General features: G+C 35.8%; 7 protein-coding genes, 1 long non-coding RNA gene, 3 other non-coding genes and 1 pseudogene across 18 annotated transcripts; 6 read left to right on the top strand and 6 right to left on the bottom strand.

Annotated features, from left to right (window-relative positions):
* Positions 1-5498: 5498 nt before the first annotated feature.
* On the bottom strand, positions 5499-15053 carry LOC132600680 (uncharacterized). Of its 4 annotated transcripts, XM_060314003.1 has the most exons (9): positions 14608-15053; positions 11513-11569; positions 10489-10545; positions 9104-9217; positions 8842-9000; positions 7237-7398; positions 7030-7146; positions 6798-6899; positions 5499-6636 (listed from the first exon to the last, which is right to left on the bottom strand). In XM_060314003.1, the coding sequence occupies exons 1-9, from the start codon at positions 14908-14910 to the stop codon at positions 6217-6219; spliced, it is 1491 nt and encodes a 496-aa protein (XP_060169986.1). In that variant the 5' UTR covers positions 14911-15053; the 3' UTR covers positions 5499-6216. The 4 variants fall into 4 exon arrangements, with proteins under 4 accessions (XP_060169986.1, XP_060169983.1, XP_060169984.1 ...); XM_060314000.1 differs by lacking the exon at positions 11513-11569 and having other exon boundaries at positions 14587-15052; XM_060314001.1 differs by lacking the exon at positions 11513-11569 and having other exon boundaries at positions 10489-10542; positions 14587-15052.
* A 19532-nt stretch (positions 15054-34585) lies between these two features.
* Positions 34586-40123, bottom strand: LOC132600679 (uncharacterized). Its single transcript, XR_009567281.1, has 2 exons — positions 39613-40123; positions 34586-36564 (listed from the first exon to the last, which is right to left on the bottom strand). It is a non-coding gene; the product is annotated as an uncharacterized LOC132600679 (long non-coding RNA).
* Positions 34768-34928, bottom strand: LOC132600887 (U1 spliceosomal RNA). The gene has a single exon (XR_009567356.1). It is a non-coding gene; the product is annotated as a U1 spliceosomal RNA (small nuclear RNA).
* LOC132600888 (U1 spliceosomal RNA) lies at positions 37998-38157 on the bottom strand. The gene has a single exon (XR_009567357.1). It is a non-coding gene; the product is annotated as a U1 spliceosomal RNA (small nuclear RNA).
* Positions 39736-39936, top strand: LOC132601046 (small nucleolar RNA U3; annotated as a pseudogene).
* A 5720-nt stretch (positions 40124-45843) lies between the features above and the next one.
* LOC132600678 (ubiquitin C-terminal hydrolase 13-like) lies at positions 45844-66639 on the top strand. 5 transcript variants are annotated; one of them, XM_060313998.1, is made up of 32 exons: positions 45850-46022; positions 46617-46683; positions 47773-47908; positions 47998-48155; positions 52379-52644; positions 52727-52945; positions 53020-53128; positions 53221-53336; positions 53553-53651; positions 55529-55638; positions 56719-56793; positions 58999-59077; positions 59184-59333; positions 59431-59511; positions 59611-59730; positions 60165-60287; positions 60554-60631; positions 60725-60813; positions 60896-61004; positions 62281-62349; positions 62424-62534; positions 63298-63353; positions 63494-63671; positions 63745-63846; positions 63958-64026; positions 64159-64224; positions 64450-64515; positions 64756-64842; positions 64947-65063; positions 65277-65351; positions 65488-65574; positions 66147-66639. In XM_060313998.1, exons 1-32 carry the CDS (start codon positions 45993-45995, stop codon positions 66186-66188), a joined length of 3339 nt encoding a protein of 1112 aa, XP_060169981.1. In that variant the 5' UTR covers positions 45850-45992; the 3' UTR covers positions 66189-66639. The 5 variants fall into 5 exon arrangements, 4 of the variants coding, with proteins under 4 accessions (XP_060169981.1, XP_060169979.1, XP_060169980.1 ...); XM_060313996.1 differs by having other exon boundaries at positions 47764-47908; XM_060313997.1 differs by having other exon boundaries at positions 45851-46022; positions 47764-47908; positions 59187-59333.
* A 6010-nt stretch (positions 66640-72649) lies between these two features.
* On the top strand, positions 72650-76130 carry LOC132600677 (protein SPA, chloroplastic). Its single transcript, XM_060313995.1, has 4 exons — positions 72650-73000; positions 73783-73819; positions 75456-75539; positions 75892-76130. The coding sequence occupies exons 1-4, from the start codon at positions 72695-72697 to the stop codon at positions 75942-75944; spliced, it is 480 nt and encodes a 159-aa protein (XP_060169978.1). The 5' UTR covers positions 72650-72694; the 3' UTR covers positions 75945-76130.
* Positions 76131-77159: 1029 nt separating this feature from the next.
* Positions 77160-79367, top strand: LOC132599519 (carboxylesterase 15-like). Its single transcript, XM_060312871.1, has 2 exons — positions 77160-77914; positions 78852-79367. Exons 1-2 carry the CDS (start codon positions 77253-77255, stop codon positions 79156-79158), a joined length of 969 nt encoding a protein of 322 aa, XP_060168854.1. The 5' UTR covers positions 77160-77252; the 3' UTR covers positions 79159-79367.
* Positions 79368-82635: 3268 nt separating this feature from the next.
* Positions 82636-85574, top strand: LOC132643753 (uncharacterized). The gene is made up of 4 exons (XM_060360287.1): positions 82636-82867; positions 83438-84213; positions 84679-84857; positions 85508-85574. The coding sequence occupies exons 1-4, from the start codon at positions 82636-82638 to the stop codon at positions 85572-85574; spliced, it is 1254 nt and encodes a 417-aa protein (XP_060216270.1).
* An 8113-nt stretch (positions 85575-93687) lies between these two features.
* Positions 93688-93793, bottom strand: LOC132600960 (small nucleolar RNA R71). The gene has a single exon (XR_009567414.1). It is a non-coding gene; the product is annotated as a small nucleolar RNA R71 (small nucleolar RNA).
* Positions 93794-113504: 19711 nt separating this feature from the next.
* LOC132600674 (kinesin-like protein KIN-12E) lies at positions 113505-125784 on the top strand. Its single transcript, XM_060313993.1, has 22 exons — positions 113505-113830; positions 115308-115463; positions 115543-115626; positions 115769-115888; positions 116305-116418; positions 116877-116969; positions 118082-118171; positions 118269-118339; positions 118420-118494; positions 118586-118673; positions 119120-119178; positions 119292-119355; positions 120242-120307; positions 121171-121329; positions 121409-121513; positions 121885-122120; positions 122328-122397; positions 122810-122866; positions 122976-123038; positions 123298-123354; positions 123457-123536; positions 123731-125784. The coding sequence occupies exons 1-22, from the start codon at positions 113564-113566 to the stop codon at positions 125592-125594; spliced, it is 4038 nt and encodes a 1345-aa protein (XP_060169976.1). The 5' UTR covers positions 113505-113563; the 3' UTR covers positions 125595-125784.
* Positions 125785-125907: 123 nt separating this feature from the next.
* On the bottom strand, positions 125908-126800 carry LOC132600676 (putative calcium-binding protein CML19). The gene has a single exon (XM_060313994.1). The coding sequence runs from the start codon at positions 126639-126641 to the stop codon at positions 126063-126065; it is 579 nt and encodes a 192-aa protein (XP_060169977.1). The 5' UTR covers positions 126642-126800; the 3' UTR covers positions 125908-126062.
* Between the last annotated feature and the right edge of the window lie 17379 nt (positions 126801-144179).

Genomic DNA, 144179 nt, shown 5'->3' with positions numbered 1-144179 from the left:
TGCATCCTTTTACTCTTTGAGACCCATTATGCATTGATATAGTGAGGTTGTTTGCCGTCAATAAAAAGAGAGAGTACTCATGTTAATGCTACTACAATTTCAACTATAAATGGTGTTAATTTATATATAATATAAAGTTATGCATAGACAAGATGATGTGACACATCTCTATGACCTCCATTCCTATTTATCTTTTTTCTCCTTTTTTGGTTCATTTCTACTACTAATAATTGTCTCTTACATTTAACGTAGCAATCAAGCCTAAATAACTTTTGCATTAGTATGGATCAGCCACGATCATTGATGCTCTTAATCATACATTTTTTTGTGCGGATTGCCCTTCAAAAGCACTAGTCTTTAATTTTTGTCCCTCAAATTGGTGGTCTTCAATTTTTTTCCCTTCTCTTAATACCCCAAGGTTCTGGGTTCGAACCCCAGCTCAGTAAAAAAAAAAAAAAGGAAGGAATTTCGCAAGACAGAGGTTTGGATTCGCAAGACAGAGTTTTGCATGCAAAACTCTATCTCAGGCATTGCATGCAAACCTCTACCTCGGGCAGAATTTGAATGCAAAACCCTAACTGCAGGAAGAGTTTTGCCCTGCAGGCAGAGTTTTGCACCAAAACTCTCCCTCATATGCAAAACTCTGCGCTAAGGGAGAGCTTTGGCATGCTTGAAGTCAAAACTCTACCTTAAAGTAGCAAAATTCTGTTGGTGGCATTGCAGGCAAATATCTGCCTTGAGAATCCAAACTCTACCTTGCGATTTTTTTTTTTTGACTGATCGGGAGCTAGAACCCGAAACCAAGGGGTTCTAACGAAGGGCAAAAATTAAAGACCACCCCAAAATAAGGGCATTCCTGCGCATTGCCCTAATCATATGCGTTTGATCTGTTTCTTTCACAGAAGTGTCACGCTCCTGAACCATGGCCTGGGTGTAACACGGCACTCGGTGCCTTACTGCATACCAAGCGAACCATATGGCTTGCTGAATCTTCATGAGGCATAACATGAGCGGAATATAACATGAAACATGATGAGCCTTAATAGAGCATGAGACGTCATAATATTTAATAAAGTACTTGTATAAAACGTGAATGCGGAAATATCGTAAACAAAGCCAAAGATGGCTACACAACTCTGACTATTGACATAACTGATTGTCTAGTCTATGAAAACTCTATCATGAATCTGAACTATAAAACATACTTGCTAGGACAAGGCCCCCAGCATACCTTAACTTTCTAAACATGACATGAAAATAAATAAGGATAACACCCCGAATGAGATGGGGCTCACCAACAAGCTGATACGAGCAAATCCTGCTAAGCAGATATGTCGTCCTGTAAATCCGTACCTGCATCGTGAAATGCAGGCCCCCGGGCAATAGAAAGGGGACGTTAGCACATTGAATGTACTGGTATGTAAAACAACTGAATGAAATAACATGATAACAGCTGAAGCTGAAACTGAAACCTGGTCATGAACATGGACATGAATATATATATATATATATAACATGATTAAAAATATTTGAGGGAGAGCTTTAGTATAACCGATATGTAACCACCACGTTATCTGATCTCTGCCCGATCAGCTAAGTTGTCATGTACCTTATCGGTGTACAAGACGTGAACATGGCATGAATGGATCCAAATCCCTCAATGGGGAAAAATATGAAGGTATCGTCCTAAACATGAGCTGATAGATCCTTATCCTCCGTTCGCATATGTAGTTTTAGGTATAAAACCTTCTTGGTAATCTGTGCTACTCCCAAATTACATGAACATGGATATAATTAGCTTAGTAGCCCATGAATTATATAACTTGCTTGTAACCATGATTCTTAGTTGTATTATAACATGAAGGTGATATATATAATATAACTTGTATGAAAACATGGAGACGTGTAGGATTTTCATGAAAATAAACATAATATTTCATAACTTGCATGTAAGAACCTATGGAATACAAAGTATGGGTTTTCATGAATTACGGACAGTTTCTCAATAACCAAAAGGGACTATTAAGAACACAATAACGAAGTAATCATACAAACATAATATCTCATGGTACATTTACTTAGGGCTATCATGAACATGGCTAAAACCCTAGTTTGATATAATCTCATACTTTCATGCAAGAACGTGGGGTGGGGAAGAACAAAGATGTTCCCACACGTAGATAGAAACTCTACATACCTGCTAATGCTCCTATCTTGTAGTAAAGGCCTAGACTTGAAGAGGAACTCCTAAAGCCTTAGTGTTGAATCCCTTTAATTGGGTTTTCTTGAAAACTCCTAGGTTAAGAACATTGAATTTCTACTTAATAATCATGAACGTAAGTCGGAATTGACTTGGAATGCATTGGAATAGGCTTACCTTAAAGTATCTTGAAGGTTGGGAGAAAAGAGCTTCGTCCTTAGGGCTTGAGAAACATCTTTAGGGTTCTTTTCCGCAGAAAAATTAGTTTAAAACGAAATGGGAATGAATATAATGAAGTTAGGCTTTTAAAACGTCGAGTTCGGTGTGCGGCCGAGCAGCTGGAGACCCGCTTCACGCAGATGATCGCGCAGCAAAGGCAGTAGCACTGCCTCTGGTGCACACGCACCTGAAGGGCACTTCGTGCAGACTGCGTAGCGTCCAGTAAGACGGAAATAACTTCTAGCACAGAGCTCCGTTTGATCTCCATAATATATTGTTGGAAAGGTATTTCAAAGACCTACAACTTTTATGTTTTGAGTTTCCTCAAATTCCTATCGCAAGTACCCGAAAACTGTACATAAGTAAAGATTGTCTCAAACTTAGACGGATTTAGAAGGCCTTAAGAACTTCACTTTTTGGTTTGACTTCAAAACGACTATTTATCATCCCAATTCATCCCGAATGGATTCATATAGCTAAAATATCATCTTTATACTAGTTTCATACATTCACACCTAACTCGAATTTACGGGATGTTACAAAAAGGTACAAAACAATTCAAAAGCCTATTAAACGACCCATAAATGGGTAATTTAAAGTTTCGGATTTTTTTAAGTTTTGACTACATATCATAATTATTTCTCTTCAAAAAATTCTTATTAACGGATGATAAGTAACAAAAATTTCCCTATAACCGATTTTGTCATTCTCTCTCTTTTTTTTTTTTTTCTTTTTTTTTTTTAACCCCAGTGAGTTCTTTTGTACTCTCGGTTTCTATTTTTTATTTTTATTTGTAGAACATTATACCGTTATTTTTTATATATGGCTGTTATCTTTTTGCATATTGAAAATACGCGAGTAATGGGTTTATATGTGGATACCCCAAGTGAGTTCTTTTGGATTCTCTGTTTCTGTTTTGTTTTTATTTTTATTTTTATTTTTAGAACATTATATTGTTATTTTTTACACATGGCTGTGATTTTTTTCTGATTGAAAATTGGTGAGAAATGAGACGCGAGTATTGGGTTTATATGTGGATACGCCAGGAGAGCTCTTTTCGATTCTCTGTTTCTGTTTTTATTTTTATTTTTAGAACACTATTTTGTTATTTCTATACATGGCTGTGATTTTTTTGCAGATTGAAAATAGGTGAGTAATGAGTTTATATGTGGATGCAATATTATCTTCTTCTTCTTTTTTTGTTTCTTTTTTTTTTTTTTGGTGATTCTATGATACTATTATTTTTGGCAAAGTATTATGATTTTTATTTGTGTTATACTCTTCTTCTTTCTATTTTAATCTCTACTAGGTATGAATTTTCTTGAATCAAAAACTAGTTTTTTCATGTATTAAAGTTTTTTATATCAATTGTTTTCTGTTTGTCTTAAAAATAATTTGCACTTCTCATTCCTTTATCATGTATTCTTATAGAGAGTTGTAAGCATGATTTTGTTGTTTAGCTATTAACGGCTAAGATTGGAAATTATATCAATGATAGTAAGTGAAGATGTCATTTTACAATTAGCTCTATCAAATAATTTTACATCTTTTCAATGAAAAAAAAATACTAAATGATAAATTCCTCAACTATTAAAAGAATTCTCAATGAAATTGAAGATTGAAAATTCCGTTCTATTTTGAATTCCCTCTCCTTTTTTGACGATATAATGTTTTGAATTTATAGGAAAATGTTTTAAAAGAAATGAGCAATTTTTTTTAGATTTTATGAAGTTTTACTATAGTTTCAATGATTTTGAGGATGAAATTTTTTTACTTTACAGTGGAGTTGTTGGTTATAGAGAATGTGATGTTCCTGTGAAAGAAGAAGAAGAAGAAGAAGAAGAAGAAGAAGAAGAAGAAGAAGGAGGAGGAGGAGAAGAAGGAGGAAAGTTAAATACTCTTTCTTAAAATTAATGGTTGAGGAAGCAAGCAAGAAAGAATAAGAGAAAAGAACAGGGGAAAGAAAGGTAAAAGGAAGGAAGAATGATGAGGCAAAATTAATCTAAGACATTTTGTTTGTGTTTTCCTCTCGTTTCCATAATACTTTTTAGTAGACGTTGTTGATGCATTTTTCTTTTCGAAGATTTAAAAAAAGGGAAAAATTAGAATGTAACTATTAAAAGGTAGAGAAGACAAGTTAAATAGATACGAAATACATTTTTTTTGCGCGGATTGTCCTTCCTCTAGGGCGGTCTTTAATTTTTACTACTCAAATTGGTTGTCTTTTATTTTTGCCCTCCGCCTAATACTCCGAGGTTCTGGGTTCGAATGCTAGCTCAGTAAATAAAAGAAAGGATTTCGCAAAGCAGAGGTTTAGATTCACAAAGCAAAATTTTGTCTTCATTGCCCTTCACCTAATACTCCGATGTTCTGGGTTCGAACCCCAGCTCAGTAAAAAAAAAAAAATCAAATCGTAAGGCAGAGGTTTGAATTCGCAAAGCAGAATTTTGCCTTCAAAATTTTGCTTGAAAGTAAAATTCTGCATTGTGAATCCAAACTTTATCTTGCGAATTTTTTAAAAATTTTTGACTGAGCGAGAATTCGAACCCTAAACCAAAAGGTTCTAACGAAAAACAAAAATTAAAGACCACTAATTTAATAGGCAAAAATTAAAGACCACCCAAAATAAGGGCATTCCTGCAAATTGCCCTAATAAATATGTCAGATGAATTATTTTACAACTAATATGCATATCCACGTAAAGAGATTAAAGTCCGCAATATAAAATGAACAAAGGAAAACTATATTGCAAAACTATATCTCAACGATGTTCCACCCATATATATTAAATTATATAAGACTCAAGTATTTCTAGAAGATTAAAAATCTATAATTGTCAAAAATTAAAGAAAAAGAATAAACTCAGTGACAATCATAAATGCTTCAAAACTTGAAATCTAATCCATTTGAATTTGAGGACTAAAGAGAAGAGGGAATAACACTCGGTGACAATAATAAAATGCTTCGGAACATAAAATCTAATCTATTTGAATTTAAAGACTAAAAAAAGAATAATTTTTTTTTTATTATTATTCGAATATTAAAAAAATATTTCATAAATCGAAAAACAGTTGTATAATCGAGCGAAGCACGAACCAATTCACTAGTTAATCAAATAAAAAAAGATCTATCATTACACATAAAGCTACCTTGCGGTTGAGCAACCCTATGGCAGATTCATACATGGCGTCAAGGCCTCAACATTACAACATAAGCTATAGTGCTATATCTCATCGACATATTTGTTAGTTAAATCATAAAACCTAGAATTTGAAATCGGAGAGAAGATTTTGGAAGTTGCAAATCAAAATAACAACAATTTTGCCTCCTCAATGAATGGCCACAGCTTGCAAGTCGGGATCTACAGCACAGTAATCTGAATGTCTTTTGATGAGAGAGATGCATAGCTTGTTAAACAATTGACAGAACCTAATTTCACCTGCCCCTCAGGCAGGAGAACAATAATGGAATCAAGGGGGAACTCAAAATTATAAAAATAATAATAATAATTAAAAAGAAAAGGAGATGCCCCTGGGTTCCAGCATTGCAAAGGGACAACCTTTCACTATCTAGGCGCCCTTGAAGGAAGGGTCCACAGACTTCTTTCCCCAAGGTCAAGTCATTAGCTCAATTGGCAAAGGTTGAGGGACTTGTGTCTTAGGTCACAAGTTCAAGCCCCGTGCGAAGCGAACTAAGTCCAGTATCCCGAGGTGCGAAGTCGTGTGCGGTTGGCCCAAAGGTTCGGCTCCGGATGGATTTCTCGGTCATCCAAAAAAAGAGGAGATAAAGTGTTACTGTTACCATTCATAATTTCTCCTCCCATCATGACTGTTGTTGCCAAATCGAGAAGCCGAAAACCTATGGTGATGATGATATTTGGCTGATCCATAAGAAGTTGAATCATTAAAGTCAAGCATATTGGACTTTCTAGATGAATAAGAAGAATGATCAACAGCACCAAAGTTGTATATCCTGGCTCTCCTGTTTCCAGGAGTTGAAGGAGATCTCCAACCATTGGATCGAGGGAAGTCTTCAGCATCATCGGTGATCCAACGAGCCCTTTGTTTTGAATTGTAGCCTGACGTATATCCTCCATTTTGTGTGTTCTTTCTTGCCTTGCCAAAATCATGAGGAGCAGACCTGAACTCGTAATGTTCGTTTCTTTCCCTGAACACTTTTTTCTTGGGGGTTGATAATTCCCGATTCCACTTATTGACCTTTAGACATACAATAAATACACAATAAGGTAACATTGCAACAACGAGATTTAGAGTACGAAGCGAGAAATGACCTATAAAGGAAGAGAAAGAGAGAAATGGGAAAAACGAGATGGAAGGATGCAACTAAGCAGCTGTGAATCACAGATATGGTAACTTACTATAGTAGTACATTCTCGTGCAAAATGTCCTCCTTCGCCACACCTATAACAAGAACTAAGATGCCCCGTACCGCTAGTCTCCCCACGAGATCCTGCACATGCCTGCATTGAAAATGTGTAAGTTGAAATTACAGCATCCAATAGATTCCTAAACAAGCACAAAAGAAACACACACTACACTCACAACACATACACACAGAGGAATCATGCCGTTTCATGGCCATTTACTTACCAAACCAGTATGGCCTAGTAGACCACATCTGTAACAGGATATTTCGCTCGGACCACCATCAGGGTAGCTTGCACAGCAAAGATGACCAAAACTCTTACAAATGTAACACTGTATTTCCTGTCAAGGTTAAGAAGAAAACGGGAAAATTAATAATTAAGCACAAAAATACGAATCAAATTAAAGCTATCAAAGTTTCTTCAGCAACACCTTTAGATCATCAGCCGAATAGTTGTTCCAGCATGAAAACATATCATGGCCAGAATCTCCACATTTTAAACATATTTTTGAACTTTCAGATCGTCCTTGGTCTTTTTCAGGGCAATCCTTAGCACGATGACCGCCCTTCTTGCAGATGAAACACTCTTTGCCCTGTTCATAATCAGCAGACTGAGATATATACTCCTAAGACCAAAATTGAAATAGCATTGGAATTTTAAGGTTCACATAGTATATTCATTTCAAAATCCAGGATAAACCTAATTACATTTAGGCGCTCCTCTCCCCGGGCATTCACAATACTAATGTGCAATATACTCTGGTTAGCAAAGAACCTGCCGATGAGGTCCGAACCTACCAGAGAGATTAAACACAGAAGAAAAGTCTGTTCAGTCATGCAACAGATGCACTTCCACGATTCTACAAATTACGATACTATCTAAGTAGAACACAATCATCGTATGCTTCCCTAGTTCTATTGAAGAAATCTTAACCTGCTAAGCAGACAGGAGGAATGGGCAAGTTGATATAAATAGCGTGTGAGCGTGTGAGATAAGGGAGAGGCATTGCTGAACTATGAAAAAATAAAGTTGCTTTGAGGACCATGACAAAAGTTGGAACTTATGATCTAGATGCAATGTTCGGGCAGAAGTGGCAATTTAGTAGTTAGCATTCTAGTTCAGCTTAGTAGGTCTTACCACTTTTTGTGAACCTTAGTTGCCAAGGAGTGGACAGTTGAATGGCTTCGTTGACATTCATCCACATCAGACATCGTTTCAGTTGGAAGTATAACTAATTCTCGCCAAAGATCCAAATTTGAAGTCGACAAACATATACAGACCCTCTATTATCAAAACTTAGAGAAAAGACTATCGCAGGCACTGCTACCCAACACAATCACTTTACTTGTTTTGAGTTGATTTCTATTAGATAAAATTTCAATCAATTTTAAGCTTAAGATTTTGCCGAGTTTTTGAGACATTTCATAGGGTTTCTCGTTTAGTTTGATGTACTATTCAGAAGAGGAGAAACAAGAAATTACTAGTGAAACATGCTATAAACATCAAGATTTATTTTTTAATTAATATTAATCTATAAGGAGTTAGGGCCTGACACTTGGTATAAGTTGGGCATATGCTTGCAAATCACATTCTCCATATTAGTATTGAATCTTAAAGAATCTTCTTAAGCTCAAATAACATACAGCAGGAATGTTCCAAGTTTTAGAACAGCCGTCTATGAACATATCTACCAAAAGTTAATCTATAATATCAATTAGAAGCTAATGAGAAAAACAGGATGGTTCCATGATCGGTGTGAAACATACTTCAGGATGTTTGTTTTTTGTCCAATGATCTACAGCTGCATGCCAGTGCAAAGATCTCACGTGTATACCTAATACTATTGACTTGTTGCTTTTGTTTCTTGCACGGAAGTGCACTTCAAAATTGGCCGTCGCACAATATTAGTCAATCAAAAAATGAAACATATGATCAAACTTTGCATTTAACCAATTCAACAAATTGTGAGGAGATTAGCAAGGTGAAATTAACACAAAGGGGGCATACAAAAATGGCAGCTATTTCAACTACTAACCTTTGTACACTGTTTAGAATTATGATCAAAACTCCCACAAACAAAACATGGTTTTTTGCGTTTGGCTGAAGTACAGTTGACTGTGGTATGACCCTCTTCACCACAATTATAACAGGTTCCCCAACTGCTGTCTGGAGGATCAAAGTATCTGGGCCCCCGCTGAGATCATATAATGAATAATAAAGATATAGACCAGCTAAGCCATTTAAGAGTGTTTGGATTTGTGAAAAAAAAAACAGCTCAAATTATTACATCAACTCACAAGAAGCCTTCGCAGGACAACACCATTCGACATCTCAACAGGATTCTTTTCAGCTGCATCATCAACAACATTCATATCTATATTATCCACGTTTTCTTCTTTCATTCCATCCACCTAAAACAGTCAAGAAAATAAACGCACATATTAGTTATTAAGCTCAAATTTTGTTACTATTAGTAATTCACTTTCCAGACAATTCCAAATTAAATACGAAAAAAGTACAGATTTAACCTTGCAACTCAATGAAGAGGAGGATAATTTTTTAATTATTTTTTTGATAAGGTAAACTTTTGTAGAAGAGGATAATTAAACCGACTTCTGTGTAAATAATTTCTTTCTGAGAAAAGATTAAACTGTCTTAAAAGACTTTCTTCAGGTTTCAAGGCAATGGAGTTACATAAGCTTTATTCACATGTTCCGTGAAATTGACAATTTGACATAATCAGATAACAGACATCATCAGTATACAGTGGAAAGAATGAAGAGGACTGAAATCAGATGGAACAAAAAAGTGTTCCACAACTTATGCTTTGACCTTCTTTGTTAGGACGGAGAAAACCAGAGTTACCATGATTTTCTAAACTCACTGTACTGAGAGCGAAACTGTACAGTAGCATATCAGAATTTTACTAGTAGTAGTTACAAAAAAAATCTTTAAACGACTTCTTTTGAATAGGAAACATCAGGACCAAAGTTCATCTCTGAAGATTAGTGATCCAAACTATATCAGTTTCTGTTACAATTCAGTAACCACTTATGCCTCTAAATCCAACTTGAGTAAGAATTGTTATTCCAATTAGCTTTTCTTGTTAAGTTTAACTATTTTAAGTCTTTATAATTCACTTCAACTTAAAAACTCTGTCCACTTAACACAATTTGACTGGGTAGTGACGGTATTGTAAAAGACAATTGAAGGTTCAAAACATCAAATCAAAGTATGACTAGGATGGTAGGATGAACTTTTGTATAAGTCTGAATAGTATAATGAATTTGAGTTCTTGAAAAGTTGTGCGAAAAACATGTACATAACAACATGAATACTGTCTTAAAGATTATTGGACATCCCAAAATAGAAATGCTGGAATGGACAAAGTATTTTCAGGCATTTCATCCACTCTTTTCCTTTCCTCCAAGCAAATCATCCTGAGACACGATAATTTTAACGCCACTTACGGCACGTACTATCTTCTTTTGTAGTTATTTTGGTTTTCTATTAGCAGCTTTAACTATACCCTCAGGTCTATTTATTGGATTGAGCAAGATACAACTTATTTAAACTGAACATTTAAATTGAAATTGGTGATACAATAAGCAAAAACACAGTAGTGAATATAGAACATGCAAAAACGCCAAACAGCAAAATGTGGAGAAGCAATTCAGATTACCAGAGACATCTCACTACAGAAGCTCTCGAAACCCTTATCTATTCCGCTTGACACCTGCTGAATAACAAAATTAAAAAGAAAATTTCACATAAATCAATCAACCTCAAATCAGAACAATTGGTTTAGCTAATAAATACTGCATAAAAATTCACCAATATAATCAAAGCTACGTCTCCTCTCCACCCTCGAACACACACCTCATCTTCACCCCCACTCCTACCCCCACCACCCAATCCAACAACCCACCTACCCCCCCCCCCCCCACAAAAACTCCCACCCCCAAAAAAATTGACCAATATAATCTAGCTATGTCTCCTCCCCACCACCGCAACGCCCCCCCCCCCCCCCCCAAACACTCGTCCAAAAACTTCTCCAATTTTCAGACAAAATTCAACCACTTACAAGGTCATCTTGTGTCTCAATATTCTTTTCCTTCTTCTCCTTCTTTTTTGCTATTTTTACTGTACCCCCTTCAAATCTGTAACAAATACAGCTTCAGCATTTTACTGGAGCACCAGCACCCACGAGGCAAAGCTTTCTCAACAATTTTCAAGCTGAGATCTTCATTAGCTTCAACATCATCTTCCTCTGTTATAATTCGCACTCTTTTTGATTTATATTAAATGAGACAGAGACACTCATACAGTTCCTAGAGTCTATAGTTTTCGAGGTGATTTTTGTGTAGCTTATATTTAGATTCCATCCCTTGTAACTATGGCCTTCACAGGCTCTTTTGATTTCAATACAAACCTGTTCCCATTTCAAAAAAAGAATTTATTTTACCTTTACTGATTCTTCTAGCTCCACCACCCAACCCCCAACCCCACACTCCACCCACCCCAACCCCCACTTCACCCAAACCCAAAACACTTCACCAATTTTCCGACAAAATCCAGCCATTAACTGGGACTTTTTCTCTTTTTTGCTTTTATTTGGTTTATCTAATAAATATGCACAAAAAATTCAGAACAAAGCAAAAAGCAAAAACTTCACCAATTTTCAGACAAAATACAACCCCACTTACAGGGTCTTCTTGGGTCTCAACATTCTTTACCTTTTTCTTCTTCTTCTTTTTCTCTTTCTTACTACTTTTACTTTCCCCCTTCAAATCTGTAACAATTACAGCTTCACCATTTTTATTGGAACGACCACGAAGCAAAGCTTTCTCAAAAATCTTCAAACTCAGATCTTCATTAGCTTCAACATCATCATCATCATCATCATCATCATCTTCTTCTTCTCTTTTCTTAATTCGCAATCTCTTAGTTTTCTTAATGTTTTTTACCTTTGCTAATTCTTCTAGCTCAATAATATCTGATTTTCCTGATTTCTTTTCTCGTTACCCATTGTATAGTGAAATTCCTATCGATTTGAGTAGGGCAACCAAGTTCGACAAGTGGCATTTCACATGGATTGTCGCCTCCCCACCACCCAACCCCCACCAAACCAACTCACCCACCCCCTACTACCAACCCACCACCCCTATCCACCCAACCTCCACCAAACCCACCCCCCAAAAAAAACAGGAAAAACTTCACCAATTTTCAGACAAAAAGTTCCTTATGCAAATGTAAACTGAAAATATGCCTATGTAGGTGTAATATATCATGTTGGGTAGCATATTTTTGTAACAATCCAGCTAAATACTGCACAAAAATTCACCAATGTAATCTAGCTATGTGAAGAACAAAACAAAAAGTTAAAAAAAAAAAAAAAAATCCCAACACTCTTTTCCTTTTTCTTCTTTTTCTCTTTTTGGCTATTTTTACTTTCCCCCTTCAAATCTGTAAAGATTACAGCTTCAACATTCTTTTTCAAGCTATTTTTATTGTTACACCTACGAAGCAAAGCTTTTTCAACAATCTTCAAGCTCAAATCTTCATTATAGCTTCAACATCATCATCTTCCCTTTTTTTTCTTAATTCTCACTTATTTAGATTTCTTTTTTTTTTTTTAACCTCTGCTAATTCTTCTAACTCGATAATATATGATTTTCCTGATTTATTTTCCTGATTTTCCTGTTTACCAATTTTATAGTGAAATTCCTATCGATTTGAGTAGGGCAAACAAGTTCCACAAGTGACATTCCACATTGATTTTCGCCTCCCCACCACCCAACCCTCCCCCCCAACCCACCAAACCCACCCACCCCCACCAAACCCACCCAGTCCCCACCAAGCCCACCCCTACAACCACCACCCAACCCCTACCAAACCCACCCCACTCCCCCTACCCACCCCCACACCACACCCCTGCCCACCCCACCCCCAAAAACTTCACCAATTATCAGAAGGAAAAAAAAAGTTCCTTATTCGAATGTAAACTGAATATATGCCTATGCAGGTGTAATATATTATGTACTGCAAAAAAATTCACCAATGTAATCTAGCTATATGACGAACAAAACAAACAAAGAAACGAAAAATTCACCAATTTTCAAACAAAAATAAACAACTTACGGGGTCTTCTTGGTTCTCAATAATCTTTTTCTTTTTCTTCTTTTTCTTTTTCTCCTTAAAATCTGAAACAATTACAGCTTCACCATTTTTATTGTTACACCTACGAAGCAAAGCTTTTTCAACAATTTTCAAGCTCAAATCTTCATTAGCTTCAACGCCATCATCATCTTCTTCTTCTTCTCTTTTCTTAATTCGCACTTTTTTAGATTTCTTAAATTTTTTTTACTTCTGCTAATTCTTCTAACTCAATAATATCTGATTTTGCTGATTTCACAGTGAAATTCCTATCGATTTGAGTAGGGCAAACAAGTTCCACAAGTGGCATTCCACATTGATCGTCTCCTGCCTACCACCGAAACCCACCCACCCTACCATCACCACCCCCTCCCGCCCAACCCCACCCCACCTCCCCACCCACCCCCGCTGCCCACACCACCCCGCCCTCACACCACACTCTCCCCAGCCCCCCCCCCCACCCAAAAACTTCACCAATTTTCAGACAAATATTCAGCTACTTCCATGGTCTTTTTCTCTTTTTTTTTTTTTTGCTATTTTTGGTTTATATCTTATAAATACTGCCTAACAATTCAGAACAAAGCAAAAAAAAAAAAAAAAAAAAGGACAAAAACTTCACCAATTTTCAGACAAAATTCAACCACTTAAAGTGTCTTCTTGGGTTTATCTAATTATCTACCTATCTCAATAACAAAACAAAAAGTTAAAAAAGAAATACTTCACCAATTTTCAAACAAAAATTAACAACTTACAAGTCTCTCAATATTCTTCTCCTTTTTTTTTTCTTCTTTTTCTCCTTCAAATCTGTAACAATTTCACCTCCACCATTTTTATTGTTACACCTAAGAAGCAAAGCTTTTTCAACAATTTTCAAGTTCAAATATTCATTAGCTTCAACATCACCATCATCTTCTTCTTCTCTTTTCTTAATTCGCATTCTCTTAGATTTCTTAATTTTTTTTACCTCTGCTAATTCTTCTAGCTCAATAATATCTGATTTCGCTGATTTCTTTTCTCGTTTACCCATTTTACAGTGAAATTCCTATCGATTTGAGTAGGGCAAACAAGTTCCACAAGCGGCATTCCACCTTGACTATCGCCTCCCCACCACCAAACCCACCCACCCACCCCAACCTACCCACCACCATCCCACTCCCACCCACCCACCCCAACCTACCCACCCCACCCCACACCCAGAAACTTCACCAATTTTCAGACAAAAAGAAGTTCCACAAGCGGCATTTCACCTTGATTATCGCCTCCCCACCACCAAACCCACCCACCCACCCCAACCTACCCACCACCATCCCACTCCCACCCACCTCAACCCACCCACCCACCCTACCGCCGCCACCCCAACCTACCCACCACCATCCCACTCCCACCCACCCCAACCACCCCCCCCCTCCCATCACTCCCAGTCCCACCCCACACCCAGAAACTTCACCAATTTTCAGACAAAAAGAAGTTCCTTATGCAAAACTGAAAATATGCCTATTGTAGGCGTAAATATATCATGTTGGGTAGTATATTTTTGTAACAATCCAGCTAACTACTGCATAAAAATTCACCAATGTAATCTACCTATGTGAAGAACAATACAAAAAGTAAAAAAAAAACTTACAGGGTCTTCTTGGTTCTCAACACTCTTTTCCTTCTTCTTCTTCCTCTTTTCCTTTTTCTCTTTTTTACTTTCCCCCTTCAAATCTGTAATAATTACAACTTCACCATTCTTTTTCAAGCTATTTTTATTGTTACACCCACGAAGCAAAGCTTTTTCAACAATTTTCAAGCTCAAATCTTCATTAGCTTCAACATCATCATCATCATCTTCTTCTTCTTTTTTCTTAATTCGCATTCTCTTAGATTTCTTAATTTTTTTTACCTCTGCTAATTCTTCTAACTCAATAATATCTGATTTTGCTGATTTCTTTTCTCGTTTGCCCATTTTTTGCGGTGAAATTGTAATTGATTTGAGTAGGGTTTTAGAGGCGGAGAAGTGAAACCCTAATTTTTCAAAATCCCCAATTTAATGGGGCTTCGAATTTTGAGTGGGCTTTTGGAGTTACATTGGAGTTTTGGGCTAAGTTTGTAGCGGGGCGAGTGCATATATAGCCACTTCGAGGCATAACCAAAATTTATTATTCCCTCTGTCTCAATTTATATGAGTCTGTCTGACTCGGTACGTAATCTAAGAAATAAAAGGAAGACCTTTGAATTCTGTAGTCTAAAACAAGCTAAAGAAAATTTTGTAGCTATACAATATTTTATTAAGGGTAAAATGAAAATTTTAGAGTTAAATCGTCGCTGAATATAAAAAGGTGTAATTGTTTTTTTGGACTGACTAAATGGAAAGAGCGTCATATGAATTGGGATGCCGGGAGTATGTTTTGTAAGTCTAGATGCTTGAGAATAAATTTTATAGTCCTCAAAAGTTTTAAAAACCTCAAATATGCGGGTCTGAAACTTGGTAATTTCATACATTTTTCTTTGAGTTTCATACATTTATACCAAATTTCGTACCTAGATTTTAGATGACAGATCTATTCTATTCCAATTTTTTAAAAGTCTCTTTGGCGAATAGATAATTATTTTGATTTCAATATATGATTCATAAATCCATATAAAATTTAAATTACTTGATGTGGGAGAAATGTTGATTAAAATAATAACAATCTTTTTTAAAAGTTGTCCAATGTAAATTTGTTATGTTTCTTTTGTTACTTATTTTTGAAGAGTCTCTCTTATTGATATTGACCACAAATTTTGTGTAACTTATGAAAGATTTTAAAAATCATAAGTACTTAATAAAAATTCAAATATACCAAAAAGAAGAAAAGAAATATAACAACACATTCCTCTGTAAAAAAAAATAAAACTCCCTCTGTCCCATATTAATTGTTTGTTTCGCTTTTCGAAAGTCAAGTTAACTAATTTTGTGAGCTAAATTGAATTAGATCAATTCAATATTTTAAAGTTACAATCTATATATTAAAAAACTATACGAAAAGTACTACAAGTTACATTTCTTCTCATGTTAATATGGTGAAAAACATAACTCAAAATGTTGGTCAAAAGAAAAGTGCACAAGTTTTATGGGACGGAGAGAGTATTAAGGAGCCGCTTGGACGGGATTTGAAATCATGATTCGGAACCATGAGATGAAGTTATGTTTGGACATGCAATTTGGATTTTTTAAGTTGTATTTTTTCTTATAGACATAAAAGCCCCACAAATTGTGAAAACCATCAAAACTTTTCCAATTCATATACATGTTATGGAATAGAAAAAAACGAGAGAGAAAATTGAAGAGAGAACAAACTATAATTCTTTGTATTGATTCTTGAATTGTTTCTTGCATTGAAAAATATAAGACTACATCTCTATTTATAGAGAAGAAAAGAGAAAAAAATAAAAAGAAAATTTACTATTTCCTTATAGATAATAAACTAAAACGAAACTAAATGTTCTAGAATATTCCTAGCCAAAAAGGAAGTAAATATTTCTACCACTATTTAAATCATGACGCAGAAGGAAAGTAAAGTTTTTAACATCCCCCTCAAATTCAAGTTGGTGTATCCATTTTGAATTTGAAGACCTGATTGTTCTAGAAAAACGCACTCTTCCCTGCTTCTGTTGCGGTAATCTAAAATAGTTGATCCTCCTCATCTTCTGGTTCTACCAGTAATGCTTGTGAATTGTCTAGGGTGTCTTTGAACTTGCACACTTTTGTAACATGACCAGCTTCTTTGCAATTTCCACATATTGCATCTGATCTGTTGACACCCAATTTTGTCCCTCCTTTATTTCAATTTATTTCCTGGAGCTTCTAATTTATTGACGAGCTAAACACTTTATTTTCACTATTTTATTGCTACTACTATTAATATCGATACTTTCATTTTTCACTATTTTACTATCAACATTACTAGCATTACTTTGTCACAAATCTCAAAAGGGTTCGTCATCATTTTATTTCGGATTTTTGTACTCGTTAAAATAATTATAATTTATCAAGTCCTTTATTTTCTACATATTAATCACTAATTATCATAGTATGTGTTGTACTAGTTATTAAAATTAGAAGCCCAAAAAAATAATTAAATAGAGGAGGAAGGATCAATAATTTCAGCCAAATAAATGGCCCAATTAATCAGCCCACTATTCATTCAACATCAGCAGCCCATACTCTAAACTCACCAGCCCACATTTTAAATGACCCAGCCCACTACCCGAATTTACCCGACCCGACCCGCCTTTTCATTTCACAAAAGGGTTTCCTTCATTTTTTTATCCACCAACGCCGCCTCCCCCGCTCCCTTCTCTCTCTTTTCTCCCTCTTTCATCGTATCTCTCTCTCCCGCTCCTCTTTTCCCCCACTTCTTTCTGTCCCCCACGCCGCTCCCTTCCACCTCCTTCTGTCCCCCACGCTCCTCTCTCTCTTCTTCACACGAAAACCCTAGTCCACCCTATAAATAATCCTGTCTTGAGTCGTTTGAGGGAGGTTCTGAAATGGCAAGAATCCCCTTACAAAACCGAGTTCTTGAACCCCAAAAATTCCCTATTTTGTAGTTTTTTTTCGAGTCGCAAAAATCCCCTGAAAAATTAAAGTTCTGAAATAAGTTTTTTTGAAATCCCGAAAATCTCTAAAATATAAGTCTTTTAGTCGCCTGTAATTCCCTAAAATACGAGTTCTATTGGCAGTTTTAATATTGTTTGTTATCAATTAAAAATACTAAATCAATTCTTCGTTTGCCTTGGTGTTGTTGCGAATCCGAGCATCGCAAGTTCGGATTTGATAGTGTTCGAGTAGATATCGAAACCTTCGCCCTACTTCGCTGCACCCAAAGAAGCTTAAGTCTATGTTGAATGATTGCTGGTCCCTTATGTTACCATGACTATAGTGTAAAGTGAGTTACAAGTGTGAGTTTGCAGTTGATGGGAGTTCCAAATGCTGTTAGATGTGTCCAAAATGTATGTCCTTGAATCATGACAGTCCTTTTGCTAGTTCTGTAATTTCAATTACATGTGACTTGTTTCCTATATGTTAGAATGGGGCTGGAAACATCTCTAAATGCTCTCTGAATCTTGCTTGATTTCTACTCCTTGTTGACAATGGTCTGATCCTGAATATGCATATAGTTGTGTCCTTCCATGTATGATCCTGTCTCCTTGCATTTTAGCTTGCCTGCTCATGCTTATTTGCCTATTTATACAATACTTCATCTGAAATAATTCTTCACATGCATTCAGTCATTACATAGTACTTTACCAAGACCTCTGTGTGACTCTGTTTTGGGCTGTGCAGTATGTGCTATAAATCTTGCTAATTGGTCCAGAATTCTGGGTCTTAGAATGTAGATGGAGGTTTTTAGATTTTGTTTTCTTCCGATTGCAAAACATGGTATCTATGAACTTCATTGGATAATCTGAGGAACTTGCACATGTTGGGGGTCTTATTTTGGTTGAAATATGATCGAAATATACCATGCAACACTTATGTAAATCTGTCTGTTCTTTTATTGGAAACTACCTTAAATCAATTGTGTGTAATGCATGTCTGTATCATTTGTTCAAAAGGGGATTTCAAGGTCTGGTAATCTGCTCATTTGTATTCTGCCTATGTACTGCTTTCTAATTTTTAGTGGTCATGTACTGCTTTCTGCCTATGTATTGCTTTCTGATTTGTCTCATTTTAGTGGTCAAGATGTCTAGATGTTCATGTTTTAATTTGGTTCTAGTTTCCAGCTAACAGAATCTGTCTGTTTATGTCCTGATTCCGTTCAGTTATTTTCAGTCTTTATTAGTATTTATGTGTTCACGTGAGTTTATACAATGATGAATAGGTAAATTAATAATGATATATGATGTGTTAAATGATAGAACTAGATGCTACGTAAGTTTACATGCCTGTTTTGCTGAGATGCAAACTGTGTCTACTAAAGGTATACCAAATATACCAGGTGCGTACAGAGCTCTGTATACCCGTGGTATATATGAATTGTATATCCAGCGTATATATGGTATATCTTTCGATTATAATCATAATGCTCCTACCCTTGTCTAGTTTAGTCATATCATGTCGTGCTTATTCTCCTGTTATTAATTTAGTTTGTCCTATAATTTTGATATTGGATTTTATGTTCGTTTGCTTGATTGGTTTGTCCTATTTCAGTGGAAAGTATGTTTTTTACTACTTCTGTGGCAGCAGGCCTAATTGTTAGCCATGCCTGGGATTCCGATATTGACCTTCTATACATCCTTATGAATGTATATACATAAGATATACCAAAATATATACAGTATATATACAATCTATTGATTTGTTTTGAGTTATATTTTACATGTTTTAACCTCATTCGTCGATTAGATATTAATCCTTTTCCTTTCGTTTTTATGCATGACTATCATATACGAGTCTGACGGACTCGTTCTTCTTCCACATTCGGTGTTGGGCTAAAAGGCCAACGAAATCTTTTCCGTGTCCATCCCATCCGCAGCAGTGTATAAAATCTCTGTTGGGCCGAGGCCCAACAACAGCAAACAGATCGCAGCAGCTTTAAAATGGGTTGAGCCCATGCCCGATTGCAGCAGCTCTTTTTTTCAAAAAATGGGCTGAGCCCATTTAAATTATCTATTCCTCTATTTATTTTGTGCATTTAATTTGTATTATGCACCTAACTCTTTGTTGTTTTGTTTTCTTAGTTTAGATAAATCCTAATGAATTAGTAGGTTTAGTTTTAGTAATGAGTAGTTAGTTTAAGGAAGACTAACAATTAATTCCATAAGTTTTATTCTCTTCTTTCCATGTTTTATTTTATTTGGAATAATTGATTTGCAAAATGGCATGACTATATATTTTAAGTAAAAGGGAATCATATTTTTATCATAAACTTTTCAAAACGTCACTAATACGCAAGTATAAACTCAAGTATATTTTATAAATAACTCTTCAAGTTTGAATCAATCACGCATATTTTTAGCTAAGCATAATTAATAAGAAATAATAAAAGGAAAAAAGAAAACTCACTTCCTTTGAATCCTATTTATAAGCTTATATTTTTCTACATTGCTATATTCATATAACATAATTCATCCAAAATGCAAAATTGCTAAATCTCTTCTCAAAAACTATTATTTATGGGCAAATTATCATAGTTCCTACAAGTCTTATCTTGAATAGCATTTACTATATTTTCGTATAAGGTCTTAGCAACATTTTTAGCTTTATTTTAAATAACATTTAAAATCTTCTTTTATGCGAGCTATTATATTTTCTACAAGTATTATTTAAAATAGCATTATTATTGCTTTCATTTAAAGTCTAAGCAACATTTACAAGTCTTATTTAAAGTAGCGTTTAAAGTCCTCTTTTGTAAAAATTATTACATTTTCCGTAAATCTTAACTAACATTACTTTCCTTTAAAACCTCAACAATACTTGTAAGCCATTTCTAAAATTTAAGCACTATATTAATTAACCTAAGTTTGGCCGGATAACCGTAGTTAACGGATTCTAAAGGATGTCTAACCACTTCCCTTTAGGATAATATAGAACCCTTACCTAGAATCACACTGATTAAGCAGACTATTAACGAAGGTTTAGTTAGCTTTACCTTAGTTAATAAATTCGGTGTCCTAATTTACCGTTAAATTAATTAGGTGGCGACTCCTTAAAATAAGCAAGATAGGAATCTCCAATATGTTGTACTCCTACTTTAACCCGTTTAAAATGGGGTATAACATGATCTCCACCAACAAAAAATTTCTAAGTGTGTTTTCTTTTTACAATATTTGCAAGGAGGATAATTGACTTTTCCTTTTTGGTGTTTTGCATAAAAAAATACCTTCAACAACTTTATCTTGTCTGAAAGCTTTCTTTGCTCCTGTGCTTGAACAGCACTTATTAATTCTGCAATAGAGATAGTAGAGGGATCTTTAGACTCTTCTAGAGCGGAGATTTTAGACTCAAAGCTCTCGGGAATAGTCACAGGGATTTTTTCAACTATTCTGTTATCCTTGAAATTCTCGCCAAGCAAATTGATTCTATTGAAAATCAAAGAAATTCTGTCAGAATATTGAGTGATTGTCTCGCTCTTTTGCATTCTAAGAGATCCAAAATCTCTTTTCAAATTCAAAATTTGATTTTGTTAGCCTCGTTCACTTCCTTGATATTCCTTTTTAAGTTTTTCCTAAGCTTCTTTGTTGTTTCACATGCAATAATTTTAGAAAAAAATGAATCAGCAACATAATTTTGAATCATAATTTTAGCTTTGTACTTTTTGGTTTTCTCTTCTGAGTGAGCTCTGATTTGGGCAGGAGTAGAATTTTCGGGGAGTGGACGGGTTTATCTTCCTTTACAACTTCTCACAAATCATAAGCTTCAAGATAAGACTTCATCTTAACTGACTAAATTTGATAGTTCCAATGAAGGTTTGTGGGGCATTGAAAGAGAGATTATTCGTAACACCTCAAAATTTTTAAACTAACATTTGAATTTTCGATTGACCATATCTTGATAGTAAGAGTATATTTTCCTTCATACTTCCTAAACGTGAATGTGACGATATTGGAACTTGTTTGAAGTGTTATGGTGTAGTTATGTAAACTACTCCTACTATTATTATCTTAAGTAAATTAAGAAATGGAATAGATATTTAATATTTTGGGCACCAACTTTTTTATATTTATCCAAAGTATTATATAATACTTTTGTGACACACCTTTTCCCAAAGCACCTCTTATTTTCATTCCTTCATGCCAAAGATAACTTCAATCCTCTCTCCTTCTTATCATCATAAATATTGCACCAAAACCTTCAGGTTCTTCAACTAAATCAACTATCAAGAATTGTTCTTGTTGAATCGCAAGCTGCTACTCTCTTTTGTGGTAAATTATTTTTAAAAAATGTCGCACTTTTAAGCCTTTTTCGCATGGGCCTAATTTCGCTACTAAATTATTGTGAATATCTTTTTATATAAATTTCTTCTGAACGTTGTAAGTAAGAATAAATTTGCTTTTGTTTCGTAAGTGGCATCATCCCAAAAGGGGGTGCTACAAGTTTTGGTATCAGAGTATCAATTTAGAGCCCGTTTGGATTGGCTTATAAGTTGCTTATAAGTTATTTTCATTTTTTTTGAGTGTTTGGTTGGCTAGCTTAAAGTCATTTTGTGCTTAAAATAAGCTCAAAAAATAATTGGGCCATTTGACTTAGCTTATCTAAAGCAGCTTAAAAGCTAAAAACAACTTATAAGCCAAAAAAAATAAGTTAGATTACTCCAACTTATTTTTTTTAGCTTATAAGCTGCAAACAGCTTATAGGCATAAGCCCATCCAAACAGGCTCTTAATAAGGTAGCACCATTTTTGGATAATCAAAATGTTGGCTTCCTAATGAAATTATATATCCGTTCAGCACCACTGCAGGTGCATTTTCTTGAGGTGTGATACTTACGAGACTTGATTTTGATGTGCTTGTCGGAAATCTTTTAGGTCACCAGGTTGTTGTTAGCCGAGTTTATAACGATTATCCTTTCATGATTCAAAATCTATTTTTCTCTTAAGGGGTAGAGAGTTATAACACCCCGAAATTTTTAAACTAACATTTGATTTTTCAATTGACCATATCTTGATAGTAAGGATATATTTTACTTCGCACTTCCTAAATGTGAATTTGATGACACTTGGAACTTATTTGAAGTGTTATGGCGTAATTATGTAAACTACTCCTACTATAATTATCTCAAGTAAATTAAGAAATGGAATAGATATTTAGTATTTTGGGCAGCCACTTTTTCGTATTTATCCAAAGTATTATATAATACTTTTGTGACACACCTTTTCCCAAAGCACCTCTTATTTTCATTCCTTCATGCCAAAGAAAACCCCAATCCTTTCTCCTTCTTATCATCCGAAATATTACACCAAAACCTTCAGGTTCTTCAACTAAATCAACCATAAAGTATTGTTCTTGTTGAATTGCAAGCTACTCCTCTCTTTTGTGTTAAGTTATAAAAAAAAATGTCGCACTTTTAAACCTTTTTCGCATGGGCCTATTTCCGCTACTAAATTATTGTGAATATCTTTTTACATAAATTTCTTCTGACCGCTGTAAGTATGAAATTTGCTTTTGTTTCGTAAGTGACATCATCCCAAAAGGGTGCTACATTATTGCTTGCCATGATTTGAAATACAATTAAAAATAGTATGGGTTACAAAATTAGTTAAAACTGATTTAAAGTAGCCCTGCATTAAAAATAAAAGTAAGGATTAAAGTTAGTTTAAAGTAGCCCTGCGTTAAAAATAAATGCAAGGATTAAAATTTGGTTGAAAATGAGTTAAAAGTGGTTGATAGTAATTCTTCTTCTTCAATGAAATCACAGATCCATTGAGAATCTGGCTCTGATACCACTGTTATGGAATATAAAAAAAAAAAAAATTGAAGAGAGAATAAACTATAACTCTTTGTATTAATTCTTGAATTGTTTCTTGCATTATTATATATAAGAGGGAATGGCAAGATTCTCACAGGGGTAGTATCAAAATTTTGGCATTTTGATGTAAAGCTGCGACACGTGGCTGCTGCAGCATACTCCTACTTTTGCCCTCGTGGAAAGACCTTTGACTCTTTGGTGATATCATGCCCACGTGGTTGTTCCTGTTGCCTGTTGCCTATTGGCCTTATTCCCATTTTTTCCTTTTTTTTTTTACCTCATTCCCTTTCTTTAAGTCCATTGTACATGGGCTTTGGTATTGACATACGAAGTAGTAATTTTTGTGAACTTTTTCGTGCCCCTTGTACCTCTGGTATTTTCAGTTTCAACTTTTATATTTAATTTAAAAAATTACTTTTTTACATAATTAAAAAGATATTAATTTCTTTTTTAAATATCCTTATTTAAATAAGTAAATGCTTACCTAACCTAGAAATCATATTAAACTAGTAATATTTAATTAAGGATAATTTAGTGAAAAAGCTTCTTACTTTTTAAGAGTAAGTAATTCTTTAAAGGGTGTGTCTGAGCTAAAAACATCAGATAATATGAATCGCATGGAGTATTAGATTACTCTTTCTATTTATCATTATACATTTTAGTAAAATTTAGATATCCTTGGAGCTACATTTTCATTTTCAACTGGATCATTTAGTAGATCTTACATTCTTACTAATTACTTTCACTTCATTTTAATTTATGTGACACTTTTCATTTTTCAAGAGTCAATTTGACTAAATTGAGAATTTAAATTAAATTATATCGACTTAATATTTTAAATTAAAATTTAGATATTAAAAACTATATAGAAGTACTATAAATTACAATTTTAACTAAAAAATAATATTTAAAACATAAGTTGTGTGTATGAAGAACTAAATTGACTCTTGAAGTTCATTTAATGAATTTATATTTTCTGATTTCGTCTAAAACAAAGCTTAAAGCACCACATTAAACTAGAATAAACTCTTGCCGCATGAAATATCATGAGTAAAACTAAAGCTTAATATGTATAAAACTAAAGCTTAATATGTATCAAGAAAATCTATTTCTATTCATGAATAACGAAATTATATGCTCATAAATTTATAAAAATGCCAGTATTTTTCATTAGCAGTGATCTGTAATTATTTCAAATAATTTAAATAATGTTACTTAAAGTTGCTTGTCTCCGTTTGATATTTAATAATTCTCTTGTCAAATGTTTTTCCTTATAAATAATTTTTTTGTTTAAAATTTATCTAATTAGGTGACTAAGACACTTTATTAATAATTGTGAAAACTTATTAATAGTACACGTTTAATGCGCCACTGAATTATATTAATTATGCGATAAGAAAATTGATAAGAATTATACTTCTTTAATTAAAAAATTATTATTTTTATATTTAGAATAAGCCTGGGCCTTATATAATTGGTTGAAAAATAAAAGACTACATCTCTATATATAGAGAGGTAAAGAGAATAAAATAAAATAAAAGAAAATATACTATATCCTTATAGATACTAAACTAAAAGGAAACTAAATATTCTATAATTAATGTAGTAACTAGACTTAGAAATAAACTAAATGTTCTAGAATATTCCCTTTTTTTAAAGCAATTCCACTAGGTTTTTAAGGGCCTAGGGTTGTTTTATTAATTTTTCCACAGGCAAACACAAAAGAATCTTTACATCTGAAGCCAAATTGGCTAATAAAATGCAAAAAAATAAACTAATGATCATCCTTGGTCTAACATGCTCCAGGATGATGCTATCTAGTGACAAAATTAAGACTAACAATGAACTAAAACATAGAACTAAATAAAAGTTGCTTGAAATTAATTCATGCAGTCTTGCATTTTCCATCTTCCAAGTAGGACCACGTGGCATTGTATCTTGTAAGCATCTCCATGAAAAACAGTAGCCCCAATGGCATATTGAATCAGTGTGAAATTCTGCACCATATACCCACCCTGAGTGTTGTATATCAATGGTATATTCATGTATCTCAGTCTCTGCCTGCATGTAGAACTTCCCCTTTGTGTTGCTGAATCCTACATGACCTCTGAGACTAACAATTATTTGTAAACTTATGTAATATATAGTTAATATACCATAATATACATGGAGTATACTGTAGTATATCCTGTACCTTTCTATCACATAAGCAGCAGCATTTGTAATTACTGATTTCAAATTATGTCCCAAGTCTGCACCCTTGGTGCACCATTGAATCAGCCTTCCCATACAGACCTCTGCATGATTGGTTCTTGTGTGTTCCTCACCTTAATCAAAGCATGGTCCATGTACTGACAAATTCTCTGCAGATTAAGCACACAGTGCTAATACCACTGCACAAGAACATGTCAATATACAAATCATGTTTGATCTTTGGAAAAATCAAGCCACCGGATTTTAATTATTGAAACTTGGAGTTTAGTGAATTGTATTTGCCTGACTATGTATCATATCATCTTTATTATGCATAGGATTAATGACACAATGAAAATCTATAGTTCCTGCTAAAACCAGTACCAAGTCATGTCCTGACAAAGTAGGATCCTTAATTTCCAGTCCTGAACTATCTCCATAAACCTTGTGTTGCACTGAATTGTATGCTTACTTATCATATCCTATGCAAGGATCAAAGAAGCATTGTCACAACCTCTATTGCACTGCCTCTGAGTCATGTCATTTCCATGATGAACAAGATCAATGACACAGTTGTATGCACTTAAGGTCTGATTGCTGGAGTTCCTGATTGTTTTCTTCATACAAATTCCATCTTTGATCAAGATGTAACCTTCAAAAAAGAAAAATATATTAGTAGTATTAACTCCCATCTTACTTTCCTCCAAAACAAGTTGAGCAAGATGAGACATGATGATCCCCATCCTTCTATCAACCTCCATTATCAATATTTTTTTTTTGTCCCGATTTTTAAATAGGGACATAACATCTTGTCACTATTAAGAATCCTTCTCCCCGTTGAGTCTAGTTTTGTAATACAATTAGCTACCACCTCTCCAACATCAAGAGCAACATTGGCCAAGTGGTCTGCAAGTTGATTGGCCTCCCTCGTGATATGCAGAACTTCAACCTCCGCACTGTCTACTATATCCAACAGTTCTTCTACTACAAAAGCAATGTTCCATGGTGGCCTCCACTCCTTATCCAAAATCTTCTTCATCATCATAGAGTATGTTTCAAGTATGAAAGAGTACATATGCTTGGACAAACAATACTTAGCAGCCTCCAATAGAGCCAAAGCTTCTGATTTTGTATTTACAGCTTCTCCCATTTCCTTAGCTCTTGCATGTATTAAATCACCTGAAGTATCTCTTATACAAAATGCATAGCTGCTTCTACCAAGGTTTCCCCTAGCTGCTAAAATAGTAAGTAAAATAATTGCGGAATTTAAAAGAAAGCACTTACAAAAGTTGAAGACTTTTTATTCAAACATTGAAAGCATACATGAAATTTTACAAAGAGGGAAGGGGAAAGGCTATTTCGAAGTTGGGGGGTGACTTTCAAATGCTCTCTTAGTTACAACTTGAGAGTCTTATATAGACCTCGGAAATAATTAACATCTCTTGGATAATTACAAGTGGACGGCTATCTTTAAAGATGCCTTCTGCTTTTGCTTTTGAAAAAGTTGGATGACTACTTTTTGTAAAGTTGTATGTCGCTTTTCTTTTGTAAAGTTTGGACGGCTGCTTTTGTCGGCCATCTGCTTTTACATCTTTCTTTTCCGAAAGGGTAAATTCCTTTATGATAATTCTTGATAATGAAGATATGCTTGGGCCATTCCTTGTGGGTCCATCATGTCGCCATTATCTTCTGCTGATGAAGATGCTGTATTCAGTAGTTCTTGAAGATCTGCTGGGTCGGCATCATCAATATTGCTTAAAGCCTCTAAGAGCTTCTTTTTCAATTCTGCTTTGGATTCTATTGATCCTGTCCTGCTGCTGGATGGCTTTGGATTCTTAATTTTCAAATTTTGTGACACCGGTGTCCATCCTTTGATTTTAATGGTTTTAACTAAATATTTAATTCTTGATATTTCAGCTATGTCAAAAGACCAGCTGATGATATAAGAAATTCTTTTTCTTATGTAATATTGACATAATTTAATATGATCCGGTAAGGTGGAAATCTCTTGTTCCTTCTGGAATCTTTCATAATGAATTTTGAAGCTTTTAGGCATTGTTGCTTCATTGCCTCCTAATCTTTCCCACCAGGTGTAGAACCATCTAGGAATTATTGATTTAGACATTTGCTCGCTGTATTTCACGAACCATGTGTGAGAAATGAGTCTTACATACAGAAAATTGTACCATGCCTATTCATAATCATAGTAATTATAGGTCTGGGGCCTATGTTGTTCTGATAATACGATAGGAGTATGGAGATGATCCACCTTCCAATCAAAAGGACTAATAATCTTGTTTATGGTGACCTTGGAGTATGCAATACCATCTTGGCCATGTTTGTTATTTGTAGTATGTTCAATTGTTATTGATCCTGTGTCTGTCAGGATAAATTCACAATACCTCATAGTCTTGATAGGGTCATTGGTTTCAATATAGTCAAAATTAGTATAGCAAGGTTTGAGTAAATCCTTAACCTTCCAATTTTCATAATGTTTATCCAATGCTAACACAGGGAGCATTGCTTTGTTAATGATTTTGAACTCTTCTGGAGTTGCCTGTTGTTCTTCTTTCTTTGAAGGAGTGCTGGGATCAACTGCTTGAGCAAAAGACTCCGGGGTCTTCATTTTGTAACATTCACTGGTTTGGATTTTTCCTTTACCTGTTGTGGAACTGGTAGAAGGTTGGATCTTTTGAAATGGGGATGATGGTTCTGTTTGGGGAATAGAACCGAGGATAGTTAATTTTTTGTTTTGGATTGGAAATGTGGGCCTCATGGGCCTGGGTAGGTTTGGAAATTCAGCTAAGGTTGAATACCTGTTATCATTTGGTTTTTTATCGGGGTTTTTTTTTTAAGGGGGAGTTTGGGGTTCCTGGCCTCATGGTTACCCTGTAAAAATTCCCTTGTAAGAAAATCTGGTAAAGAGTTTAAATGTCCTTTTATAAATTCGATTTCAAAATCAAAACTTGATAATAAGGCTTGCCATCTAGCAAAAATTTGTTTGGAAACAATATTTTTAACATCCTTTTGTAAAATGTCTTTTGCCGATTTGCAATCAACTCTTAATAAAAAATTCTTATTTATCAAATCATCTTGGAATTTTGTAATACATATTACTATAGATAAAATTTCCTTTTTAACAGTACTATAATTTTTTTTTGTGCAGGATTCCAGATCCCTGATGTGAAACGAACTAATTGCTCTATAGACTCTGAGACAAGTCTTTGTTTAAGAATTTCACCGTATCCTTCGTTAGAAGCATCGGTTTCTACTATCATGAAAGCATCTGGGTTTGGAATACCTAGACATGGAAGTTTTTTGACAACAGTCTTGATTTTCTTAACTGTTTCTGTTTTACTAATGAGAGTTAAAGTATCCAATATATTCTGGTCATTGATGTCAACCGAATAATTTGGATAACAGTTAAAGTATACCGGGCCATGAGCGAGGTTACTTTATAAAACTCCTAATAAAGAATCATCAAAGTTTAATAACCTATCATCTCTTAGTAAGAGACATAAATGTGTGTCTAAACCTAATCTATAAAGAGGTTTGACAGCAACTTGGACAAGTCCTATGTGAAGAAAAATTATAATTTTTCTTATATCTATTTATATCATGAATGGATAATAATTTAATAGTTTTTGCAGAACTATTGATGGCAACAGTTGATTCACAAGTTTTGATATTGTAATTTTTTACAAAATCAAACTTTCCTGTGTTATAGATTTGTCGGAATGGTTCTTTTGGAATATTTCAATTTTGTAAATCATTTTCAACTTTAGCTATCCTTGTAGCTTTTGTTGACATGTTAACACTATTTAAAATATTCATATTATCTAGACTCATGATTAGAACTGAGCAGTAATTTTATCAAGTTGGTTTTGACACCACTCAATACTATGTTCAACAATTTCCAATTGTTCTTCGCTGGCTTTTAATAAGCGTTCAACTTCTTGTATAGAAATTATTACTTCTTCTATAACACAATTATATTTCGCGACGAAACAAGAATCATGTTGAACGTGCATTCGGGGTTTTGTAATCTCGTTTTGCAGGGCCGTCGCGTTTTTGGAGAAAAGAAGTGCTACATGATATATTAACATCATGTATTATACTGCACAACATGATAATCGAGGATGAGCGTGATCTTAATGCACCAATTCAAGATACTTGGGAAGGTCCAACTCCAATAGTAGAAATGGTAGTAGATGAAAATTATCGATTTGAACAATTTTTAGCTCGACACAAAAAAATTAAGAACAAAGATGCTCATTTTGCACTTCGTAATGCATTAGTAGAGCATTTATGGGAGCAACGTACTAATCATGGAAGTTGAATATTTATGTAGAATTTAAAATAAATTCTACCTTAATGTAATAGTATTTATTTAATTATATTTTATCAATGATTTCACTTTTATTTGAATTATCCATTAATATGTATAACGTATAATATTTGCTTACAATTTATATTATTTAAAATTTTATGGTATAAAATAATTTTATATTAAATGATTATATAACAAAGGATTATGAATTACATGGGATGGATATGTAAAAAAGAAAAAGAAAAAGATTTTTTTTTATGAAATTAAAAATAAAATTTAAGTAAAAGAAAATAATATAATATAAAAGAGAGAGAAGAATATAAAAGGAATATTCTTTTTTGGTGCAAAAAATGGTGCAATGGGTTGGAGTTAATTTGTACCATTTTGGTGTAAAAAATGGTGCAATGGGTTGGAGATGCCCTGAGAGATTCACACATCCTACAAACTCTAACTTTCACAAGCCAATCATTCCTACTACTGTCTAGCTCAAATAGAAAATAGTATGCCATTTTTATAAGCCAACTAAAGCAAGTTACATCAAGCTCAAGTCACCTTTGCTCTCTATATATAGTGTAAATATAAAAACACACAAATGAATATGAAGAGGCATATGGATTAAAATACCTTCATGATTCATAATTAACATATTTAATCTGTAAGGAAGTGGAGAAACTAAATTACACCCAATTATAATTAGCATGATAAATTAAAGGAGGGAGTTATATCTTTTTCATTTTTTTTCCCCCAACATTGCACGTTTAATCCGAAGCTACTGTTATGCTACGTGGGCTGAGTCAATTAGGCAGTTACTTGGCCTTTATTGTCAAGCAATATTTACTTTCCGGAAAAGATCCAAAAATACCCTTGACCTATTGAAAAAGGCTCATAAATACCCTCCTTCCACTTTTTGGTCTAAAAATACCCTTCCATCCACCTTTTAGGTCTAAAAATACCCTTAAGGTTTGTTTTTGGCTCAAATATACCCCTCAAACTAACAAGTTAGAATTAACTCTTTTAAAAAGCCAAATGGCAATTTGTAATTGGTCAATAATAAAATTCCGTAATTTAAAAAAAAATCCAGATTTAAAAAAAAATGCCAATAATAAATTGCCAGTAATTTAAAATTCCAGATTTTAAAAAAAAATTACCAATAATAAAATTCCGTAATTTACATATTTTAAAAAAAAAATTGTGTGGCAACTTAAAAATTAAAAATTAAAAAATATGAACGAAACTGATTTTTGTTTTTGCATTTCGTGAATTAATCAACGAAATATGTTTTTTTTTTTGCATTTCGTGAATAAAAAAACGAAATAGGAAATTATAATTTTTTTTTTTTGCATTTCGTGTATTAAAAAACTAAATAGGATAAAAAAAATTATTTTCGTTCATATAAAAACGAAATTGGAAAATTGGACAAAATATATTTTCCAATTTTGTTTTTATATGAACAAAATTAATTTTTTTATCCTATTTCATTTTTTAATACACGAAATCAAAAAAAAATTATAATTTCCTATTTCGTTTTTTTATTCACGAAATGCAAAAAAAAAAAACAAAAAAAAAAGCATATTTCGTTGATTAATTCACGAAATGCAAAAAAAATAAAATAGTTTTGTTCATATTTTTTAATTTTTAAATTAAATAATATATGTGTCCAATCACAAAATGTCATTTGGCTTTTTAAAAGAGTTAACTTTAACTTTGTTAGTTTGAGGGGTATATTTGAGCCAAAAACAAACCTTAAGGGTATTTTTAGATCAAAAGGTGGAAGGAGGGTATTTATGAGCCTTTTTCAATAGGTCAAGGGTATTTTTGGACCTTTTCCGTTTACTTTATGAAGGCTTTACTAGATTATGTAGAGAAATGAACAAAAAAATGCAAAAATTTGAGAAAAAAGATAAATAGAAATGGTGGTCATAGAGAGGTGTCACATCACCTTATCTATGTCTAGCTTTATATTATATATAGATTCACTTTCCAAATTAGAACTCATTTTTTCCTAGACACTATTCCAGCATAATTAAAAATAACTTAACATCCAGGTAATTAACACTTTTCTCAAATAACTTGTTCATTCATCTATGTCTTTAGCAAAAACATTAAATACGTTTTTTTATACTCCCTCCTTCCCAAATTAAGTGTTACCTTAACAAAAAAGCTTTATCCCAATTTTCACTTATTCGTTTACTTTTCAAATTAAAACTTCTTTCTCCCCATTCTCCCCAAAGTAATGACACTATAATTATCTTAAAATACAATTCAATAATGTGATCTGCATTATTTTTTAGAAGTTTAATTTAAAAATACTAAGCAACTTAGTCTTACAATGCGTGCCGAAAGTTTGACCGACCCTCACATACTAATACCCACCATTAGAGGTTTTGAGCCTTGTATATCGACTCTCGCCATTTTTCTAAGGTGAAACCTAGAGACGGGTCAATGTTATGAGTTTTTAAATTTAAAATGATAACTTCAAGTGCTAACAACTATATATATTATATATATTTAATGATTTTTTTTTCACAAAATACATTATTTGAGCAAAAGTTTCTAAATTCGTAGCCGTACTTCTACCTCTGCACCTTGATGAAAGACATAAGGATCAGCTGCACTTCTCTTACCCCTAATTTTATAAAGTTCCTTCCTAAAACTAACTTAATATAGTATTAAGAAGTCATTTATATAACCCCTGGAAAAGAATGGTGCATCCACGTCACAAGAGTAAACGTCACTATAAAAAAAAAGTAATTTGCGGAGGTTGAAAGTTACAATTTGCGAGAGTTTTAGCCTTCGCTAATTGCTTGAGGAGGCTAAAACTCCCGCGAATTGCAACTTTCAACCTCCGCAAATTACCCATTTTTTTGTAGTGCGTCTAATTTTCTGGTGAGAATTTTGAACATTAAATGTGGGATAAAAAATAGTTCTATGGGATTAAAGGGTATAGATATGTCACTATGAGCCCTTTTCAACTACGAGATTTAACAAAAAAAATAAAAAAAATTAAAGACATGGAATAAAAGCACGATATGTTGATAAAATAATTATAAAATATCAAAAAGAAGTATTTATATTATTATTATTTAAATTCATTCCTTAATTCTACAATCCTAACATTACTATTGAAACCATAACTGTCCCTTTATTCTTCATTACCCAATCAGATCTTTATCATGAATATGGCATTTACTATATCATAATGTTGATACGTTTTCAAGCAATACTCTGAGGACCAATTCTTATTGCCATTAACTTCTTGGGACGTTTAAGTGCTTATTAACGTTGAAGGCTTTTAAGCCATCTTTCATCAATATATATATTATTGTCCTTTCCTTTGTAGTTGATTTCCTTTGTAGTTGAGATTCAAGAGAAATACTTCTTTCAATATTACAGTATTGGGTTTTGTATAAAATAAATCTTTGTTAGATTCTAGCTCCTGGGTTTGTACTAGAAGAGCTTGTTGAATCCTGGGGGATACATCCGTACCGAGTGAAATATCCTTAAGGACAGTGTCTTAATTGACATGCCTCAAGCTTTCAAGAATTTTCTGTAAGGTTCGTGGTCAAGTCTTTTCCGACAAGGTTCGTGATCAAGTATTTTCCGTAAGATTTCCAACACACGATATATGTCAGTATGTCACTGGTGCTGATCTACAAATGGTGCTGATTTACAAACCGATCCACAAATTGAAAGCACAATCGACTAGCCATTACGCGATGAATTATGTAGCTATTAAAACATTACTAAACCAATTGCTCGTACATAAGTATGATTTAATCTCAAATTAACAGGATGAAAGAAATGAACTTAACTTCACGCATCATATTATTGTAATTTCCATGAAAATTCGATGTCAGATTAAACAAGTGGACCAATTTCTCAATGGACTGAAAAAGCTTGGACTTGAATTGGGTAGGGAGAATTGCCCTTCTTTTGGGGTGGTCTTTAAATTTCGCCCCTCATATTTGAAATTTTTAAATTTTGCCCTTCGGCTAAAACCCATGGGTTCCAGGTTCGAACCCCCACAGAGTCAAAATTTAAAAAAATCGCAAGGCAGAGTTTAAATTTCGCTATGCCCCCACTGACATACACTTGTGAAGGAATTATCAAAGTTATGCCGGACCCGGCATACTTATGTCTTATGGGCAGACTTGGCATAAGTATGCCGGATCCGGCATAACTTTAGTAATTCCTTCACAAGTTTATGCCGGGTCCGGCATAAAGTTTGCCCATTAAAAGTTTGCCCATAAGTATGCCCCCACCGGCATAAACTTGTTAAGGAATTACCAAAGTTATATCAGACCCGACATACTTATACCAAGTCTGCCCATAAGGCATGAGTATGTCGGATCTGGCATAAATTTGATAATTCCTTAACAAGTGTATGCCGGATCCGGCATACACACGACCCAAACCTTGCCTTGCAATTTTTTTTTTTTAATTTACGCTTGAGCGGGGGTTCAAACTCAGAACCTCATGATTTCTGCGTGAACGCTCAGAGTTGCAATGCGAAGGGCAAAATTTAAAGACCACCCCAAAAGAAGGGCAATCTGCGCAAAAAAATGAATTGCGTAGGGGTGCCCCAGCAGGGGCCCGCGTTCACGCGGCCCACTAGTGCTGATCTACAAATTGAAAGCACTATAGCCTTTACGCGATGAACTATGTAGCTATTAAAACATTAATAATCCATTTGCTCGTATATAAGTATGACTTAATCTCTAATTAACAGGATGAAACAAATGAACTTTACTTCACGCAACATATTATTGGAATTTCCATTAAAATACAACATCAGAATAAACAAGTGGACAAATTTCTCAGTGGACTGAAAAAGTTTAGACTTGAATTGGGTAGGGGCTGCGCGAACGCAGGCCCCCGCTGCCACAAATTATGACGTAGGCTCGACCGCTTGGGCCGACCTTAGGCGGGCACCCCTCCTAAGTGCAATGGAGGTCACCAACCTAGGCCATGGGCCTTATTGATCACCCATTGACCCCGTCCAGGTAAGTATGTTATTCTGTGTGCCCAGCCCATATTTTATGCTAGTTCTTTTGCTTCACTTCTCTTCCCTCCTGGTGATGTGGGAGAATCAGTTAAAATGACATTGTTCTTTCTTTAGCTTTCTGTTTGGAAATAGAGAAAAGATCAATGGAGCATATATTTGATTCTCTTTTAATATACAGGATAACAATGAAGTAAACACTAGTGTTGCAACACAAAAATCAGAAGAACAATAATATATAAATTGATCTTGAAAATTCAAGTGTCATGCTGTAGATACATAGTACCGCAGCCAGCAACGCGACCTTCTGCAGATCTTTCTATTCTTATTGCATCCAAATCCAGAGTGTTTGACAGCAAAATTAGCAAGCAGATGAACAATGAGGATTCACATGGTATTGCAGACACCTCTCTGCTTAACTTACTGAATGGCGTTGGTGAAAACACACCACTAAGTTCTCTGAGTAATCAACAACATATAAAACAAGTTAAACAAAGCAGCAGCAAGATGGCACCTGTTGATGATAATCGTAATTAAGGTTCATTTAAAGAGGCATAATCATTAAGAGTTTCATGTGATTCCAACATATGATAGTTCTGTGAACCACATGATACTAATATTATATTTAATGGATTCCACATTCTCATCTACTCAATAACATGGCCAGATGATGTATAAACAAGGATGAACATAAAGCTGTAGAGTAAGACATTGAATTCTGAACGGAGGAATAATTTGCAGCATCATAAGGATACATCATACATGGAAAATATGTATCTTACTCGTCTTTCCCAATAAGGATGGAAGCATACAAAATCGCAAACAGGAGTTATCGTTCAGACCAAATAACATTAAGTCCGGCAAACAACAGAGGAGCTGACAAAGGCTGACAGTTCTGTTAGGCATTGGTGATAGTATAATGATTTCAAACACCGTGGAACAGAAGCTCATATTCAGAATCCATCAAGAAGCATCAAAATCAAGTTAAAAACTGCAACTATCTGAAGAACAGTTGAAATAAATTTATCCCTGTGCGTTAGCTAAAAATCAGAAATGAATTGTCATAGTTTACACAAACATACATCCAAATGCTCCAAATAAACATCTTTATGAACTGCAGACATGATCAAAACTATTGAAAGGGCCTCTGCACATCTGCTAATTAAAGGAACACTGCTGTTCTTCACTATCCATAAGATCAATAAAGAAGACCCCAGTGTATTAGTGAAGCTGGTTTGTATTTTCAGGACAAATTATTTGCTCAATTCAAACATTTGAATACAAGGCGTTGACATATGGTTGTATCAGGTTGTAAGGTTCATCAAAACAAGCGTAACCATTAAGAATTTTTGTGACTTTAATGAATTTTGCGTCAGGCACTGCATGGCCAGAAGACGCGATCCAATGATGAATCATAAAAGATGTAGGACACTGCTGAAAGAGAGAACTATTTTTCAGCTTCATAGGGATACAGGGAAATGAGTGTCTTACTATTCTTTCCCAATAAGGATGGAAGCATACAGAATCATAGACAGGAGTTATTGTTGAGACCAGAACAACATTTAGTCCTGTAAACAGCAGAAGAGCTGCTGCCATAGACCAAGTTTTGTGAGGCATTGGTGAGATGGTATAATGACTTCAAATCCTGTAAAATGCAAGCTCATATTCAGATCAATCATGGAATTATAAACAAGAAGCATCAAACTCAAGTTCAAAAACTGCAACTATCTGAAGAACACTTGAAATGAATTAAACTTGATGCCTTAGCTCTAAATCACACAATACAAACAACTGCATCTTACAAACGCTTTCTCATTGTTTAAGCAAACATACATCCAAATGGTCCAACCAAACTATCTCCTTGAACTGCACACATAATCGAAACTTTTGAAGAAGCGTCTCCACTTCGGATAAAGGAATACAACTCTTAATTCTTTGCTATCCATAATCATAAACAAGGAAATCCAATATAATAGTGTGGAAAATTGATATTCTTAGGAAAAATGTTTGCTTCTAAGTGAGGCTAATTTTTTTTTCCCTCCCCCTCAAGATAAGCGAGCATTCAAACATTTGAATACACGTCTTTGACTTGTGGTAATGTTACATATCCAGGCAGCGCTTGGGGATTGCAAAACATTTGGGAAGAAATTACTTCCTATAAACACTTTTTGGGTTATATTGTAGTACTTCTATTTTCTTGAGGTTTTCGCTCATAAACAATATCTTCCTAAGCCTTAAAGAGGATTTGGAGATGAGATTTAGGTGCATAATTTTGAGCTCTTAGATTGTTTCAACTTTATCCTATTACCAAATAACAGTTTAAACCTCTATTTATTAGTTTTCTAACTTAATACTAACTTCATGGATAAAAACAGTTATCCGATACTTGACTAAGCTCATTCTAGCAAAAATAAGTGGAGTAATCAGTGCATGAAAGCTTCTACAAATGCCTACACAACACTATCATCTAATGTGAGACCATATATGTATGTAACATTCTAAATATCTCACTCAAATTCAATTCAAGGAGGCACAAAGTAAAGCTTCTTCCATTTTTTGCTGTGTGTGGCCACGGGTGCAAGAATCAAGAACCCAATTTCTATAAACCAGCTGGTCAAATTTACATTTTGCAGACCAAGAAAAAGGTAAACACAGGAATAATAGTTATCACGCTAACTTAATCTTAAACCAAAACCCAGCCAGGGTTTAGATTTTAGGGATACTTCAAAATAAAATGATATCACAAAATAAAATCGGCTTTAATTAAAAGAATTTTGGTAACTGAGACAAGACGGGGACTCACAAGTTAGCTTTCGATTCTGTTAATAAAATGCCGGAAATTGAAATGTGAAATTGGCCCAAGTCAATCAAAACCTAAAACTAGCCAGGCCATCTTAATCGGACACAAAATCCGAAATTGCATCGAAATCCAAAAATATTTTTCACAAACACTTTAAATTAACAGGATACCTAAATTAAACACAAAAATGCAAGTCAGTAGCTGATTTCTGATATACAAATAGAACAATTAGTTGCACCAATTTCTTGATGAGCCAGAAAATTTTGGGTTAGAATTGGGTAGGGACCGCGCGAACGCAGGCCCCGCTGCCACAAATTATGACGTAGGCTCGACCGCTTGGGCCGACCTTAGGCGGGCACCCCTCCATAGTGCAATGGAGATCACCAACCTAGGCCATGGGCCTTATTGATCGCTCATTGACCCCGTCCAGGTAAGTATGTTACTCTGTGTGCCCAGCCCATATTTTATACTAGTTCTTTTGCTTCACTTCTCTTCCCTCCTAGTGATGTGGGAGAATCAGTCAAAATGACGTTGCTCTTACGCTAAACTAAAGAGCAGCAAAATGGCTCCTGTTGATGATAATTGTGAGTTTCATTTAAAGAGGCATAAACATTAAGAGTTTCATGTGATTAGAGTTTCATGTGATTTTCAACATTAAGAGTTCTATGAACCATATGATACAAATTGTATTATTAATGAAAAAATTGCATATTAAAACACACATAGACAACAACTTTCTAACTTTCAAAACTAACTCTTCCAACTTCATGCAGATACATGGAATTATTGCCGGTATTTCATTTAACGGCTGGGTTGCAATTTAGACAACCCATTTGACATCAAGAGTGTGTTTGGTATGGAGGAAACTGACCTTTCTAACGAAAGTACGGAAAACAAGTTTCATAAGTGGCATTCTAAGTTCATTGTCTACCCAATCAACCCAACACCCGCAAACCCACCCCTTGACCATCCCACCCCCATAGTGTTTTGCTATAGAACATATAAATGCTCTTGGGATACTCCCTCATGTTCAAAAAGAGTGTCCACTTAACCATTTGCACACAGAGACGGACCAACCCTATTAGGAGGGGTCACGTGTCCCCCCTAACCTCGGGAATACCCTGTACATATATGGTGTATATACCTTAAAGAATGTATATGTATTTAAAAGGACCCTGAGAGATATCCATTGCTTTGGTGCGTTTGATTGTTGTGTCTCTTAGGTCCTTATATGACACCTAGGTTCGAGTCTCGCTTGCAGCACCTTTATTTCTATTTTTTGTTGAGTTTGTTTTGTTTCCGTTCTAAACCTATTTTCGTTTCTTCCAATTTTGAAGTTTTTACTTTATACTACTACTTTACCAATAACTTAGCATAATTATTAAGTTCTTAAAGAGTTGCACGCCAAATTTTCACATAATAAGTGATATATTTATATTAAGGCAGTGGTCATTGGTGCCTCCTCTGCGTCAAAATCCTGGATCCGCCTCTTTTTGCACACCCTTAAAAAAATACTAACTCCTAGAAAAAAAATAGATAATTTGACTAAACTACACCTAATTAAATAGGTATTCGAATTTGGTCACTTAGCATTTAATAAGGGCAAATCTAAAAAAATTAGATTAATTCTTTCTTGATTTAGTAAGTGGACATTCTCTTTGGAAAAAAAAAAGAGGCTAAGTGGACACTCTTTTTGAATTGGAGGGAGTAATATTCTGTAATTAAGAGACCACTTGTTTTCAATAAAACAGTTTGTAGGAAAATAATTTCCACACCCCAAATTTCTTCTCTTTCCCATCTTTGGGAACTTCTCAAATCTTCCGATATTCAAGAATTTCTTAAATCAACGGTCAGCTTTCATTTCAAATTATTAGCATGCGAAGGAATACTAACCAAGCAAAACTTCTCCCTTTTTCCTTGTCATAAAAATTGTACTTGTAGTTGCTCCTTGTCCCACATCGGCATAATACTATGCTGGAAATTGCTACTTAAGCAAGAGTCGTGAGAAGAAATGTCACGACCTTACTTGAACAGGATCTGTTCTATAGGCTCGTACCACCTTATCCTTGAGTTCTAAGGAGACAGGAAACTAAGTCTGGTTGATGACACGTGGCCATTTGACCAGAGCGTGATTAACAGCACCCATGGCCGCCGTAGATGATCGTTCTCATCTCCGTCAACGGGGTTTGGGATGGTCTAATGGCTGTCTGACAGATTCGAACTTTTTGTTGCTATTTTTTTTTTTAACCGCTTTCTGCTCTCCATGTCTGTTGAAGCTGAGCTAAAGCCCTCTTGCAAAATCGGACATAGAACCTTAAAGAAAAGTATCTTTTTTAACTTTAAAAAAATACTTAATATTCTTCCCTACTCTTTAATTTGGGTGATGTAGTTTCTGTTGGTTTGTATATGCTTTTGTTTTTAATTATTGAAAGAATGATATTTTTAAATATCTTTTTATTTTTAAAAATAATTTACGTCTAACTTCTATTTTATCTTAAAAGATGAATCACACAAATATTTATTTACTAGCCATATATGCCCGTGCGTCGTGCGATGCACGAGCCGAACATATTTATTCACTTTAATTAATCAATCTTTAAAGTTTGTATTTTGTGAATAATTTTTAAAAATTTCTCATTGTCATGACAATGAAAGTTGTTCGTCGATGTGAAAAAAATAAAATTAGTATGAAGGTGAGGGAAAATTAATATTTTGATTCTACATTTTTTCTTTTAAATTGTTTAATATGTTATATGTATACCGACAGGTTAATATCTATCTCAATTAATTAACTATTCAGATTCAAACATAAGAGTCATTGTGTTGTATATATTGAATTTTTTTAAAAGCAAAACTAATAAAATATTTTTATTAAATTAATCAAAAAAATTAGTTACATTATAAATTTTTTATATTAACAATTATAGATAAAATGAATTGTTATAGAGAAATCAAAATTAGAAAGATATATATCGTAAATCACCAAATTTTAATTCCGAAATGAAAATATGAAATAATACATTTTTATAAATGTAAAGAAATAATAATCAGAGAATACAAAGAAGAGTAAGTCACATTACTATACTCAACTTTTCACATTCTTTAAGAATTAATAAATGGAGTACTCCCTTCGTCTCATATTACTTGTCTACATTACTAAAAATATATGTCTATTTTTCTATTCTATATGCACTTCAATTTAATTAAGGATAATTTAGTGAAAAAACTTCATACTTTTTAAGAGTAAGTAATTCTTTAAAGGGTGTGTCTGAGCTAAAAACATCAGATAATATGAATCGCATGGAGTATTAGATTACTCTTTCTATTTATCATTATACATTTTAGTAAAATTTAGATATCCTTGGAGCTACATTTTCATTTTCAACTGGATCATTTAGTAGATCTTACATTCTTACTAATTACTTTCACTTCATTTTAATTTATGTGACACTTTTCATTTTTCAAGAGTCAATTTGACTAAATTGAGAATTTAAATTAAATTATATCGACTTAATATTTTAAATTAAAATTTAGATATTAAAAACTATATAGAAGTACTATAAATTACAATTTTAACTAAAAAAAAAATATTTAAAACATAAGTTGTGTGTATGAAGAACTAAATTGACTCTTGAAGTTCATTTAATGAATTTATATTTTCTGATTTCGTCTAAAACTAAGCTTAAAGCACTACATTAAACTAGAATAAACTCTTGCTCTTGCATGTATTAAATCACCTGAAGTATCTCTTATACAAAATTCATAGATGCTTCTACCAAGGTTTCCTCTAGTAACACCATCAGTATTGCATTTCCATCACCCATCACGAGGCAGTTTCCACAAAACTTGAGTCACTTGAAGCTTTGGCTTAAACTGCTCCAAGATTTTCAGAATATCAACCCATTTATGTGGTACCTTTTTTATGTCAGGTTTCCTAACTTTCACTGACTGCTGTATGTTAGTGGAAGCTTGGTATAGTATCCTTGCATTAGAAACCTTGTTATTATGCATATCTCAATTTCTCTTCTTCCACAACTGCCATATAATATAGAAGGGTCTGCATAAAACAACTGCTTTATTCTTGGCATAACATCAGCATTCCACCAGGTCGTGATGACTTGATGTAATTGCATTCCTGCAGAAGAAGCAAAGTAAGTCCAAGTTCTTTGTGCAACCTCACACCTAAAGAAAATATGTGGAACAATTTCCTCTTTAGGCTCAGTAGGACAACACAAACATTTTGATGGAACTCTTCACTACATCATCCAGAGGTACTTTAAAGTGCCAAACTCTCCACATAGTGGATGTTATTTTGAATGGAAGTCCTTTCACCCAAATCATGCTGTACACCTCCAGCTTCTCACCTCTATTTCTAACAAGATCCCATGCTGACTTCACTGTGAATTCCCTATTAGGCTCAAGCATCCACCATAGTTTATCAATTTCACCTTATCTTGCAGGAGGTTTGACATTGATAATGAAATCTGCCAGTTCTGCAGACAAGTTGTTTTCCAACCCAGCTTCATTCCATCTTACTTGTGTTACAACATCACTCACATTCTGAATATCCTCATTGCAATAAAAGTCAGGTGGAGTTATGAAATACAAGGGACTAGCACCAGTCCAGTTGTCTAACCAAAACAAATAAGATCTCATCCTCAACTGCCACTATATATGATGATCAATATGATCTCTAGCCTCCAACATTTTCCTCCAAACTAATAATCCTTGTTTCAAAGGAACTATAACTGAGTTATTCTTCTTGAGGTACTTATTTCCCATAAATGCACTCCATAAGGAAGGCTTAGCCCTGAAGTTCCACCAGAGTTTGGCAAATAAAGCCAAGGACATGTCATTTAAAGATCTAAATCCAAGACTACCTTCCTGTTGAGGTAAGCATATTGTGTGCCATCTAGTCCAATGTCTTCTCCATTCTCCATTAGAGTTGCCCCAAAAGAATTGAGCAAAAATCTTGTGTAATTTTTTAACCACAAAGGATGAAGTGTATATTGCAGGTAACAAATGCATAGGCATAGCTTGCAGGACATGTTTTAACAATACTACTCTACCACCAAATGAGAGTAGCTTCCCTTTCCATCCTTGCAACTTGTCTCTTATTTTTTTTATCAAATCTGAATAGAATGACATCTTAGCCCTGCTATAATAAATAGGACAACCTAGATATATAACAGGAAAAACCTGTTTTCCAATACCAGTTATCTTTTCAACCCTGTGAAACTCAATCTCATCAACTCTATCATGCAAGTACACTGCACTTTTTACCTTATTAATTAACTATCCTGAAGCCTTCTCATAGTCTGCAAGAATCTGCATGATCACTGTCAAAGACATCTCACAAGCTGATGAAAAAACAATGGTATCATCTGCATAGCATAAATGATTGATTCTTGGACTCCATTTTGGCAAACCAAATCCACATAATCCTGGATTTTGATGCAATGAAGTCAAGGCTCTTGAAAGAACTTCTGCAACTATTATAAACAAGGTAGGTGACAGTGGATCACCTCGTTTAACACCTCTAGTGAAGTGAAAAAATCCATGTGGTTGACCATTGATCAACACTGAATACCAATCATTAGCAACCAACTCCGATATATGGCCAATAATTTTCTCTCCAAATCCCATTTTCCTTAGAACACTAGTCAACAATCCCCGTGACAGCCTATCATAGGCTTTAGTCATATCCAACTTCATAACTACATTAGGAGCAAACTACTTATTACTTCTTTTAGTTCTTAGCCTCACATCTGTAATAATCTCTTGTGTCAACAATATATTCTCCACTATACTCCTTCCTTTTACAAATCCTGCTTGATTTGGAGAAATCAAGTTAGGTAGTAAAGCTGCAAGTCTGTTATGAATCATCCTTGAGAATACTTGGTTTATGAAATTACTAAGGCTGATTGACCTCATCCTTCTTCTTTGGCAATAGAACAAGATTAGTATGAGTCACATACCTTGGAAGTTCTTTGCCTTGGAAGAGACAAGATTAGTATGAGTCACATACCTTGGAAGTTCTTTGCCTTGGAAGAGAGAAAGTAACATCCTGAAAATATTAGTTCCAACCACCTCCCAACAAGTTTGAAAAAAACAAACCCATATATCCATCAGGTCCACCAGCACTTGTAGGATTCAGGCAAAAAACAACATCTTTCACCATTTGTATGATAGGCTTAGCCACCAGTATATGGTTTTGTTCTGTAGTTATAATAGGATTAACAACATCTTTCCCCTCTTGTATGATAGGCATAGCCACCAGTATCGGGTTTTGTTCTGCAGTTATGATAGGATCAACATGCTAAAGAATATCAAACTCAGTAGAACTAGTAGTTTCATGAAATTGGTCATGGTAGAATCTAACTGCCTCATTAGCAATTTCCTAATCAGTCTCTAGCCATACGCCACCACTGCTTTAAATTCTTTTAAGTTGCAAGAACTTCCTTCTACTATTGACTTGAGCATGAAAGAATTTGGAGTTTTTATCCCTATCTTAGAACCAAAACATTCCAGCCTTTTGCTTCTAATATTTTTCCTCAATAGCTAACACTTGTGTATACTCGACATTAACTTTATTGAGTTTTTCTCTGTTCACAACTGAAGGATTTGCTTCAAACATAGATTCTTGAGCCCTGATAACCTCCTCCATGTTTGTTACTTTCTGAAAAAAGTTTCCATAAGTAGATCTACTCCAAGCTGACAACATTTTCCTCATATTCTTCATTCTCAAATTAAATCTCCAGAAAGAATTGCCTTCAACTTCAATGTTCCAATTTTCCTCAACCACATCCATGAAAGATTCATCTTTGGTCCAGAAATTCAAAAACTTGAATGGCTTCTTGAATTGTGGCACTTCTTTTTTTGAAATCAAGCAACATGGGAGAATGATCCGAACCCTTTTTGATCAAATGACTCACCTCTAGGCCTGGATACAATTCAAAACGGCCTAGACACCTATCAAATCTTTTGAACACACAATCATCACCACCTTTCCCATTCCACCATGTATAAATATTGCCTTTGTACCCCAAATCTGTCAAATTGCAGGTCTGAATACAGTGTCTAAAGTCTTTAACCTCAGCTAATGATGTTGGAAAACCACCATGTATAAATATTGCCTTTGTACCCTAAATCTGTCAAATTGTAGGTAATACAATGTCTAAAGTCTTCAACCTCAGCTAATGATACTGGAACCACCATGTATAAGTATTGCCTTTGTACCCTAAATCTGTCAAATTGCAGGTCCGAATACAGTGTCTAAAGGCTTCAACCTCAGCTAATGATATTGGCAAACCACCATGTTTCTTCTCCTCATCAACAATCACATTAAAATCACCTCCAACTAGCCAAGGTGTGTCATATCTGAGGCCAAATAAGACAGGGAATCCCACAGTTCTACTCTTTCGGTTCTGTCACATTTAGCATAAACTAAAGTAACCACCAACTCTTTATCAAGATTCCAATTAAATAACTTCAAAGTGAGCTGTTGCACACTGTCAATAAGAATTGTACCTTCATACTCTTCATCCACAAATGCCCAAATCTTGCCAAACACATTAGCTATGCATTCTAGAATATTCCTAACAAAAAAGGAAGAAAATATTTCTATCACTAATTAAATCATGAAGCAGTTGGAAAGTAAATTTTAACAATACAATCTTATCAAATGAGCAAGTCATAATTCATAACAAAATTAATACCTTTCTAATAAATACAACATCAATTGATCAAACTTTAGTTCAATAAAAAGGAAAATTTAACATGAAGAGTAATGTAACTACTCTTAATATAATCCTCCCACATGGTATCAACATAAATAATGGTTGGTAGAAGTTAATGAGATTGATAAAAGGTTGGTGCGAGTAATTGTTAAAAATATCTACCTACTCATTCTTTTACAAAATATAAACTTATGGATCAAGTTTATGTTTAAAAAATTTACAATTATAATTTAAAATACTAAATCACACCTATACCTTTTTAGATGATTTGACATTTCATGAAATCGCATGTCCAAAAACCTCAAAAAAAAAAAAAAAAAAAAAACTTTCAAATGTGGAAAATGAAAAAAGTGAAAAAATTGTCGACTACCAAAAATACCCTCTCCTCCATTCCAAGCATTGCAAGCTTCTGGCGATTTCCCATTTCCCTCTTTTCCTATAAATACATTTTCAATTGATCCCTCGATTTTTCTTCTCTAAATTATATATACACCAAAAAAATTAACTTAAGATTTTCCTCAAATTATTCATCAAATGACCTTAACGACTCCTCTTCCTACAGATGTAAGTCTCAATATTCTTGCTCTCTCTATGTTATTCTACTCACTACACACATAACACATATATTTTCATTTGGTTGTTTCAAAGTTTTTTTTTTTTTTTAACCTTGTTAAATCAATTTTGTGCTTCTTTTTGCCTATGGGTTTTCGTTGTTATCATTTTTTACTTTGTGTATATTGTTTTAGACAGTATACAGACACATATATACACATGTTGTATTGGTGGTTTCAATCATTTTATAATCAAAATTTAGTGGTTTTGTTGATTTCAGTTTTTTTACCTTATGTATATTGTTTTAGGCTGTATACATAAACATACAGTTTTTTTTTACCTTGTGTATATTGCTTTAGACAGTATACATACACATGTTCTATTTTTCTTGGAGTTCAAGTTTTTTTTCTTTTTAAAATCAATTTAGTTGTACTTCTTTTTGCTTCTTGGTTTTTGTTGATTGCATTTTTTTTACTTTATGCATATTGTTGTAGACAGTATACATACACATACACACATGTTGTATTGCTGGTTTCGATTTTTGTTGGAGTTTTAGTTTTTTTTTTAATTAATTTGGTGGTTTTTGTTGATTTATGTTGGGTGTAGCAAGAAGATGAGGAGATGCTAGTTCCGCGTTCAGATTTGGTATTTGAAGGACCTCAGCCTATGGAAGGTAAATTTTGTAGTATTTAATTTATGCGTTTCTTTTACGCTACTACATTGCTAGGAATTTGGAGACATTGAAGTTGTGCATGTACCGGGATTTATAGCCTGTTTGGCCAAGCTTCTCCAAGGCCAAAAGTGTTTTTACCCCCCAAAAAAGTGCAATTTTTTTTCAAAGTTGAGGTGTTTGACCAAGCTTTTAGGGAAAGAAAAAGTGCTTTTGAGTAGAAAAGCTGTTTTTGAGAAGCTAAATATAGTAGTTTTTCTCTGATACACTTAAAAACACATTTTAAAAGCTTGACCAAAAACTAATTGCTGCTCAGAAGTGCTTTTCAAAATTAATTAGCCAAACACAAACTGCTTCTCACCGAAAAGCACTTCTCAAAATAAGTTGATTTTAGAAGCTTTGCCAAACAGATTATTAAGTGGCTCTCTTAGTCTTAAGGTGACATGTTGGCAAAAAGAGAAATGCAAGGGAAAAGGAAACAAGGAGATAATTTGTCTGTAATGTTTCTAAGCAACTGAGGCTATAGTTTAAGTAGGAAATATGTTTCTGCCTTGTAGTTTTGGTGGTTATTTTTATTGATACCACATTGGTAATGGCTGAAGCTTGTCTTAAAGTAGTTTTTCTCTTAAAAAATTTAAGGATTAAGAAGACGACAAATTTTGTCGTATCTGTATTGTCTGCCAAATGTTGTATCTAAATGTGCTAGAATAGTTTAAGTTCTTACTTTGGTCAGTCAGTATATTTTGACGATTTCTCTGAAGATGTATTTGATGAATGACATGTGGGAAATTTGAAGATTTTTAACTCTTCAACAGTATCTGTTTAACGTTGAACAGGAGTCGCTTTTATGTTTCCAGTGTATCTTAACTTTTCTGTTACTCTCCTCGGTTATCTACCAAAGTGGTGGAAAAAATGCAGATATAGGGAGTGGGAAAGGATCACGAAATGCAGCTTAACCACAGCCTGCTAAATTTTATGATATTCAGACCTCAGTTGATTGTTCACTGTATCAATTATGCTATTTTCTTGAGAATGGGCTTGTCAAGGTTTTTTTCTGATAATTTCTCCATAATTACTTGTTAGCACAAGCAGAAACCGGCAATGATGTCGAAAAGCAGCCACCAGAGGATCCTCAAACTTCAAGATTTACTTGGAAGATAGAGAACTTCTCTAGGTTGAATGTAAAGAAACTATACTCTGATACTTTTGTTGTTGGTGGCTACAAATGGTATTGGTTTATCTCTCCATGCTACTTGCCAGGTTAAAACTACTTCCACAATCCCATGATGACCTCTTTTCTGCTGTTTTTGTTGCCAGGCGAATTTTAACTTTTCCCAAGGGGAACAATGTTGATTACCTGTCCATGTATCTGGATGTTGCTGATGCGGCTAGTTTACCTTACGGGTGGAGTAGATACGCCCAGTTCAGCTTGACAATAGTTAACCAAATTCATAACAAGTACTCCATCAGAAAAGGTACTTCAGTAAGAATCCAAAATTCTGATGATCTCAGCTGATAATAGAAAAACTAGATTCAGTGGTTTACTTTATGGTGTGCTTCCGCGGATGATTTTGTATTCTGTCCTATGACCTTGGGTATTGGTAGTCCTTGTATGCCATAAAAGAGGTGGTATTTTATGCTTTCCAAAACAGTGCCATTAGATATTTTGGTTCTCGGCCTTTTGGCTATATTTTGTTGAGGAGGCAAGCATCATATTGTCTTTCTACTGTCGATTTGTTCTTAGAGCAAACACTTCTTGATTATTTCTTTGATACATTTTAATGACAAGTGCGAATATGTCTCGCCATGTATTTGGTGCAACCTGATCAGCTTAATGTAATTATTTCCCTAAAAACAGAATTGCAATAAAAAACTTGCTTTCCTAGTCGTGGTCATTAGCTGCAAGAGTGGGGCCTGTCATAATAGAAACACAATATCTTGGGGATCGCTTGACTAATATTTGCAATGATTAACCTCTCAGTTTATATCCCAATACCTTCATCTCATGTTTCTTTACTTCTAAATTTCTTTTTCTAGTAAGGAAGTAAACAATGCACAGATAAGGAGTTTGAGACCCCCTTCTTTTTCTTTTTCTCTTTCCTTGATGGTTTTTCAGATCTAAGCTTTTGTGGAACGATAGTGTACTCAGGAGCTGAGTTCTAGTTGCAGTTAAGTATTGTCATTTCTTACATGGTTGGTTGGTTTCTACCAGGTCACTAAAGTAGATAAACTATTTGTTTTTAGCCTAAAGCTTTTATACTTAAAGAAACCCCTAGTTTAACCTGGTGGCTGAATTTTCCATCTTGAACAAAAATGATGTCTATTGGCTCTTCGCAAAGAACCTAAGAAATGAGAAATCAAGAAAAGCAATGAAGCAGAACAACCAAATACATAGCATTCTGTCTCCATATTCTCCATATTTTGGTTATTCTCTCAGCATTCTGTCTCCATATTTAAAAGCATGTCAGCACAACCATAAGTTCTTGCTTTGCATTTGTGAAATACCAAAAAAATAAGCGTACCCCTGTTTCAATGGGACGTATTTGGTCAAATTTCTTGAAGTTTTGCTGTTTTGAGATAAACAACAATTACGCCTCAGTCTCAAACAAGTTAGTGTCGGTTATATGAATCCTCACTAACCATGTTTCTCCATTTAAGCTCAACTCATATCACCATCATACTAAATAAAAATAAAAAGTGAATTATAAGTTAAGTATGTATATAAAGAATAGTAGTAATAATAGTGATCCTAAAATTTCACTATATTTTCACTGGCATATAAATCTATGACTGGTCAAAATGCTCCTAGAAAAAACAAAAAGTTTAAAATCAATGTACTAACAAGACTAAAACCTATTCCCAACTAGCAGATATCACCTATATGGAACATTTTTTCTTCCATTGCGCCCTATCTTTAGCCAAGTCTGCATTGATTTCAAGAAATTGTAGGCCTTTTGAGACAACTCCCTTCCATTTAATTTTAGGTCTAGCTCATCCCTCTTCAACACTTTCCTTCACCATAGTTTCACACTTACGAACCGGTGCATCTGTAGGTCAATGCATGACATGACCAAACCATCTCAAACGACCTTCTCTCATTTTATCCTCAATGCGTGCTACTTGCACCTTCTGGTGAATGTGGTCATTTTAAATCTTATCTAATCTTATATGACCACACATCAATCTTCACATTCACATATCTGCAACATTCATCTTGTGAATATGTTGGACTTTAGCGGCCCAACATTCACTGTGATATAACATTGCCGGTGAAAAAAATTATTGTATAGAACTTAACTTTCACTTTGGTGGGCTTCGTTCTATCACATGACACTTTGATAGCACTTCTCCATTTCAACCATCAGGTTTTCATTTATGAATAACGACTTCAGCTATCATTCCATTCTCTTGAAACTATGTGCGTAGATATCTAAATTATTTGCATTTTGGACTACAGTTCGGTCTAGTCTCACCTCAACTTTGCTTTTCTCATGTTGACTAAATTCGCACTGCATGTATTCAGTCTTACTTCTACCTCTTCTAAACTCCTTACTCTCTAAAGTGCTTCTCCATAGTTCAAGCTTTTGTTGACACACTCTTGGTTTCGTCAATTGATACAATATATCAGTAGATAACATGTAGCATGGGACCTCATCTTGTATTGTATTGAATTGCTGTTTCGAGATAGATATTATAAAAACTATGGGACGAAGGTCCTTTAACAGTCAGGTCACTCACATATTTAATTGTTTCTAAAGGGAAAATTTAGCAGATAGAGCATGGAAGGAATGGTACCCATATGCAATTAAATGCACAGAGGCCCAAGAAACATAGTAATCCAAAAATAGCGCTACATATAACCCTTTGGACTAGTAATCTCCCCTTACAAGAACTAAACCATGCATCAGGTTCTTAAATATTTAATTTGATATGAAACAATTGTGACTTTCTTTTCTTATCAAAAAGCATTTAATTTGATATTATTGTTGAGGAATGTCTAGGCTGTGAGTCCCCTACTTATTTTTGGAGGTATAGAGGCGATTATGAAAGGTCCAACTGAATAGTTTGAAGCCTGTTGTAGTAGCAATTAGCAACTTGTTTGTGGCTGAGGAGTAGTTGTTGTTGTGGACTATTATGTAAATGTTAATGAAAGAAATATTTCATTCATCTGGAAAATGATTCCTAGCTGCATTTTTTGGAGTGTTTGGATAGAAAGGAATAGAAGATGTTTTGATGGGATTTTAACTCCTCTCTCAGTACTTAAGGCTAGATGTCTGTTACAGTTTTAAATTATACCTTATAAAAAAAAAAAGATGTGTGTTACAGCTTTTTTAGTTGGACTAATTTTGCTCCTGTAAATGGTGTAGGTTCTTGTGTAGATTTCATTGGCTCTCTGAGCTTGGCTTAATAGCCCTCCTTTGCTTTTGGTTAGCTCCCTATGCTTTAAGGCCTATTGTTGTTGGAGCTAACATCTCTTTTGTAACTTTGCATCTGTACAAAATCTTAATTCATCTAAAAAAAATAATTTGTATTTCATTTAAGTTAGTTTTGGAATTTTTGCATATTATATCTGCTTCTATAAGTGAGACTAAGTGAGATCCATGCTGCAACCAAAGATTATTTGGGGGCAAAAAATGTTTGTTTTGGTGAAAAGGGTATGAGTTAGACAGCGTTTACGTGGTTACTGAACTGCTTGTGCTTGGAATTGGTTGTAGCTTTAAAGATTCTCCCGCGAATAACTAGGAAAACTTTCTTACCCGTCATTTTGTTCTTAGTATATATATATTCCATTCTCTCCCTTTAAGTTAAAAAGAAACTATGCTGTCACTGAATGGCCTATTGAATCAATTGGGTACAAAATTTAGCATCTTTTTCTTGTTTTTGCTGTCGATGTTTAAGCTCTTTATCGTAGAATTTAGAGGGGAAAAGGGTCATATATCTCATGTAAAGTTTAGATGTCTTCAAGTCTATATTACTGGTGTAGGAGAAGCACTGAAAAATGCTGAGAAAATATCCTGGAGCTGTTAGACTTCTTTCAGGCATAGAAGGAGCCTACCAGGCAATTTTGCCTGTACAAGTACCTCATCTCTGGGGATGGTATTCTTTGTTTAGGTCTTCCAATTGAAATTTTATTATGCGCTCAACAAATCTCTTCATCGTTTGGAGTCGATTGATTACTCAATCTAGTCCTAATTTGAAGTATCTAAAGATATGAACAAAAATCGTTTGGGTTTGAGGCAAAATCGTTCTCCGCTGTTACGAAGTTCTTCTGCTCTAATATCAGAAATAAGTTCAACTTATAGTATTGACTCACGCAAAACTGCTTCTCCAAAGATGGAGTAAGGAACTGTCCACCCAGTTCCATGCACTCTCAGTGAGAAAATATAAGTTTGAAAGGCACATTGCCTCTGTCTTTGCAAGTGTTCGGTAATAATAGTATAGTGGAAAAATTCCACACTTGCGCAATAGGTGCATGATCTAGTCATTCTGAGTTTGAGCTCTTAGGCAGTATGAGGTGGTTTGTAATGTAAATGTAGGCAGATAATCAAATATTGACATAACTCTTTTTAGGCTAGTTCCAGTTGTGTGATTATTGATGTCAGGCTGTTTCAGCCAAGGCCACAACTATTTGAAACTGTCATAGTTGCATTCATGGTCTATTAGGTTTATGTAAATGTTGTGTTCTCATGCTTTACAGAGACGCAACACCAATTCAATGCCAGAGAAAGTGATTGGGGTTTCACATCCTTTATGCCACTTGGTGAACTATATGATCCAAACAGAGGTTATCTTGTTGATGGTACATGTGTTGTTGAGGCTGAGGTTGCTGTCCGAAAAATTGTTGACTATTGGTCATATGACTCAAAAAAAGAAACTGGCTTTGTCGGACTGAAGAACCAAGGAGCTACCTGTTATATGAACTCGCTTCTCCAAACTCTCTACCATATTCCTTACTTCAGGAAGGTTAGCGACTCTTTTCCATTCTATTATGGGGTTGATTATTAAATTTGTATCAATTGATTATAAAGTTCGATTTTAAACTCAGGCTGTATACCACATGCCTACAACTGTAAATGATATGCCCTCTGCTAGTATCCCTCTAGCATTGCAAAGCTTATTCTATAAGCTCCAGTATAGTGACAACAGTGTTGCAACAAAGGAGTTGACAAAATCATTTGGATGGGACACATATGATTCTTTCATGCAGCATGATGTGCAAGAACTCAATCGCGTTCTCTGTGAAAAGCTTGAAGAAAAAATGAAGGTAAATCAAACTTCAGTTGGTTATCTGTGCTTGGGTAACTTCTAATTAACATGATTGCTCTTTGCTGCTGTTAGGGAACTGTCGTGGAAGGCTCTATACAGCAGTTATTTGAAGGGCACCATATGAACTATATTGAGTGCATCAACGTGGACTACAAATCTACCAGAAAGGAGTCATATTATGGTTTAGTAGATCAGACAAGCTCCTGATGTTGTCTTCTATAGCCATTTAAGTATTGCACCTTATGGTGTTCTGTATATATTGTGTGTTGGCAGATCTTCAGCTTGATGTCAAAGGCTGTGCTGATGTTTATGCTTCTTTTGATAAATATGTTGAAGTTGAACGTCTTGAGGGAGATAACAAGTACCACGCAGAACAATATGGTTTGCAGGTAAGATAGCACACTAGTTTTGCAGTTCCAAGTGCTCCTTTAGTTACTCTGGGAAAAATTCGCAAAAAGTTCTTTAAAATTAAGCTGCAAGGCTGCACCTTACATTTGCCAACGTGGTCTCATATTTCTTCCAGCTTCTCCAGTTGGTTGCACTATTGAGGGTTAGGCTATTTTTCCTAGATTCACTTATCTAATGTTGATATTTGGTTGTTTCAGGATGCTAAGAAGGGTGTCTTATTCATTGATTTCCCCCCTGTCCTGCAGCTTCAGTTAAAGCGCTTTGAATATGATTTTTCGCGGGACACTATGGTAAAGGTCAGTAGTAAAAGGTCCAGCAGATTCCAGTTTTTTAATGGTCCACAATTTCTAATCTTTATGCTGAAGACTGTTCTTCAGCTCTAATGCCCTGCAATTGGAAGCATGGAGCATAGGAGTGTACATAATTTTAGAATTCAAACGTAAGGTTACTGCAACGGAAGACCGTCAAATCACAAAATCAGCCCAAAATAACGGGAAAGGAAAGTATACTAGGACTTCATCAGAGCTCGAAATTAGGTAGAAGATCACAAAATTAAAACAAAATTTGGTTGGTTAGTCTGAGGTCTTGATCTTCTAATGAAGCAAGCTAAGATTTTGCTCATCCAAAAAGCAAGCCAGTAGCTAGACATCTTTAATCATATCGCAAAGCAATCATTAGTAAAAGTTCTGTTCTAGAAGATAATGGTACAGATTTCTGTAAGAACAATGAAATATTCCGTTTACGTTAAGCAATACATGGAACTCCCCATATAACAGTAAAAGCAAGACGTGTAGGTGGATCGACTCATCATTTTCCAATTGAAATAGGATCCACAAGGAAAAGCACTTTCCATTCAATGACTCTGCAGATGAAAATTATGGGTTCATTTAAATATTTCTTATTCATCTTCAAGAAGTTTTGATATATAAAGCCAGTTCTCGTTCTTGAATCTTGACAGCAGTAGGTTAAATACCTTTGCATTGTTAATCATGGAACCATGACATTTTTATGAAAATCTTGAGAAAAGGAGCACTCATTGATCCAGTACTTTCATCTTGATGATAATTTACTTAATGATGCTTGAAGAGTGTACTTCTGGGGTGCGTAAATATCATCAAGGGTGGTATTCTTCTGTTTATTCTCTTAAGAGATAAACCAGCTTATCATCATCAAAAGAGATAAAGCAGCTTATATTTTATGCTGTGAAGTGTCAGTAATGCTTTTATTTAATACAACTTCTGCAGTATTCAGTTGTTACACACAATGGTTTCCACAACTAAGGGTAAATGGTTGCTAATGTTAGAAAGGTAGAAGCCATTGAGTTGGGGGTTCTAAAAGAGATGGAGAAAAGCAGTTCTCGTACCTGTTCAGGTCCATAACCTGCTCTTTGCAGTCTCCGTTGGAAAAGGAAACCAAAAAAGGATGGAAGGATTATCCTGCTGCTTACCAGTGTCAAATTGGAAAAAGAAACGAAAACAGGAAGGACTATTGGGCTGCGGCATTGATTGTGGGAAGTGAAAGTTGAGAAGAAGTTTTTTCTAACAAAAGGGAAAATAACTAGTGAACAATAAGTTATGCAGAAAAAGAAAAGCAAAGTATTTGTTGAACCTATTAACAATAATTTAAACTGTGATCATTATAACTTAATCACTAGTGTCAATCCCAAGCTAGTCGAGTCACCTGTGCATTTGACAGCCATTTACTCGTAGTTACTTCTAGACAATCAGTAGAAACTTGACGGTGATATTTTCCAAACTTCTGTATGACCCTGTCATTTAAAGCCTAATGTAGGTGCATGAACTGTTTGTAGTCCTTTAGATTATTTCTTTCAATAACATTTTAATGATATTTGATGTTTTCTACAAATGTTATTCGATATTCCATGCATTTCTTGATCAATCTGATATGGTGGTGCTCTTGTTAAAGTCGCGTGTAACTATTGGTGATGCATGTAAGAGGAATTTTCTATATACAATCATCTTTTGTTCCAATTTAACCCTTTCTAGAGCTAACTGCACAATGGCCTTGCACATAAGGTGTATCCTTCTTGGCCCTCTGTTAGACAAAGTACCATCAAGAGGATGAGAGTTAAAGAAAAAGCAGCAAAAAGTTCTTGTTGGATTGCTGACATTCATCAATTAATATGATCTTATTGTTTGCTGATGCAATGTAGATAAATGACAGATATGAATTCCCTCTGCAACTCGATCTAGATAGAGAGAATGGTAAATACTTGTCACCCGACGCTGATAGAATTGTCAGAAACCTTTACACACTTCACAGGTATCGGATGCTGAAGAAAATCTTCATTATGATGCGTATACTTCTTTCCCCGCAATCAGCTTTCTGCTTCTATGTGCTGATAAGAGGTTATATCTTATTGTGCTAAAATGTATATTTAATATTCCAGTTCAAGGCATATAATTTAGATGTATAACTATTTCCCTCTCGGTTTGGTGAAACTCCTAATTCTTTAATTGCTAGTGGAGGTAAGGTCTGCGTACACTTTACTCTCCCCAGACCCCACATTGTGGGATTCAGCTGGGTATGTTGTTGTTGTCTTCAACGAGTTTTGAGCTGCAACATCACTAGATGGGATGGGGAGTTTTAGAATTTTATTTTTGTTTTTAAGTACTCTTCCTTTAATTTTCTTATGTCACCCTTTTCAGCGGTAATGGGTTAGCATCTTGCTTGAATTTTTTGTTTTAGCCATTTGATTTTGAACAAACAAGTACATGGATGTCCTGAGTAAGGGTGCATGCCTTCATCCTTCTTGTTTAGTCTGTGAATGACCTTACTCAAGAATTAGCTGTCTCTTGAAGGATTGCAATGGATTTCAAACAGTGTTTATATTGTTTTTACTTCAGTAGTATTTCCAAATTTAGTTAGAGTTCTACCACTGTGAGTGACTGCCTAAAATTCAAGGCTCTCCAGGCCCTAATCTAAATATTTCCCCAATTTCTTTCACTTGGAAATGAGAATATCTCAGTCTTATTTTTTTTTTTGTGTGGTGGGGTTTTGGGGTGGGGGGTGGGGGGTGTTCTTGCATTGAAGTTTTGGCTTTGAGTTCTATTGGTTGTAAAGCAGGAAAGAGTAATGGGCGATGCTATAACAACTGGATATGCTCTTTATGGATGAGCAAGTAATTCCTGATTATGAAGTTCAACGCAACTATGGTTGGCCTAGTCTATCAAAACACAACAGACTTCTGCATGCCTAAATCATATATCAGATTGTCTACTAATTTAGTGTCTTATGTGTATTTTAAGCTGTGAATTCAGATAAAATTCTTTAGCTCATTCATTCATTTTTCTGGCCTCTTCATCTTTTTCTTTTTTTCGGGGCAATTTTTTCCATCTGCAGCGTATTAGTCCACAGCGGTGGTGTGCATGGTGGGCACTATTATGCTTTCATAAGGCCAACTCTTTCAGATGAATGGTAAACATTTTATATCTTAGTTTGTATCTGTGCTCCTGAACTTTTTGTATGACAGAATCATGATGCATTTAATAGCTGTATCTTTTTTTTCTTTTTCTGGTAAGGACAGCTGTATTCTTTTTTCATAGAAAAACAGATATTGAGTTGCCTTCCCCTTTTGGTGGCAGATAAAAGTAATAGTAGACTAGTAGCTGATAATCTGCTAACAATGTTTTTGAGATTCTGCTTTGTAGAAGCCACCCATAAACTATCTTCACTTTACTCCTTTTTTTTTTTTTCTCAATAAGGTGATAGTTTAACTGAATATGTAAAAGATGTGGGATTCCATCTACTAGCAGTATGCCAAGAAGTAGATAAGCTACACAAACAATTAGTTGTCTACAAAAGTCATCCAATCTTCAATTTACTAAAAATGAGAGGTTATTCATCAAATGAACACAACTAGGATGTGTCCCTTCAAACACTCCCCTATTCCTTTCTTTTCAAATGACCCACATGAGAGCTGAAGGAGCAAGTACCCATGCCTTGTGTCTCCTCCTCCTCCTCTTCCTCATGACAGCCTTTTGCTCTTCTTTTGTTCCCTCACCTGATAATACTTTTGGCCTTTGAATTATAGTACATTCAGTTGTATTTTGCAACTTTTGAGTTCTCTGCTCCTACTGTCCAATGTCCTATTAACCTGGCAATGCAACTTAATGCTTCTTTTGGGGCATCCTAAGCAGTTCTCTGGAGGAGAAATATTCCCGAAATGCAGGAAATCCCCAGGGCTGATAGTTATTGACACCTCTATTTGTTGTAATGATTAGAGGCCAAGAGACCACAGTCTTCAAACCAGAATTTACGCTTAATATAGGAAGTTCTACTTCATTGGGCTTAGCTTGGGACCTTTACAGTTTTATCATCCTTTAGTCTGTATAAAGCCAAAACTGTCTTTTTGGTATATGATTTTAAGATTACCCATATAAACTGGTTGCCAACCTATTAGATCAGTACCTGCTAGCACTAACTTGTAGGCAGGATTTTGTTGGAACTTGGAGGGTAACTTTTGAGAGGAGCCTGTATCACTACCTGTATTTTGGAGTAAATGTAGTGATTGGTTTTCTGAAAGGAACACAAAAGTGGTAAGGTTGGCACCTGCTGGAGAGAAAACTGCAATTATAACACACACTAAGTGAAAAGAATATGCACAAATGAAAAAAAAAACTATATGGGCTGCGAAATGCGTGAAATAAGAAAATGGTGTTAGTTAAACCGAAACTGTTTTAAATTTATGATTCCAGTGCAAAGCCACAAATTTAAGTTTCTAATTCGGACAAGTGACTATTTTTATTTTTCTGATCTCTGTTAACTCTGTTACAAATCACTAACCTATATTACATATTCATCATTAACCTTCTTAATATCTGATTTAGTTTTTTCCCAGCTCTATCAATCTTTAGTGCTACCATATTGAAAACAAAACCCATTATCGTTGAAGCGCACACCTTACCGTCTTGGTACTTGCACTAAAGCACCGCATAACCAAGGCAAAGACATCCAGCAAGTTTCAGGGCTTAAACATGCCTCAAGCATGCTTGTAACAACATTGCTTACCACTGTTACCAACTTACCATCCATATTCTCTTACTACATCTTCTTTAGAGCTGGTTTTATCATGGGTGTCTTGTTGGAAATTGGTATCAAGTTATTCTGTTCATTTTGCAATTCCTTTTTTAAAAAATAAAATCATCTTTTCCACTTTTCCCATGCTCATTTTGCTGAAAGGTTAGCTTTAATCACTCAGCTAATCCCATTAGCATTATTCAATGGGAACTTTTGACTATAACCTCGCTGGAGTTATTCCTGTTGGAATAATTTCTTTCTAATGCTTAAATCATTGGTAACTAGTCCATTTTCGTGTTCAAAATGGACCTAATAAAGTTGCTTATAGTTGTGGTGCATGAAATACCCTGTGTGAGGTAATATCTGTGTGTGGCATGACCATAATCAAGATATGCTAGTTGGATAATCTACTTGAAACTCCACTAATATCCTCTTGACTTTTTAGTCCACGATTTTGTAGGATGAGTATTTTATGATTCAATATTTTGCTAATTCTTATACTTTTATGTACCTGGTTTTTTGGGACTCCAAAGTTTTGTGCTTCGGATTCATGTTTCAGCATGTCTCTTTTTCTTGCACTTCAAAGTAACCTGATTTTTCCAGGTATAAATTTGACGATGAACGTGTGACTAAGGAAGATGTGAAAAGAGCTCTAGAAGAGCAATATGGAGGTGAAGAAGAGGTGATTCTTGATTTGCTTTTACTCATTGGCATCTTTTCTTTGGATTGCAGAGTTTCTCTCTTTTTTTTTTTTTTTTTGATTTATCGTCTCTTTTTAATTCACATAGCAGTTGCCACAGACAAATCCTGGATTCAATAATACTCCCTTCAAATTTACAAAGTACTCAAATGCTTACATGCTGGTCTATATACGGGAAAGTGACAAGGAGAAGATAATGTGTAGTGTTGATGAGAAGGACATTGCTGAGCATGTCAGGGTAAGTTGCTGACTGCCATATGAGTTGTTTTACTTTATGTTGTTGCATTTGTTCATCTATTGGTTTGACGATGACTAGACTAATGAACATGTTCCAGACAAGGTTAAAGAGAGAACAAGAAGGGAAAGAACAGAAGAAGAAGGAGAAAGCAGAGGCACACCTTTACACAATTATAAAGGTATTTTATTTAAATATTCCACCATTTTCAGTGATTACTGGGACAAAAGCGTGGGTGTTTAAGTTGAGAACGTCTGTACCTAATACATCACCTTTTTAGGTTGCTCGTGATGAAGACCTCAGACAACAGATTGGGAAGGACATACATTTTGATTTAGTGGATCATGACAAAGTTGGGAGTTTTCGCATTCAGAAGCAGACACCTTTTAGCATTTTTAAGGTACTGGGATATTCTTTTAAGCTATACCTCTATTTGGTTCCTAGGTGTTGTCAGCTTGTATCTTGATTTAACAGGAGTATTGAATTAAAGCTGAGCTTTTATAAATTCAAATTGAGGTAGGTGTAGGTGTGGAGAAAAAGTCAGCTTTCTTAAACCTATGCTTTGATTAGCATAGCCATCTCTGGCTTTGTTTTGAACTATGGCTGCCCGAAGTAATATTAATTCTGTGGTTTGGTGTCCATTATTGATGCAACATAAGTTTAGGTTGCGATTCATTTTCTTAGACTTTAAACTAGTTAAAATCTGTCTTATGAAAATTAAGAATTAGTTGAAATCTGTATCGACTCTTGAGGCCTTTAAACTTTTTACATGGAATCAAGCTTAGATGTAAGAGTTACAATAGCTCTATTGACTAATTATGTTCCTGCATGCAGGAGGAGGTTGCCAAAGAATTTGGTGTACCAGTGCAATTTCAACGTTTTTGGCTATGGGCAAAGCGCCAGAATCATACATATCGTCCAAATCGGCCATTGACACATCTCGAAGAAGCTCAAACTGTAAATACTTCTCTTTTAGTTATTAGACAGGTCGAGTGAAGTGTCCTTTTACCAAGATGTTTATAGACTAAAATCGGATGTTCCATACATTAGGCTCCACATCTAGGGTTTTTGGAGACTTAAAGTTGTATAACCTCATCTAGGGTGAATATGCAACATAAACATACTGTATCTTTTTTCATAAAAAAGGAAGAAAAAAAAAAAGTCTGCTCCTCTAGCAATCTATCTGATTGCTCAATTACCTGATAAGTTCTACATGAATTTAGGTTGGACAGTTGAAGGAAGTATCAAATAAGGTTCAAAATGCAGAGCTAAAATTGTACTTGGAAGTGGAGCTTGGACTGGTAAAATATTCTTTACAAGTTTTTCGCTGTGAAATGCAAATTTAAAGTTTTCTTTTTATCAACATTATTTAATAGTTTGTGCATGATTATAAGGATTTGAGGCACCTCCCTCCACCTGACAAGACGAAAGATGATATTCTGCTATTCTTCAAGCTTTATGATCCTGAGAAAGAAGAGCTGAGGTAATATTAATTATCTTCTTTATTTTTCGTTTTAATGAAACGATTGGTTTTGTTGATTGATGATTTCTCTCTTGTACGGAAGGTATGCTGGAAGAATCTTTGTAAAGGGAACGAGTAACCCAACTGAAATCTTGAACAAACTAAATGAAATGGTTGGCTATGCCCCCGATCAAGAGATTGAACTTTATGAGGTTTGTTCCTAGACCATCTCTGGGTATTATTTGATGCTCATTTAGTGAGTATCATAATTAGAAGTTTGGGATGATGCATTAGATAGGAATCCATGCTACTCCAAAACTTGCAGCTGCTCTTCCAGTTGTTTCCCTTCCACCCTTCTTACGCTGGTCGTCATCTAATAGTATCTGGATCCCCTTCGTTTAGCCACCTATGCCTGCACTTTCTTCTGCCTAGGGCCAGGACTAAGTAAAGGGTAAAATGTCTTAGCTTTTCTCCTTCAGGTTCTTATTAAGTGCTCCCCCCCCCCCCCCCCCCCCTCCTCCTTTCGTACAGTTGTCGAAGTGGAGGCTTTTAAGAGTTGTTATATTACTCAATTTTTTTTGTTTTTGTTTTGGGGATTTAAGATCAGATCCTTGAAGGGGAGCCTTGGAGCAACGCTAAAAGTTGTCTCCTTGTGACCTATAGGTCACGGATTCGAGACGTGGAGCAGCCACTAATGCTTGCATTAGGGTAGGTTGTCTACATCACACCCCTTTGGTGCGGCCCTTCCACGAACCCTGCTAACGCGGGATGCTTTGTGCACCGGGCTGCCCTGTTTTGTTTAAGACCAGATCCTTGGTTTAGAGAATGTGTATAACTTTAAACAAACTCAGCAATTCATGAGAAAATAGAAGATCCCTTTTTAGCTAAAAGAAAAAATAGGAATACAGAATAGCATTATATGTGCAGACCCAGCAACTTGAGGCCTAAAGCTAAAGTGCAGAATAAGACCAAATTGGTTATAGTTTTTGTTATAAAAATTTGGACGGTAGAATATAATATTGTTAGGGATTGTAGTGATAGGAGTTCCAATTTAAAGGAAGAGCGTAAAGCAGAAAGGCTTGTATGTGGTCAAACATGTAGGTTCCTCTAGAAGTTTATGTTCCTGATGGGTTCTTAAACCTTTCCTTCTATTTTATAACTTGTGTGTGGGCCAAATTTATGTCTAGGAGCTTATTTCCTGATGGGATCCTATACAATCTCGACATATCATAGAATTTGTATGATCTTAATTCTTTTCTGCCATTTCTAGTTTGCTTTTGGATCAGAATTGCTTTCCATAATTTGGCGGCCTAACAATGCCAAGTGCAATAGTACTTTCTTGAAGGAGACTTGGTTTGTCCATTTCACTAGTTCATTGATATATTTATAAGAAAGGTCTAGTGTATAGTATCACATGCTATAGACAGTCTAGGGCTGATGAATTCCAGAAAGTTGTGCTAAATCTCACTTTTGCTTAATTTTGTTTAGGAAATAAAATTTGAACCGAGTGTCATGTGTGAACTTATCGACAAGAAATTTGCTTTCCGATCAAGCCAGGTAAACCTAAACTACCATTAAGTGTGTATTGACAAGAGATTTCGTTGATTTCTATGATATTCATTTTTGTGCAGCTTGAGGATGGTGATATAGTATGCTATCAGAAATCCCTTTCTCCTGAAAGTCGCCAAAAGTTCCGCTATCCAGATGTTCCTTCTTTCCTGGAATATGTTCATAATCGCCAGGTAATCTATGTATAGATTGACTTAGATGGATTCATCAGCTAGTTTTCTCTTCCATCTTGTCCTGTTAGTTATGTTTTCAACATTACTAGTAATGGATCACCAGATATTGCTTTTGATTGCCTTAGATAATGGGATATTGATTAGTGGCCCTAGTGGCTGAGATTACTTGTATCAACTTAATAGAAGAGAGACATCTATATTGAGAAAACTTGCCGACTTCTCTCATAATTGCTAAAGAAGTCTTTGATAGGCCTAGCTGCTGAACTTTAATATCTTATCAGATTGCATTGTTCGAGCTGGTTTCTTCTGTTTAGAAGCTTTGTAACAACTCACAGTCTGAAATTTAGGGTTCCCTAATGGGGTAGTTTAATCTGATTGCAAAATATCTATCTATTTTGGTTCTGTATTTGAGCCGGAGGCCATAGCTGACTTTCTTAGTTCTTTGCATTCACTGTAAAGTAACTTCTTTTTGGATGTACTATACACCAACATTCCCTTTTTGCTGGTTTACATCAATAATACACTTACAGTACTTATCGGAAAAAAAGTTTTCACTGTTGGTTCCCTGGTGACATAGTCAAGTTCTGTTTATATCAAACAGAAATTTGCATCTGAGGCTTAGCATAAATAGACCTTACTTCCAAAAGCCGTTCTGTCGTGTCCTTATCGTGTGCCATATTCAATGAAATATGACATTGAAATTTGTCTTTGGCTTTACTATTCTTTGTTAAATCAATTTCTGATAATATGATATGTCTTACAGGTTGTTCACTTCCGATCCTTAGAAAAATCCAAGGCTGAGGATTTCATTCTAGAGCTGTATGTTCTAAAACTTTTGCATATGCTAATAATGTCATTTTACTCTCTTGTTTTTCTTTTTATCATAAAGGTAGACTAGATGATTCACCACTATGTTTATTCACCATTACTTTCTCAAACATTTTCTTGTTAATGGAAAGGTCAAAGATTAATACATATGATGAAGTTGTGGAAAGAGTAGCTCAGCAACTTGGCTTGGATGATCCATCTAAAATTAGGCTCACGCCCCATAATTGTTACTCTCAGCAACCTAAACCGCAGCCAATTAAGTACCGAGGTGTAAACACCCTTGTAGATATGCTGGTCCACTACAATCAGGTGTGTTAACATTGACTGATAATAATGAGCAATTAGTTCCTGAAATTCTAACTATTTAAATTATTGTGGACAGACATCTGATATTTTGTACTATGAGGTACTGGACATTCCTTTGCCAGAATTCCAAGGTTTAAAAACCTTGAAAGTAGCTTTTCATCATGCTACCAAAGATGAAGTAAGCATGCAGCTCTGATTTTCATTGGTTTAATCTTTTACCTTTCTCTATCCGAGAGCACGATTTTTTCCTTTTAATAATTCCTCGAATTTCTCCTCCTTCGGTATCTAGGTCACTTACACTATCAGATTACCAAAACAATCTACTGTGGGTGATGTAATTAATGATCTGAAGACAAAGGTAAAATGGTAAACTTGGTATGGTATTGCCTGGTTTCAACTTATCTCTGAATTGAAAACTTACTCTTCTCCTTTATTGATGCTTTTATATTGTTAGCTTTACTTGATGCTACTCTACTGTGCTCCATAACAGGTAGAGTTGTTAAATCCAGATGCAGAATTAAGACTGCTAGAGGTCTTCTGCCACAAAATTTATAAGGTATTGGTTTCAATCCTTTGACATTTGCTTTATTTTATACTTCTTAACTAGGTCCTTTTATATTGTTGCCAGAAATATTTGCCTCTGGAAAAGTCCTAGTCGTTATGACATAAGCTCAGAAACTGTTGAAGTCGACAAATAATATAAATAGTTTACTGATATATTTGTTTGTAGGTATCGTCTGTCTGCATTAAATTTTCCTTGTTTTAATGATCTTTTATGCAGATATTTCCAACAAGTGAGAAGATAGATAACATAAATGACCAGTACTGGACATTACGGGCCGAAGAGGTTCTCTCTTACACTCCCCTTTCCAAATTCTCCACTTCTGTCCCTACTGTATCTGCATGTGTCTTTATACTGTGGCCATTATGGTGGGTAGGTTAGTGAGTTTTATTTTTATCATCAAGGAAGTTATGAAGGAGTAACGTGCCAATAATATTCGATACCTGACATTTAGCATTAGCTATTACTATTTGACACTGTTAAATTGCAGTTTATTAGTTTGGATCTTTTCTATCTTCCTTGCAGATTCCTGAAGAAGAGAAAAATCTAGGCCCGAATGATCGTTTGATTCATGTGTATCACTTCACTAAAGAGACTGCACAAAACCAAATGGTGAGATTCTCTCCACCCATATCCAACCTCACAGGGAAAAGGGGATAAAGAAAAAAGGAATTTTGTCTCATGCAGCGTTGTTTATTTCTTGACATTTGAAACAGCAAATTCAGAATTTTGGGGAACCTTTTCTCTTGGTTATCTATGAGGGTGAGACTTTAGCTCAGGTAAAGGTGCGAATACTGAAGAAATTGCAGGTCCCAGATGAAGAGTTTGCTAAGGTATTCTGCAACTTGACATTGCTTGATCTTCCAATGAATGAATATTGTATTTAGACTAATTCTGTATAATCTCCTCCCAATTTAAGCGTATATTGGTGAGTATTTGTTGTGTGTGTGTGTGTTTTTCCCAGTGGGGTGATCGGGAATGGTTTGGATTAGTATGTATGTAGCTGATGCTTGGTTTCTTACTTTTGTTTTGCATATAACTTTCAGTGGAAATTTGCATTCCTCTCACTTGGCCGCCCTGCGTACCTCGAGGACTCAGATATATTGTCCAACCGTTTCCAGGTACTAAGCTCTAACTCCCTCCACCGCTAAAAGAAATGTGCAAAAGTGAAGGAGAGAAAAATCCGTCATCTACTCTCATATTCTCACTAAATGACACTGTAATTATGCATATTTGGATCTTTTTGTTAATATGCAGCGAAGGGATGTTTATGGTGCTTGGGAGCAGTATCTCGGCTTGGAACATCCTGACAATGCCCCTAAAAGGACTCATGCAGCATATCAGGTAATCTCAATGTTCGGTTCTTACACGTGGGCATACTCTGTATTTGGTAAAAGAAACAACAAATTAACAACTTAAATACGTAAAGTTAGTTCCAGAGAGAGATTTAACTCGCGGATTCTGAGGTTTCTTTGTCATGTCCTTGTCGTGTTGCAAGACCAAGATTTGTCTTTCTGTGCAGCTTATGTTCCATAGTTGTCATTGCTCACAAGATGAAGGCAAACTTTTAACTACTTAAGATTTATCTGATTTACTGTAGAAAACCCAGCTTCTGTCGGTGCTTCACCCGGGAACATAACCTAGTTACACTAGTAGAATCGTTGGAAGGAATTGGATAGATCAGATTTCTAGTATTGAATGGAAAAATGGCTTAACAACTGTATAAACAATTGATTTTCCCATTGAATGTATGTATAAATTGCAATGTCTTACTTCAGTATGCTCCTGCTGTCGGCTCTCTTTTTCTCCGTGGGATGCGCTTTGGTCTCTAGCTGAACCTATCCTTTACTGAGTATTCAAATAAATGGGACTTCCTTATTTCTCAATAATACCTACTCTTTTCTTTCATGTCGCAGAACCGCCACACGTATGAGAAGCCTGTTAAAATTTACAACTAGTAACGCTGCTGAAAATGAAGATTGTGGGATGGTTCAATACTACGAATGACTCGTTGCATTTGTCGCTGAAGTTAGAAGCCAGTTTGAGTAGTCTGTACATGGTTTTTGATTTTTGTTATTGGAGCATCTTGTATTATGATATGGATGTGAAGTTTGATCCTAATGCAACATCCATTTCTTTAATACTTGATCTCAACTGTTGCACAATGACCTATCGATAGCTCTCAGTTCAATTGTAAGTGTAAGCGAGCCATACGTAGGCGCAGAATTTTGAAAAGAAGAATGATTACAAAATGAATATATTGTGCTTGAGTCAGTTCTGAGGAAAAGAGTACTAAACTTTCTGCCATTTTTGGGGGGCCTTTGAATTTGTAACTACAAGAAAGTTTGGTTATTTCTTGCTATTGTAATTAACCAGTAATGAAGAGTGACAAATTGTTTGTTATGAGTACTTACTTATCCCAAAAACATTATGCATGTTTCATGCAATATGCGACTTGAAATAACTTCTGCGATTGTATAGCAATTTACTCCCTTAATGAGATTTCTTGGCAAGATAATCCTCGAACCATTTAATTTAGCAGAATCAAGAAATTCAATTAATTAGGATAAGTTGCAACAAAACTAATCATTGGATAATCTAGGGAACACTCCACAATTAAATATTTAGTAACTTCCTAATTGTCAATATTTGATATATTTCAGCCCAAAACTTGTTATATTCAAGGCATCAAATAAGACAGTAAAATTGACAAAATCTATATATATATATATATATATATATATATATATATATATATATATATATATATATATATATAAAAGGAGAGTAGTCTAACTTAATATTAAGCTAAGTGGCGTAATATAAATAAGTCACTTGGCAACAAATTCTATTTGCATTAATTATAAAAGATGTTATTAATTATCTATATATATATATATATATAAAAGGAGAGTAGTCTAGCTTAATATTAAGCTAAGTGGCGTAATATAAATAAGTCACTTGGCAACAAATTCTATTTGCATTAATTATAAAAGATGTTATTAATTATAGTTCAAAATATTACCTAATTTAATAATCATCTACTACTACTACTACTAATAATAATCTATATCTATATATATATATATATATATATATATATATATATATATATATATATATATATATATATAAAAGGAGGGTAGTCTAGCTTGATATTAAGCCAAGTGGCGTAATATAAACAAGTCACTTGGCAACAAATTATATTTGCATTAAATTTAAAAAGAGAATAATATGATCATAAATATATTATGAATGAACAAGAGCTCTTTTTTGGCATTATTCACCATCTCAAGAGCACTGTGCAAATAAAAGATCATTTTGTGTTAAGTTATTTTGTTTCTCTTTATTTTTTCCTTTTGGTCTACTAACTTATATGCATGGCTATCATGAGTTTTTTTTTGTGTGATAAATGACTATTATTATTACATGTATGTCTTTTCCTTTTATATAAACAGATATATAGATCAGCATTTAAAAAAAAAAATTATTCATTGTTTTAGTATATGCAACCTAAACTAATAAATAATAAATAAAAATTAAAAAAAAAGTAAGGTAGATTGGATTTGAAACATATGTGATCTAAAATTCTATCTATGCTTAAGTTTCTTTCATCATCTTCTTCCAAAACTACAATGATAGCAAGTGGCTTTAATTTTGTCCGCTTAAAAATATAATTTTAACATGTTATTTACATAAATCAATATTAATTATTAGAATACTGTATAACCTATATCAATTACAAAATATCTACATTATTATTTCCAAATAAAGAATTTTTATTTGAACTAATCAGAAAAATTTAGTTGCTATAAATAAGGAGCCAAAGACCATAAAAGTAGTTGAACTATTTGCTCCATAAATGTGTGAATAAAGAATTCATATTTCAGCCAAAATATATTATTACAATGGTTAAAAAATTTAGTTGCTATAAATAAGGAGCAAAAGACTATAATAGGAGCCAAACTATTTGCTCCATAGACGTGTTGTGCTCTATATTATTTGTTTTTCATATAAAGAGTTCTTATTTCAACTAAATAATATTATTACAATTGTTAAGAAATTTAGTTGCTATAAATAAGTAGGAAAAGAGTATAAAAGAAGCCGAGCCTAAGAAAAACCTTAATTTTCTCTAAAGAGATCTTGACAGAACGAAGAAAACAAAAGATAAGCAGAGCTTCAAACCAACATGTAATTTGATCAGTATTTTTTAATTCAGTTTCTCACTTCAGAAGCTTTTATATATGAATTATTTTGACAAATTCTTATAGCATTTTTGTCAACTCCCATTAAGGCTCTTTAGAGAATATGAATTGCATTTTTTTTTCAGGTGTTACTGAAGGAGAAAACTTCTTCAACTTTAATCTTTAATATACATCATATGTAAAAGCTCTGAATTATTCATAGTTAGTTTCATTCCTTTAAAGGTCTCTACCTTTTGCTTTTGGAATGATGTTTTAAAATTATTGTTCCTTTCATGATATTGAAGGTAAATTATTTTCTGAATTTCTGCATGGCCTATCCTATTATTATCTTCTCTCGATTATTTTAAGGTGAAGTAATATTGCACAAATTTATCAATTTATATATGTCAATGATAATTTTTTTTAATTGTATCAAAGAAATAAGATGATAATTTTGTATGATTAGTTTCATTTGATACCAGTGGCGCATCGCGGGGGTACGAAAAAAAGACAAAATTAAGAATCAAGTGAACCAAACATATTTCTTTTTATTTCATCTTTTTATTTAGGATCAACTTCGATTCAAAAAGATTCTTAAGAGGAAACTCAATTTATATGTTAATTGTTTTCTCAAATAGATTCTTTGGTAAATACATTTTTTGCGCGGATTGCCCTTCTTTTGGGGTGATCTTTAAATTTTGTCCCTCATATTTGTGGTCTTTAAATTATGCCCCTCATATTGCTGGTCTTTAATTTTTGCCCTTCGCATTGCAACTCTGAGCATTCACGCAGAAATCATGAGGTTTTGAGTTCGAACCCCCGCTCAAGCATAAATTAAAATAAAAAAATTGCAAGGCAAGGTTTGGGTCGCGTGTATGCCGGACCCGGGATACACTTATTAAGGAATTACCAAATTTATGCTGGACCCGGCATACTCATGCCTTATGGGCAGACTTGGCATAAGTATGCCGGGTCCGACATAACTTTGGTAATTCCTTAACAAGTTTATGTCAGTTGGGGCATTCTTATGGGCAAACTTTTATGCCGGACCCGGCATAAACTTGTGAAGGAATTACCAAAGTTATGCCGAACCCGGCATACTTATGCCAAGTTTGCCCATAAGGCATAAGTATGCCGGGTTTGGCATAACTTTGGTAATTCCTTCACAAGTGTATGCCGGTGGGGGCATAGCGAACTTTAAACTCTGCCTTGCGAATTTTTTTTAAAATTTTGACTGTGTAGGGGTTCGAACCTGGAAGCCAATGGGTTTTAGCCGAAGGGCAAAATTTAAAGATTTCAAATATGAGGGGCAAAATTTAAAGATCACCCCAAAAGAAGTGCGAATTGCCCTGGTAAATATGACATGATTTAATAAAGAAGTATAAGAGGATGATGTTATTTATTGAGAAAATGATTAGAAAAAAAACGAGAATGTGTTATTGCGCATACTCCACTCAAATGTTTGCCTTAGTACTTTTAACAGATAAACTCTCAGAATATAAATTTTATTAGCATTTGAAATAAAAGTTATTTTAAATTATATTATAATAAAAAGTTATATTATGAATAAGACCATGTAACGGAAGACTTAATAAATAGAACCAAGTACCACACAATATTTTGGGCAATTCACAGAATTTCCCTTCTTTTGGGGTGGTCTTTAAATTTTGCCCCTCATATTTGCGGTCTTTAAATTTTTCCCTTCATATTTGTGGTCTTTAAGTTTTGCCCTTAGCTTGGATACCTGAGGTTCTGGGTTCGAACCTCCGCTCAGGCATAAAATAAAAAAATAATTTCGCAAGACAGGTCTGGAGGGAGTGTATGCCGGATCCGGCATAAAGTCCTTAAGGAAAAACTAAAGTTATGTCGGAGGGGGCATAACTTTTCCTCAAGGCATAGTTTAGTTATGCCTTATGGGGCAAAACTTTTCCTTAAGGAACTATGCCTTATGGGGCAGACTTTTAATTAAGGCATAACAAAAAATATGCCTCATAAGGTAGAACTTTTAGTTATATTTTATGGGGCACACTTTTAGTTAAGGCATAACTAAAAGTATGCCCCATAAGGCGGAACTTTTCCTTAAGGCATAATTAAAAGTTTGCCTTGAAAAGTAAAATATATATATATGTCTCAAGGCAAAGTCTGCCCCCTCCGGCATAACTTTAGTTTTTCCTTAAGGATTGTATGCCGGATCCGGCATAAAGTTCTTAACGAAAAACTAAAGTTATGCCGGAGGGGGCATAATTTTTCCTCAAGGCATAGTTTAGTTATGCCTTATGGAGCAAAACTTTTCCTTAAGGAACTATGCCTTATGGGGCAGACTTTTAATCAAGGCATAACCAAAAGTATGACTCATTAGGCAGAACTTTTCCTTAAGGCAAACTTTTAGTTATGCCTTAAGGAAAAGTTCCGCCTTATGGGCATACTTTTAGTTATATTTTATGGGGCACACTTTTAGTTAAGACATAATTAAAAGTATGCTCCATAAGGCGGAGCTTTTCCTTAAGGCATAATTAAAAGTTTGCCTTGAAAAGTAAATAACAAAATATATATATGTCTCAAGGCAAAGTTATGCAGGTATATATATATATATGTCTCAAGACAAAGTCTGCCCCCTCCTGCATAACTTTAGTTTTTCCTTAAGGATTGTATACCGGATCCGGCATGCACTCCCCCCAGCCCTGCCTTGCGAAATTATTTTTTTATTTTATGCCTGAGCGGGGGTTCGAACCCAGAACCTCAGGTATTCAAGCAAAGGGCAAAATTTAAAGACCACCTCAAAAGAAGGGCAATCCGTGCAAAAAAATGCAATATTTTTAAGAGTATAAATTTAATTTGTCATGCGAGTAACTCTTAACACATAGCATTCGTAAGTTCTTTTGCTTTCTAAATCATATTTAGAAGTAAGTTACTTAATTAATTGTTAAGTCAGACAAATCTTTTAATTTATCATGATATGATTTTTTAAATGTTATAGATAAAAAATTAATCAAGATTGTATAATGAACAAAGTTAATCATCACAAGATCTAGATGTTGTTAAATTAATACATATAAGTTAATGTGTTCAAATAAGAAAAATTATAATTAAATGTTGCACACATTTATTAATTATATATGTCAATAATAGTTTTTTTTATTGTATCAAAGAAATCAAATGATAATTTTGTATGATTAGTTTGATTTGATACCGGCCGCGCATCACGCGAGTACGAATACTAGTTGAAGATAAAAGAAAAAACCATCAAAGATTATGGTGGGAGTCATTTGCACTTTTGGCCCTATTTTGCATTACATATTTGTTTACTCCTAAATCTTACCCATATCTCTCAATTTTGTCGAGGAAATGAAGTCGTCTTTGGAAGAAAGTTTCTGTCTCTTAAAGTGAGACTTTCGATGTGAATTTGTATTATTCAAGCCTTAAAGCCTATATTGGATACGAATCTGAATTAGTGAGTCTTAGGAGCCGTTTGAACATGGTTTGAAATCCCAAATCATGCCTTTTTAGATGATTTGGGATTTCATCTCATGATATGAAACCATGAAATGAAATCGCGTGTCTAGACGCTGATTTCATCTCATAATTTCAAACCATGATTTCAAATCGCATGTCCAAACGCCTACTTAGCTGGACTCCAGGAGGAAAATAATAATAATAATAATAATAATAATAATAATAAAAGATAAAAGAAGAAACCATTAAAGGTCATGGCGTGATGGTAAGTAGGGATATATACTCCTCTATCCTCAACCAAAGATCTCGGGTTCACATCTTGGGATGGGGAGCGTTTTACCTCCTAAAGTAAGATTTTACGGCGTGAATCTGAATTAGTCGAAAAAAAAAAATCTGAATTAGTCGAGTCGTAAAGCTCACCTCCTAAAGTGGAATTTTACGGCATCAATCTGAATTAGTCGAGTCCTAAAGCTAATACTAGAGAGAGTTTTAACTCTCTAAGTGAGATTTTACTGTGTGAATCCAAATTAGTCGAGTTCTAAAGCGAAAAATTAGAGAACACAAATTAAAGTGGGACTTTCTGACGTGAATTTGGATTAGTCGAGTTCTAAAGGAGAAACTAAAAAGCATTTTGCCTACTAAAGTGAGATTTGTAACATGAATTCGAATTAGACAAATCCTAAAATGAATATCGGACACCAAATAGAAAATCAACCAAAAAAGAAAAAGAAAAATAGAAGAAATTTTCTTTAAAAACCAAAAAAATAAAAATAAAAAGTGAGAGAGTTAGCATAAACTGAGCTGTGAGCTCCACAAATTTAGTTCCAATGGCAAAACTCTCTCACTCCTCACTCTATCCATTCCATTCTCTCTCTTCTTCAACAATTTGTTCATCTTTATTTCATTTTACTTGTTGTACTTCATTTTCTTGTTTTCCAACAAAGCTTGAAATCCCAATCTTGTCATCATCATCATCATGTTGTTCACAATTCTTCCCATTACTTACAAATCATCATCATCATCCAATTTTGCTTTTCATTGGTTTTGAGTCACCCCCTTTAGATACTCAAACATTTCTTGCCACTTTCAGTGTTTTAACTGCCATTGCTCTCTCCCTCTTTCTTGGCCTCAAGGTACAAAAAATAAATCCCTTTTTTAATTTGCCTTTCTTGTATTTGCTATTTTTTTTATTGCTTTTCTTTCAATGGGTTTCATATAGTTCCCTTTTTTATTGCTTTAGCATGCTGCCTGAGGTTTTTCTTTTTCTTTTTTAAAAAAAACAATCTTTTTTTTTATCATAGGTTTCACAAAGTTCCCTTTTTGATATTCCATTTTCTAAAGATTCTTGCTTTCAGTTTATGGCTCAATTTCTTTGTCTTGGGTTTCATAAAGTTCCCTTTTTTATTGATTTACTAAGCTGTCTGAGGTTTTGTTAATACGTTGCTCAGACTCTCTAAAAATATTGTCGTACTCGTGTCAAATTTTCCAAGAATGCAATATTTTTGGAGGATTTGACATGCACCCGGCAGGTATGTTGCTCGGACTCTTCAAAAATGCTGGTTGGTGCGTGTCAGATCCTCTAAAAGTAGTGGTGCGGTTGTATTTTTAGAGAATCCGAGCAATATAGCCCAACAACATTTTTGAAGAGTCCGAATAACATAGCATCCTATAACATTTATTATTAGCAGTTTCTTTTTATCCTCACACTGTTGTCACAAATAAGGTGTAGAGCTTCAGAAAAAAGCATGTTAATTTATGTTTCACAAAGTTCCCTCTTTTAATTGCATTTCTTGCATTTGCCAAATTATTTTTTCTCTCTTTTCTTTCAATGGGTTTCAAAAAGTTCCCTTTTTTATTGCTTTATTAAGCTGTCCAAGGTTTTGTTAAAGTTGGGTTTTTGTTAATGTATTTGCAGGGAGATCCAGTTCCTTGTGATAGGTGTGCTGGGAATGGTGAGCCTTCTAACTTAAGCACTTTGTTACTTTATCCCTTTTGTTGTATACCACTTTTAGTATCTAATTCTGATAATTGACATGGTTATCACTTATTACCACTTACCAAGAATAATGATTTCTTTAAAATCTCTAACATAAAGGGCGGAGCTAGAGGAGCGCAAGGGGTTCATCCAAACCTCCTTTATCTATACATAGTAGATGTTGGATTCCCTTAGTTTCTTCGTGTGTATGCTTCTTTGTATTTTGAATTCCCTCAGTGGAACACTAATAAGAATGGTAATATTTTAGGATTTGATGAAGTGATGAAACTTTAAGAATGCTATGATTGCATATATAGTACCATTTTCTTTTAGTAGTTCTGGTGTTTGGTGGAACCGTAAACAGTGTTATATATATGATTCCTCATGTAGGATGATGCTTTTTTGGGGAATAGTTATGTGTACTAACCAAGTCCAACTGTTTAGCTAAGAATCTGTAAGGGGTCCCAAGTTGTACTCTATCTCAATTCATAAGTAATAGTATTAGTTAAAAGCAATTTAAGTACTTGAAAGGTATCATAAAATCATGTTAGGGTCGTTGTCCTGATCGAAATTAGATAAATGACAACTGGTTGATATGGTAAAGCTTTACAGGATTGTTCATAAGCTATAGCTTCCTTCAGTAGCCATTTCGACGCTGCATCAATAACTAGTAAGATTTTCTTATATGCTATGTTAGGTCCCTCTTTATTGATATACACAGACAACTAATTTCTTGGAATTTTCATAATGTAATTCTAAACAAGCAGATAGGTAATTTCTTTATCTTCATGATGGAGTGGAAGGGTATGTTTCGATTAGCCACGAATGCCTGGCTCAGACAGGCACAAGGTGTTGTGCACTTATTAATCTATCATGTATTTTTAATATTGATTTCGTGTTAGGATGGTATTATATGCGCTTCATCAGGAGAAGTAATAGATTAAAACTATAAATAAGAAAAGAGAAGTCGAATTCTTCCTGCAATCTTCATTTCTTCCCTAGGCTAATAACTCTGTTAGTAATTGTGGGACAGCATACTGATGTTGTATGTGATAGTTTCCGGCTAGTTGCAACCTAATGGTTTGAGATTAACCACTTTACCGGTGCACGGAGTGGATTGCTGACCATTGCTTGTGTCTCGGGGCCTCCATTGCCCTTTGTTTCTCTACTTCTTATGGGATTGAAGCAATCCCCCGAGGGCGTGGTTTGAGAAGTTTAGTAAGGCTATAGTTTAGTTTGGCTACGAAGAGTGTGCTTCTGATCACACATATTTCGTAATAAAGGGTGAGAAAGTGAGCCAGATCATAGTAAAAGGACTCTGATTGTTGTTGTTTTCTTTTCTTTTCTTTTTTTCCTTAATTCCCTCCTCGCCACCCCTCTCTTTCTCTTTTTTGGTCGAGGAAGGAGGTACGGAGAGGAAAGTTTGGACATCTATTTGGTGCATCCAATTGTGTTGTAGGTTTTAACATCACGGATGAAACTAACTAATAGGTCTAACACAAGCACAAGTGCAAAGTAATGTGCATATATTCTTCTTACAGATTTCTTTGTTGCCTTTTTTTGTTCCTAAAGGGAAAGAAGATTCAAGTTAATAAATTTGTCTTGATGCATAGGTGGGACGAAGTGCGTCTTTTGCAACGATGGTAAGATGAAGAACGAAAAAGGATTAGTCGACTGCAAAGTTTGCAAGGGTGCAGGTACCATTCAGCTGCAATTTCTTTGCACCAATTTACAGTAATCAGCAAATTTGGAATGCTTGTAGCATGTAACAGATTAGATGAACTCAGAATTTGGTTTAGATCATATTAATGGCATGAAAGAATTTAGATAGTTTATTCCCATCTGTCAGGTTTGTATGTATCCACGCTCCTGTTTATTGTTTTCTGGAACCTCAGGAACTATCTTTCTGGCTGTCCCCTCACCCTCGGCTTTGCACTTGGGTTTGTCAACCAACCTGGCATGTCGAGACCGGGGTACTAATATTTGGTCCCGATTAGAGTGCATTGAATGATCATTTTATTTAACTTCTTTTTTTTTTTTTTTTTGCAGGATTAATACTCTGCAAGAAATGTGCTGGTTCTGGATACTCAAGAAGGATATGACCTATACTACTTGTTTTCTTTTCCTCTGTAATTATTGGCTTGTGTTCTGAGGCTAATTCACACATACATGAAAATTTGAAGCTCACATATGAGGCTATGTCATTTTGTCTAAATATTTTGCTCTCATATGTTTTTCTGTAAGGAAAAAGGGTTAGTAACACGTTTGATCCCTTGGTTATTGGTAAATCATGAGTTTAGTCCCTTGATATCTGCCACATCACGTTAAACGTTCAGTTAATTGAATTGTGCGTGTTTGATCTCTTCACTTGTGTATATTTATAAATTCGTCATAATTATTAACCGTTCCATCACTCAATTGGTCATGTGTCATGTTAAGTTTGCACTTTTATTGCATATTTAACGGTAATATAGTTTTATAAATAGTTAAACACAATATAGTTTGAACATGAAAGGACTAAAAACATACATTTTAATCAATTGAAGGTTAAATATGCTAAAAACATACATTTTAATCAATTGAAGGTTAAATATGCTAAGTTATCTATCACAAGGACCAAAAATAGACTTCATCAATAACATGGGGAGCAAAGCGTTATTATCCAAGTCCTTATTTTTGTAAAAATTTTAACCTTCAACTATGATAGAACTTTCTAGTGAGAAAATGCATATCTTGATTATATTCCTCCCTCATGCCACATGAGTTTTCCTGTCTTTTATCCTGCAACTTTACAATGTCCTTACGTCAGATATTATGAAACTTATGACATATGGGTTAGGCACACATCATGGTTCAAACTCTGTTATAGACAAAAAGCTTAGTATTTAAGTGGAGAAGATAGAGGGGCGGATTAATTTATCGATTATAAAAAATAAAAATAAAAACTATGAAAGTAGGGCAAAATATGAGAGTCTGTTCTATTGTATCCATTATTGTGCAAAATTTCTGCTTGTGGGCAATTGAGAAGCTTTGAATCATAATTTCACACTACTAAATTTAGATAAATTTCAATAGAACCCCTATTTTTGAGCTTTGTCAAATTGCATTTGTCTGCACACAAGCTGTATTAATTCTTTTGCCAAAAGTTTTTTTTTCCTTCCATCATTATTTTATTCTGAGCCAAACCTAATCCATATGTGATAACACTATGTGACAACCAGATACAAACTTTGTTATAGTAGTTGAAATATCTTTTGTCTTGCGTTAACATCATCAAATAGAACAAGAAAACAAAGAAACCACCCTCTATTAACTTTTCCTTTGTTTTCTCTCCTCCTCCTATATTTTTAACACACACACACACACTAAGGGACACTCTCATACACTAGCAAGAACATACATTGAGAGTGATGGAAGAGAGCAAATATGAAGTGGAAGAATGTAGAGGTGTTCTTAGGGTATATAGTGATGGAACTATAGTAAGATCAACTAAGCCAAGCTTTGAAGTGCCGATACATGATGATGGCTCAATTCTTTGGAAAGATGTTGTGTTTGAAGCCATGCATAACCTTCAACTCCGGCTCTACAAGCCGGCTTTTCCCACCTCGACGGCTAAGCTCCCCGTCTTCTACTACATTCACGGTGGTGGCTTTTGCATTGGATCTCGTGCGTGGCCAAATTGTCAGAACTATTGTTTCAAGCTCGCTTCCGAGCTCCAAGCCGTGGTTATCTCCCCCGACTATCGGTTGGCTCCTGAGAACCGGCTCCCAGCTGCCATCGAAGACGGTTACGCAGCCTTGAAATGGCTCCAGGATCAAGCCGTGTCCGATAAGCCGGACACGTGGCTTACGGACGTTGCTGACTTTAGCCGAGTGTTTATTTCGGGTGACTCAGCAGGTGGCAACATCGCGCATAATTTGGCTGTTCGGCTTAAAGCCGGCTCAGCCGAGCTGGATCCGGTTCGAGTTAGGGGTTATGTATATTTGCTTCCTTTCTTTGGAGGGACTGTAAGAACAAAGTTTGAAGCTGAGGGACCTAAAGAAGCTTTCTTAAACATTGAGCTCATTGACAGGTTCTCTAAAATTCCAGTTTTTAATTGTTTGTTATATTTTGTTTCATAATCAAATAACTTTAAGTGTCTTTGTTGAGAATCATAATTGAAATGGTTTAGGCATTAAACTCTAAATTCTTTAAACTTACCTTTTTCCTTTGCGATTTCAATCAACAAGTATTTTGTTTAAGGAACTCTTAACTTGGAACTCTACCTTATGTGATTTAAAAGAGAGGAAAAACTTAGCTTAAATACGTCATCATTTTTGGTATAAACAGTTTCGCTTTTCTATTAATTATCACCAAAAACTATGGGCTTAAAGTGTAAATGATGAGGTCATCTAATTGGTTAAAGTATGCGAAAATTTGCCCAAATATGAACATTTCTGGGCCGTTGTTTAAGTTTGTTCCCCATTTAAGGAATTTGTCCAAAAATTGCTTCGGTGCTACAACACAGGCATGTATTGTCAATTTGACAAGACTTGTGAACAGTTTAATAAGATGCAAGGATAAAGATTATATTAAAATTATGACACGTCCATCATAACTCGTGAATAAGCTAATAATATGCAAGTTTTGGCTATATCTAGCAAAATTTGTGAGCAATTTAACAAGATAGGAGAATGAAGATTGTACTGAAGTTATGACACGTGTGTCATAACATGTGAACAATATTAAACACAAGTAAGTGCTGCCTATCCAACAAGACTTATGAACAATTTAACAAGAGATGAGAGTGAAGATCGTACTAAAGTAACAACTTGTTTGTCATTGTTCATGATTTTTCATTTTTTTAGGTTAGTATACGTCGAGACCAATTTTTCACAAATTCCTTAAACAGGGATAAAAGTGAAACACCCAACATTAAATGATCCTATGTTTTTTCAAATCACCCTAAAATATGTTACATGTAAAAGGTCTAAATTTCGTAATTCCAGAGCTATTTTCCTCATTTACAGGTTTTGGAGGCTATCAATACCAATTGGATCAACAACTGACCATCCACTTGTGAATCCATTTGGGCCCAACAGCCCAAATTTGGAAAAAATGGATCTTGACCCAATTCTTGTGATTGTTGGAGGATGTGATCTTCTTAAAGATAGAGCCATGGACTATGCAAATAAATTGAAAAATTATGGAAAAAAGATTGAGTATGTGGAATTTGAAGGACAACAACATGGTTTTTTCACTATTAATCCAAATTCAGAACCTTCCAAGAAGTTGATGGTCATCATCAAGAAGTTCATTCAAGACAATTCTTCTTAAGAACTAAAAAAAAAAAAAAAAAAAACAAGAATTTTTTCCCCCCTCATTAAAAAATAATTGTTCCAGTGTTTGTTTGTTGGGTGGTTGGCTTGTTTTTGTTTGTTTGTTGGTTAGTGGCTTGTGTTTTGCTCTATATGTAGTAATTTAAATTATGGGGTCCTCTTTATATATGTGTATATTTTTTTCATGTATGCAAAGGCAGAGCCAATATTAGCAGAGCATTTGTGAATTAAACACTCTTTTTTCTACTTTTTATGAAATAAAACTGTAAGAAGAATAATACGGAGCGAAATAACAAGAATATTGAGAGAATTTTAGGTGCATATGTGGCTTAGTTTATGCAAAAAGTGTTTGAATTTAAGACATAATTATTTGAAGTTAGGCTCTTAAGTTGCGTAAAATAAAGACAAACTTTCAAAATACATTAACAAGCTTAACTTCTGAAATTTATGTCGGAAGTTTGTATAGCTGAAGTTCAGTCATTAACGCCTGAAATTCAAGCATTCAACTTTCCCTTGCCAATAATCCTATAACTTCAAGCAAAAATGTCGAAAATTTTAAGACAAAGATGTAGGAAGTTTACTGCTAAATTTCATACACGAATTTTTGCCACTTTAATTACGAATGCTAAAATTGATTTAGTTGGCCTTTGGCCATAGGATTTGAGGCTCAAATTTAAAATCAACGTGCGTTTATGATTCGTGAACAGAACTTTCGCTTTAAGAGCCTGTTTGGATGGGCTTATGCCTATAAGCTGTTTGCAGCTTATAAGCTAAAAAAAATAAGTTGGGTAGTCTAACTTTTTTTTTTTTTTTGCTTATAAGCTAAAACAGCTTATAAGTTTTAGCTTATAAGCTGGGGCAATTGGCGCGAATGCCCCTCTTTTGGGCTGGTCTTTAGATTTTGCCCCTCAAAATGGTGGTCTTTAATTATTGCCCTTCCGAGCAAAACTAACATAATAAAAAGACAGTACTACCCCTAACCGTTACATATAAAACACAACAAAAATCGTTATTCTCAAATCCTTCTATCGTTAACCCATCCCAACTTCGTTCCTAAGCCAGATTTCTCAATTATTCAAATCGTTGTTTCAAGCCAGATTTCTCCATTGATTTTGCTGCTACAACATCAGTAAAAGGTACAAATCTTAATTCAACTCAATTTAACGATTTTATTGAGTTTAGATTGTTAATATTTGAAAAAGATCATCTTCTATGACCTGATTATTAAGAAACAGATGACATACAGCTCAGATTGAACATTACGCATGATAAAATTAATCAGCAAAATAGAATCGATTGGATTTAATGCTTTGTTATGATTTTAATTACTTTATACCTTAATTAAATTAGTATACAATGTTTATTTACTTGAAATTGTAATTATAGTAAATTCAATTTAAATCAGGCAATGCTTATCGATTTAAACTTGAATTAAGGTAAACTGTGTAAAAATTTAGAACAAGTATGCCGGAGGGAGGCAAAAGTTCAATTTACAAAAGAGTAGAGTATGCCGTTAACGGCAATGTTCTGAACCAATCTCATAACAAGTATGCTGGAGAAGGCAAAAGTTTTGGTTTATATAGAAGTACAAATTAGTCCAGTTGCGTCAATCCTCTAATTGGAACAACTGTTGCAGGAATTTGATTTAAATTGGATGAAGGTAGAGGAGTTTTTCATTTTGTTTTAATTTTTTTTAACCAAAACAGTTACTGCATTATCATCAGCAAAACAAAAAGTGATTATGCCGGAGGAGGCAAAAGTTCAATTTACAAAAGAGTAGAGTATGCCGTTAATGGCAATGTTCTGAACCAATTTCATAACAAGTATGCCGGAGAAGGCAAAAGTTCTGGTTTATGTAGAAGTATAAATTAGTCCAGTTGCGTCAATCCTCTAATTGGAATAACTGTTGCAGGCATTTGATTTAAATTGGATGAAGGTAGAGGAGGTTTTCATTTTTTTTTATTTTTTTTAACCAAAAACAGTTATTGCATTATCATCAGCAAAACAAAAAGTGCTTATGTCGGAGGAGACAAAAGTTCAATTTATAAAAGAGTAGAGTATGCCGTTAACGGCAATGTTCTGAACCAATTTCATAACAAGTATGCCGGAGAAGGCAAAAGTACAATTTACAAAGTAGTAGAGTATGCCATTACTGGCAAAGTTCTGAACAAAATTCTGAACAAGTATGCCGTAGAAGACAATAGTAATACTTTTGTTTAGAAGCCATTAAAGTAAAATTCTACAAACCTAAAGAAACTTACACTTCATTAACATATATATATATATATATATATATATATATATATATATATATATATATCCACAAAACATAAAATCCTAACTTCATAAGTACCAAACTACCATCATCAGTTCTAATTTCACGTGTACCCATTCCAAATTGCCCCATCGTCAACTTGGCCAGTGTGTTGGAATAACCTCTGCCTTACAAATCGTAATTCTCTTCGCAGATCATCATTTTCTCTACTTAGAGCACCGTAAAGAGCCCTCAGAAAATCTATGTCTCTTTTGATATCAGCAATTTCATGAGTAATTTGCAAATTTGCAATATTAGGATGGATTTGGTTATGAGGATGGGCATGTTCATGTGCTTGCCCGTGGCCACCATTAACATGTACAATATGTTGATTTTGGTTCGTTTTGTATGTGATTATATCTGGTTTTCAGAAGTAAAGCGTTTTTTTCCTTCTTCCAAAAGTTGTGTTGGTTTATATAGAAGTATAAATTAGTCCATTTTAAATTGGAATAACTGTTGAATGGATTTGATTTAAATTGGATAAAGACAGAGGAGGTTTTTCAGTTTCATGAAAATAACTGTTGCAGAAACAGTTACTCCGTTTTTGAAGAATGCTGGTAGCGGCAGAACTTCTGTTTACAAAATGGTAGAGTATGCCGTTTCAAGCATACTTCATGACTTTATATACAAAGCCTACTGGGAAGGGCAGAACTTAAAATTTCAAAACTAACAACTTAAATACATTTCATTTTGGTTTTTGCTCAAGTGAATCTCTCTTTATGCAGGAAGTTTAACAAAAAAATGACACCAAGATGCATCTACGTAGCCTTCAACGGCAAATGGGACGCCGCCTACAATTATGTTAATCATGAAACCAAGCTAATACTTGTCAATGATGGTGTAAATTTTCAACAATTCACTCAACAGATATTTGCGGGGCATACACAAGATACTCAGCAAAAAGAGGCCAACATATGGTTTGACACCAGTGAGAAAACATCCAAAGGGATGCGTGTAACAAACGACATTGATCTTCACACTTGCTTGTACCTGCTCAACAACAATGACAACTTCAAGAATTCCCGTTTCATATTAGAGTTCAATTCAGCTGATGCGGAGAACAACCCATTACAAGAACATCATAATGAATCTATCCTAATGACAGAAGGACAAACCATAGAGGAAATTGACAGACAACTCTGCATTGCTTATGAAGAAGACATGTCTGAAGTTGGATTGGATGACGAACAACACAGCCTTATTGGACATAACCTTGGGATTCCACTTGAGCAGAGCGAGATAGTAACTCCTAACCAGACACCTCAGCAGTTACAATGGCAACCGCCAAACATTGAGCAAGTTGTAAACAATGACTTGTCTCAGCATCCAACTTCAATGAATGTTGTATCACTTACTCCGAGCATGACAGTTGAAGAGACACAAACACAGCCATGCAACAAAACAAAGACACTAAAAAGGAAGAGGATACAAAATGATACACAAATTTTGACACCTAGTGCATCGATTGATCAAATAGAAGTTGGCATTTTATTCAAAGACAAAGATACCGTGAAAAAGTGCATGAATAACATTGCAATTACTCGTCATCAACAGTACAAGGTAGAAAAGTCATGCACGCAACGGTATTACATCAGATGTGTTGATCCAACCTGCATTTGGCGTTTCCACAGTTCAAGGTTCAGAGGATCAGAACTTTTCAAAGTAGTTAACTTTGAAAAGAGACATAGTTGTTCAATAAATTTCATCACCTCTGACATGAGGAATGCAACTTCAAAAGTCATAGCGGAATACATTACAGACCTAGTACGCCATACACTACAAGAGATAACACCCAAATTTGTCATTGAAGAAATGAGAAGCAGATATGGCTTGCACATTGGTTACCACAAAGCATGGCGTTCCCTCCAACACGCTTATAATGTCATAAGAGGAAGCCCAGAAAATAACTACACACTTCTACCGCAATATCTTCACATGATGAAATTAAGAAATCCTCGAACAGTTGCTAACATCAAATGGACCGCTGACAATAAGTTTAAATATGCTTTTTTCGCGTATGGAGCATCAATTGAGGGTTGGAAACACTGCATACCAGTAATGATGGTGGATGCAACCTTCTTGAAATCAAAATACCGCGGTGTGCTCATGATAGCAGTAGCAAAAGATGGAAACAACAGCATATTTCCTCTCGCATTTGGTATTGCAGACTCTGAGAATAATGAATCCTACAGGTGGTTCTTCAGACACGTGAAAAAGGTGTTTGGCACGCGCAAAGACCTATCAATTCTTTCCGATCGCCACTCGTCAATTGCAACTGCAATCAAAGAACTGTATCCAGATACCCAACATGGAATATGCATCTACCACATGGAGAAGAACTTGCAGAAATATTTCCCATCCGAAGTGATCCTATCACTGTTCTACAATGCAGCAACTACCTACAAACAGGCAGAGTTTCGTACCTATATGTCACAGATACAACAAATCGACCCAAAAGCTGCAGAATACATAGAAGAAGAACCACCGGAAAGATGGGCACGTTCATTCCACACCAACAGGCGTTACAACATGCTCACAACAAACAATGTCGAGACAATGAATTCTGTATTGAGGAAAGCAAAGGAGTTGCCAATCATGGCATGTATTGATTACATCCAGAACAAGCTGCAAAATTGGTTTTACCAGAGAAAATTTGACGCAACAGGACCGTCCCATGACCTGACATGTTGGGCTGAAAAGATTCTGCTTGAAAAGATAAGTAGAGGCTTCACAATGAAAGTAAGTACATTTTACCAACACACACTTCAATATTAGTTTGGTGAGCAATGCATAGTTTAATTTTAACCAAACACAAAATTTATGCTAGATAATGGAAAAACTATCACCCTATTTTTATACTTTGTTCTGCCGGAAGGGGCAGACTCTTATTTTAACTAGCATGGAATTATGCCAGTGAGGGCATAACTATGACACTGTTTTTATGCTCACAATGAAAGTAAGTAAATTTTACCAACACACACTTCAATCTTAGTTTTATGAGCAATGTATAGTTTAAAATTAACCAAACACAAAAGTTATGCTGGACAAAGGAACAACTATGACCCTATTTTATACTTAGTTCTGCCGGAAGGGGCAGACTCTTATTTTCAATGTACAGGAAGTATGCCAGAAACGACATAACTCTCATATAATCTGAAAATTGCCACAAAAAATATCACTCATTTATATTGTCAATTTCCACAGGTAGAAAACATAACTCCCGTCAAATTTGTTGTGAAAGATGAAAGATATCAATACAATGTAGACCTGAAGAATATGACTTGTGAGTGCTTGGAGTTCCAAACTGACGAGTTACCGTGCACACATGCCATGGCAGTTATAGACAAAAGAAGTTTGCCAAAATCTACATACTGTGCGGACTGGTTCAAGAAACAAGCCTGCCAAGAGACATACAAAGGTGAAATACTATCAGTTGGAAATCAAGACTCATGGATTATTCCACAAAACATTATGGATATTAAAATAACGCCGCCTGATGTTAAAATAAGACCTGGAAGAAAACAAACAAAAAGATATCGCCCAAGAAGAGAATCAACAAAGTACACATACAGATGTGGTAGATGCAAGTTCTTTGGACACACTAGGGCAACCTGTAACCACAGTCCAGCTCTCAATACATATTCAAGAAGATACATGAAGAGGAAATTGTCATCCTAACATCACACTCTTATACATGGTTTATATGAATTTATCTTATGATTCTTGACGCATAATGCATGCTCTGCCTGAAAGAAATGGCAAAACATTGGTATTACTAAGACTGAGACTTCAAGCATCTTATCACTCATTTATTCTTCTGTCCATTCTTTCTTTTATTATTTTCTTTTATTAAGTTGTTATCTTCTTGTTGCTGATAATAAAAGACTATATAATAGCTAATAATAAAAGACTATATAACAGATAAATGTCCCTACATGAAATCTACAATTATCTACCATAAAACATTGAGGAAAAATAAAAAAAATCATCAACTTTAATTATCTAGTTTTATAATTTATGCCTCCTCTGACAGGTATAACAGTTTTTGCCGGGGAAAATGGCAAAACAAAATTGGTATCTCAAAGACTACATCCTGGTAAGTTTAATAAATGTATGCCTTGGGACATAACAATATTCCTTCTCTCTGTTGTTTTCAAGTTTTACATTTATGCCGGAACTGGCATGTCTTCCGCTTACAAAATAAATAAGTATGCTGTTAGGGGCATACTTATGTGCTTTGTTGTTTATAAAATATTTTAAAATGTTGAAAATTTGGAAAAAACATTCAGCCCAACACAATTAACATTAAGTAAAATATTTCATAAATTCATAGTAAAATTTCATTCATACAAATTTTGGAGAGCAACAAAAAAAAAAAACAACAAACATAGACTAAAAATAAAAATTCATTCATACTAAAACAAAAATTATGAGCAGATCTAGTCTATAACTACAATCTCCTCCTTCTTCTTAACAATAATCCCTATGCCAGCATTGCACTCAACAAGCCTAAAGCATAGAGTATCTCCTTCCTGCAGCCCATTGGTATCAACAAAGTCTTTCCACCCCTGGCAAAGGCGCCGATAAGCACCAACTTTGTAAGTCATCTTGTAGTAATGCCGACCATAAAGCACATAGGCTTCACATTCAGAGTTCGGAAGACTGTCTGAGATGTCATTTGGAAGGATCTGCAACGAAATAAACACACAAAATTATTACTAAAAATAAGGATGAATGGAATAAAAACCCAGATGAAAACAAAAAAGTTTCTTGATAACATTTACATATACAAAGTCATCGTTAAGGACATAGGACCTGCTTAACCTTTTCTCGAAATTCACATCCATTGTTATGCGGCAAAGGTTGTATAAGAAAGAGATAAAATGTGAGTGAATGTAAAAATGGTCTAATTTATAGTGTAAAATCATAAGTATAGTCAAAATACATTTAATTAAAGTTAATAAATGCGTTTGACTGCCCAAATAGTTGGCGTCTCAACTAATCCCAATAAAATGCATTCTGATTGGTCAAAAAAGTTAAAAGGTTTTGTCTTTGTTGCTGGTTGTGGCAAGTTCTCTGAACTTAATTTCTGCCGGAAAGGGCGGAACTTCTATTCATAAAATGACAAAGTATGCCGACCCCGGCAAACTCCTATTACATAACCACCATAAAGGGCATAACTTTGGTTTTCAACAAAATAACAGCATTACGTCACAAATAATCCCCAATAAATGCATTTTGGCTGGTCAATAACTTCAAAGGATTTTTGTCTTTGTTGCTGGTTATGGCAACTTTTCTGAACTTAAATTATGCCGTAATGGGCAAAACTTCTATTTACAAAATGAGAAACTATGCCGACCCCGACAAAATTCTATTACACAACCACCATGAAGTTGTGATGGAAAGGGCATAACTTGGATTTTTAACAAAATAACAGCTTTTATGAACAGATAAGTTGAGATTAAAAATGAACACCATCAAATTACAAAGGGGCTTAAAGTTGAAATTTATAACACAAACAAACTATATAAACTTAATTTCTACCGGAAAGGGCGGAACTTCTATTCATAAAATGACAAAGTATGCCGACCCCGACAAACTCCTATTACATAACCACCATAAAGTTGTGATGCAAAGGACATAACTTTGGTTTTCAACAAAATAACAGCATTACGTCACAAATAATAAATGCATTTTAGCTGGTCAATAACTTCAAAGGGTTTGTCTTTGTTGCTGGTTTTGGCAACTTTTCTGAACTTAAATTATGTCGTAATGGGCAGAACTTTAATTTACAAAATGAGAAACTATGCCGACCCCGGCAAAATTCTATTACACAACCACCATGAAGTTGTGATGGAAATGGCATAACTTGGATTTTCAACAAAATAACAGCTTTTAGGAACAGAGAAGTTGAGATTAAAAATGAACACCATCAAATTACAAAGGGGCTTAAAGTTGAAATTTATAACACAAATAAACTATACAATCTTATAACATTTACAAAAAACACAAAGGGCGCACGAAAAAAATTTACATGGTGCAAAAATAACTAAAACAAACTATTTTTTTCCTTTCTTCACAGATGTAGCTCAACTAAAACAAACTATTTTTTGCTTTCTTCACAGATCTTGCTCTCTTTTTCATCTCATAATCACACTCCATATCGTTATGCTCATGATAATCACTTCCAGCTGTATCTGGTGGCGTGTCATAACCCTTTTTCAGCTTATCTTTCCCATGACAAACCAAATTGATTGACCACTCTTTCATGTAGTCCATCAAACCAGAACCATCCCAATCAGCAGGATTTTCACCACTAATCAGCATATCAGCAAACTTGATCAAAAAACGACCACAATTATAATCTCTGAAAGTGATAAAAGAGAGATGTTTTAGAACAACAGAAAACCAAAGACAATAAACAAAAATAAAAATCAACAAAAAACAATGGAAAAAGCTAAAAAAGATAAGAATGAAACGTACGATCCTTGCTTTGGACAGGCAGCCCAGGTATATGTCAGATTACTGAAGTTATTGTATGATGGCCTGAATAATTGAAAATCATTGACCTCCAACAACTTAGGGATCATACCACAGTAGGCCTCGACAATGCGAACCAAACGATCATCATTATGATTGAGTGAGTTATAAACTACCAATTTACGCTCATCAATCATGAAAACAGCAAGTACATGTGAGAAATTGCTTTAGGATCATCAGATCCTGGGCGAATAGGAATTAATACCCTGTCGACATTCTCCCATGATATACCACATTTTCCTCTTTGCCCATACACAATATTACTCAGCAAAAATGCATCATCACTGCCGTCAGCATACCAGTGGTAATTAACTGGGTCTTGGTAGTATCTATCGATGTCAAATTGCACAAGCTGATCAAACATCATATCTACGGTTGAGTACTTAACAGCATTGGCAGCTGGAGGATGATACATCATTTTCTTCCTCAAATAATATAGCATCACATTAATATGCTGTGTTAAGGAAAAAAAATAGCGATTCAGCAATAAAGAAAAAAAAAGAAGCAAGAAGCAATAACTAATAGAAAAATAAGAAAAGAAAAAGTAAAAGACAATCACGAACCTCATCATTAAGCGCATAGACATCATGGTACAGCTCCAAAAAAAGCATCCTATATTTTGGCTCAACATCACCCAACTTATAAACTTCACTCAGTTGGTTCAACTTTCCAGGATACATTACCTCATCTTCTTCCCTGATTAAAGAAAAGTGAACAAAAATTAGAAAAATACAAACAAAAGTTTGGTTCACAGAAAGGAAATTTTATGAATAAGGTTTGCCGGAAGAGGCAAACCTTATGCTTGAAAAAGGGAAAAGTATGCCGGAAGGGGCAAGATTTAGGTTTCAAAAAGTAAAAGTATGCCGGAGGAGGCAGAACATGAGTTTGGAATAAAAGGGGGATTATGCCAAGAGGGGCAAAAATACAGAGATTGTACCTAAAAGACTGAAAAGCAAAAAAACATAAACCCAAAAATAAGGAAGAAAAATGCAAGAAAGCACACAATAACTAAAAACTTACCCAGTAGGTCGAAAGCTACTTGGTGGAAGATTTCGAGGATTGATAAAAAAATTCCAAAAGTTCACGGCAAATTTGCTTTTGAAGTAATGGAATGGGCACATCCTTATGTACTGTTTATCCCAGTCACTTTCGTCCTTCCGTGACCCAAAAGGAAGATCGTTTCGTCCAGAATATAGCATCCATCCGGGTGCCGGGGTATCACCCACTACTTTCCTTTTCCTTTGGCCCCTTGTCTTCAAGGAAGATAACACTTCCGCCACTTCAACAACAGGTTCTTCTACAGGAATAGGAGGGGTTTGACTAACAGTACTCTCTTTCACAGTGGAAGAAGCGACATTTACAATATCTTCAAAGGACACATATTGAAAATTGTCCTCCATTCCTTGAGAGTTCTCAACCTTTCCATCAAAAACAGCAGACTCCCTTGGAGTACTGACTTGAACCTGGTCTGCATTGGCTGGTTCGCTCCTCAATGGCTCAACCGCATTAATAGGCTCGGGCATAACACCAATATGAGGAACAACAGCGCATTCATCACCCTCGTTAGAAACTTGAGCTTCAGGTGTTTCACGTCTTATATGCTCAAGATTTTCAAGTGTTGTTTGCTCAAGATTTTGAGCCATATCTCCTTTTGGTGGAGATACAATAGATTCTTCGCAATTGGCGTCACCAAACTGTTCACCGTCCAATTGTTCCTTCGCAACAACCTACATAAAGTAACAAATTAAGAAACACAACATCCGTCATCAAAGCAAAAATATTAAAATAAAAAATTAACAAATTCTGCAAGTGGTAAAAGATTGAAAATTATGTCGAAACAAGCAGAAATTAGGTTCACAAAAAGGAAAATTTATGAACAAGTTTTGAAAAATATGCCGGAAGGGGCAAACCTTATGCTTGAAAAAGGAAAAAGTATGCCGGAAGGGGCAAGATTTAAGTTTCAAAAAGTAAAAGTATGCCGGAGTGAGCAGAAAATAACTTTCCAAAAGAGATGAGTATGCCGGAGAAGGCAGAACATGAGTTTGCATATAAAATGTGAAAGTATGCCGGAAGGGGCAAGAGCTAAGTTCAAAAACTGAAAGTATGCTAGTGTAGGCAGAAATATAACTTTGCGAAAAAAGGTAGTATGCCGGAGTAGACAGAAAATCAGTTTGCAATAAAAGGGTTGTTTATGCCAGGAGGGGCAACACTATCATTTGCATAAGCAAAACAGAGAAGAGCAAACAAAGTGTTAAAAACAACAAAGTATAAATGTAAATTTACCGAAGGCAATTCAGCCTCAACATTTCCAGTTGCATTTCCTTCAGCTTGAGATACAATGGATTCATCATGATGAGACGACACCAACGTATCACCCTCTTCTATCCTATCATCGCTGGCAGGAGATAAATCTCGTTCGAGATAATCAGAAACCACCACATCGTCATCTTGAATTTGCTCAAGATTTTCAAGCATATGTTCGTTCGGTGGAGATACGTTGGATTCTTCACGATTGGCGTCACCAAACTGTTCACTGGCAAATTGTTCCTCCACAACAACCTACATAAAGTAACAAATTAAGAAACACAACATCCATCATCGAAGCAAAAATATTAAAATAAAAAATTAACAAATTCTGAAAGTGGTAAAAGATTGAAAATTATGTCGAAACAAGCAGAAGTTAGGTTCACAAAAAGGAAAATTTATGAACAAGTGTTGAAAAATATGCCGGAAGGGGCAAGATTTAAGTTTCAAAAGTAAAAGTATGCCGGAGTGGGCAGAAAATAACTTTCCAAAAGAGATGAGTATGCCGAAGGAGGCAGAACATGAGTTTGCATATAAAATGTGAAAGTATGCCTGAAGGGGCAAGAGCTATGTTTCAAAAAGTAAAAGTATGCCAGTGTAGGCAGAAATATAACTTTGCGAAAAACGTAGTATGCCGGAGTAGGCAGAACATGAGTTGCAATAAAAAAGGGGATTATGCCAGGACGGTCAAAACTATCATTTGCATATAGGAAAACAAAAAGAGCAAACAAAGTGTCAACTACCAGAAAAGGCAACTTAGATTTAGAAAACAACAAAGTATAAATGTAAAATTACCGAAGGCAATTTAGCCTCAACATTTTCGGTTGCATTTAGAGATTCAACTTGTTCAACATCTGTCTCCATGGGACATGTCACATTAGCTTCGCCTTCTCCAAAAACATCTTCAAATGCCACATTTAGAGAATCATTTGCATCTTGTAATGTTTTGCGTAATTTTCTTCTCTTGTAAAACTGGATTTTTCGTCCCAACTCTGTCTCATCAACGGTTCTTTCACTCGAACCGACTTGCACATCTTCGATCTGAATTTCTTGATTACTTTCAACCTCAACATTAGACAAATCAACACCGTTGCCCCCCTCATCTCTGGTGGCAGTTTCAGATTCCCAAAATTCCTATTCAAGATCAGCAATATCTTCCCCAACATCAGACTGCACCGATCTTCTTCGTTGCCCAACGGAAGATTGCTCAACATTTTTACGAGGCATGACTTGTTTAGTTTTCCTTTTAGCAGCAATACTTTTACAAACAGATCTTGTGCTCTTTGATGTGGCGTAATTTTACGCCACAATTGATGTTTTTCGGCTATAAGCGTTACTTGTTTTTAAGCAAAGTCTACGTGATTTAATGTGTTTTTTAGTGGATTTCAGGTATCTGAGTGTTTTGATGGCCAAAGTCGAAGAAATGGAGAAAACAAGTCACTGAAGAGGCAATTTGACGGGGCAGTTTGACGGGCCGTAAAACAGTTATACGGACCGTCAAATTGACCGTATAGTGGTCACAGTAAACAATGATGGAGGAACCAATTATACGGAACATTTATACGGTCCGTAAAACAGTTATACGGACCGTCAAATTGTATCTTATAATGGTCACAGTGAACAATGACAGACGAACCAATTATACGGAACATTTATACGGTCCGTAAAACAGTTATACGGACCGTCAAATTGTATCGTATAGTGGTCACAGTGAGCATGATCGACGAGCCATTTCTGCGGGACATTTATACGGTCCGTAAAACAGTTATACGGACCGTCAAATTGTACCGTAAAAAGGGTGTGATATTTGACGAATGAGAGGAAGAAACTTTACGGTCCGTATAACAATTTGACGGACCGTAAAATGAAACGTAAACCAAGCCCGACGGGCAATTGTGTCTTTTCACTTCTCACGATTTTGGCTCCTATAAATACTTAATTGTAGGGTTCTTGTAAACAGTTAGTTTTTACCATAGACCTCAGTTTATTTTTCTTAGCATAAGTAATTATATTTTTGAGCTCTTGTGGAGATTACAAACAATTGCAAGAAATTTCTCAACTCCATTAAATCAATTGTAAGCTTTATTATTCTCATTATTTCTCATTGTTCTTCTTTCTTTATGAGTAGCTAAATTTCCTTACTAGGGTTGTGAACCCAATGATGGGTGTTTTGTGATTGGGTTTTGTGATTGATATACATATAATGTATCATTAGGATTTGATTATTCTTTATTCTTCATTCATAATTAATGGTTGCAAACATTGATTAAAGCCATAAACCTTGATTTATTTGGAAAAATAATTAGGGTTGGTAAGAATAGTCAACAAGAACTCAAAGCTTTAAACTTTGTTTAATAAATTCACTTAGGAATAAGAGGAATTTACTTGGCATGATTAATCTTTCTTCATGGTTACTTTCTTATATTTGGAAAAATCGTAGAAAGACTTAATCTTTATTTATTGGGAAATAGTAGAGATTCACATAGAGATTAAGTGCATTTATTTAATGATTCATTCGAAGTATATCAAGATCAATACCCATGATCATACACCTATCTAACGGGAACACCACCTTAGTTTCTTCTACCGTAAATTTCCACCAAAGAAATAGTTAGAACTTAGTTATAGGAAAGACCAACTTTTACCAACATTATCGGATTGAGACACTAGACCTAGAACTTAGCATCTACGACTTTAGTAACCTTTTCACACCATATTCCCTGTGGGATTCGACCCCAACCTTGTTGGGTTACTATATTTGACAACGTCCGCATTACACCATTAAGAGGTGTAATTTGAGCGTATCAAATTTTGGCGCCGTTGCCGGGGAATACGGTTTTGAAATTACTAAATAGTGTTTGCTTTGATTAAAGTCTTTTGCTTATTCCATCACACCTTGTTTGCTACTTTGTGTAAATAAGGTGAACATGAATCGACATCAGCAAAATCAACGTGCTGCAAACCAGGGAAATCTGGTGAACAATCAGGCGAATGAATCAGATGATGAGAATATTTTCGCTGAACTTGTTCCAGAGGAGGACTATGCATCTCCTATTGTTCAGCCTCGAGTTGGAGCTGCTACTGTGAGAATTGATTCCTCTCTATACCAGTTGTTGAAACTTGAGGGATACTTTCGGAATTCTACCGAGAATGACCCTCAACGTCATTTGCAGAATTTTGTGGATGTGTGTGCTAATCACATCCAGAACAATGTTCCACAAGATGCTATTCGGTTGAGGTTATTCAAATATTCCTTAGCGGGAGAGGCAAGAACATGGTTTGAGAAGCTGCCACGAAATTCGATTACTTCATGGGCAGAAATGGTAGCTGCTTTTCTCACAAAGTGGTACCCCCCTAGCAAAAAGGCTGAAATTCGTGACAAGATATATGAATTTAAGCAGCGACCGGGGGAACAACTATATGAAGCGTGGGAGAGATTCAAAGAGTATTTGCAGAGGAGCCCAAATCATGGTTTTCCGGAAAATATATTGATGGAGAAGTTCTATCGAGGGTTAGATCCAGTGACACAGTCAGTAGCTAACAATGCAGCTGATGGGTGTTTTATGAACAAGACCTTTCAACGAGTGACCACCATACTTAACAAGCTGACAACTCATAATCAGGCTTGGCACTCGAACAATGCTGATGTGGTACCATATGGTAATGCCATGCTCCAGAATATAGTGAAAGAGAATCAGGACACCCAGCAAACACTGGCAGAACTTGCAACAAATATTTCCCTGCTGACAAAGAAGTTTGATGAATCTCAAATCAAAAAGGTAAATGTTTGTGAAGATGATACAGTCTTGCCGCAAGGGATGTACCATGCTCAAGATGGTCCGTTCCTTGAGGGGCCATCTAGGCAGGTGGAAGACGCTAACTATGTTAACAACTCTCAAGGGGGGTATCAAAGACAGAATTACCAAGGCGGCTATCAGAGTCAGAATTAATGGAGACCGCAGCAAGGCCAAGGCCAAAGCCAAGGCCAAGGTGCTTATAACAACTCTGGGAACTACAATAATAATTATGGTGGTGGAAACCATAGGAGCTACAACAACAACAACAATTTTGGGAACAAGAGTTCCAATCCTTATATACCACCGAAAAGTGAGTCATCAGAGCAAGGTAGTTCGAAGATTGAAGCAATGCTTGAGCAGATTTTGGCAAACCAATCTAAGTCTGACAGAACTTTATCTGGGCTGGCAGAAACAGTGGGTTCCCATACAGCAGCTATTCAGAAGCTTGAGTCGCAGATGAGGGACATTTCCAAAGAGCAGCACCCTCCTAAAAATGGAGGACTTCCGAGTGACACTATTCCAAATCCCAGAAATGGGGAAGGCGGTATAGACCGTGCGTTTGCCATCACTACTAGGAGTGGTAAAACAATCCAGGGGGCTGCTGAGAAGATGATTGATCTTGAACAATTAGATGAAGAGAATGAGGTGCAGTCTGAAACACCCATCATTGCTGATGAGAGGCCTACCGACAAGAATGTTGCTAAAATTCCAGAGATGGTGGGAGAAGCTGATGACACGAGTAAGCAGGCTGTAAAAGGGGCTCTACGCCCTTTGACGCAGCTATTCAAATCTAAACCTCCCTTCTCTCAAAGGTTGGTGAAGAAGAAAGAAGATGCTAAGTTCGAGAAGTTTTATGATCAGCTGAAGCAGTTATCTCTAAATTTTCCCTTCTTGGAAGCTGTCAAGGAAATGCCGGGTTTTGCAAAATACTTGAAGGATATGCTGACCAAGAGGAAGACGGTTCAACATGAAACCGTGAGTTTGACTCACACTGTGAGTTCCATCATATCAACCACACTTGTTCAGAAAAAGGGAGATCCTGGGGCGTTCACCATCCCTTGTTCTATTGGGCACCATGATTTTGCTCGTGCTTTGTGTGATAATGGGGCGAGTATAAATTTGATGCCCCTTGCTATTTATAAACAATCAGGTTTGGGGATGCCAAGGCCGACTACGATGAGACTGCAAATGGCTGATAGGTCTATCAAAAGACCTGTTGGGGTGGTGGATGATGTCATTGTGCGGGTTGGTGATTTTATGTTGCCCGCTGATTTCGTGATTCTTGACTGTGCTGTTGATCGGGACATTCCTATCATTCTGGGAAGACCTTTCCTTGCTACAGGGAGGGCTTTGATGGATTCTGAAAAAAATGAAATAAAGTTCCGAGTCAACAATGAAGAAGTAACCTTTCAGGCTAGCAAAGGGATGAAGTTACCAAGTGCTTACGAGAGTATTTCGGTAATTGATTCATGGGATGTTGTTAATGATGCAGTGGAGTTCAAAATGGAAGAAGAGAGCTTAGGTGAGGCTTTGGCTGGTATTCTGATGAATTTTAATGCTGAAAATATGGAAGGCTATGAGGAGACAGTTAATTCACTTGTGGGGTTGGGCTCATACACATACCACCCAAAGAAGCTGAGTCTTGATCTGGAAAATAGAACAACTCCTCCAGCAAAGCCTTCGATCATTTAGCCACCTAAGTTAGAGCTTAAGCAGCTCCCATCACACCTGAGATATGAGTTCCTTGGTCCCGACAACACATTACCGGTGATTGTGTCAGCCTCATTGACTGAGGAGCAGATTGTGCAACTTTTGGAGGTATTGAGGGAGTATAGGCGTGCTATTGGTTGGACCATAGCAGATATTCGAGGTATCCCATCTGGGATCTGTGAGCACAAAATTCAGTTGGAGGACGGCAGCAAACCAAGTGTAGAGCATCAGAGACGACTAAACGAGAACATGCAAGAAGTTGTCAAGAAAGAGATTATCAAATGGCTAGATGCAGGCGTGGTTTTCCCTATTGCTGATAGTAAATGGGTGAGTCCGGTCCAATGTGTTCCTAAGAAGGGCGGTATCACTGTGGTGTCGAATGCTAAGAATGAGTTGATCCCGACCAGAACGGTCACCGGTTGGAGAGTTTGCATGGATTATCGCAAGCTCAACACAGCCACGAGCAAGGACCACTTCCCTATGCCCTTCATTGATCAGATGTTGGATAGACTAGCAGGGCGTTCTTATTATTGTTTCCTTGATGGTTATTCGGGCTACAATCAGATAAACATTTCTCTGGAAGATCAGGAGAAGACCACATTCACTTGTCCTTATGGGACATTTGCATTCAGCCGGATGCCTTTTGGGTTGTGTAATGCACCAGCCACCTTTCAGAGGTGTATGATGTCAATCTTCTCCGACATGGTGGAGGATTTCTTAGAGGTGTTCATGGATGATTTTTCCGTGGTGGGTGACTCATTTGAAGATTGTCTAGGCCATCTGGGTCAAGTGCTAAGAAGGTGTGAGGAGACCAATCTGGTGCTGAACTGGGAGAAATGCCACTTTATGGTGAAGGAAGGAATCGTCCTCGGTCACAAAATCTCCGAAAAGGGAATCGAGGTCGATCAAGCGAAAATTGATGTAATTGCAAAACTTCCTCCACCCATCTCAGTCAAGGGTGTCCGAAGTTTCTTGGGACATGCTGGGTTCTATAGGCGCTTCATCAAAGATTTCTCCAAGATCGCAAACCCTATGTGCAAGCTTCTTGAAAAAGAGGCTAAATTCGTATTTGATGACAAGTGCCAGAAGGCATTCGAGGAGCTAAAAGAGCGTCTCACTACTGCCCCTATTATTATTGCTCCTGACTGGTCCCTACCATTCGAACTGATGTGTGATGCGAGTGGTTTCGCAATAGGTGTTGTGCTTGGGCAGAGGCACAATAAAATTATGCACCCGATCTATTATGCTAGCAGAACGCTGAATGCTGCACAGATGAATTACACAGTGACGGAGCAAGAGCTGCTTGCCATTGTGTTTGCTTTCGAAAAATTTCGGGCCTACTTGTTGGGGTCCAAAGTTGTGGTTTATACTGATCATGCAGCCTTGAGATACCTCATGGCAAAGAAGGAAGCAAAGCCGCGACTGATCAGATGGGTGCTACTGCTGCAAGAGTTCGATTTTGAGGTAAAAGACCGAAAGGGCACTGAAAACCAGGTGGCTGACCATCTCTCTCGGCTTGAAGAGGCTGGGAGACCGTCTGAGGAGCTTGATATAGATGATGCTTTTCCAGACGAGAGGGTGTTGGCGGTGTCAAATGAGGTAGCACCATGGTATGCTGATTTTGCCAATTATTTGGTAACAGGTATAGTTCCCGATGATATCAAAACTTACCAAAAGAAGAAATTCTTGCGGGATGCTCGACAGTACTATTGGGACGAGCCTTATTTGTTCCGCACATGCGCTGATAACATCATTCGGCGTTGTGTTCCAGAAAGTGAAGTGATGGAAATTCTAAAAGCGTGCCATGACTCTCCTGTTGGGGGTCACCATAGAGGAAACCGAACTGCAGCTAAGGTACTTGAATGCGGCTATTACTGGCCGACCATTTTTCACGATGCTAATCTATTGGTTCGGTCCTGTGATCAATGTCAGCGGCAAGGGAATATCGGAAAAAGGCAAGAAATGCCTATGAATTTTGTTATGGAGGTAGAAGTGTTCGATGTCTGGGGGATTGACTTTATGGGACCCTTTGTGAGCTCGGGTGGTATGAAATACATCTTGGTTGCTGTGGACTATGTGTCAAAATGGGTAGAAGCAGTGGCTTTACCTAATAACGAGGCCAGGAGTGTTATGGGGTTCCTCAAAAAGAACATATTTACTCGTTTTGGTACTCCGAGGGCTATAATCAGCGATGGTGGATCACACTTTTGTAATAGAGCCTTCGCGAGATTGATGGAGAAATATGGTGTCAAACATAGGGTGGCAACACCTTATCACCCTCAGACAAGTGGACAGGTTGAAGTATCCAATAGGGAGATCAAAAATATTCTAGCAAAAACCGTGAATGCAAATAGAACTGATTGGGCCCGCAAGCTCGATGATGCTCTATGGGCATACCGGACTGCTTTCAAGACCCCGATTGGGACTTCACCCTTCAAGCTTGTGTTCGGAAAAGCTTGTCACTTGCCGGTTGAGCTTGAGCACAAGGCTATGTGGGCGCTGAAGAAACTGAATATGGATTGGGAGGAAGCAACCAAGCTCAGGTTATTTCAACTAAATGAGATGGATGAATTTCGGTACCAGGCATATGAGAGTGCAGCACTTTATAAAGAAAGGATGAAGCAATACCATGACAAAAAGATCCTGAAGCGAGAGTTCTACAAGGGTGATCTTGTATTGCTGTTTAACTCTCGGTTGAAATTGCTGCCTGGTAAGCTTAAATCAAGGTGGTCTGGTCCGTTTGAGGTGGTAGGTGTGTCACCCCATGGAGCAATTGAGTTAAAGTCCGGAGATGGTACTCGGACATTTAAAGTGAATGGGCAGAGATTGAAGCACTATCACGGTATGGTTTCCGAGGACAGGATTGTTGACAGATACAGGTTGAAACACCTCGGAACGAACAATGATCTGGTGCACCAAGATCAGGAGTAAATGATCACCACCGTCGTGCCGCGACGTTAAATCAAGCGCTTCTTGGGAGGCAACCCAAGTGTAATAATTATTTTCATTTAGGTTTCTGGTTGGATATAGGGTAATGTTTGTTTTGGTGCAGGATAAAAATAAAAAAATAAAAAAAAAAAAAAAAAACGAAATGAAAAAAAAAAAAAAAAAAAAAACCGTTAGACGGTACATTCGACGGACCGTAAAATAAGTTGACGGACCGTAGAATGAACCGCTTAATGGTACAAACAAAACCTGCTCACTGTGATGCGTTTACGCTAAATTTGACGACCGTATAAAATTTTACGGTACGTCAAATGTCAGCGTAAAACCGTCACAGTAAAGGATGCCATTTTGTGTTACCAGGTAAGTCGTAAAACGTTTTTACGGCTCGTAAAACGTTTTTACGATCCGTAAAACGTTCAAAAAAAAATAAAAATATATATATATAGTTTAACTGATAGTTTTTTTTTTTTTAGGAATATAAAGAGACGGCTGGCTCTTATTTTTTTTTTTTTTTTCCCCATTGCATTACAGATTCAGTCCATTCTTTTCATCTTCCATCTTCCATCTTCCACTAACTATTAATATTCACCCATACAACTCCCTTCCAACTCCCATCCCCCACTTCCTACGTCCCCTCTTTCCCTTTTCCATTTTGCTCTCTCTCTTTGCCTTAGCCAAAAACCTACAATTCCCAGCCGTCTTATATTTCAAATTTTGGGGTAAAAATAATTGTTTTTGCTGTTTGAATTCACGAGACCAAGGTCCGTTGGGAAATTAGTGATTGTGTGCTGTATTCCGAACTTCACCAAGCCAACAGGTATGTGATTCTATGTTCCTATGGTCATAAATGGGAATTATGTCTCATCATGGATAATATATGTCGGGATTGGGGTGTGTGCATAAATTTGGCTATTGGACAACTCATAATTGATGATCTGTTGGGTTGGAGGGCATTTCAATAATTTTGTTCAAGCCTTTGGAGTCAATCACTGAGATGCCCACCAATTGTTCGATAAATTGCCCAAAAGGAAAATCATAACCAAAAGGGGTGAAGTCTGAGTAACCCCGGCTTTTTCTGAGTTCTTAGAGGGGCTGGAATGTATAATCTTGTCTGTGAATTAACGAATCGAGTGTAACAATGAACAACATGAACTGAGTGAAAAAAAAAAAAATCGACTACAACTTTGACGGACCGTAAAAATTTTGACGGTTCGTCAAGCTGTGTCGTCAAATTTTTTATGAGACTATCAGGTACTGTGACCAGTTGACGGTTGGTTTGACGATCCGTAAAATTGTTTTACGGATCGTAAAACTCATCGTGAAATGATCTAAACAAAACCCACTTACTGTGACCATTTGACGGTAGGTTTGACGGACCGTATAAATTTATACGGACCGTAAAACCTCATCGTCTAATAGTCACAGTGCTTGTTATCTGTTGGGATCATTTGACGGTAGGTTTGACGGACCGTAGAAATTTCTACGGTCCGTAAAACATCACCGTCAATTGATCCAACCAACACATTTGACACTTTTAAATTCCATGCAACTTGTGCACTTCACATATAATTTGCAGACGGTACTTACTTGCTTTCTACAGGTATGCCTCCCAAAATTCGAGGAAGTGGTCCAACCACGTCACAAGGTAGGGACAGAGCTCAAAGTCGCCGACGCATTCGTGATGAGCCCGACCAAGGCGAAAGTAGCGCAGGGGATGACGAACCACTGGCAGCAAGACTCACTAGAGCTAAGGGTGCTACTCAGGTACAAGTGTCCTCCCAGTCTGAAGAGAAGGACACTTCCACATCATCTAGCAGCTCGGAAGATGAGGTGGAGGCTGCCCGGCTGAAGGAAATCCGAATGAAGGAAAAATCAGAACACAGTGTTAGGTTTTCCGTGTCGGGTTCCAAAGAAATATACGAGCAGGGCCTTGAAGAAAAAGAAGGGGGTGGCCCGAAGAAAAGCATCCATGAGGAGAAACGAATTAGCCTAGACAGACTGGCGGGTTTTCCACGGCTTCTTGCTACTCTTGATCACCATCAGTGGCACTTCATTAGCCACCCTCCAGGGGAGTACATCTCATCCCTAGTTCGGGAATTTTATGCTAACTATGCGGCGGAAATAAAAAATACCTTCAAGCCGGTTCAGCTTAGGAAGCAAAAGCCACCCCCGTTGACAGAGGTGACAGTCCGAGGCAAGAGAATAAATATTTCTACTGAAACGATCAATCGTTTCTACTTTGGCCCCGACTATGTACCACCTCCAAACACAGATGAGCTTCAATACAGATTGGGTGGAGATCGGAACGACAAACGGGCTGAGTTACCATGGGTTGCGTCGGTGATAGCAAGGGGTTCCCCTGAATGGAGTAGAAACACCTCGTTACAAATAAAGAAAGCAGATTTGTCCGTGGAAGGAAAATTTTGGTGGAGCGTGTTGATTCATAGGTTGTACCCCAGTCAGGCGGATAATGTGTTGACGGTTGAGCGGGCCATACTAGTAGCGGCCATCATGTCAAGATACAACATAAATGTAGGAGAGTTGGTGGTTCAACAAATTCACCACAGAGCAATGACCAAGGAGTTGTCACTAGCATATCCCTGCCTCATTACATCATTGTGCTTACGGGAAAATCTAGATCATTACGCACATCGAGATCATTGGTTAATAGCCAAGAGTGTGTATGACCTTTGGAAGAGTCGAGATGGGGACATCCACCTTACTCCAGATGTTCCTATAGAGCTAGCAGCTGGGCTGCCTGCTCCAGCATCACAGGGAAGTGAGCCAGCAGCTCCCGAGACATCGCAGGAGAGGCTGACTGCCACAAGCACATCAGATCAACTCGTTTCGGGCACCGCGGATACATCTACAGGGCCCTCCTCCCAGGCCGCTCCAGCTATTCCCAGCAATCCTACCTCTCAGAGCAGCCATGTGGCCTCGGCTTCGACAGCTTTGCCTGGCGGTGTTATGATACAGTTTAATGCTCAAAATTTCCATGATGCGTTTGTCAAAGCAGACAGGGCAGACCGCCAAGTTGCTAATTTGATGGGACAGTTACAGGGTTATATAGATAAACGGGTGGCAGCAGCCTTGGATCCCGCAAGGAAGAAGTGGGAAGATTCCCATAAACTCATTCATTCTAGGATCGATGGACTTGAGCGGCGGATTTTGAATCTTGAGAAGGTGGGCCCTACAGTCGATCTAGGGACAATGCAAACAGAATTGATGCAACTGAAGACAGATGTGCTAGCATTGAAAGTGAAAGAGGGATTTGCATTTGCAGCCCCGCCACAAGCACAGACGCTAGATTTAGCATCTCTGTTGCCTGTTGTCGACTTGTTGGGAGATGAGTCCCCAACTCGGGCCACCAGCAAAAGGCCTAGGGAGGACGGGGAGACTGATGAGGAGGAGGATGCCAGTGATGAGGACGAGCAGTTTCGAAAGGTTCAGCGACTCTCTCGTGAGGAGACCCAGTTTACAGGGGCGTCATCCAGCCATGCCCCTCTTGTTGAGATGACAGGCAGTGCTATGAGTCCAGGGGGGCAACCACGCTCTCGGGGTCCAATAGGGTCAGCAGTTGGTACTACCGCTCCAGCGGCAGAGCAGTCACTGGACACCACTACTGAGGTGACGAGACCTCAGGACAAGCAGGACGCCTAGAGCGTTCCAGGTAGCCCTATCCCTTTGGTTTACTTCGTTTCATGCTTTGGGGACAATGCATGCTTCTTTAGTTGGGGGTGGGACTACTTCATAGTAGTGGAGAGTAAATATGTGTTTAGGCACCCTTTCGGCTTTCTTTGCCAGAGTTCTTTTCCTGAAGGGGATTTTCATTTTGTTGAAACTGGCATGTTTAGGATGTCGCTTAGGTTGAGTAGAGTATTTTTGGCTTATTTGGTATTACTTGGTAACTAATGGCATGTATTGTGATTTGTTGGAAAGTTTGGACCCCTCGAAATTTTGGAAAACGCATACTTAGAACAGGATTGATTAACATGATTGATTCTTTATATGACATTATTATTATTGGGGTATTGTGTGTGATAAATGACTACTTATGAGGTCACAAGTGTAAAAATAATTGTCCTTATGCCAATGTGTGTGTGAGCTGTTAATTTGATTCTGTTTATGCATGTATAATCTAGAACTTGCCCGGTTGGTCTTGTATGAAATCCGAAAGTTAGTTTGGTTGTGAGATGATCTTAGGCTTTCTTTGTTGAAATAGTCACTTTGCCTGAAATAAGCCTTACCAAAAGTGTTAAATACCCTTAGTTTCCCTTTTGAGCCGTTTTGACCTTTTTCTTGGCTAGCCAATTATGAAACCTTACCCTTTGTGAAATTAATCCATCTTCGCACCCGTTCCCTCCTTGATGCTACTAGTTAGATGAGGCAAAATGCCTAAGTTGGGGGTGAATTAAATGTGGAGTACATGTTAAAAACATAAGTTGGGGGTGGTGGAGTTGACTAGTGGAGATTCGATGTGGTAGTTGCGTATATATAATAATAAAAAATAAAAAATAAAAAAAAATTTATATATATATATATATAAATCAATCAGAAAATTGTTGTGAAAAAGATTTGTAAGTTGGTTAGGAGTAAAACCACATCGAGGTCGAAAACTGAAAGAAAATAAAAGGGTGGAAAGAAAAGAGGCGAATCAAGGTGACAAGATGTTGTAGTGTTCAAGGAGGGTGAGTCACTAATTTCCAAAAAGTATCCGACCCGTCCCTAAACCTACATTACAAGCCGAAACAAGTCCTAATGTGATCACAACCGAACGAGCCTAGGATGAAAACATAGAAAATAAGGGCAAGCCTATGGTATTTACATGTGTAAATATGAATTGTCTTTGTGAGTGTGAGTGTCTTTCTCTTCTCTTTCGTCTTCGTCCCATTCTTGTCGTATATATGTGTGTTGGGACATTCTTTGGTCTATGTGAGGGCATAAGGATGAAAATTGAACAAAATAAAGTGACAGCCTAAAGTAGTGTTTGTGTGCACCATAATATGTTCGATAATATGATGTCATTCATTGAAGCTTCATGGTTAGTAGTAGTGTTCTTGAGTTGTGTATGTTGCTTTAAAACAGAAATTGGGGTGGTCGTTTAAAGGAAAACATGCATGCCGGTAGTTCAGAGTCAAAACCAATGTAGACATTGTTACTCTATGATATCTAGGTATTAGATTGAGTCGTTGTTTTGTATGGCTTGCTTGAGGACAAGCAAACACCTTAAGTTGGGGGTGTTGATGTGGCGTAATTTTACGCCACAATTGATGCTTTTCGGCTATAAGCGTTACTTGTTTTTAAGCAAAGTCTACGTGATTTAATGTGTTTTTTAGTGGATTTCAGGTATCTGAGTGTTTTGATGGCCAAAGTCGAAGAAATGGAGAAAACAAGTCACTGAAGAGGCAATTTGACGGGGCAGTTTGACGGGCCGTAAAACAGTTATACGGACCGTCAAATTGACCGTATAGTGGTCACAGTAAACAATGATGGAGGAACCAATTATACGGAACATTTATACGGTCCGTAAAACAGTTATACGGACCGTCAAATTGTATCGTATAATGGTCACAGTGAACAATGACAGACGAACCAATTATACAGAACATTTATACGGTCCGTAAAACAGTTATACGGACCGTCAAATTGTATCGTATAGTGGTCACAGTGAGCATGATCGACGAGCCATTTCTGCGGGACATTTATACGGTCCGTAAAACAGTTATACGGACCGTCAAATTGTACCGTAAAAAGGGTGTGATATTTGACGAATGAGAGGAAGAAACTTTACGGTCCGTATAACAATTTGACGGACCGTAAAATGAAACGTAAACCAAGCCCGACGGGCAATTGTGTCTTTTCACTTCTCACGATTTTGGCTCCTATAAATACTTAATTGTAGGGTTCTTGTAAACAGTTAGTTTTTACCATAGACCTCAGTTTATTTTTCTTAGCATAAGTAATTATATTTTTGAGCTCTTGTGGAGATTACAAACAATTGCAAGAAATTTCTCAACTCCATTAAATCAATTGTAAGCTTTATGATTCTCATTATTTCTCATTGTTCTTCTTTCTTTATGAGTAGCTAAATTTCCTTACTAGGGTTGTGAACCCAATGATGGGTGTTTTGTGATTGGGTTTTGTGATTGATATACATATAATGTATCATTAGGATTTGATTATTCTTTATTCTTCATTCATAATTAATGGTTGCAAACATTGATTAAAGCCATAAACCTTGATTTATTTGGAAAAATAATTAGGGTTGGTAAGAATAGTCAACAAGAACTCAAAGCTTTAAACTTTGTTTAATAAATTCACTTAGGAATAAGAGGAATTTACTTGGCACGATTAATCGTTCTTCATGGTTACTTTCTTATATTTGGAAAAATCGTAGAAAGACTTAATCTTTATTTATTGGGAAATAGTAGAGATTCACATAGAGATTAAGTGCATTTATTTAATGATTCATTCGAAGTATATCAAGATCAATACCCATGATCATACACCTATCTAACGGGAACACCACCTTAGTTTCTTCTACCGTAAATTTCCACCAAAGAAATAGTTAGAACTTAGTTATAGAAAAGACCAACTTTTACCAACATTATCGGATTGAGACACTAGACCTAGAACTTAGCATCTACGACTTTAGTAACCTTTTCACACCATATTCCCTGTGGGATTCGACCCCAACCTTGTTGGGTTACTATATTTGACAACGTCCGCATTACACCATTAAGAGGTGTAATTTGAGCGTATCACTCTTGCGCCTACCCTTTTCAACATGACGAGGAGAATCAACATGTCGACGAACATTTTCAGCATGAGAAGCAGTTTGGGATTCAAAATTTAACCCTGCTTTTTGCAAAGCAGAAATCAGCTGATCCATCCGGGCCTTCTCCTTCTGTTGATTATTCAAAATCCTATCCAATTTAACATCACAAACATTTTCCAGGAACTGTGAAAATAAACAAATACAGCAAAGTGTTAAATTCAAGAGAAAAAAAAAGGAACAAAACTTTTACAGGAAAAATAGAGAGGACCCCTGAGAAATACCTCAATGCGATGCTCTAGAGAAGAGCTTTCAGTGGATTTGCCAACAATATTGGCATCTTCAGATTTACTTTCATCAGCACTTGAATTGTCCGGAGATTCATCAACCACCCCTTTACCTCGCTATTGAAATAAAATTCATACAACAATAATAATAAATAATGACATCAAAACAAAAAAAGAAAAACCACATTAAAAGTTGACACGAAAAGTAAAGGGCAATAAACACCATTACCTTTCCACTCGTGTACTCTTAGGATACAAGCAATTTCTTCACTTCATTGAAATGTGGAGATTTATTACTGACATACGACAACATCAGAGGTTCACGACAATTGCCAATAATATTAACATATTGTTTGCGATAGTCATTGAACGTAGACCAAACCCAAACACTAAAGCTAAAAACAAAACCAACAACACCATAATCAATGGTATGTCTGTTTGTCCCTTGCTTATATATTGATTTGAAACACCTCAGGAGTTCGGCAAAACACAAAGACCCCCAATTAAACTGCTCGAACAATTCACTGTCCTCTATGTATACAATATGCTGCCACAACACCTTTTTATCAATTCTACCACCCAATAAAACACGACCAAGAATGTATACCTCTGCTAGCATCACCGCATCAAGGTCATCTTCAAAATCTACATTTTCAGCACTCATCACATTCTTCAACTCCCTCATTTCCAAATTCCTTTTACCATCTTCAACACCAAAATATCTTCTCAAAAGACAACTGCCATTGGTTTTGTTATATTTAGCATAGAAAGATCTAGGAGGTTCAGTAATTGATAACCCAGTGACTCTCTTAAATGATTGGTCTGTAAATGTCACAAGTTTATCTTGTATATTAAAATGCATTTCATTGGTTTCAGAACACTGAACTTCCGACAACAACATAAAATTCACCAAGATACCCGGCATTTTTATATTATGTAATTCCATAAATTTTCCAAAAGGACGATTCTTCAAAATTACCAACTGTTCTTTTGTAAGAAATTTCTCAACAAATTTAACAAACTTTTCATCCCCTCGCCATACAACACTGATGCGTGTGTTCGTCCACTCTTCCGGAGGAATATAATAGTCAGCAACTTGTCCAAATTGTCGTCTCATGATTTAGCACACTGACATGAGCAAAACATAAAATTCAATCAGGAAAAAAAAAGGAAAAACAAAACACATAAAAAACATTACCAACAAAAATATATTACCAAAATGCATTACCAAAAACGTAAAAAGGAAAACAAAAACAGAAAACCCTATTCAAATAAAATACAGACACAAACAATTGAAGGAAATAACTTATCAACAAGTAATAAAATAGTAACTAATAACTTACAGATGAAATTGAAACCCCACTAAGATAAATCAATGAATGATAAAGATGATATAGGAAACGTGACAAAGCAATTGTCTTCTTCAACTTTAAAGTGAACAAACGAAAATAAAAAGTAAATTACAGGAAGAGCGGGCAAATATATATCGAACAAAAAAATAAATTAAAACTGCACACGTGCTAACCACGTGACAAACTTATGCCGAAAGCGGCATAATGTAAGTGTGTTAGGAATAAAAGTTTGCCGTTGTAGCCATAACTGTGTGGCTTTATATAAAAGTTCAAATTAGTGCATTTTAAATTGGAATAACTGTTGAAACGATTGGATTTCAATTGAATGAGGATACAGGGAGTTTTGCAGTTTTTTCAAAAAAAAAAAAAAAAGACCAAAACAGTTAGTGAAATTTGAATGGAGGTAACTGTTGCAATTATTGACAAAAATACAAAGAGTTTTTCAGTTTTTTCTTAAAAAAAAAAAGAATTAATACATTTTCAATTGCAAGTAAATGTAGCAATACCTATTAGAGATATTGGGAATAAGAGTCACTTTTTCATTATCTTTTTTTATTTCTAGCGAAAAAAAAAACTGTTACTACGAATTTAGAAGTATGCCGGAAGGGGCATAATTTCTGTTCCCAACGGGTAAACTTATGCCGGAGGCGGCAAGATTAAAATTATTGATTTTTTTTTTAAAAAGCAAAAACAGTTGCTCAAATTTAAATTGGAGTAACTGTTGCAACTATTGACAAAAATACAAAGAATTTTTCAGTTTTTCTTTCCATTTTTTTTTAAAAAACAAAATAATTAATACATTAATTGTCGCACTTATTCGAGATGTTTTGGAACAAGAGTCAATTTTTAATTGTCTTTTTTATTTTTAGGAAAAATAGTTACTTCCATCTTAGAAGTATGCCGGAAGGGGCAAAATATCTATTGAGAAATGGCAAAAGTATGCCGGTTAAGGCAGACTACAGAACACAGTTGAAAAAGTGAAACTTCATTATATGTACAAAAAATGAAAGAACAATTTACATATACATCATTCGAAAAAGGGAGAAACACAATAACATAACACTTGCCATAAATAACAACAAAAAAATCAATTCACTTTCCTAACTCTTTTGAAGTACAGTATATATCTTCAACAGCAGAACTCAACCGTTTCTCAACTGGATTACTGCTTGGTGTAAGCAAATACCAATTAGGATAACCATCATCTTCTTTGTTTCCATCTTCGCATCTCGGACGTTTTCTACTATCTTCAACAGCAACTGCTGCTTCATTTACATTTTGTGATGCTTCATTAGAAGAAAACACATAATCTCCGCATTGAAAAGCATTATTAAAAAAAATAAAAATAAAAATAAAAAATAAAAAAAAGCATTATTAATTGCAACAATTTCTTTAACGCGGTCTTCATTTTCTTTCACAAATTCTTTTCAAACTGAGAAAGAGTTTGAGTTTTATCAGACGGTTGACTTGATGAAAAAACAACAGCATCACAGAGCATATCGAGCATGAGAGACGTCTCATTTTTTTTAGACCTTGCTTTACAAAGCATATTCTCCTCTTTTCCAAGATGTGCATCTAACTTCACCTCATCATTCACTGAATAACCCAAATCAAGTTGTCTTTTACCAGATGCACAAGATTTGTTTTCGCTATGCAGTCGAACTAAACTTTCAACATAATGCATCACATAATCAAATTTACTTTCCAAACTATCAAGTCTACTTTCTAAACAAGTTCTTTTAGCACTTTCAGAAGCTGCTACAGATGACTTTGTTTCATCATGTACACGAACTAAGCTATCCACAGCATTAATCGTGCCAACAAAATTTTTATCCAATTCTTCGAAACGGCTATCCAAAGACTACAAAAAAAATTTAAACAAAGAAGAAAAGAAAATGAGAATAAACAAAAACAGCGAATGCAGCATGCAAAGTATACATATCATATTAACAAACTCAAAAATAAAAAAATAAAAGGCCATACCTTTACTTGATTGACAATTGTAGATCGTTCATCATCAAGTTGCTTCTTCACACTAGACAAAACACCCTGTATAACAGATCAATAAAACAACACATTACTTTTGATGTCACTAAATTAATGTTGAACAAGTATGCCGGAACCGGCAGAACTGAAGTCTGAAAATGAAAACAGCTTGCCGGTAGGGGCAGAATTCAAATATGAAAGGAGAACAGTATGCCGGAAGGGGCAGATTTTAAGTTTGCAAAACCAAAAAATATGCCTCAAGAGGCATAAACTTTCATTTCCAAAACCAAAACAGAGAAGACTGCAAAATGTGTTACCTACTAAAATTAGTCTCAAAATGAGAGAACATTATGCTGGTAGGGGCAGAACTGAAAATATGAAAGGAGAAATGTATGCCGGAAGGGGCAGATTCTACGTTTGCAAAACCAAATAATATGCCTCAAGGGGCATAAACTTTAATTTCCATAACCAAAACAGAAAATACTACAAAAATGTGTCCTACTAAAATACTATACGACAAGGCCTCTAACTCAGAATTCAGTTAAACAACCAAAAACACAAAAAGCAAAGTACAACTTACATCAACTATCTGAGAAGTAACTTCAGATGGCAAAACCGCACGGGAAGAACAAGGGCCTGAATCATCAGAAAATTTAAGTGCAATTGGATAATCCAGCATCTCTTGTTCCGTACCAACAACAACATCATGGACAATAAATTTCTTGAATCTCTATAACACAATATAAACACATCAATTTAGACAAAAACACAAAAAATAACAAGAGGGAAAAAAAACCAAGAAAAAGAAGCATCAACAAAAGCGAAACACATACTTTTTCAGCATGGAAGAAATTATCAGTAATAACTTTATAATCAACTTGCTTTGAAGGACCCCAAGACAACATACGAGGAGACTTCAGACCATGAAAACTTGAAAACCCTCGAAAGATAGGGAAAACCTCCAACAACCACACATTTAAAGCGTAAGGGAAACCACTAATCATATAACGTGTAGATGGCATGCTCTTGAAAGTCTTCACACAACCACAAATCGACCGTACCAACCAATTAAAACTAAGAGAACCCCAAGGATAAGACACCCGAAGACTGTCATCGTCAATTGTCTTCATTAGATGACCTTTAACAACACATTTCTCGTTACGACCCAACAAAACTCTCTCCAATATATAGACCTCAGCAAGTCTAACAGGATCACTAGATCTTTCCCAAAAACCACCAGTACGATTACTTGACTTGATCTGTAAGAAACTCTTGAGATCACACAACCTTATTCTATCCTGATTTGGAAAATAAAGTCTCAACAATCTATTTGGTCTGCTAGACACAACACTAAAATCGCCAACACAAGAATCCAACCCAGTAATAAGACGGAAAGACTCGGAATCAAATACACACACGCGATAAAAAATCTTAAACTTTAACGCACTATCATTACTAGTTGAAAGTTGCGATAAGATCAAGCAATGGAAAATACTATCACTGAGCCGGACATCAACCAAACCCATAAACTGTCCAAACACACCCTTTTTCAACAACTCCAATTGAGAGACACTCAAAAAGGACAAAATCAAACTCCGAAAATGAAAATCACCACTCCACGTGCCACCTCCTTCAACCCAGTGTTCAAACTTAACCAAGGGATGTTCCTCCTATAAAAGAAAAATTAATGTCAAAAGAAACCAAGAGTTTACATAAGAATAAACCAAAAATGAGAATGAAAATAATTAACATATACCATAATAAAAAATCAGCCCCTAGACTGGTAAACAAATACCTGCATAATAGAAAAAAGAACCAAAACACATAAGATTGCATAAAAAGCCAACATTATTAACAAAACAACACCAAAACACATAAAGATTGCATAAAAACCAAAATTATTAACAAGACAACACCAAAAAATCAAGACACACATAAATTAACTTAATTCATGAAGTTATGCCGGAACAGGCATAACTTTATGCCGGAACCGGCATAACTTCAATTTCAAAAAGCAACAACTATGCCGGACCCGACATATGTTGCCTCAGACAAACACATTCTTCACAAAACCCAGATTATTAAACAAAAACAACAGCAACAACATAAAACAGCTGTTCACAGGCAAAACTTCAAAGATTCAACAAAGAGAAACCCAAAACGCATATCAAAATCAACTAAAACATATTACGACATTCAAAAAACCAGAATATATACATGGGGAACGAAACTAAAGTTCAAAAAATCATACAGACACTGTAACAAAAACACTATAATTTTAAATAAAAAAGGAACAATTAAATATAAAAAACGACGAAGACAAAGATATCAATTCAACAAACAACAATTTAACATAAAAACAAATATTGAAACGAGCAAAATATCCAAATTCGTACCTAAATTTTAGAACAGATAAGGGCAAAACAGATGAGGAACGAAGAAGCAAAAAAATAAAAGAAAAGGGCAAATGACGAAATAGAAAGGGTTTTAATGGGGTAAGGGTACTTTCGTCACAAAACATTCATTAAACAGGCGGCAGGGGCAAAAATTAAAGAAGGCATAAATGAAGGGCAAAATATAAAGACCAGCCCAAAATAAGGGCACTCCGCGCAAAAAAAAGTATAAGCTGCTTTAGATAAGCTAAGTCAAATGGGCCCAATTATTTTTTTGAGCTTATTTTAAGCACAAAATGACTTTAAGCTAGCCAGCTAAACACTCAAAAAAGCTGAAAACAGCTTACAAGCAACTTATAAGCCAATCCAAACGGGCTCTAACTTCAAATCATCATGATTTAAAATTCCAAATTCTCCAAAAAGTAAGATTTCAAATTCTAGATTGTGATTTTTTTTTAAATGTAAAACTTGATCCATAAGTTTATAATTTGCAAAAAAGAAAAAGAAGATCCATCATTTTAAATTTGCAAAAAAAAAAAAAAAAAAAAAAAAGTACCATGCTTGAGGTGAAAAGGCTGTCCATACAATGTGAGAGGATTATATAATAACAGCTAGGGCTGTTCACGGTTTGGTGAAAAATCAAAACCAAACCGAAAATTTACTGAATGAAAAAACCAACATTTGGTTTGGTTTGGTTTTAAATTTGAAAAACCGACAATATTTGGTTTGGTTTTGGTTATATTAAAAAATAACCGAACCAAACCGATAATTATATACATAAAATTTATAATTATTTATATGTATAATATTAGCTTTTCATAAATAATTATAAATATTTTATACCTTTTAATTATTAATTTGATTTTGGTCTACTTATTTCGCATGATTGTTTAAGGCCCATGTCTTAAAAAATATGTCCAAGCCCAACTCTATAAGTCTTAAGTGTGAGTGTTTAACACTATTATCTCACTTTTCATTTTACATTTCAACCTAACGTAACTGAACAAGAGAAGCTCACGTTTCTTTCTCACAGTCACAATGAAGGCTCAAGAAATTTGAAGAATGTAAAGAAAGAATAGTTGAATTATCACGGCTAGTCCTAAACCAAAAAACCAAACCAAACCAAACCAAATCAAACCGACAATAACCAAACTGGTGGTTTTTATTTTATTTGGTTTGGTTTGGTGTTAGACATTTGAAAACCGACTAAATTGGTTTAGTTATGGTTTTAATCAATAACCGATCTAAACCGAACCATGAACAGCCCTAATAACAACTAGTTACTACAATTGTTGATTTATTGGACCAGTGAATTTTGGTAAAATTATGTGTATTTTAAACTTTGTAATAACATGTAATCGCAAACATTTACTTACAAAAAGAACATGAAGATATGAGATTTATTAATGCAGCGCAGTAAGACCCATTACATTTGTTTATGAGTTGTAGTTTGCTCATTTAGTAAGTTTGTATAAGACTCGAGAAGTTTTATAGTTTTCACAAATTGTGGGGTTTTCATGTTTATGAAAAAAATTACAACTTAAGAAACTCAAATTGCATATCCAAACAAAATTTCAACTTCAAATCAATCTGATTTCAAATTAAAGATAGCCAGATGCACTAAACTCTCACTATGCATGGAGTTCGGAGAAGAGCCGGACCAAAAGGTTTTAGGAAAGGACCGGACCATAAGGTTCCGAGGAAGGACCGGACCACAACCTAGATTTCAAATCAAGTGATTGAAATCATGTCTAAACGAATCCTTAAAAGTAGCTAAACTTGCAAAATTTCATACACTGTGGCTATAACTTAAATCGTCACCTATTGGTCCACCTTCCCCCCTCTTGCAAATTGGCTCCATATAACCATTCAAAAATTTCAAATTCCTCTCAAACGGTCTCTTCTTCCTCACTCCTCTCTACATTTCAAAATCCACCCCACCCCCCTTATACCCCCTACCCCTACCCCCACCCCCCAAATCTCCTTAATCTTCACCCTAATGCCATTATTTTCTGAAACTCCAAGTGTAATTAAGTCCAGATTCGGGTCAATGGATTCGGGTCAGACTACAGCAGCAACACCGATGGATAATACGGCGTCGTTGTTAACGATGTCGTCAGTAAAGAGCACACCTAATCTCAGATTATTCAAATCAGCTGTTAAGGACAAAATCGACATTTCAGAGAACAACAAGGATGTGCTGGAATCGAATCGGAGTTTTGAGTTTCGCGAAGATCCTTCGTTTTGGAAGGATCACAATGTTCAGGTAATTAATTAATTACTCTGGTTTTTGTGCCTAAAAGTTATTAATTGTGGTTTTATAGAAATGATATTTGTATATTTAGTGGACCTTTTTGTTGTTGTTGTTGTAGTGGGCGTTTGGACATAATAAATGTGAAATTTGAAAATAAATAAAATACTCCGTCCGTCTCAATTGGGACATAATTAAGTGTTTTAGTTTGACTGAGCACGGAGTTTAAGAAACAGAGGGAAATTTTTGAATCTTGTAGTTTTTAAATCTTGTGGTTTTAAACTTGCCAGGTCGAATGTTGGAATTTGAAAACTTACTAAATATAAAAAGAGACTCATATTGGGACAGACTAAAAAAGAAAGTAAGTGGGTGTTTGGACATAAAATTGTGAAATTTGGAAAAAAAAGTAGTATTTGTTTTCAAGTTGAAAATGATAATTGGAAATTGGAGTTGTGTTTGCACATGAATACGAATTGGAGTTGGTTTTCGATTTTTGTGAGTGATTTGGAGTGAAAATTGTAAAATAACTTTTTGGAGTTTTTCAAATAACGGAAAATTAAGTTGTCTTCTGGAAAATTGTAACAATTTTATGTCCAAATAGTTTTCCGGAAAAAAGTGAAAACTATCCATGGCCAAACGGGTCCTTAAACCATCAGTTTTAGTGGGCGTTTGTACATAAAAAAAAAGTGAAATTTGAGAAAAGTAGTATTTGTATAAAGTTGAAAAATGGTATTTTTAAACTGGAGTTGTATTTGGACATGAATACAACGTGGAAAAATGTTGAATTTTTGTGAGTGATTTGGAGTGAAAACAGGTATTTGGAATTTTTCGAATTCTGGAAAATTGTAACAACTCTATGTCCAAACATGATTCGGGATACAATTCCTGAAAAAAAGTGAAAATTATCCATGGTAAGACGAGCCCTTATAATCCATAGAAGAGTGTAAAGAAAATCTGAATCTTAACATATGAAAAATATACAGTACATGTTTAGGACTTCAGAAGACATATTTGAGTCTCCAAAGAGTAACTATAAAACAAAATAGGACAATGGGAGTACTTGGAAATAGGTCGAATTTTGTTAATCTTTGTTTCTTCTTGAATGGGTGAGCATCTAGGTGTTTATGTTCTACTGTATTAATTAAGTCAGCATTCCAGGTAAGGTACAATTCCTCTTTCTAAATTTTGTTTTGGGATTGAGGCTTGCTGTTCCAAAAAAGAATGATTCCAATTGGAGTAAGGGACAAAGTTAAAGTCCTATAAACTGGATGTTTAAAAAGTAAAGTGTTCTCAGTTCTGGTCCAGAAATTCACAGTACTGGTGATTGACAAAACAAAAATAAATAGGAACACATTTGGTTGAAGATGCTGTACAGTGAGTTACTAACTATCTCCCTAGTAGAATATACAGTAGTTTTCGGTTATATCTTACTGAATCAGGATAGAACAATAACTCATGAGGTTGTGTTCTTCTGTTTGACTGATTTATGCAGGTTATTATCAGAATACGCCCTTTGAGTAGCTCTGAGTTATCTTTACAAGGGCATGCTAAATGTGTAAGACAAGAAAGCTCACAGACAATCACTTGGACGGGGCACCCAGAATCCCGTTTTACATTTGATATGGTTGCTGATGAGACTGTTACTCAGGTTTGCTTTTCTTGGCTATTATCTTTCCATTGTCATGTATCTTTGGTGTGGTCTGTGTTTCATTTCTTTAGATTAACAGGAGATGCTCTTTAAAGCTGCTGGAGTACCAATGGTGGAAAATTGCATGGAGGGCTACAATAGCTGTGTGTTTGCCTATGGCCAAGTATGTTGCTCAGTTATATGGCTTAATATCTCAAATATCCGCTTTCAGCAGTACTGTCCAACTTTCTTGTCAGAATGTGAAAAAGACTTGAACTTTATACTGGTTTTGTATTAAGCAACTCTATGTCTGTCTCTCTTTGCAGACTGGCAGTGGAAAAACACACACCATGCTTGGAGATATTGAAGGAGGCACCCGAAGACATAGTGTAAATTGTGGGATGACACCTAGGGTATTTGAGTACTTGTTTTCAAGAATTCAAAAGGTACGGATATTGCATTAATTATGAATGATTATTAAGGATAGGAAGCATTTGGTATACGTTGTTGCTAAATCAAAATTTTATATAATACTTCATTGTGGACCAGAATCACAGATGACTTAGTTTGAAACTAAGCAGGTTTGTTTTGATATACTATTGAGAGGAAACTTCGATGTTATCTGAATGAATCAAATTAATTACCTATGTACTTTTCATATGGAAGAGATTTTAAATGTTATTGATCTGCTTCCATGTCACAGTGTTGGGTATAAGTGTTGGATATACTTTAGATTACTTCTTGCCTTCAACTTTAATGTAAAATTTTCTTGATTGGAATAAAAAAGAGTGATCAGACTTTCACTTATAAGGTTGAGCTTATGTTTCAATTTTAAGTTTGATGAACTTTATTTTGGTCACAGGAAAGAGAGGCACGCAGAGAGGAAAATATAAAGTTCACTTGTAGATGCTCTTTCTTAGAAATATATAACGAACAGATTCTCGACCTTTTGGATCCTTCCTCGGTGAACTTGCAGGTAATGATCACTAATTTTAGCATTTTATCTAATTTGTTAATTAATTGAAGTCTTGTCCAAATAATCATGAATTTATTTCTGCCTATGGGAGTTATATATTGTTTTCTATTGTTGATCATACTTTTTTCCGGATATTGTTCATTATTTTTAACAAGGTGAAATAGTGTCCTATCCTTTTTGAGGACCTTGAAATTAGTGAGCACATGGATTAGTGCAAATCGCTCACAATGAGTAAATGAGGACCAATGTGTGCTTAAGCCTTAAGGAATGTGTTTCTGACTTGCAACATCAGACTAGTATAATATTTGCATTCCTCATTTCCAAATGCAGCCAACACATCGCTTGAACTGAAGCGAATGTGTGCAAATTGCTTTATGCCTTTTTTTAAAAATGAATATTTGCAAATTGCATTACCCAAATGGAAGAAGACAACTGAAGATTTTGCTCGTACTCTATAGATAAGGGAAGATACTAAAAAGGGGATTCATGTAGAAGATCTCAAAGAAATAGAAGTTACAAGTGCACGAGATGTGATGCAGCAACTTCTTCAGGTATATTCTCACTCCTAAGAATCTTTCTAGTGTAAACTCCACCTGCGAGTAAGGACTGGGGAAAATGAGCTGTTGATAGTTCTTGAGGTGGTTATACAAGTCCACATGCACGTTCTAAGCATGACATTCGCTGAAGATTTTGGACATATAAATATGAGTTCCTCAGAACTGATAAAGAATACCATAATTAATAGTCAGTTTTAATAAAGTTCGTGTTGTTACTTCCACTAATCATTATGTTTCCTGACCATGCACATATTTGACATGAAGAGAGTAAAGAGGGTTGGCAGGTTGTATCTTTTGTTGTTACTAGCAAGTGGAATTGCTGGCAATGAAAAGTTAAATTTGTGTGCTTGTTCCCAGAGTTAAAATACTGTCTTTGGTTTATATCCTCAAGATCATTGTTCCCAATCCACATATCGATGAGAGGTTCTTATTGTTCCATGCATTAAACGTACTATAATCCCGCCTACCATCATTTACCTAATGTAGAAGTTGTATGATCAATATTGTTATTACTATTGATAAATCTAATGATTTAGTAAAGGTGCTAGTATGTACTAATATTTACAATATGTTCAGGGATTCTATGAACTAGATCATATCTGGTTTTGACCCAGTTTTCTTAATCTGTTACCAATGACTTTAGGTTAGTCTACTAATTCCTGTGGAAATCCGTCTAGGACACTGATAGTAGAACTATCGGGTATGTCGGATATACATTAATGCTACAACTCATATTGTGCAACATTTTCTTCTTCTTTATTCCTTATTTTTTCCTTTAATTTATCGATGATTAAATAAATATATAAATGATAAGGTAAAAATGTGCATACGGAGTGCTCTAGTTCGGAAGCTTATAATTTTTGGATCAAGGCACATTCGCACCAAACTTTCTTATAAACAGAACTGCCTGCAAATGTAGCCAAACTTGGCCAAGCTTCATCACAGTATAGACCAGATTAATGTGACACAACCTTATAATTATAAATTTTTAAATGGAAGATCATAAAGAAAACGAGAGAGAAGCTAAAATAATTGCTCAAAAAATTAAATGCACCAATTTTTTGTTAGTTATGGTTATGATGTTCATACTGTTCTTTGCATAACAGGGTGCTGCAAACAGAAAGGTAGCAGCCACCAATATGAATCGTGCTAGTAGCCGTTCACATAGTGTCTTTACATGTGTGATAGAGAGCAAAGTAAGTTCTATCTCTTAACTTCAGCCATCAGATTTAGTCTTTTTGTACCATATCCCCCTCCATACTGGTACATAATTTAAACATAACCTATTTGCAGTGGGAATCTCAAGGAGTAACTCACCACCGATTTGCCCGTTTTAACCTTGTCGATTTGGCAGGATCTGAAAGGTAAAGGAGACTAATTATGAAAAAAAGAAGAAGATAATTTATGGTGAAATTTTCTTCTAACTGCAATTGTTAAATCACAGGCAGAAAAGCTCAGGAGCTGAAGGTGAACGTCTAAAGGAAGCTACTAACATCAACAAATCTCTTTCAACATTGGGGTAGTTATTATGTTTCATCCTTACTCATTATGGTTCTTCTGTTCTAGTCTTGTGTTTCAAGTACAGTATCATCTGATTCTATAATGTGCAGATTAGTGATCATGAACCTGGTTAGCATATCTAATGGAAAATCACACCATGTTCCCTACCGAGATTCAAAGCTCACATTTCTACTCCAGGTGAATATTGGTGTATCTTAGCTTTCTAAGGAGAATCAATTGTTTTCTTTGCGATTTATAATGTGAAGACACCAATAATCGCTTGCAAAATGCACTTTTAAGTTAGTCAAGAAATAGTCACATTTTGAATGTGTTTTGTAGCAGGAGCTCTAATAGTCTTCTTATTCTGCACTCAGAGGTTTTACTTTTCTGGTTTTGACCTGTTGCTCTGCACTGCTTATTAATAACAACATAATGAAAAGTCTTTCTCAATTCATCTTCTCTGCTATAGGCTAGTAGGTTTAAGTGGAAGTAACCTTTTCGAGCCTCTTTCTTCGCATTTTCTTTTCATAGAAAACATAGTTTATTTAATGCTCTGGAGAATGTCTTCCTTTTAATTCTGGACCTGCTGCACAATATCTAAATTTTTCTTTGGGTTTGACATTATATTTCTTTTTTCTTTTCAGGATTCGTTGGGAGGGAATGCAAAAACATGTATAATTGCAAATATTAGTCCTTCCAGCTGGTATGTAACTTTACTGGTCACCACTAAGATTTCAATTTACTAGCCTTAACAAATGCTGTAAATTGAAGCTAGTGATTTTGTATTGTATAACACATGATTGTGGATTCTTGCAGTTGTTCATTGGAGACTCTAAGCACATTGAAGTTTGCTCAACGTGCCAAATTCATCAAAAATCATGTATGCTACTTTTGGACAATAGTGGCTTTCTTACGGTCATTCCACTATCAAATCACGTGATCATCTACTATCTGCTTGCAAAATCTTTTTTCAATGGAATCAACTACTCCCTCCGTCCCAATTTGTATCAGGGTGTTTGACTGGGCATGGCGTTTAAGAAAGAAAGATGGCTTTTGAATCTTGTGGTCTAAAACAAACCAAAGAAATTTTTGTGGCTAGAAATCATTATATTAAGGGTAAAATGAGAATTTTAGAGTTAAATTGTTGCTAAATATAGAAGGGTGTCATTCTCTTTGAGACTGACTAAAGATTAAAGAGTGACATATAAATTGGGATAGAGGGAGTAATAGTTTATCGTCTTTTCAAATGGGTATTTAAATAATCAGTTAACTATTAGCGACAAAATATTTGAAAGTTAAATACTATTCCCTCCGGATAAAAAAAAGAGTCCACTTAGCCTTTTTTTCTTGGATCAAAAAAAGAGTCCACTTAGCAAATCAAGAAAGAATTAACTTTGTTTTTCCATATTTGCCCCTATTAAGTGTTATATGATCAAATCCCAATGCCTATTTAATTAGGGGTAGTTTAGTCAAATTACCTATTTTTGTCTAGGAGTTAGTACTTTCTTAAGGGGTGTGTAAATGACTAAGTGGACTCTTTTTTTGATCCGGAGGAAGTACATAGAACTCTGGATATGCCTATCTGATGTGTGCATTTCAAATATATTATGCATTTATTTTCTCATTTCTGTGTGCATAGAAGCTTTCCAAAATCTTATTTTTGTATGATATTGACAAAGATATGTTCTTTGAGTTCTTACTTTCCTATAATTGAATAAAAGGCTGAACAGTTTTCCATATGCCCTGATAAATATTTACTTCCCCAGGCTTTTGTAAATGAAGATGCTTCTGGAGATGTTCTTGCAATGAGGATACAGATTCAAAATCTGAAGGTATTTTTTTGCTTGAAAACCATCCACATCTCCCAGAAAAGACAGAAAAAAACCCTCCATAAAGAAAGAGAACACATTCGCAAGAGAATTTTATACTTCTGTATTTTTGCACAAATCCTGAGAGAAGTTTGATTTTGATGGACAAATGACAAACAGGGAGAAGTTAATTGATTGACAAATGACAAGAAGTGACAAAAATATAATATTATCTTGTGCATGTCTCACAACATCCTTTGAAATATGCTCATGTGTGACATGCTAGTTGTTTATGCCAATGTGTAAGGTTTTAGTGATAATGAGGTTTTACATCACATGAGCAAAACTCCCTTGAATAAGTTACCCAAACTTCTACCTTTGATCCAATATGTACCTTAAATGTAAATATAAGTTCGCATTTATGTTCCCATTCCCAGCTTCCAAAATTCAGATTTTAGTTTCTTATACTGGTGAAAAAAAAATTTATCTGTTATTTCCTGTGCTTTGATTATCCTGTGTTATCTGTGTCGCTTGCATTATTTCATTTCATATCGCTTTGATTCTCTTAACCTTATCTGACTTGTTTTTATGCTTTTATTGAGCCGAGGGTCTTTCGGAAACAGCTGAACCTTGGTAGGAGTAAGGTCTGCGTACACTCTACCCTCCCCAGACCCCACGATGTGGGATTTCACTGGGTTGTTGTTGTTGTTGTTGTATACTGGTGAAAATTGTGTGTCTATTTTATGGCAGAAACATATGCTTTCATTAAGTCACTAATCAAAATATGTCTTGTCATCTGCTCATTTGGTTGTGTTCCAGTTACCTGTGCTCTTAATGGCCTTAATTCTAAATGTTGATGTGCCTAATTACTTTATATTACCTCTCAGAAAGAAGTAGCTCGCCTTCGGAGTATGTCTGATGGAGGAGCTGAAAACCATGAAAATGATGCTTGGACAGTTGCTTTTCCAGGATCACCTACATCTGTTAAATGGGAAGGGCTTCATGGATTTTCTAGTCCACTTACAGCAGATAAACGGACGTCAAAGGTAGGTCTATCCTAAGCTGGCAATGGGGAAACATCTGCTGCATGATTGATTCTGAGAGTTGAGTCTCTTGTAATTTCAGAAAAAGGACTTCGAAGTTGCCCTTGTTGGGGCTTTTAGGAGGGAAAAGGATAAAGACATTGCACTACAAGCATTAATTGCTGAAAATCAGGCAGCGATGCAGCTGGTATGTTTTATGGAGGGTTCAATTCAGTTATTTGACCTAACATTTTATATATGCATAGGTGTTGTTAAGTATTACGATGAGGCCAGAGGGTTCCTGTAAACATAATTTAGAACTCTGGAAACCATGAACACAAATATGTGTTGATCTACAAATCTGTCCTGCTCAGCGTTAGGAATGTTCTAAGTGAAATTGGTTATCTGGGATCCCTTTCTTGCATCCAATCAAGCTGTGAGGATCTTCCAATGTCAATGTTCTCCTCTGTGCTAAATTGATTAGGATTAGACCTTCAAAAAATTAAATAGGAATAAAAGAGACACAAAATGATCTGAATTCTATATAAACTCTAAGTTGCAATGTTTTGTCTAATCCAGACCAAACAAAGAGAAGATGAGATACAAGGTTTAAAGATGAGACTAAGGTTTCGAGAAGCTGCAATAAAAAGGCTCGAATCAGTTGCTTCAGGAAAGATATCTGCCGAGGTTCACTTGCTAAAGGAGAAAGAGGAGCATTTGAAGGAAATGGAGGTCCTACGAAATCAGGTTGATCGTAACCAAGAAGTTACAAGATTTGCTATGGAGAATCTACGGCTAAAAGAAGAGATCAGAAGGCATGTTATTTCTGTCCTCTTTTAGTTATCATAAAGTGCTCATCCTCCGACATGGTTCTTTCTTTGTCTGAGTCATGGAGATAAATTCTAGTTTTCATTATGCTAATCACTGAGAAGAAAAATATTTCTAGTTATATTAGGTAGTCCATGTCTTGGTGCAACTGCACTAGTTATGGAGATAAATAGTCTTATTTGTTGCTAATGCAGATTGAAGTCATTTTATGAAGAAGGTGAGCGAGAAAGAATGAATGACCAGATCGCGACACTACAAAATAAGGTTAATGTTGCTCTTCCTCTTCCTTGTTGTCTTGATTTTTTCTTTTTACCCTCTAGGGAATTCATTAGGCAATCTGTTTTTGCAAATCTGAGAATAGGCATGATCATCCCACTTCTTTTTGTTTCTCCTTTTTTTGTTATTCACAACTGATCTTTTATTCATACAACACCAAATTTAGTTTCCTAAATTCTGTTGTTTAATCAATAATTCTGGTCAATAAAAAAAATTGTATCTTTTACTCCTTGATTTTGCTTTGATGTATGCATTCTTAAGTCCTCAGCATTTATTCTTGATCAGCATTTCTCGGGCGAGTCTGGGATCTTTCTGTCAAATACCAAAGCTGTTGTGCCTTCGGTGAAATGCCGAAATTTTTAGCTCTGTCGTGCCTAATGGTTTTCTCTTTGATATGCAGCTGCTAGAAGCACTTGATTGGAAACTAATGCACGAATCAGATCCTGCACCGGTTCAGGTCGTCCGTCAAATTTCATTAGGATTCTAACGCAGGAACTCAATTTTATTGGTTTTTTGAAGTAGCTTGTATCCTTGTTAAGCTGTAATTTATTGTCTCTGTGTTACAGAAGGGAAGTTCTGAGCTTGGTATGCATATTGAGAATGACCTGAATATGTTAACGTCATGTCAGGTATGACATATAATCTTAGAGTAGTTATTGTAATATTTAACATCTGTTTTTAATCGCTGGGCCATTTATGCTCAATAACTGCTCAGTCATTACACTTATCTATCAAATGCATCAAAGTTTCTCTTTGACAAAATTTTATCTCATGTTTCTACTTGCAAGCGAAACAAAGTTTTGGATCTGATTTAAATTGCGGAGATCATTCTGCTTGTTTTTACCATACTGAAATATTCACTTTTCTTTACAATTTCTGCCACACTAGCCGGCCTCGCCTTGGCGTACATCAATCAATGAAGAGAATGAATTCCTCCGAGTCCAGGTAATATATCTTTAAACCCTGAAAACGAGTGAGTTTAGTGCTTATGTTATAGGTTATTCACTATATTTGTCAGCTAACAAGATAATTTGTTTTATCTTTCAGGCAATTCAAAACCAAGCAGAACTGGATGCACTCCATAGGAAACTTGTTTTTTGTGTTGAAGAGAGAGAAAAATTGGAAAGGTTGGTGTTTCTTATGTCAAAACCTGTTTGATATTGAGGATTCAAACCTACTATCTGTTCAACATCCAAACTAAGGATTAATTTTGAATTCGGTGATTTTGATCTGGTTCTTCTGGGTCCAACATAATAATTCAAGTGTCCAGTGATTAAAATTTCAATTTTTATTCTTGAATCTCTTTGCACTGTCTATACAGGCGATTGAATGACTTGGAAAAAGAGCTAGAATTTGAGAGATCATCTAAAGCAGTTCTGATGGAAGAATCGAAGAAGGGTCAAACCGAGCAGTCTTCTGTTGCAAATGATCAGATGCCTACTATTGCTGTCGGCGATCAGACGGAGCTGAAAACTATTGTCGATGCTATTGCAGCAGCAAGCCAAAGAGAAGCAGAAGCTCATGAAACAGCAATTTCCTTGTCTAAGGAAAATGATGAATTGAGGATGAAGCTCAAAGTCCTAATTGAGGACAATAATAAACTGATAGAACTGTACGAGCAAGCAGTAGCAGAAAAGAACAATGGTACTGATCGAGGTCAGAACTGCCAACAAGAAAAGATTGAAGATGACAACCAACAGCATTATGAAAATGCTTTACTGAATCATGATTTAGATGACAATGTTTCGTCAGGGGAGGCAGTAACTTCACAGAAAGCTGGCTTGCACGAGGTAGATGTACATGGCGAGTACAGTCAATGTTCTCTTCTTCCAGAGAAAAGCAGTATTGCTGCTGACTCAGAAGAACTACCTAGCTATAATACTGCAAAAATTATAGAGAATAAACCATCAAAACCAGATGAAGAAAATACTTTTGAAACATTGGGCAAAGGTGATTACATGATGATGGAAACTGTTTATCCTGAATCAACTGCAGAAGCTGTACAAAATGAACTTCATCTGAAGCTGGCTATTGAAATGGAAGATACGTCATCAAATGTTTTGCGGAATCCTGTATCAGAAGAAGACCTAAGTTTGCTGAGAATGAAGCTTGAAGGAGCGCAGGAAAAGCTTCTAAAATCTGCCAACACCATAAGCATGTTTGGTTCATTAGAGAGGGCAATTGTTGAGGTTGACGAGCTTGCAGAAGAAATTGAAGGACTGGAAAAGAGCATTGAAGTGAAAAAACAAGGATACACATCCTTCAAGCTTCAGTCTTCGCAGATGCTTGAAAAGAAAGTTTTGCTTGATAAAAAGCTATCAGCTCTAAGATACTCACTATCAAACTTTTCTTCATCAATTTGTTACTTCGAACAACGGGAAGCTCAAGCAAGAGCGAGATTAGATGCTTCATTTACTTGTCTCAACCAGAAGAAAGCAAAATTGGCTCATCTTCAAGCATCTAAGGCTGAACTCCTGGATAAGCAGATGCTGGCTAAACAGTCTGAATCTGAATTAAGAAACATCCTAGCAGAGTTGAAATCAAAATTGGAAGAGGAGAATCGGAGGCTGGAAAGTGACAGGGTTCTCTTTGCCATAGATAACATTGAGAAACCCGAAATCCAATTGCCAGAAAGGAGTTGGCAGTTGAGTGGCAAAGCTACTGAATTACTCCAGTGTGAGGAAGAAAAAACGAAGATACAGAATCAAATAAAGCTGACTAGGGAAAATTTGGGGATGATGATAAAGGAAATTGAAGACTTCAACGAAAAAAGGCTGAATACAGAGAAGGATATTGAGGCTACTGAAAAGGAGATAGAGAAGGTTTTGCAGTCTGTAGAGGAGATGGGCAATAGGCTTCAAAGTGTCATCCGGGAGAAGGAGATGATCTTGGAAATGAAAGAAAACGGGAAACACGAGTTCGAGAACATGATTCTTGAGTACCACGGAAGTATGTTTGAAGCATCGCTGAAGGAGGAAGCGTTGAAGATTTTGGACGAAGAATTGCAGTTGGAAACGACTAAAATAGAAGATTTACAAAGAGCAAAGGCTCTTGCCACGAGCAGAAAAAGTCAATTGCTGAATGCATTGTCTTGCCAGTCATGCTCTTTCTCCGACAAGGTAGAGGAGGATCTACACGACATACGAAGGTCAGTGTTAGAGCTGAACTCATTGCTTGGAAATTGATAGTTTGGCTGACAGTTAATGCATCTTCTCTTAGTTGCATTGCTGCATTTATGTATTGTCAATATAAATTTTAAGCAAATGGTGTATGAACCATCATTATGATTGTGAATAACTTGTGAAAAATACAATCAAATTTTGATTGGGGAATCTGAAAAGGAAATAATATCTTTTTCCTTTTCTGTTGGAAGTATATCTCGGGCTGACTTTCATTCATTATGATAACAATTTCAATATTAACTCGATTTTATTGTAGTCCAGTTTATAAAAAATTGCAATTCCTTAAGCAAAACTTAGCTCCATAGAGTAGCTGAGATTGAACCACAAAGTTAAACAATAATCTTTGAAAATGGAATAATACAAGTCTGAACATCTCCTTTGGCTTTACAATTATGAATCTATAGAATGAAAAATCTCAATAATAAACGTTAATCATATTATGTACACAATATTGTTTCTCTATAAACTCTTCTAAGTTGTCATCATAAGTTTGAACTCATCAAAGCTGAGGACTCCATCTCCATTGAGATCAAATCTCCTAATCATACGTTTGCATTTATCAATAGAAGTTGACTCGCCAAGTCGACTCAACATCCTCTTCAAGCTCTTAGGAGTGATGTAGCCACTGCCCTCCATTTCTTCATACATAGCAAATGCTCCTTTCAACTCACTCTCCTTATTCCTCTCTTCTTCCATTAGCTTTGTAAAATCCTCCAACCCTAACAACCCGTCCCCGTCTGAATCTGATAGTCTCACCGCCATCTCCGCCTCCTCCTCCGTCAGCTTTCCTCCTACCGCCTTCACACACCTCCTTAGCTCTGCAGGTGACACTTTTCCATCTCCGTTCTCATCGAAGTATGTAAATACCCTCTCTAACTCGCCACTACTACCACTCACCGAAAGACGGTCAGTAGTAGTAGTAGTAACTGTTGTTGTTAAGCCCTTGTCTTCCTTTTGAGGAGTCGCTTTTTTGATCGAAAACCTCTTCCGTAATCTTGAGAAAAAAGATTGTTTTTCAGCCGTGGAAACAGAAACTGATGCCATACACATGCTTACAAGTACGTTTAGAACCTTTTTAATTCAAGAAAGTTTGAGATGTAAGTAGATGTGAGTAAGTGTGAAAAGGGTTGAACTTGAAACAAAGAAAACGTTTTTAGTGAAAGCTTTTGAAAGACAACAAATAAAGGATATGCATGGGGATGAAGGAAAAAGAATGGGATATTTATAGTTTGTGGGCTGAACGTGATTGGGAAAGAGAGCCGAAAAGGGGTATTTAATATTCCGTGGGCTTACCACGTATTGAACTTGTACGACCTTTTGTTTCTAGAAAATAAAAACAAAAAGCGGTTTTTAGAAGTTTGAAAAGTAAACAGGCAACACGCTATGAAAAAAGAGAACATTGAAGTGAGCGAGGAGAGCTAAGGTTTGGTTTTTAGGATAAAGTCTTATCTTGAAGATAATTTAAGACTACGTGTTGTCTGTGTGTTTGGGGGGGTTGGAAATCTTGGAGTACATTATATTGTCATCAATAATGTCATGCCAAATTGACGCATAGCTTCGTTTCTTGTTTCTTTTTCATATATACTTACATTTTATAGCAATATCCAAAATATAGTGTCCTTTCTTTCATCCACTAGAAAATCTATACCTATATGAACTTAACTACAAAACTGTAAGAAATATTTTCCCTCTTTTCTTTCGTTACTTGAATTGGTTTATATACAAAATATTCTAACCTAAAATAAGAGATTACAAAACATACAAAATATTCTAACCTAAAATAATAAACTACAAAATATTCTAACTAATATTTACATAATCTATCACACCCCCGCAGTCGAAACGGGAGGTTTACGAACGCTAAGACTGTCCCGAAAATCTTCAAATAAGACCTGTGGTAGTCCCTTGGTGAAAATATCGGCAATCTGATAATGGGATGGAACATGAAGGACACGAACCTGTCCGCGCACAACTTTCTCACGAACAAAGTGAATGTCCATTTCAATGTGTTTGGTGCGTTGATGTTGCACCAGATTTCCCGAAAGATAAATGGCACTCACATTGTCACAATACACCATAGTAGCCTTATGAATAGGACAATGTAATTCCAACAGAAGATTGCGAAGCCAGCAGGACTCGGAGACAACATTAGCAACCCCCCCATACTTCGCCTCAGCACTCGAACGAGAGAGGGTAGGTTGGCGTTTCGAAGACCACGATATCAAGTTATCCCAAGGAAGACACAATAACCAGACGTTGACCGACGTGTGTCAGGGCATCCCCCCCAATCAACATCAGTGTAGGAAAGGAGGTCAGTAACTGAGGACGGATAAAGATGCAAACCATAGTCAAGTGTACCCTGAATGTAACGGATGATACACTTAAGAGCATGTATATGAACCTCTCGCGGTGCATGCATGTGTAAGCATACCTGTTGAACAACATAAGAGATATCCGGCCTCGTGAAAGTAAGATACTGAAGTGCACCTGCGAGACTGCGATAGTGAGTCGGGTCGTCATATGGAGCACCCGATGTGCTGCTCACCTTCGGTTTAGTATCAACCGGAGTAGAAGTTGTCACGACCCAACCCCGTAGGCCGTGACTAGTGCCCGAACTGGGCACCCGAACACACTCATCCAATACGAATCACATATAGATAGCGTATACGGGCACAAATATCACACGCTGCCTCACATTATATCAAACTGTCTCAGACACATTTCAAACGCAACCAAATATGTACATATATATCAAAAGCCGACAAGGCTATCAAATGGCGCAACGGCCCAAAACATATACAAATGCACGCCGACAAGGCTGCCATGGCGAGTGGGATCATACAAACACACCTGTACAGAAGTAGGCACAACCCACATATACGTCTACAGACCTCTAAACAGACCAACCAAATCATATGGCGGGACAGGGCCCCGCCGTACCCCTGAACAGATATATACATATGCAAAGAACGAATATATACCAAAATGCAGGCTCCGGAATGATAGGAGCACTCCAAACAGCAGAGGAGGGTGTCCTAAACTGGAGGATCACCAAACTGTGCGTCTGTACCTGCGGGCATGAAACGCAGCCCCCGAAAAAAGGGGGTCAGTACGAAATATGTACTGAGTATGCAAAGCAGAGGATACAGGAAACAAATCTGAGGCACAAACGAAATAGAATTGCAGAAAATAAGTGCAAGCCCAAAGTATCAAAATATTTATTATCAAAATATAAGTCATGCATAGGGCACAGAGAATATGGTTGCCCGCCCGTCAATGGCGCCATAACACAGCATAACACCAGAAGGTTTCAAATCTCCGTATCCCCGTCACACATCATAACACAGCCTAACGCCATACACAGCATAACGCCAAATATAAGTGGAACCCGACCCTCTAGCGAGTGGCTCGGTGGACCATAAACACAACATAACACCGGAGTGTATCAAAGTGCGCACGACAACAAAACCGGCCCGGGACTCGATGAAAGATATAACAGAACGCACGAACAGAGTAGTGCGGAAACCAAATGCATATACATAATTAAATTCCAAGTCTCGACAAATGAATACTCATATATATATATATATATATATATATATATATATATATATATATATATATATATATATATATATTGAGATCGGAAAGCTCAAGGTAAGTAATGAGTCTGTCGGAATTAGTATATAAAAATATGAGCCTTTCAACAACTTATGGAGCAAACCAAACGAAGCCTTGAATTCATAAGCGAAAAATCCCCTCTTTCCATCATACAAAATAGATTAAATAAAACAAACAGAAGAAGACTCGGGCTAGTGGGCCCGCCTCGGGTCAAGTCGAGGTGGCGGAGGTAAATCATGAACATTCAACTTTATGAAGTCATCTAAGGAAGTTTCAAAGAGATTCGGTGACGTTTATGCGACTTTCGAATATTCGATCACTTTTCCAACTAAGCATAAGTATTGTAATTCAATTCTATTGAATGAATAGTACCCAAATTCTAACTCGGTTTTCTAAGAATAGAATTACCCCCGAGGCTCAAATCTCAACTTAGTATAACTAAGACATGCCAAAAGAAGATGAGGGATAGCTTTACATACCTTTTCCGCCTCCTATACGTCTCCAAAGTCAAGTCCCAAATTCGCCAAAATCTACAATTTGGTCACATTTACCAATTGTAAGTTATAGCTTCTAAGAATTCAACTTAAATTCATATTTGTCTACCGAAATTTCGGCAGCACCTCCCCTATAAATTCAACATCCCGAGAATTTGCTCGGCCAAAAATATCGACAACAACAACACCACAATATCAACAACATCAACAATCATCACAAAATACATTATAACATAACTACTCTTCCTTTCTACATAATTCAACAACTTCCATTCCAACTTCACAATTTCAAACTAATATCAACATTTCCATATTCATTTGCTAATTCAAAGTCATTCAAACATAATTCAATAGCATTCCAAGCAATGCTCATAGATTCAAGCATTCCCGCTAATTCCATATTCCATCCAAAATCTCCACAATTTTTAATAAAACCACCAAGTCACATTGTCTTCTTTATAATTCAATATCAATAACAATAACTCATATTCTAACATCTTACTTTCGCAATTATATAAAGATCATATAAAAATCACATAATTTCCCGCAGGAACATACAATCAATTTCCATGCTAACTCAAATCGTTAAACTTTTATTTACGTCATACATACCATAACAACGCAACTAACCAACTAAATAAACTTCACTCCAACCTCCCTCTACCACACCATGGCTCACGGCCATGTTACCACACACATACACACGGCTTCACACACCCACATCACAACTCTAAAATTCTCATCTAATTCCAATCGTTTCAACATATATGCTTATTCCATAACACAAAAGAATAGAATCCTTAACTACCCACACCCACATATTTTCGGCCATATACATACATACACACCCACCAAACAAACTTCCATTTTCCCCACAAATTCTACCCATTTCCATACACTACAACATAAATAAGTCTTCATAACATAACTTAAAGGAATCAATTCTTACCTCTTCCTTCAACTTCAATCTTGCCTAGGGTTTGCAATTGGCACAACGAATAGTTGGATGACCCAAACAACACTCCCACGCTACTTAGGGACCTCAAATTAGTGGATTTGTACCAAGGAAATATTTTTGGGGTGGCTAGATTTGGACTTGATTTTCCATGGTCTTGGCCGAGAGGGTGGTTGTTGGTGTTCTTCAATTCTTGATTTTTCTCTAAGTGTTGAAATGAGAGAAGATGACTTAGGAATCATCTTTTAAGTCCCCACATCAACTCTCCAAGTGTCCATGGCCCACACATGTGTTGGACCATTTAAAATTGGCCACAACAATGTGTGGACCCACTCCAAACCACACGGCCCAAGGGCCTTTTTGTGCAAGATTTTTTTTTTAACTTTCAATTTTATGAATTTTGGTCCCAATTTTTCCTAAGTTTTTCATGCCAACAATTTCGTGTACAACTTATGTCTCAAAATAAAATCGAAGGTCAAAAGTCCCGACTTCAAGTCCCGGAATGATCTTGGCCCTAACTTATCATAGTTAATCCGGGTTGCCCCAATGTATAAAAATACGGGACATAACAGAAGTAGCCTTACAAGAAGACATCCCAGCTCGATCAATTATTTCTTCGGCATACTTGCGTTGCAAAAGAAACATGCCATCCTTATGGCGAGTGACATGAATGCTAAGGAAATAATTCAAAGGACCCAGATCTTTCATAGAAAATTCCAAGGCAAGGAGAGCCATAATGGAGTATCGGAGAGAATCTAAAGAAGCAGTAAGAATAATATCATCAACATAAAGTAACATGTATGCCATATCAGACCCCTTTTTGTAGATGAACAAAGAATTGTCAGATCTGCTGTTTGAAAAACCAAGAGAAGAGACATAATCTGCAAAATACTTGTACCATGCCCTCGGGGCCTGCTTAAGTCCATATAAGGACTTATGGAGTAAACATACATAATCCGGATGAGTGGGATCTCTGAAACCCAGAAGTTGATGCATATACACTGTTTCCTTGAGCTCACCGTGTAAGAAAGCATTTTTGACATCTAGCTGATGAATAGGTCACTTCTTTGATAATGAAAGATTGAGAACGGTACGGATCGTAGCCGGCTTGACCACCGGACTGAAGGTCTCACCACAATCAATGCCAACCTGTTGAGTCTTACCATCACCTACAAGACGGGCTTTATCCCTCTCAAAATCACCATTAGACTTTTCTTTATGAGTGAAAATCCACATAGAACGAATAACATTCACATTAGGTGGACGGGGCACTAACTCCCACGTCTTATTTTTAATAAGAGCATCAAATTCATCATCCATAGCCATTTTCCAATTCGGGTCACGAAGGGCGGTCACAGGGTTACGAGGGAGAAGGGATTTTGTAACCATGGTATTCAAGTTAAACGTACGTTTTGGCTTAAAAATACCATGCTGACTCCGGGTCACCATTCGGGGCGGATTGGCAGATAGGGGTGGCTGGGGTGACGGTTGTGTGGGTGGGATAGACGTAGCCGAGGGCTGTTCGCCCAAGGCAGCGGGGAGAGGGGTAGGTGCGGTAGGGGAGGCGGTTGCCAACGGAGGGGACTGGGCAATGGGTTGGGTCACGGGTGCCACGGTGGGAGGGGGGGTAGTCGGCTGTGACACGGGAGCAGCAGGGGGGGGGGGGGCTGAGCCGACTATCCGGAGTAGAAGCCAAATGATGCAACCAAAATGGGGAAATACCATCATCCAAAAAATCATAAGTAGTTGAAGTGGGAGAATGTAAATTGGAAAATGGGAAGACATTCTCATCAAAAATCACGTGACGAGAAATAATGATTTTATGGGACGATAAATCATAACACTTATACCGTCTATGATTCGTAGGATACCCCAAAAATACACACGGTGTAGACCGGGCTTGCAATTTGTGGATAATCGGGGAAGGAAAGAGGGGATAGCATAAACACCCAAAAATCCAAAAATCAGAGTAAGATGGCTTTCTTTGGTATAGCACTTGAAGAGGAGAAACGCGACCTAATAATTTACTTGGTAAAATATTAAGAAGATATGTTGCCATTTGTAAGGCGTGATGCCAAAATGAAGGGGGAAGAGAAGCATGAGCAAGGAGAGTCCGAGTGATATTATTGATAGAACGGATTTTTCTTTCGGCTTTCCCATTTTGTGAAGACGTATGTGGACAAGAAAGACGAAATGACATCCTATTAGACTCACAAAATTTCCCGAATTGACCATTATCATATTCCCTCCCATTATCACATTGGACATTTTTAATATGACGTTCAAATTGGGTATGAATGTGGGTTTTTAAAGCTAAGAATTTCGCATAGACGTCGGATATCTTAGCCAAAGGAAATGTCCATAAAAACTTCGAAAAATCATCCATAAAAAGAACATAATATCGATGACCCAATGAACTTAACACGGGAGAGGTCCACAAATCACTGTGAATAATATCAAATGGCATCAAAGTTTTGGAAATAGAAGAATCAAACGACAACTTAATGTGTTTACCAAGAACGCAAGAACGACAAATACTAGAATGACTAGATTTATTACATTCAATGCTTTTATTACGCCTAAGACAAGCTAAGATAGAATTTCCCGGATGACCCAAACGAGCATGCCAAAAAGAAGAGGACAACGCCGCAAAAGTTGATGGAGTGGTGGTTGGATATTTGATGGTGGTGACTGGATAAAGATCTCCCCGACTATCACACCGCATTAGTGCCATCCCCGTCTGAAAATCCTTCACAGAAAACCCATATGGATCAAATTCAACAGCCACCGAATTATCAGTAGTAAACTTCATTACTGAAATCAAATTCTTAATGAATTTCGGAGCATGTAAGACATTCCGCAAGGATAAAGGGGGGTTTAGGGGAGGCAAACTAGTATGACCACAACCACGAATTGGAATTGAATGACCATTTCCCACAACAATACCATTATTTTGATTGCTCAAATTAAAATAAGGAGAGATTACCGTCCGAGGATGTCATATGAGAAGTGGCCCCGGTATCCATGTACCAATTTTGATCAGGCGGGTTCAAGGTCATGGTGTGCATTGCAGACTCAATGTCGGTTGGAACATACGAACCGTGAGAGGCCACTGCTGCCGTGTAGAGCTGCTGGGCTGGAGGAGGGCCCAAGACACCCTGCTGCCGTGGCGGGACTGGCGGCGGACGAGCCCAAGAAGCCGTCGGGTACGGGCAGGAGGGAGGAGCAGGCCAGCGAGGCTGCGGGACCCACTGCCAGTGAACAAACTGTCCGGCAGTCCACTGCTGCGAAGGGGAGCCCGCTTGCTGCTAACTGCCACTGCTTCGGGCTGAACCACCGCGGCCGCCGGTGAATTTTTCGCCGCCCGAGCTGCGGCCCGAGCCTCCCTTACGGCTAGTTCCAGAATTTTGGCCGCGGGAATTTTTTGGTTTCCCTCGGCGTGAGCTTGAGTTGTCCGAGGGCAGTGGCGCGTCGTCGACCGAGGCCACCATAGCCGAACCAGACCCGTGAGACACCATTGCCGGAAGTTCATGTTCTTCCAAAACAAGGGAAGACCGAGCCTCTGTGAATGAGGGGAGCGGCTTTGCATAGCGAATTTGTGTCCCAACCCTTTGTACGCTTCAGTGAGACCCGAGACCAGTTAAAGGACAAGGCGGCTATTTGTCACGGGAGCCCCGACGTTTTTCAGTTGATCTGCAAGGCTCTTGAGACGTTGACAATAGGCCGAGGCATTGGGAAAATCCTCCATACGAGTCGTCGTGAATTCTTGTTCGAGAGTCACTGCACGAGAAGTTTGATGATCTTGGAAGATATCACGCAAGCGAACCCAAGCGTCCATGGCAGTAGCGTCTGGTTCGATGATGGTGTTTAACAGATCATTCGAAATTGTTGAATATATCCATTGAAGCACGGTGGCGTCAATGGTCGTCCATAATTCGACTTCCTCATTAGTTTTGGGAGCCGGCTTCTCCTTACCTTTGGGTGGAGGAATGATGTGATGAAGGACCTTGTGAGAACGAGCATGAATTTTGAAAAGCTCGGCCCATGTTCCGTATTGTGAGTTCTCCATCTCAAGAGTAACAGAGATGTGATTCTTGATATTGGAGACCGCGAGGGCCGGGTGGAACGAGGGCTTAGCCGGAGTGGTAGGTGCGTCGGCCATGGGGAAAAATAAAAACAAAAAAAGGGGGACGGCTTGAGGAAGGAGAAAGAGGGACTAGGGCGTAGCGGAAAGAGGAAGAAGAAAGAAACCCTAATCTGATACCATGTAAGAAATATTTTCGCTGTTTCCTTTCATTACTTGAATTGGTTTATATACAAAATATTCTAACCTAAAATAGGAGATTACAAAATATACAAAATATTCTAACCTGAAATAGTAGACTACAAAATATTCTAACTAATATTTACATAATCTATCAAAAACCTCTTTAAGTAGACATTAAATAATTAAAGAAATTGACAAATACAAAATTATGGAGATTCTCGAATGGGGAAAAGGCACTCGACATCTATTAAAGAGATGCCACAAAAGGCGCCTTAGTATGACGAGCGATCCTACAACGATATCAATACCAGAACACCAAACTGCCACAACCACATACTTGTACTTTAATTTGCTTTCACTATAATCTGAAGTTGTTGTGTCATCTTTGGAGAACACTGAATTAGGAGATGTATCTTCATCAAGGTTGGAAGTTGAAGGAGTTAATAATGTTGTAGTAATAACAGTGGGGGTTTGTTTTGGAGATAGTAATAATTTTCTGGTGGAGAGGATGGTGGAAGGGAAAAATACTAGAGTCCGGAGCCAAAATGATTTATTTTTGCAGCCATTAGCCCAAAATAGGGTGTCTTTTTTTTTATACCACAATGGGTATTTCGTTGGTTATCCAACGAAATACCCACACAACACTATTCATATATATATATATATATATATATATATATATATATATATATATATATATATATATATATATATATATATATATATATATATATATATATATTGCATTTCATTGGTATATCTACGAAATAGTAATTGTTTTGTTTTTGTATTTCGATCATTAAAAAACGAAATATGAAAATAATTTTTTTGCTCCCCACTTTTACCCTATATTATTTTACCTTATACTCTCCATTCTCCATTCTCCATTCTCCATTTTTCCTTCTCCATTCTCTATTTTTCCTTCTCCATTCTCCATTCTCCCTTCTCCATTTTCCGTTCTTCCTCTACCTCCATTCTTTCTCTTCTTCCGTTCTTCATTCTTTTCTTCTTTTTCTACTAATCCTATCACAAGGATTCCTCAACTTTTGCTCCATAATATTCTTCAAATTGAGGTAATTTATTAATTTTATAAGTTTTTACATATATTTTTTGATTTAGTCATTATAAATTAGTTCACATTTATTTTTTTGATTTATTTATATCTTATACTTAGTGTAGTAGACTATAATAAAGAAAACAAAAGTTACAAGTTTAATTAATCAATAGTTGGTAATTTCAGTCGTTGCTTTAATTAAAAAAAGCTTTAAAAAAATGTTAGTAGGGTTTATTGGTCAACGAACTACAATTAAAATACTAAAAAAATCGTTGAAGCTACTGATTAAAAAGGTATATATTTATATTATAAAATGTTCTTTTAGTTAGTCATTTTCATAGAACAACAGTTAAAAAATAGATGAAGAAATTGTGAGGAAAGTAAGATTGTTAAATATAACATAAAGATATTTGTATCATTTGTTGGGTCATTTTCTATGTTCAAATTGTGACTAGTCGTTGGAGATTATTTTCTGTTGATAAGCATGAAGAATTTTTAATTTTCAAATTAAAAGTATAAGATCAAGAAACAGTGAGGAAGTTGGAGTTGTTTTTGAAGCTAATAGACAAAAATAGCATGTCCTTTTTATTTTTTAATACCAAAATGGGTATTTCGTTGGATAACTGATGAAATACTATTCCGATCCGTTAAAAAAAAAATATATATTCCTTGCATCCCCTCTCCAGTCATATGCTTTGTTTTAAATAGAAAATAAGTAGTTATACGTAAGATGAATACTATTATGGCAATTAATTATGAGCTTAACCAAAAGTTTAATTACATTTCGTTCACCACATAGGGAACTGCAATTATTTTTTGACAATTGTACTCTTATTAATTTTTTTTTCTTTTCTCACGTGATAATATATCTTATAGTTTGACCTTTATTGACTTTCCTATTGAATATGTAGTAAACAATTCTGTAATGTGTTGTCCATTATTCTAACAGCAGTGGCTTGGTGTTGCAATGTTATAGATATGGATCGCCCCAAAGTCACTGTACATCCAGGTCCAGAAAACTATGATTTATTAATACTCTAGCATGAGCATCGATCCCAAGCTGTGTGGGATGAAAAATTGACTGGAAAGAACGCGTGTTTAACTATACGTCGTGCGGATCATGAATTCTGGAATCACATGAGACAATACCCTTTACATAATCGCATCCTTAATTACTTTGAGAGGTGTGGATTTGGGGGAGTTTTAGCAGTAGGTAATGTGCAGTAATAATACATTGACCATGATTATGAAAGTAATTTAATTATATTTTCTAACTAAATCATCATATAAAGGATTTGGAACCGATTTACATGCAAATACATGTGTATCATATGTATTAAATTTATAGTAATATTAATAACTATATCGTATATGATACACATTAATTTCTTTTTGCCAATCATTGGCTTTCTTACGTCACTGTTTGTTATATATTTTTTTGTAGGCTCGTGGAATTCATGGAGTTAGACATTTGGCTTACAGTGTTCAGGAAAGTCCGTCAGAGTGGCCTTCAGATTCTCAGGGTATGAATGCATGGCGGCCCTATCCCAATATTCATGGAACTTCTTATTAACACTGGGCGGCCAAGTCTTCTTATTTACCATTAGCAGAGCAGCAAGGGCGCTTCTTTTAACAAAATGATCAATAAGATTTTTAAAGGTCAAGCGAACCATGGCAGTAACAGGCAATCCATGGGCTTTCTTCAATAAACCGTTGTAAGACTCAGAGACATTTGTCGTCATAGCCCCCGACCTATAACCACCGTCCTTATACAATGTCCATTTTCCTTCGGAAGCTCGGTTAACCACATATGCGCTGCAGGTGACAAAGTTTTGATTTGTTGCATCCTCATTTGGTATTTCTTCTTCTGGTGCTCTGTAGCAGCCAACCACATTAGCTTCTCAAGATCAGAGTTAAGAAACTTTTTGTTAAAGTTGCTTTTTAAATGTCGAACACAAAATCTATGATGTGTGGTGGGTGGCTGTAACCATTCATGTGTCATTACACATTGCAAGATCCCTTGGTGACGTTCAGAAATTAGTCCAATGCCTTTTCTATCACAAACAACATGTCTCCATAATAAACTGAGAAACCAAGTCCATGACTCATAGCTCTCACGTGCAACTATAGCATATGCAAGTGGAAAAATATTTCCGTTTGCATCAATGCCAACAGCAATCAACAATTTCATCTCATACTTACCATAGACATGGGTGCCATCTATTGAGATGACCGGCCTGCAACTTTTGAATCCATCGATACTTGGTTTAAAGGCCTAGAAAAGATACTTGAAGATGTGTTCGCCTTGCATTGTAGTTGACTCGTGTGTCCACTCAACAATAGTGCTCGGATTGAAATGTTCTAGGGCAGCCATGTATCGAGGCAATGCCCTAAAAGAACCTTCGAAATTACCATACACCATCTCAAAAGCTTTCTTACGCCCTTTTGCACTTTTCTATAACTAGGAGTATAGTGATGGATGCCTTTTATAGTTTCCTGAACAAACTTAATACTGATTTGTGCATTGATCATAACATATGGTATCAACGAAGTAGCAATCATGTTGCTATTCAAATTGAAATGATCCTCTGTATAATCATCCGTATCACAATTATGTGACTCAATCATTTTTCCTGCTTTCCACATACCACTTCCGATCAATGAAAAATGGATCATCCAACTATAACCTTCCTCATGCCGCTTGCAAATAACCTTCCAAAATGTACCTTTGGCTTGATCTGTTTTTTTTTTTTTTTTTTTTTGTGGGCTATATTATAGAGTCTCACTGCACCTTTCATTTGCTTCTTGCTGTGAAATAACATACCTATTTGCATGTACAAGAAAAAATATCAACTCCTAATTACACCAATTAAAATCATAAAATTCAAAAATAATATATTATTAAAAAAATTAGTTGCACCAAACTAACCTGATTTGATAACTTTAGGATTACTGGAATTCCAAAGTGCAGCTCGAACAGACCCGTTATCTCTCATGTATGCAAAATCTTCGGGTTCTACTTCTTCTGTATTATCCAAATATGGGATCACATTTGAATGATAATTAACACTAACATTACTGGGGGCCGCAACATCTTCATCAGAATCGTCACCGTCAGCAGACGATGGATCATCGTCCGTCCCTTCATGATCTAATGGACTATCGCTATCCGACTCATTTATTATATCATTAGCTAAATCGTTATTGCTCACAATTTGTGTGAGCTGAGTCAACGTGGGGTTATCTTCAAAATCGTTATGCTTATAAATAAGAAACATTCATAGAATTTACAAGTCAAATACAATTATACAATCCATGAATAAAGTGAATAAAATATGATTATATTTACCTATCACTGTCCAATTCACTTGGACCAGGATGTGAAGGGTGTCGTACATTACAATTCAAATTATGCAACTGCGTAGTAGCATTATTTGGTCCACCCGTCTCACGATTCTGTCCACTCCAATCAAAGTTATGATCGTGCGTTGAAGCCATACCATCATACTGTGTACCATAATTAGTTGTATCATTTGACTGACTACCAAATCCTACAATTGTTTGTTGTTGAACTACACCCCTTGAAAAACCAATATTCAAACTTGGGAGATAGGTAGTACCTCCAAAATCGAACTCATTGTCGGTCGGTACTTTGACCTGGGTAGAGCGTTGAACTGTAGCATACATGTCAAGCGCCGCTATGCATATGTGATTTTTAAAAATCTCAGGACAACGAAAAAATGATGATAAAGATTCATCGTTCGTAATTGGCATCTCACCATAAATTGGTGAACCATCGGCTGTAAATGAACTTGGACATCGTTCGGTTATAACCACCGATAGTTCAGGATCATTTACGAATATTTTACTCCTTAAGATGCGTTGCAGACGATCATATTTTAGGGAAATTGAAAACCTTTGCCCTATTTCAGGACCACGGTTGTATCTAACCGAACCTGCTTCATACACAACTTCACCGCCCCAAAATAAATACACTTTAACATGAGTTTCCGTCATCTTTTATGAAATATATGAGAGAAAAAATAAAAGTTGAAGGATATGAAACAGATAAGAGAAAAACAATAGATGAAAGATATGAGATGGATAAAAGAAAATTGAAAGACTAAGGATATACCACAACTAAAGATAGGACAATATTTATAAATGAAGAAAAGTAAAAAATTTCGCAAATTAAGTCACGAAATGTAAAAGATATTATTTTGACAACTATTCAATACTCGTCTGAAATTGATTGAACCAACATAAATGAACAAAAAAATAAAATTAAAACCATAGCGATATGGAGAGCAGAAAAACGGTAAAAAAAAAAGGGGGGGGGGGGGGGTTCGTTATATACCTGCGAAATGGAACAAAACATTTCGTTGGTATATAAACGAAAAATTTTTTATTTTCCTATTTCGTTTTTATATAAATGAAATACAATATATATATATATATATATATATATATATATATATATATATATATATATATATATATATATATATATATATATATATATATATATATATGTATGTATGTATGTATGTATTCCCATTTCGTTTTTATATAAACGAAATGAAAATAAAATAATTTTCCTATTTTTTTATATAAATGATTTACAAAAATACAAAAAAAATTATTTTCATATTTCGTTTTTTAATAAACGAAATACAAAAAAAAAATTACTATTTCATAGATATACCAACGAAATGCAAAAAAAAAAAAAAATATATATATATATTTTCCAATTTCATTTTTATATGAACGATTTTTTTTATCCTATTTCGTTTTTTAATACACTAAATGCAAAAACAAAAAAAACAAAAAAATTATATTTTCATATTTCATTTTTTTATTCACGAAATACAAAAAAATAAAATAAAAAAACCCTATTTCGTGAATTAATTCACGAAATGCAAAAAAAAAAAAAAAAAACCCTATTTCGTGAATTAATTCACGAAATGCAATAAATAAATAAATAAATAAATCAGTTTCGTTATTATTCACGAAATAAAAAAAAAACACCTATTTCGTTGATTAATTCACGAAATGCAAAAAAAAAAAAAAAAAACAAATCAGTTTCGTTAATATTCACGAAATAAAAAAATAATAATTAGGCTTTACCTATTTCGTTGATTAGTTCACGAAATGCAAAAAAAATAAAAAATATATATTTGTTGCATTTCGCTACACTTGTAGCGAAATGCAACTAAATGTTCCGGTGATGAATAGTGTTGTGTGGGTATTTCGTTGGATAACCAACGAAATACCCATTGTGGTATAAAAAAAAAAGGCAACCTATTTTGGGCTAATTATATGCGGTAAAAACCGGATATGAGTCAAACCGGAGGAACGAGGAACCGGAGGTGGAAGAGGGCGAGAGCATACACGAGGATTTCAGTTCCGTACCGGAGGTACGCTTGGACCGGGGCTAAGAAGAGGTGTTATTTGGTCCGGTTTCTTCGTTACCAGACCAGTCGAGGCCGTTAGTCCGATTGTCCGTGGCAGTTGGTCCGGTAAAGCCGTTGTGCGTGAATAGTGCTTCGGTAGCGTCCTGCCATGGTCAACCACCAACCATGCGTGTGTCAGATCGTACGGCCAACCTAATCCCACCAAATCTGCTCAGACCTGTCCTTATTATTATTATTCTAATCATTTGTACGGGAAGAGGCCCATAGAGGCATCACTATAAATAGAGCTCATTCCCTTCCTTTAGGAGGTTTGCTCCTCTATTTTTTTCATAAGAACATTTGTAATAGAAAAGTCCATATTTACGATCTCTCTCTAAATATCTGATTCGGCCGTGATCATTTGTTTCCATTTTATTGTGCGTCTTCCATCAAGTGTCCCACATTGCTTATAAACGTTTATATTCATAGCAAATTGACATCATTAGCTGTTTTATTGAAGAACTCTCATACACATATTTTCTCTACCTAATGCACATCAAGACCCAAGCACATAACCTATACCTACTTACAAATTTAATTGATTATCCGAATTCGGGGTAAACAGTTTGGCGCCCACCGTGGGGCTAGTGTCACACCCCGACCTTACTAGGGTGTGATGGGCACCCGACCCCATACTTGGAGCCGAGCGAACCCGCTGACTCTTATTACATATATAAACTCTGGAATCAATTCAGAATAAAATACATAGTAAGCTCTCAATATTTTTTTTCTTTTTCTTTTTATAAGTAAAGTCTATCATCATATAGGACCCGTGACGTGAAACATAATAACATATCGACGGGCGAAGCCGTCTACAAAGCTGACACTCTATACCCACGACTTTGTCTGCAAAGTCTCTAACATAGAACAAAACATCATAGTATAGCACGCTGATTCGGCTACACTCCACGGCCAAGTGGAGCTCGCCAACTTCGCTGGAACATCTTCTATAATGGCTTCCGCTCATCTGGGTGTACCTGCGCGGCATGAAACGCAGCCCCCGAAGAAGAGGGGTCAGTACGAGCAATGTACTGAGTATGTAAGGCATGAACGACAATACCAGGAGAGGTACCAGTGGAGATAATCACAAAGGAATCATATGGCATCTCGTATGGAACATATCATGTCATATCATATCATATCGTGTCATATCATATCATGTCATATCATGTCATATCGTATCATATCGTGTCATATCATAGCATATCATGTCGTATCATATCATATCATGTCATATCATATCATATCGTATCCTGTCGTATCATATCATATCATGTCATATCATATCATATCCTGTCGTATCATATCATATCATGTCATATCATATCATATCATAGGGAGTCATATAGCGTATCATAGGCTGATTGAGATACCTGTACAAATGAATGCCACTTAGGGCGGAAACCATGCATGCTTGTCTGGTCATATCATATCATAGCACCGAACAAGTCGGCTCACCCACATTGCGCCGAAATATGTCGGCTCGACCATATATCCCGCGTCCGGGATGATAATGCCAGCTGACCAGGTGGCGATGAAACATGTGTCCCTTCCCCATATCCCCATATACATGTATAACATGCATGAGAGCCCAAGGAAAGTCATGTGTCTATCGGAGTGACGTAAGGTCGGTAACCTCCGCTTGTATTATGGAATCATCATGGTCGTCATGTCACGCCTTGAAGGAACAATTATGAGGCGAGACTATCAATGAAGAACATTATCTCGGGAAAACATAAAACAGGATCATAACATATTACTTCATATACTTTAAAACCTTCAAAGTAGTCATTATCCAAAAGTAGCTTAACATTTCATATCGTCGTATTCATGGTAAGAACATATCCTTGGCATATTCGTCATAGACACTTTCTCATGTCTGGCTTCATTATTGTCATCATAACTTCGTAGACGTTTTAGTTATAAAAACTTTCAAAATTGTAAAACTTGGATTTTGGAGAAAAATATATATTTTGGAAAACATTTATAACTTTTGGAAAGGAAATCATGTTTTGAATTCATAACTTCTAGCTTTTGAAAACAAGGACGTTATGGGGAACATTTATAAGACTACATCATAGGATTCATGCCATAGAAAGAAAGGGCTTAGCCTTAACATACCTGCGTCGCGCCTTACTAGCTACGCTTATTCGTCTAACTTGTTAATCTACATTCAAAGGAGTTCACACATTCATTAGATCTTTTGTCATATACTTGCCTTAACCTTTCAAGCACATTCATTTATATTCTGCTGGAATTTCGGCAGCATTTCCCCTGTAAATACACCACCCCCGAGATTCTAACTCGGCCAAATTTAGCAACAACAATCCGAGAATGGAACTCGGCCAAACCAACAACGATACCAACAATTTTTCTAGCCACATTTCAATATTCATTTCAATCCGATTCAATTCAATTCAATTCAATTCAATTCGATTCACATAATCTTTCAACGACTTAATCAACCTTCCAATTCTACAACAACCATGCATATCATCATCATTCATGTATGCTAACCTCGACAACAACCTTCATTCTTCATCGCATAATCCGTAACGACGACTACTAGAATGTCAAATGACATCAATTTACATTAACTTACCAAAACGTCTATTATTTGACCATAACCACTTCTTACATATTTTCGCGCATTTTCATCCATCCCTTTACATTTCAACAATAACCATACCTTTCACCCATTAACAACATCATTTTCATAAGAGTCTATGTTAAAGTCATATTAA

This window comes from Lycium barbarum, chromosome 6 (assembly GCF_019175385.1).
Source record: "Lycium barbarum isolate Lr01 chromosome 6, ASM1917538v2, whole genome shotgun sequence".
Taxonomy (NCBI): domain Eukaryota; kingdom Viridiplantae; phylum Streptophyta; class Magnoliopsida; order Solanales; family Solanaceae; genus Lycium; species Lycium barbarum.
This window is presented reverse-complemented; position numbering and strand designations above follow the sequence as displayed.

Coding starts and splice junctions, on each gene's coding strand:
- LOC132600674 (XM_060313993.1), top strand. CDS start 113,564: ATGCCATTATTTTCTGAAACTCCAAGTGTAATTAAGTCCAGATTCGGG. Junction 118,495..118,585: donor AAATCTCTTTCAACATTGGG/GTAGTTATTATG, acceptor TATAATGTGCAG/ATTAGTGATCATGAACCTGG. Junction 118,674..119,119: donor AGCTCACATTTCTACTCCAG/GTGAATATTGGT, acceptor TTTTCTTTTCAG/GATTCGTTGGGAGGGAATGC.
- LOC132600680 (XM_060314003.1), bottom strand. CDS start 14,910: ATGGGCAAACGAGAAAAGAAATCAGCAAAATCAGATATTATTGAGTTA. Junction 7,399..8,841: donor ATTCTAAACAGTGTACAAAG/GTTAGTAGTTGA, acceptor GATTATGAACAG/GGCAAAGAGTGTTTCATCTG. Junction 6,900..7,029: donor TACTAGGCCATACTGGTTTG/GTAAGTAAATGG, acceptor TTTTCAATGCAG/GCATGTGCAGGATCTCGTGG.
- LOC132600677 (XM_060313995.1), top strand. CDS start 72,695: ATGGCAAAACTCTCTCACTCCTCACTCTATCCATTCCATTCTCTCTCT. Junction 73,001..73,782: donor CCCTCTTTCTTGGCCTCAAG/GTACAAAAAATA, acceptor ATGTATTTGCAG/GGAGATCCAGTTCCTTGTGA. Junction 73,820..75,455: donor TGATAGGTGTGCTGGGAATG/GTGAGCCTTCTA, acceptor CTTGATGCATAG/GTGGGACGAAGTGCGTCTTT.
- LOC132643753 (XM_060360287.1), top strand. CDS start 82,636: ATGTCTGAAGTTGGATTGGATGACGAACAACACAGCCTTATTGGACAT. Junction 82,868..83,437: donor AGAGACACAAACACAGCCAT/GCAACAAAACAA, acceptor ATCCTCGAACAG/TTGCTAACATCAAATGGACC. Junction 84,858..85,507: donor TCTACATACTGTGCGGACTG/GTTCAAGAAACA, acceptor CTCCTCTGACAG/GTATAACAGTTTTTGCCGGG.
- LOC132599519 (XM_060312871.1), top strand. CDS start 77,253: ATGGAAGAGAGCAAATATGAAGTGGAAGAATGTAGAGGTGTTCTTAGG. Junction 77,915..78,851: donor AACATTGAGCTCATTGACAG/GTTCTCTAAAAT, acceptor CCTCATTTACAG/GTTTTGGAGGCTATCAATAC.
- LOC132600676 (XM_060313994.1), bottom strand. CDS start 126,641: ATGTGTATGGCATCAGTTTCTGTTTCCACGGCTGAAAAACAATCTTTT.
- LOC132600678 (XM_060313996.1), top strand. CDS start 45,993: ATGACCTTAACGACTCCTCTTCCTACAGAT. Junction 47,909..47,997: donor GTTGTTGGTGGCTACAAATG/GTATTGGTTTAT, acceptor TTTTGTTGCCAG/GCGAATTTTAACTTTTCCCA. Junction 65,352..65,487: donor TATTGTCCAACCGTTTCCAG/GTACTAAGCTCT, acceptor GTTAATATGCAG/CGAAGGGATGTTTATGGTGC.